The following is a 144,179-nucleotide window of genomic DNA, read 5'->3' as shown; positions in this document are numbered from 1 at the left end:
AGGCTCTGATACCAATTGTTATAAATAAATAATACTGGGGGGGGGGGGGGGGGTGTGAATCGGTATTCTACAAACTTTTTCCCACAACTGAATATTGTTAATTACTTTATAACTTGCATATGAAAGTAAACCAACAATGATGAGCAATAAATATAACCATACACAAAGAGAACTCATAACACCATTATTTTTTAACTAGGGAAACCCTAGCCAAGAGAAAATACCCACTAGATGATCCACTAAACAAAAGAATCTTGTTAACAATATTGACCCTGTTAGGAGTCTATGAAGTACATATAGTGTCTCAAGTCCTTGTTAGAGGACTAGACCTTGTTAGAAGCTTCAAAATTGTAAGGAATTTCTTCAACCCTATTAGGAGTTGGTAGATCAAATACAATGTATGGAAGAAGAGCCCACTACCCGGACATGCAATAAGAAATAAAGTTCTTCACAAGTATAGGTATACATACAATACTTTCTCACTGCTAATACTCACACTTTATCTGATTATACATTAGATCTGCATCACATAAGGCTCACATATCTTTCAAGCTATCTTGACAATAATTTGCATGTCACACATCTTTCACATCAACTTCACATTATTTGCACAAGATAAGATCTCTACTTATATTTGACAAATTAACAAATCTCTGCTCAATCGGCCTTTCATGTCTTCACACGCTTGAAATAATATAAAATCACTTATGGATTAATATCCATAATATTGGCTCATCATGACTTAGTAATTATTTTTTCACCAAAATAATTCCTTAAGTCATACAACTCATATTTTTATATGCTCTATTATGTTTTGTCAAATACTTGAACTAGTATTGTAACTCTAACTTGCACTGTACTCTCTGTACACGTCTGTGCATTGACTTACATCATCATGACATTTTAATAAAGCTATCCTCAATTGCACATAATCTAACTCAAAGTGTGTCATTTGTACACATCACATCTGTCTTTATACTATTGCAAACTGTTTAACACTTAGACAATTCTCTATCTGTAAATGCATAAATGAAATGCTAGATACATGGTGCCATAAATGACAAATCTCTAGACATATAAATGACCATATTTCCAACACCTATGTCATATTATTCATGATCTAAATTTATATTGTGTGATATGTTATTGACCAAAAATTTAAAATTCTTCAAGTAATTTCATATGTAAACTAGAGTCTCTTTATAGAGCTCAGATCTTACTTCTCTACACAAGCACTAATAGTAGTAGCCATCTCATTAATTGAAAAATGACTTGTCATTTATTTTGCAAAAATAAGTTATCTCCTTCAAGATCTATATCAAACTTCAATTGGCCATTTTCAAAATAAATAATTGTAAATATACTGAGAATACATATTTGTGAAGTTTGAATTTGAAATGGGGTGCTTCTAAACAACAACTGCAAGAATACATTTCATTCAATATTATTCCTTTTCATGTATGTAGGATGTTGCATTTTTGTACAAGAAAAGGTGGTGTATGCACACAAAAAGGTAGAAACTAAGCATCACATGAGTTGAAGAACTCCCATAGTTAGATCTAACCCTTCTATGAGTAGGATAATCCACATGGCTAAGTCCCAACAATAGGTTGCCTAAGGTGATTGAATTCCCCTAATCCTACTTGAATTCATATTACAAGACAATCATCATTTGTACTTCATTTTTTCATGCATGTTGAAAATCATCATTTCATCATATTTTCCCTTAGATCTTGTATTCATCTTCTACAACTACATACTCATATTCAAACCCATCATGAAGGACCAGTAAATTCACCTTGTGCCTAAGCATCTTGAGCTAAGTGTATTATTCTTCTTCCAATAGGATGTAGATAGGGAAATAGGCCTAAGACTCCCAATTTACATTGATAGACTAGCGAAACCTATTTAACCACATTACACATGGCTAAAATTATAGATGGGATAATATTTGTAAGTGATGCCCTAAACAAGCTTGTGGGGCACTATTTTTTTTTTTTTTTGTCAATTTACATTTTCTTTTGGTTAGCTATGCCATTAATAAAATTTCTTTGGGTCATTCATTCTTAAACTCAAACAAAACACATTCCAATTGTCGTATATGACAATGAGAATTGATTAAAACTTTGGTGTTATCATGGACTATTAGGGTAACCCTACTCTTCCACATGTAACAAGAAATTTTCATGATAACTCATTATATTTGATTGCCTAGATAATATATTTTCATCTTCAACCTCAATAGTAGGAACAAATACATCACCAAGTTAATATCTAGGTTATATTTTCTAGCAACTAAGAGTCTAGTAATAAGGTAAGAGTGACTTTCGTGATGATCCTAAATTCAATACCTATAGGGTTTCTTCTTGAGTCATTATGTAGCTAAGTGATTAGGCAAGGCCCACAAGCACAAGTTTAGTTGCAATAATTAAGCCACTTTTAAAAAATATAACAAGTAATGTGTTCAACATTGAAATTTGTAAATTGTTGATGGTTGTGAATCAAGAACTTGTAAGGAAACATGTAACAAAAAGCATTGTCAATTGAAAAAAAGCATCAAGGTTGAGAAACAAAAGGTAGTTGATTTTCTTGGTAATAATTCACAAATTCTCCTCCATGGTAATAAATAGGAGAGGTTTTTGTGTGAGCTTTATGATTTACCTTCCTTAATTGTGATTATTCATTAATATCAACAACTTTATCTTAACAAAATGACTTTTTATGGTAAGTTTTGGTCAAGATGGTGATTTGAGTAATAATATAATCCCATGCAGTGATAGAAGCAACAACCAAAATCTTAACAAATAAGTAATCCATCATAATTTAGTAGTTAGTGAAAAGTTTCCCAACTTCAAGTTCACTTTATAAAACTTCCACTATATGGTGTTCTCAATCACACAAAAGCAAATGCTCACATATTATGTTAGGGAATAGATAAAAAGATTTCAAACAAAAACATTCTCAAATGTCATCCTTAATAACCATGGGAAGATTCTCAAACTTGCATCTTACAAGCCCTAGAGTAGATGTCCAAGTGAGAATTTTTTGAGTGATATCATTCATGTGGATTCTATCTAGGTGTCTACATGCCTATGCAATACCATTCTACTTGGTCACTTGGTGATATCTCTGATTACCATTATCATTAAATAGTATTGTCATGCACATTATTTTCAATAGAATTTTTGGATATTGGAGCACTTCCAATGCAATCTTACTACCACAAATTACCACATAAGATATTCAAACTTCCAATGCATTCTTACTACCGCAAAATTACACATAATAAATAAACTTTAACTAATTTTAATTTGGTTGTGGTAAATGTAGAAATGGATATAATTTTGGATATGTATTGTGGTCTTTGATAGGGCCATCATCTTCTTAAAGACTGCATTCAACATTCCTAGCTTGAATGCGATACATATAGGTCTCAGTTTTTAGTTTTTGATCTCCTCATAGTGGCCAAAATTCTATAGTCGTGACTCATTCACTCTCTTCTGTGAGGTAAAAATTGTTGCAATAAGGATGGACACATGTTCAAATTTGTTGCTCCAATTTTTAACTTACATAAGAGAGTGGATAACTCTCATGGATGTCAATTTTTTTCCATTACAGAGGGATCTAAGAATAATACTAGAGAGTTATCTATGTCACATTCAAGCTTGGTGACTTGAAGGAAATCTTCTAGAAAGTGACAACCCTATCAAAAACCATGAAGAGGCCATAAAAATTGTGATAGAAGGATCCATTTTGTGAAGCTAGTTGTGACATCCATGTTGTACAAATGACAATAGTGTAATGGAAATGGTGGATAGGTGACTATCACAATTACGATAATATACTAAATATTGTGACATTTTTTGCAAAATCTATGTTGTAAAAGTGATGGTGGTGCTATAGAAAAGGTGGATAGGTGGTTTCCACAATTGTGACACCTTATTGAATATTGTGATGGCTATACTTTAATTGTAATGCTTATTGCAACACCCACTACAATGTTTATGCTATTTAGGTGGTGCCTATTGTGACACCATTTACATCATTAATGCTATACATGTGACACTTATTGCAACACTATTTCTGACATTAATGTTATACATGTGATACCTATTGCGACACCATTTGCAACATCTAAGCTATACATGTGATGTCTATTATGAAACCTATTGTGACACTAAAATGAATTTTGTAACACTTATTGTGATGACAAATTGAATAATGTGATAGTACACACAAACGGTAAGGGATGCAATTTTTGATGACATTGTCTATCGCAATTGTGATGCCAACTAGAGAGCATGACAACACACAATTTTTTTTGTTGCAACACATTAAATTGTTGCACTTTCTACAAATATTTGTTAGAATTGTAATAAAAAGCTATCATAAATTGCTTGCAAATATACCAGTGAGGAGACATGTACACAAGTATATCTTGAAATCCAATATCTCATATAATATCCAATATCAAGTTGAAGTAAAATGAGATCAAAATTTGGATACATAAAAATAATTCTAAGCCCAAAATTATATAAGAAAGCTCATGATTGTATCCCTCCTTGAGTAGGAGTAGGTGGAGGATCCTACGTCCTATCGAAGGCCTATATTGCTCCCTCTGGTTGTCCTACCTATTAAGTGTAAGAATTTGTCTTAGGGAAAAATCACACCAAGATCAAGAAGCTCAAGCACTATCACAATATGGACCAATAAAGTATGATCAGAATAACAATAATGAGAATATCATTAATGTACATACACACTAGAAGTGCCTATATATAAAGGACTCAAGAGTGACTAAGAGTCAGCAAAGTAATAAGTCTCACAACTAAACACATGTCCACCAAGAGTGGATTATCCTCCATTGAGCACAAAAGTTAGTGCGATGATGAGAGGATAAGAATACTGAGGTGTACCTCATAAAGAGATGTTGTAGACACCATGTGCTCAATTAGAGTGCAAATAACTATGTTTTTTACATGACAACTTAGTTGGTTATGCAAATTCCTATGTTGTAGACACCTTGCACTAAATTAGTGTTGCTAACTCATGTGTTGTCAATAAGACAACTCATATGAGTATGCATACTCCTAGGTGTCTAACTAATAAATAATAAAATAATGCATTAACCTAAGTAAACTTAAGTAAAGTGTAATAATAATTAATTATTTACATTGACACCCCCACTTAAGTGCAACTTAGGGGAATGCACTTAAGCTCACAAAAGCTATAATGAAAATGCATGATAGGTCCCAGCTACTAGGCCATGTTAGGTACGCATGTACAAATGTAATGCTCTACATGAAATGAAATGCAATCTCTTTGAAAATGGAGAAAGAGAGAAAACCTCATGGGAAAAACCCTCCCCCAAAAAGAGAGATGAAAAAACAAGATGCATGGATGGATGGAGTAATTAAGACTACCCCATTACACCATACATCATGTATATACAATAGAGAATTATGAGAAGGAAAAAACCCTAGAAGAGGAAAAACTCCCCACCATAAGAAGAAGAAGAAGAAGAAGAAGAAGAAGAAGAAGAAGAAAGGAGATAAGGTAGTCCCCCCCCAAATATAGAATGCCGATCAATGATAGCTGCTCCAAGATGAATGTACAAGCTGATCCATGTCTGCTAAATAATGTTCCTCCCTTTAGGAAGAAATAATGTCAGAGGTACATATGAGATGCTTCCCAATTTGTAGAAAGAATCTTGAAGATGAATGGTGTCTCTAAAAATTGCTCAACTATCCCTGTGTCAATACTGACGGTCACTCCTTCCAACACTGCTGAAAAGAACAAGTTTAGATCTAGCAAATATGGATGTAGAACATATCCCAAAGAACCAACTATCTCCTTAAATGATAAAGAGACCTCTTGTAACTACTGTACATAAGGATCCACAATCATATCAACTTTGTAAGATTGATAATGTATAGAATGGACAAGAGGGTCAGAGTGTTCCCTTGCAACAAATGAAGAAGGCTCTTCTTCATCAAAGAGAAGATGTATATCATTAATAATGTCTCCCAAATCTTCTATGTAGGACTCCAAAAACAAACCTAAAATATATGTTATGTAGTCATCCCCTGATTCTGGAACTAGAAGACAAGGTTTATCCAACTGTACTGAATTACATGGACCGATCACTGTAGCAATGTATGCATATGGAATTTGCTGATGCTATGACCTTGTCCTTCATTTATCAAAAGGATTCTCAAGCAATGAACCTATTGAATCACTACCACTATTTTCACTATCAGTTTCCACAATGTATGAATTATGGAGAGGATTAGAGGATAAGCTAGGTGAACTTTCCTCAAAGAGAACATTCCTCTCTATAAATATCTCATGAGTCTCAAGATACATAAGTCTATATTCCTTAACACTTTCTTCATATCCAATGAGAGTACAAGGTTGTGGTGGTGGTGCCTTGCATTCCCTTCAAGATATGTGTGCCCATGCTAGACAACCAAAAACTTTGAAGTGTTTCACAACTAGTTTTCTTCCACACCATGCCTCAAAAGGGGTCATTCCATCTAAGATATTATGAGGATACCTATTAAGGATGTGATTGGCACTACTTATAGTTTCTACCTCAAGAGATGGATCAAGAGACTTAGCTTGAATCATACAACTTGCCATTGACTTAAGAGTTCTAATCCTCATTGCTGCAGTACTTGTCTTTTGTGCACTAAATGCTATAGGATTCTAAAGATCAATACCCTCAAGTTAAAAAAAGTCTCTAAGTCTTGAGTTAACATATCTACTTTCATTATCCATACAAAGAACTTTGATGGCTTTACTTGATTGCTTCTCAACATGACTCTTGAAGGCTAGAAACTTATCAAATAGTTCATTCTTGTGATTAAGAAAGTAGATCCATGTGTAGCATGAAAAGTCATCAATGAAAGCGAGGACATAGCGACCCTTGCTAATTAATGTCACTAAAAAAGGGCCTACTAGAACCATGTGAACCAACTCAAGAATAACTGATGCTCTCCAAGACTTACTTTTGTCAAATTCTCTTCTAGATGCATATCCATTGAACAAGTTGAACATTCACTCTTAGAAAAGTTGATTGTAGGTAGAATTTTGACCATATTTTTTGAGATAAGTTGATGAAGATAGCGGAAGGCAAGATGTCCATACCAATCATGTCATAATTTACTTTGTGATTGTGAATGTGTCAACAAGGAATGTGAAGGATACTTAGGCACAAAGTAGGAGAAAGAATAAAGCCTTATGTCATGATTAACTTTACCCACTGCAACCAATGAATCATCCTTAAGATTTCACACCATTATTGAATCAAGAAGGAACTCAACTTTATTTGCACCTCCATAGCTAGTGATTTGGTAAATTGAAAGGAGATTAGTGCTAAGGTTAGGAACATAGAGAACATCTCTGAACTCTCCATTTTCCATCTCAACTTGTCCTTTCCCTTCAACTTACACTTGTGTATCATTCCCTACAAAGTTGTGAGGTACTTTAAATTGCTTCAATGAAGAAAAGTGTCCTTTTGAAGAACCCATATGATGTGAGGCACCCAAGTCAAGAATCCATTCCCCTGAAGAACTTGAACTTGCCATAAGTGCTTGCCCTTTTCCCTTTGAAGTGGATGGATTTGAATCCTTGGAAGCATTTGGCACATTGATTTTGTTCAAGTAAGTTTTCTAACTCATCTATTCTCGTAGTCTTGCAATGATGCTCATCATGATTTGGTTTCTTGCAATATGCACAAAATAGTTTATCCTTCTTGTTGTTGTTTCCCTTGTTGTTGGAAGAAGAATTGCCTTGTTGTGAGGAGGAAGATTGTTGTGTCTCTGATCGTGATTTTGGCTTGCACTATTTTTTTCTTGTTGTTGGTAAAAAAATTTCCACCTTGATTTGTTTGGTTCTCATTACTAGCCACCAATGGCATAGACTTGGATGACTTGAGAATTTCCATATCTATAAAATTAGATTGTTCCAACATCAAAATTTTTGCAAATGCATCAAATGAAGGCTTAGTGAAGGCACTTCCCATAGTCAACCTATGAGTGTTGTAACTCAAAACAAAAGTTGCATACTCTGAAGGTAGCCTCTTCAAAATGTGACAAATCAATCCATCATCCTTCATGGGATCACCACAATCCTTAAGTAGTGCTCTCAATTCATTGGCTTTGTTGACATAGTCTTGCATTGTGTCAAAATTCTTAGGATCCAATAGAAGTAGATTATCCTCAATTTTGAATCCCTTTTCCTCATCCACCTTACCATACAACCCTTCAAGTTTCTCCCAAGCACCCTTGGCATCCTTAAAGCTAGAAATGTGGAAGAAGATATCTCTATGAAGACAAGTCCTAATAATTCTTAAAGCTTGGTTGGCTTTAAGTTGCCAATCAACTTGTGCATCAACATTAGTGGGTTTTAAAATTGTACCATCAACATATAGATTTAAACCTTTTTCCATTAGTCTACTCCATACAATATCTTTCCATGTAGTATAATTGTGTGAAGTTAACCTGTAGTTTTAGGTGAACCCATGATGCAAAGAATTAAAAGAGCACAAGAGAGAAAGAGAGACACACGAACACAAGACACACCCCCCCTATTTACTCAATCAAAGAACCTCCCCAAAAGTGATGTTTTTGGCACTTTATATGTAGTGCATTTACAATAGGTCACTTGTCAAAATGGACAAAAGCAGGCTTCTAATTTTGCTGTTTACAACCTCATCTTGGAGTTTAAATCTGGTAGTTAGTAATGTAGCTCAGATGTACAACAATTTTGAAGTTTTATCAAAGTAATATAATGCAAAAAAGGATCTATTTTTGAGAGTGGTATTTCTATCCACACAAGCCTATAATCTAATTGCATATCTAGAAAGTAGATGAAAAATTATTCACTTAAAAAAATGAAACTTGAAAATGTGTCCAGATGAGCCTGTACAAAGCATTTGAAGTTGCAAAATGTAGGATTGGATAGGTACAATCATAAAAAACTAAAATTTCTGACAAATCCATGCACCAAAATCAAAATATAATAGCACTACAGAAAAATTAAGGAAATTCTACCCTAAAAAAAAAATTGTGCTTGATTTGGAGTTTGAATGACTAAGATATGGCCTCTCGAAGTTGGACTATCAAATCAAAACTGCATATGGAGAGGGGTCTGGACAAAAAAAATATTATGTTAAAATTGACATCCAAATGACCATCACAGTAGTGTAATATGGCCTGCTAGTGATGGTTAGATGACCATCAAATTTAGGCTTGTGAAATGCTGAAGTAAAAAAAAGGCTAGCCAGGTTGACGTGGTAGTTTGTACAACTGTCATGGTAGAGCTGTACGATGAAGTGGTAGGTATAGACTATATGATGGTACTAATGTGGTAGATCTAACATGTATAGCATTGAGTTAGTAGGCAACTGACGTATCACTAGGGTTGTGATGAGGTGCTTGATGTGGTTGATCGTGCGTTATCATGGTGAAAGGTATAGGTAGTGGTGGTGGATTCACATTGATAGAGGGCGGGCCACATGGTGCTGATGCATGGTAGTCAGTGATGGATGACATCGTCGGTGCTGTTGGGAGTGAAAAAAGTGACGGGTGGTGTGGGATTAATCCCACATGCATCTGATTTGTGGTTGCCAAGGGGTTTAAAAGCATAGAGCCACGGAGGTTGAAATGACTTGGAGGTCATGGTGTTTATTGTCATCAATTTGTGTGGTGAAGCTTGGTCACTTGTGATCTGGTCAGTGGTTTGATTTGGAATATGTTGCCAGAAGTGAATGGTCTACCGGGTTGTGGTAACCTCCAGTTTGTGGAGGAATATGCCAGCAATATTATGGAATATTCTACAGGTGCCTAGATTTGACCACCCAGTTAGCCTAAAAAAAAACTACTCTACCCAAAAATTTTCGAACAAAATGTAGATCCAAAAAATGTAGAGAAATTGTAGATGAAAAAATGTAGAGAAATATAGATCTAAAATATTAGCAAATCAGGCCTTTAGGTTTTGGTTTACAAAAATTTTTTGCCCTAGGGTAGGAAAATTTATAATCAAAATTCACAAAATCAATGCTCTAGACGCAATGGTGAGGTCCGCTTTAGCTCTAGATGCTCCCAATGACTACAAATACTCCAGATCTAAATTGAGATCCTCCGAAAGGTGAAGCAAAAATGTTCTCCAATGGCTATGTGAAGAAAAGCTCCCTCGTCTTTGATACCATGTAAGAATTTGCCTTAGGGAAAGATCACACCAAGATCAAGAAGCTCAAGCACTAGCACAATATGGACTAATAAAGTATGATTAGAATAACAATAATTAGAATATCATTAATGTACATACACATTAGAAGTGCCTATATATAAAGGCCTCTAGAATGACTAAGAGTTAGCAAAGTGATAAGTCTCACAACTAAGCACATGTCCACCAAAAGTGGATTATCCTCCATTGAGCACAAAGTTAGTACAATAATAAGAGGATAAGAATACTAAGGTGTATTTCATAAAGAGATGTTGTAGACACCATGTGCTTAATTAGAGTGTGAACAACTATGTTGTCTACATGACAACTCAGTTGATTACCCAAACTCCTATGTTGTAGACACCATGTGCTAAATTAGAGTTGCTAACTCCTGTGTTGTCAACAAGACAAATCATATGAGTATGCATAGTCCTAGACGTCTAACTAATATATACTAAAATAATGCATTAACCCAAGTAAACTTAAGTAAAGTGTAATAATAATTAATTATGTACACTAACATTAAGGATGCTCAAGACAAATGCATATGCTAGCACAATGATAATGCAAACACCATAAGAGTAAGATACTCATGCTCCATGCCTCTTAATATCCTACCATGCTCTATCATGCTCCTATGTGAAGTTAGCTCCCTAGCTGTCACCTCCTAATAATCATCCCATAGCTTCTAATCTCTAAGTATAATAGTAATCTTTACCTATTGCAAATCTACCTATAAGGATATATCCTTATCCTCTAGATATGGCACTCTATCATCATCCCTAGGCTTCTCAGGTGTTCTCTTCTCCCGAAGTTGTAATTGTTGCACTTTTTCAACTAGTGTAGGAGAACCTAAAATGAATGATGAATCATCAAGGTCCTAAAAACACCTAGATTAGGTTAGATCAATCAATGAGGCATTTAGACCAAATTGTAAGACCTAGTTCCAAGATTGGCACAATTATAAGCCCTAACTCAACTATGGTCAAATATGGTCAAGGGCCTAAAATCTTAGGATTTTGTTTTATTTCATGTTTTTACAAGTTTAGGACCTATTTGGGTCACTTAGACTAAGTTTCATTATTTTTACTTGTAAGTTTGAAAAAATTGCTAAAAGTTGTCAAGCAAATCTAGCAACTTTTTGCAAAATGTTGCAAAAACTTTCCCAACAGCTCAAAAAAATTCAAAATGTTGTTATGAATGTTGGAAGGCATATAATAAGCCCTTTTAGGTGGGTTATAGGCAATAATGTGTTGGAATTACTTTAGAATAATTGAGAGGGGGGTGGGATTGAATCAATTATTCAAGGTCCAGATGTATAAATAGAACCTTTTCACAATTCAATGAACCCATAAAACATTCATACCCATGCATGCATTCTTTGTGTATTTACTAAAATTTGTATGTTCCTATTAAATCAATTTGTAGAAATGTAAAGCATGAAACACAACACATTCATCATCACACTTGACACAATGATTTATGTGGAAACCCAATTTAGGAAAAACCACCAGTAACATGCTACTCCTTTTTCACTCTTCTGAAGTGATGCCCTGCGAAAGGCCAACCCTGTTAAAGGTTACAATACACATTGTTAAATGTGACCCGATTAAGGGATTTCAATCAGCCTATTAAAAGTGAGCCTTGTTAGAGGACTTTAGGCCATTCACTTGGAATGCCACCTTGTTAAAAGATTTTCCAATGACTGTTAGGTCAACCTTAATCCAAAGCATTTACCCTAGATTGATACAATTGTTAGAGAGTAATAGTAGAGCTTTGATCTGATACAACTTACAACTTCACTTGCAAATTACAAATCTATGTTTAGTCCTCAATTCTGCTTGGCTTTCATACTTTGCAGTTTTGATAGCTTGTTCACCCTTCAAGCATTCATCTCCTTAAGCCTTCTTTCTTAACATGCCATTGCTGACTCTTCTCTTGGGTAACTTGATGAAGCAAAACCCTTAATTCCTTCTCCTCCTTAGGTTCTCACACATGACACCAACCTCTCTAACCCCTTTTCTTCATGACCATACATTCTTATATAAAGGAAATTAGAATATTTTTTCCACTCATTATCCATCGTTCAAATTAGGGTTTTGGATGGATTAGGTAGGATACAATGTATCTACACTATATCTTGTCTATTCTAGAAACTTCTCCTAGAATCCATTTGAATTTGCCTAAAAATGGTTTACATCAAATTCTGTGGCACCAACTCATCAATCTTATCTTCCTCCTAGTTCACAAGTTTTAAGAAAATAAACTTGTCAGCTTAGATTCGAAGAATCTTCGATCTTTATCATAGTGTAGCAGCTTGACATTATCAACCTTTTGATGCTCAGCACATACTGCATTGCTTGGCATTAACTGTAAAATCATTTGGCATCAACTAAAATTTACTTAGCATCAATTGTCTTGCTCGGTATCCACTAGAATTTTCTTTCACTTGGCTCTAACTGACTTTCTTCTTGGCTTGCACTAACTTTGCTTGGCACCTACTATCCACTCGGTCAAGCTTGATAGATGAACTTTGTTTAACTTATTCTTCTAAACTTTCTAAGTGTACCCAACCATTTTGTAACTTTAAGTAGATCATCAATTCATCATGTCATCATTGTCTTAACTGTTCCTTGTACTTCATTTCATAATCATAACTCAACCTTTCCTCTAGGTGCTTTTGTTACATTTTGTTGATCAAATCCTCCTCATCAATCAACTAAGTGATAGTACTTGAATCTTATAAGCAATTGTATGACCAAAAAATAGCAAGTTTGACATTAGTGAGAAAACAATGATTGAAACACATAGTCTTCTTCAACAATCTCCCTCTTTTTCAATCAGATTTCAACAATCTCCCTCTTTGGAATTGATGGCAAACCAAATTGATCAACCAAGTTAATCAAATGATGAAGATCTTGTTCAACCAATCTGACTAGGTTAAGATAGTAAGGAAATACCAAAGAAAGAACTTGTATTCCTCCCAATCAAAAACTTCCATCTTCTTCCATCTTTTGATTAGGTTATACAAAATTCTCTTTTTTAAAAATCCCTCTGAGTTTCTTCTTGTATCTCCCTCCTAGTAGGTGGATAAGGATTTCTCCCTCTTTCTTTTTGGCTCTCTAATTAATGTCTCCTTCTTAGTTCTAACTCAATTCTTGATATCTTTCTCTCTCTAATCAATAGATCAGTTTAGGACTTTCTCCCATTTATCTCTTGCACTTGATCAGTAAAACTCTTCTTTTGATGATGATAAATTTAATGTACTTTCTCCCTTTTTAACAACAATGCCAAAGACCTGTACCAAAAACTTGTCATCCTTAAAATATGTAGATCTAAGTGTAGATTCCTCATTTTCTCCCTCTGTCACCTTGCTTGTAACTAATTTGAAGTTTCAACTCTATGATAACTTTAGGCAGTGCCTAAAGTAAGATCCATTGCATCAATTTGTATTATATGAACATTAGCTTGTTTGGTGCAGGGCATTCCTTCTATTTCTTACATAACTTTTGATAGGGGTATCACCCCTAGTTTACCTCTTAGATATTCATGAGCATCCTTAGGTAATGGTTTTGTGAAGATATCATCAATTTTTTCTTTTGAGTTAACATATTCCATCTTCACCTCCATGTCTTGAACTAATTCTCTTATATAATGATACTTGATTGCAATGTGCTTTGTCTTTGTGTGCATCACTGGGTTCTTTGATATATTGATAACACTTGTATTATCACAATAAAGTATCACTAATTTTTTGATTTGTTCTTTCATTCCTTTGAGTAGCTATTTGATCCATACAATGTTTGTATAGTTTACAACAACAACAACATATTCTGCTTCAGCAGTAGATTGTGAAATACAACTCTGTTTCTTGCTTGTCCATGTAACTAGTCTCTTGCCTAAGAAAAATTCTCCTCCACTGGTGCTCTTTCTATCATCAATGTTTCTAGCCTAGTCAGCATCAGTGTAGGCTCTCAAGTCAAACCTTTCATTCTCCTTGTAGTATAGACTAAACTCTTTTGTTCCATTCAAGTATCTCATTATCCTTTTCACAACCACTAAGTGATTCTCCTTGGGATTAATAGATAATCTTGCAACTATCCCTACAGATAATGTAATATCAGGTCTACTATGTGCTACATATTATAATTTTCCAATCATAGACTTGTACAATGTTTGATTCACCTCAGCTGAATCATCATTCTTTAACAACTTATGTCCTGTCACCATAGGTGTACTTATTGGTTTGGAGTCCTCTAGTCCAAATGTCTTCAATATCTCCTTGACATAATTTGACTGAGTGATGTATATACCATACTTCATCTGATATACTTGCAATCCCACAAAAAAATTAATTTCTCCAAACATAGACATTTCAAATTCTTGCTTCATCTAATTTGCAAAGTCCTTACATAAGGCATCTTGTCCTCCAAATATGATATCATCAACAAATATTTCAGATAGAAAAAATACCTTTGTTTTTTTCTATCTTTATGTATAGATTTTTTTTATCATCATCCTTTCAAATCCAACCTTCATAAGATAAGTATGAAGTCTCTCATACCATGCTCTTAGTGCTTGCTTCAATCCATATAGGGCTTTGTGTGGTTTACATACCATGTTGTTATTGTTATCAGCAACAAATCCTTCTGACTGTTCTATGTAGACTTCCTCTTCTAGTATGACATTCAAAAATGTAGATTTAACATCCATCTAATAAAATTTAAAACCTTTTCATGTAACATAAGAAAGTAGAGTTCTTACTCCTTCCATTCTTGCAGTAAGAGCAAATGTCTCCCCATAGTCAATTCCTTCTTCTTGTGCATATCCCTTGCAAACTAATCTTGCTTTGTTTCTTGTCACTTCACCATTCTCATCTAGCTTGTTTCTGAATACCCACTTGGTACCAATCACATTCTTGTCTTCTGGTCTGGGAACTAGACTCCATGTTTTGTTCTTCTCTATCTACTAAATCTCTTCTTCTATGGCCTTGTACAAGTCATCATCTTCCAATGCTTCTTTCACTGTTTTAGGCTCCTTCATGCTTAACATACATGATTCACTTCTCAATCTATTTCTTGTCATTGGTCTAGCATCTTTGTTTCTAATGATTTGATTAGTAGGATGATGTCTTTTGACATATTTGGACAATCTTGGCTCAGCTCTTGTTTCTACACTTTGTCTTTCAGCTTCAGTCACTATGTACATCTCTGTCAGGTATCTCAACATCTCTTTCATGTGTACTAATCTCAGAATCAAAATGTGCATTTTCTTATTTTGCATCTTGACCAATGATAACTTTAAGAAACCCCTCTCGAAAAAAATGCCTAAAATGCTTGCAAATCCAACATTTTGTGGGCAAGAAAATTTTAATGTTGAGGATGATTTTTTTATTCCATATAGGGAAATAAAATATTATGTTTGGCAATTATTTATCGCCCTAGCAAAAATCATTTTAAATGTGGTGAATCAATATTTTTTTTTGTTGACGAATAAATAAATGATGACTATTTTTTCCCTTGCCAAAAATAAATTAATAATGTCAAAGGCAAATTACTTGTTTTGTAGGAAAATGAATAATAATGGTCTTGGAAAATCTTCAGTGGTAAACTAAAAAATTGTTTAATCTGAAAGTGAAATTTGCATATGTATTGGCTAGTGACTGTACTAACTGTTGAGTAGTCACTTCAAATTTCAACTTGTGTACTATCTTAGATGTATTATTATTATTATTAATATTGTAACATCGTTATGTCAATGTCACTATTACCAAGTCGACTACCATCACTTTTGTATTGTTAATAGTAAATACAATAGTTTTATTGACCGTTGATTAATTAGAGATCAACGATAGAAGATGCATCTCGGGGACACTTGCTTGAAAAGACCTGGAGTCGCACGTAATTCTCTAGAATGGAGACACATGGAAAGGTTTGCATGGAAATCATTGCTCAATGTTAGGCACTATCAACTGTCCGACATTAATGCTAGTACATTTCAGCATTTCACACACTTGAAAATTAATAGGAATTCAAAAAAAAAAAGATATGAAAGATCATGAATGCCAAAGAATTAAATGTAACTACCATTAAATTGCCTCTTCAATTCCTCTTTCATTATCATTTCTCATATTCTTCAATTTGAATTTGGTTTGCAGTTGCACTTTGCAGAGTTTCTTGAATCTTAGTCACGGATATGCCAATTTGCTTGAAATGCACTACAATGGCTCTGCAAAAGCCCTTTTTGGGTAGGATTCCTAACGATGTCCTTGCCATGGTTTGCAAGCTAGATGCCCAAAATCTTTTTATTCACCATGCTATATTCATGGTACTCAACCATGAATTCTTGAGAAACTATAAGAGGTACCGTGTGTCCATGGATATTACCTCTTGCTTCCTTGCGTCTCTTCTCAACCTTGGAGGCAGTCAAATAGACATGTTGATGCTTCTGTGTAACATTTTTAAGGAAAATTTTTTAGAAGATGATGTCAAAATTCTTGTATTGTCTGAGCAGGTATTGGGGCCGGGCGTTGACATCCCTTTTACAAACGTAGCAGACAAGTGCTGGGAGGAAGGCATAGGGTGCATTATACATAACCATCCTTTCCTACTCAACATGAATGAATGACAATTGACTCACTATCAGAAGTGAGTGCGGCTTAAAAGGAATTTTCTATAGAAGTGTTTATTGTTGGACGATGTTAGTGAGACCGACTTCACATGGCTAGATGAGTTCAGTGACATCATCTTCTCCAATAGATTCTTCGCGGAGGGACTTGAAGACCTTTTTGATTAAAGGCTTTAAGCCCTTGGCCCCTCAGCTCGCTGATGCTTCCAACCTTCTTGGTTCCTTGTTTCCTGAATACTGTTTCCTTAACCCTTACCCAAGGGAAAAAAAATATTTTTAAGATATCTGTATTTTTGTTTGGATTGGGCCTTGCCTTTTTTTGTAAATTATGAAATAGTAAAACCAGGCTGATTTAATCAGCTATTTTGAATATCTATGCAATGAAGCAGTATTATGTACATTGTATAGTCTAAAATATTATCAATGAAAATAATAGTTTTGGCTTCTCAAATCGTTGTTCTTGTTAGTCTACGACTTTGATTTTGACATCTCAATTCTCAATGCATTGTTGAAATATTAATTTGTGACTTTGTTAAAAATACTTAACTGTTAATAGTTATAAAGTTAGAACTTAGAAACAAAAAAAGGGTTTCAACAATCCTGATTCCCTTCATGGTTTAATATAATATATTTGATTAACGATTTATAGTAAAAAATTGTTCAATCAGAAATTATCTAATAAAAAGTTTTGTAATTTCTAAAACTATTTTTCTTTAATCTGATTGGTTAAAACAAATGGAGTGATAAGAGCGGATTTCAAGGAAAACTAAAGATTATACCCTTAACAAAGTTAAATATAATTTTGATAATTTATGTGTCAAATTTTTATTTCATACCTATCTTGTCACCTATTCCTAACTTTTTTTCATTATGAAATCTTTTAAATGATGAAGAATAGTTTATAAACAATTATCATAATTTTCAATATTTGTTAATAATTTATAGATAATTAAACTATATTACATTTTAATTTTGAAACTAAATAATAAATATGAATAAAAATATAGCATTTGTAATTATATTTTTAAATTGTAATTATTTTATTTACATTAAACTATTGTCATTATTATTTCATATCTTGCACCAATATTATTTTATAAAATTTAATATATCTTCATTGAATTTTTCATATCATCTTTACAATAAAAATTTTATGATAGAAAAGAAAATCTTTTATTTATATTATATTAAAACTATTATGATAATAATTATAAATTATATATATATATATATAAAATTAAATTAACATCATGATTTTGACATGCTCAAGCTTAAAAGTAAAATAGTAATAATTAATAACAATTTTTTTAACAATATTTATTTCAACATTTTTCTCTATATTAATTAATATGCTATGTAAATTCTTTTCAATGATCGTGGCTCTATTTAGGGCCAAATTTTATAAGATTGAAGATAAAGTCTATTTCTACCCAGAACCGAGACACATGTACTCGAAGATTCTACCTGAAATCTCGATTGTTGCATAAAAGGAAAATCGACAACCTGAGATGAATTTCGAGCTGATTTGGAGAATGTTTTCTCATATGCTTAGATTCATCCAGAATCGTGACATTTGTCCGCTCATTAGAAGGCTCGGTTAATATTATTAATAATTATGTTTACAAACAATTATCACAATTATCAATATATGTTAATAATTTGTAGATAATTAAACTATATTGCATATTAATTTTGAAACTAAATAATAAATATGAATACAAATATAACATTTGTAATTATATTTTTAAATTTTAAATTTATTTAAATTAAACTATTGTCATTATAATCTATTATTAGTACTTGATGGCAGGGTTAGGCCTAAGAGCTAAATATTTCATTTTCAATGTGATTCATTAACATTAATATTTTTATTTTTTTTATGTAAGTGCATTGGTTAATATTTTATATTTTAATAATGTATATTTTATAAATTATAATATTTTTTTGTCATTCAATTAAAAATAATATTACTTATATTATATAATCATTTAAGATTTATTATTATTATTTTTATATTATAATTATTTATTATATAATAAAACATATAATATAATTATTTATATTATAGTATAATATAATATAATTATAACCATATGATATACATGTAATAGAACATATATATCAATGATTATATTTATGAATAAAATTTAAATTTAAATTAACATCATTATAGAAAAATATAATTATATAACATATTTATTAATTAAAATATTTTATATATTATAATAAAATTATTAAATTTAAATTAGATTTATATAAAAACTAAAGACAAGTACTAATGGCACTTCTTTCATATCTTGCACCAATTTTTATTTTATGAAATTTAATATATCTTCATTGAATTTTTCATATCATCTTTACATTAAAAAGTTTATGATAGAAAAGAAAATAATTTCTATAATAGAAAAGAAAATCTCCTTTATTTATATTATATTATAACTATTATAATGATAATTATAAATTATATTTTTAATATATAATTTTTTTATATAAATAATTAAATTAACCTAAAATTGAAATACGTGTACTCCAAGATTCTACCTGAAATCTCGATTGTTGATTAAAAGAAAGATTGACGGCCTGAGATGAATTTTAAGCCAATTTGAGAAATATTTTCCCATGTGCCTAGATTCATCTGAAATCGTGACACATGTCCAGTCATTGCAAAGCTCAATTACGTGTCAAGACTTAATTAATTAATTAATAATTATGTTTAGTATTTAAAAAATTTATTACTTAATCCTGACTCGATGATGTCGCGATTGTTAAGTAAAAGGCAGATCAACGCCAACGTGAACTGGAATGACTTGGGATGAATTTTGGGTAAAATTTGGGTCCGCTATCGCTGTTGTCAAGAAACATCTAGAATCGTGACACATGTCCTTGACAAGTGTCACAATTGACATGTGTCACGATTCCAGATGACTCTTGACAACAGCGATATCATTTCACAAATTGGTCTTGACCCAAAAATCATATCAATAATTAAGTTTGAGTTTTATTAATTAATTTATTTAAAATGAAAAAAATAATTCAAATGTATAATAGTGTAATAAAGTTTTACTTTTAAAAAAAAATTGCTATGTACATTACTAAATTATTGAGTCTTGACTTTTTAAAGTTTATGTCATTTACATGTACATTGTACATACTATTAGTAAAGTACCTAAAACCATTTATTACTTAATACTTTCATAATAACTTTTAACTATTAATCCTCTATGTTTTTAGAATATGAAGTTGAAAGTTCTCCAAGTTGAGTCCAATATGATAGGGTTTTCAAATTTCAAATTTTCAAAGACTGACAGAATTCTGTTTTGTGTTTTGAATATTGAAAGTGTGAAACTTGAGTATTAAATGACAACACCAATTATCCAATCTTGATTTCAGAAATTTAATTTTTTTAAAACTTTTTTCTTTCCAATTTGCAGCAATAGAAATCTTGATTTTAATTGTCTTAGGTTTACACTTTACAATTATTTTAAATAGGGTTTAAAGAAGAATTTTGTATAATAACTAGTAGTAGGCATGGGCAAAAAAAAGTCAAAAACCTCTCGTACGAGTGCAATCATAAAAGAAAAGAAACACATTATAGAACTTAGGCAAGTGCTATGAACCCCAAGTTTCATCGATGAATGTCATGATATTTTTGATCCTGTTATCCATGAAGATTTTGGAATCATGGAAATTAGACATTCATTTTTTAATAAGTGGAAAAATCCACTGAAGGGGAGAAATTATTACAAATATAACAACAATATTTGTACACATACAAATAAACTAGTTGCTTTGGTTACTAGATTAGCAAACCTCACTATACCCGAAGTATTCCCTTGCCCTGAAATTGTAATGCTATGCACTCATAATTATGATGAAAATAGAAAGACAATTGCAAACCAAAACACTCAGGAGAAAATTTTATCCATAACTAAGAGTGAAATTTTCACTCTGTTAGACCTAGGGCTAGGGTTTAAACTAGAAAGCTTTAATGAGCACATTGACTTGGATAAATTAGCACAGGCTTATGAAAAACTAGAAAGAGTTTTTCAAGATTCATTTATTAAGGTTTTAATAAACTCAAAGTCCTCTACTAGGTGTTACACTGGACATAGACCACAAGCCTTCTTATCAGTATGATATTTTTGTACCATGGGTTCATAATACTATTTCTTTGTTATCATTTTGTCTGGGATTGGACAGTAACAAGGAAGTGGGGGCCAATGTTTTTGAAATGATTTATAATATCCATTGTTGAGGTCAGTCAGTTGAGAAGGTAGATTTAAGATATAATTTTGTTTAGCACATTGTTGAATTTATGCAACAACAATTACTAATAATTAAAAAAGTACAACTATAGGCAAGACAAAGATATTTAGGTTCAAAATTTACTTGTGCTACCTTCTTTTAGCAAAGCATCACCCAATATTTGAGACATAGAACAACAAGCTTGATATTGAGGTCTATAAGTTTGATGAGAAAATCCAGAAGAAATTAGAGACTCCAAGTCCAATATATGAGTGGACACATAAGATGAGGATGAGTGCTACAAATAAAAACTACAACCATTTTGTAGACTTCTTTTTGGCACCTATTTACCAAAAAATCATAGGTACTTCAATGCTTAGATTTTCTATGTCTTGTAAAGATTGCATTCAACTGGAAAGTTAGATTCAACTGGCTGACTGGTTCTCCATGAAAGAGTACACTATTTTAAGGTTTTATGGTTCAATGGTTGAACTCTAAAAACTTTTAATGCATGTTATAGAAAGGGTTTTTGCATTGGAATATGTATAGTAGATGGAGAGTGCAGATGAACTTTTTAGTGGACAACAAAACAAAATGATATTTCCTTCCTTTCCTTTCACAATTGGAGGCATCACATTTGAGAGAAAGACTTTTAAAGTGGCAAATGAATTGGTAACTTTTTTTGGCTTTGATTTTGTCAGTTAGTAGAATTATGATCCACTAAACATAATAAAAATGAGACTTCTTGCCAATGGGAACTCTAAGAGAAAATATCAACATCAGAAGATGCCATTGATAGAAAAGTTAAAAAACAAGGATTCATGGGATGAGGTTAAAAAAGAGATGGAGAAACATGTAACAGAGAATAATATTTTAATGCAAAAATTGTCATCCCAAATTATGATATTGCACAAATCAGAGCCTCTGAAATACTTAAATTTCTACGAGAAAGCATCTGAACCTTCTAAGAGGTCTATGCTGAAAGCAATTAAAGAGGCATGCGAATATGCTTTGTGGTGTCAAACCAAGATGACTAGTTTTTGGAAAATGAGGCAAAATTTGGGTGAACCAAGGATATTAGCTAGTTTTGATGAAATTGAGGAGGATGAACTTTTCAACTATTATTGGAATAAAGAGCATCCAACTATACTATATGATTTTGGCAGTGATAGTGATAATGAAAGATGGAAGGACCTCAAGTCTGATGCCAACATTCAAGGTATTCGAGATTTTGGGTCAACCGGGGGTAGAGATATTATTAAACTTCAAATGAGTGATTCTATTAAATAAACATATAGTAAAGGGGCAACTATGATACAAAAAATGGGTTATACAGGTATAGGGCCCATTGGTGCAAGTGGTGAAGGGATTTAGAATCTAGTTTTAGTACCTGACCCACCCAAAAGAGGATGTAATCCAATCATTGGACTCTCTGAGATTGAAAATGATTCATCTAGAAAGGGAAAAAAACATTATACTTATGTTTCTTAAGGTCATCCCAACACATTATTTGTTAAATCTTCAAATCTAGTTGTAGTTGACCCCACTGGCACTAGCACTGGCACTAGCATGGATGAACCTTGTGCAAAAAAGAAAAAAGTTATGATAATTGCATCGCCAAAAATTTCAGCAGTTACTTCACCAATGTATGCACCAATAGCTTCTGTACAAAACCTAGAAAATACTCCTAAAATGCCAGGATTTGGAATGGGCCATCTTCAGTGTATTGGGAATCCTCAAAATACAATTGTAGGTGGAGTAAGTTTAACTAGAGTTGGAAGAGCATACAATGATAAAACTGATAATTCACCTTTCAAACACTCAATTGTGTCAACAAACTCAGATTTTATTTTGAACAAGTTTGCATCAAAGTTTGAAGAAACAAGTGAAAGAAATAGGTAAATTATGAAGACTTTGAAAAGTGATGTAGTTGCTAAATGTCAGCGCTCTACTAATAGAATATTTCCAACATATGATCCAAACAATGTAATGATGAACTTCATGGCTATTATGCCCCTGGGTAGAGATAATAATCCACCAAAAAATGTAATAAATCATAATGATATACAAGTTACCAGTCTTCAAATAGATTTGTCAAAAGTGAAAAATATTGACAAAATCAATATATCAAAAGAGAGCAACAAAATGGTCTACTCTACACTTCTGAAAGTGGAGAGGGAAGACAAAAAGCTTACAAAGCAAATAGAAAAGTTATAGGCAGACCTTGATAATGTGAAAGTCAAGGAGAAAGAAACAGACAATAGGTTCAAAGAATTGCAAAATAGGATAAAGAATTCTTTTCCTATAGAGGCAATTGTCTAGCAAGAAATGGTACAAAATTTGACTAAAGAATTGGATGAGTGCCAAAAAGGACTTCAGCATGGAAAAGCCTCTACTACATAGTTTTTCAATTCTGTAGAGAGTAGTGCACAGGTCAACAATAAATTGAAAACTGACCTGGACTCTGCTGTCAAGGAAAATAATAATTTGACGATTGAATTGGAGAATGAAAAGAAAAAAGAGGAGTCTAGGGCAAGGATGATTTATAATTTGCAAAAGAAATTGGGGAATGAGAAGAAAAAAGAGGAGTCTAGTGCAAACACAATCCACAATTTGAATAAGCAATTGGAGAATATGAAAAAAAGAGAGGAGTCAACTACAAAAATAATCCTTGATTTGAAGAAGGAATTGGAGAATGTGAAGAAAGCAGAGTCTAGTGCTACTATAAGCACTAAAACAATCCATCATATGAGGAGGGAATTAGAGAATGCAAAGAAAAAAGAGGAGTCAATTGCAAAGATAATCTTTCATTTGAGAAAGGAATTGGAGAATGTGAGGAAAGAGGAGTCTACTCAAAGACTCCATGATTTGAAGAAGGACTTTGACAATGCGAAGAAAAAGGAGGAGTCTACTGCAAAGACAATCCATGATTTGAAAAGGGAACTCGAGGATGAGAAGAAAAAAGAGGTAACTACTGCAAATACAATTCAAGATTTGAAGAAAAAATTGGAGGATGAGAGGAAGAGAACAACTAATTGGAAAGGGAAACTAGAGGAAATATAGAAAAAGAGTGAAAAAGAGATGTCTGAAATGAAGAAAAAGATAGAGAATGTAATTGCACAAAATAGAATGACCTCTTCCAAAGAACATCATGTGAAGGATACTATAATAAACATGGTTAAGCTTATCAAACAAGAAAATTGGGGAAAAATAATGAAGAACAATGATAGTTTGTTTGAATGGTTTGATTTAAATAGCAATCTCAGGCTTGTAATTGAAAATGTAAAAAATGATGTTCAGGGTAAAAGACGAATCTTCACCAATTCCTTAAAAAATCTTGCTGACCAAATTTTGAATAAAATACAGAGATCTAGTGACAAGAATTTTGCAAACCATGGAATAAACAACTGCTTGGATGCCTCTGTAATGACCATTGATATCTGTCACAATTGTGAACAAGTAATGGAAATAGCTAAAGCTCTCAAATCTATTTCAAAAGACTTGATGAAGATGAATCACATCATATTGAACTTGCTAAATGTTGGATTACCAAATCCAGCTAACTCAGACGACAGATTCATTGGAAAAGAAAATTACATGAAAAAGTTTCAAGATAGCATGAATTCTGATTTAGGCAACTTGCCTAAGGAAATCACTCTAGAAAGAATTGCAAGTTGCATCAAACCATTGTCAACAAAGAATGAAGTTATAGATAAATTTCTCGATTCATGTAAAACTATCTCTTAGAAGTATTCATTGTTGATGAGGTTACAACTATTTAGCTACAACCTCAAACAAATGGAGCTTCCAAATGATGCAGAATGGAGAACCCTAAAGAAATTCATTGAAGCTAGGTCATCTTCTCAAACTGTTACTATTTCTGTCAGTGGCAGTCATAGCTGATAGCACTAAGAAGTAACAACTTAGTAAGTGATAGTACTATCATCATTTTGTTACTTATTGCCCTTTAATTTAAAATTTTGGATTTAATTTCAACTTTTCTTAATGTTAATTGTTACAGGAATCAAGAGCCAGCATATCAAAATAGTTGGGTAGCCAGGCACTGGCATACTATTACTACGTAGAGAAGATGGACAAAATTTCTCTACTACTTGAAAAAATTATAAAATTGGAAATGTGATTGTATACACATAATGTATTATGTAGTAATAATCTAATTATATATACAATTACAAACTGACCTACAATTTTTGTTGCTCCCTTGTATTTGCAAAAGGGAATTCAAGGTCAATGGTCATTTCAATTTGATGTCGAGTCATTTGCAAAGGGTTGTAATTGTTTGTAATCGTTAAATGTATTATGTTACAGGCTGAAATATAATTATAAATTATAATAATTTTTTTAAAAAATAGAGCTTATTGTGTTAAATGCATTATGTTACAATTTCTTAAAGAAACTAGAATCAATAAAAATCTCAACATGTTAAAAAAAATCAATCAATGAAAATCTCAACATGTAAGTTTGTAACATCAACATGTTCAAAAAAAAAATTTAAGCATCTATAAAAGGATAGTGAATGAAGGCTATAAATTGACTTCTACAGACATAATTAATTAGTAGATAGAGTCTTAGATTAGAGCTACTACTGCTAGCCTACTACTTGACTCACACAAAAGTTAGAACTTGAGGTTGAGAAGTTGCTATAGTTGCTAATCTGCTTGGACCGGCTCAACATCACTATCATCAGAATCTTCCTCATTTATTACATATAACATTTCATTGTTCATTGTGTTTTCTTTAGATTCAATATCAACATTAATATTCATGCCAAAGTCAACATCATCTTCATTGCTTCCAATACCAGGACATGAACCATGACCACTGCCACCGCTACTGCCACTGCCATTACCACTGCCACTACCACTACCACTGCCACTACCACTGCCATTGCCACTTGAGTTTGAAATGTTGGAAATCCCTCTTCTTTGACATTGGTTTCTCCAAATGTTGAGAGCCCTAACATAAGGGAAACTATCTACCTCATACCTAGAATTATAGAACCTAAAAAAATTATCCAAATTTTTGTCTAATTTGTTTCTAACCTTTGACTTTAGGAAGTCCAAAGTACTAAAAAATCTCTACTGAACCCAATATCATTGTCAAACATAAATTGGTAAGCTTGAAATATTCTAGCATTGACTCTCTTAACTGATTGCTCTCACCAAGGTTTTTCCAAAGGTTTGTTACCGCTCCCTCTTCATTTGGGTTCTCCATAAGATCATATTGTCCCCTCATTACATTTGCAAAAGAATATGATTGATCTCTTAGTCAAGATTCATCTAAAATTTCATTTATAGTTACTCCATTTATTACTTTAGGTTTGCAAAAATGCTGAATCAAAGTTGTCATCCTTCTTTGAAAATTAGTTGGATAGTTTAGAGACCAATATTGTGGAAAAACAATTGACATTGCTTTGAGTAGTTCCTCTAGGGGGAATCTGAATCTAATTTCTGGTGAAATATTGTAGCAAACTTGCTTGACAGAGTCAAGCATAGAGTCTTTGATCTTCTTGAAGTCTTCACTTGTAACACATGAAAGTACCTTCTTTGGTTCTGATTCAACTTTGCTTCCTACTTCGTTGGGGTTGATGCAAGCATAGTATTGCATTGGTATGTCAACTCCACATACCTGGCATAAACCTCATCATTTGCACAAATATGTAAAAAGTTCCCAAGATTTTTCAAATCTATGCTTTCTATCCACTTTGCAAACTTTGATTCATTTAATGGTAGTAATCGATACAGAGTATCCAGACTATTACATGTCATTTTATGTAGCTTATTATATTCTGCAATGTACATAGCTCTTTTTTGAACCTTTTTTATATTATCTCTCATGTCTTATAGCATGGAGATAATAACTACTAAAGTTAAGAGTATCTTAACATTAGTTAGACTTGAATATAGCCGAGGGAATTTGTCTCACACAAAGTGGATTAGTCCAAGCAATGAAGATTATTTAGAGATTACTCGATGCGCCGGTCCATCCAAAGAGATTCATTTGGTATCATTGTCTTTAAGAAGCTTCCTCCCATCAGTAAGTCCTTGAGAAAAGTGTTGAAATTCTTAGACTTGTTTTGGACTTCAAAAAAAGTATTGGTAAATATCTTTGATTAGAGATTCCACTTTACTTACACAACCAAAATTGCTGACAATTCCAAAAGCTTGATTCATTCGATGGGCCATGCAATGAATGAGAATAGCGTATGGTGCCAAATCATTCTTGATCTTTTTGCAAAGAGTGCCTTTATGACCTTGCATAATCAAAGCTCCATCCACTCCAACATACACCAAATTTTTGGCAATCTCCATTTTATCCAAACCTCCACATTAAATTAGAGTACTCTTTAATAAATCATATAAATTTTTAGCTGTTGCATTATAATTCAATTTAGCAACAGATAGTAGAAAGGGTTGATGACAAAGATTGTTTATAGTATAAACATGCATGCACACCCAAGAAGTATTATCAATTGCTGTAACTTCATCTAGAGACAGTACAATGAAATTTGAGTGTTTTGTTTTTTCCTTCATATCTTCTTTTTCAACTTGTGCAAGACATCTAGCCCATTCCCACCTACTGTTTACTAACCAATGACTGTTTGGATAGTCTCAAAGTTTAAAAAAGTGTAATAAGGAAGTAGTTGAAGGGTAGTCCTTCATAGGATGTCCTCTACTCAAAATATAAAAGACCAAACTTAATTGAACTACTTTTCCCATATTTTGCACTTCCATTACATTCCTAATGAAATCTTTGATGGAATCTTTCACTGTAGAATGCTTCTCCCGTATTTGCTAGTGTAACTTGTATATTTCAACATTCTTGATATGCAAATAATTGTCCTTTGTTTTTTAAGTTAGCACAAATTTTTCAACTCCATATGTAGTTTCCTTTTTGTAAACTTTATCGACATGCTTTTCCATGGTATCAAGTTTAAGCTGCAACCTCTTCTCCTTCTTTGTTATCTCTATGCAAATCTTACATCTGTATTCTATAGGAGGCTCACCATCAATTGGATTAGCTACTGGTTCAATGAACCAGTACTTTTCCACCCATTCTAACTAAAAATTCCTTTTGGACAGATCCCAATGAGATCAATCTTTCTTTGATTCCAATTTTCTTTTCCCCTTTTGTGCATGAACATGATTTATGGAATCACTTTTGGTTTTCTCACTCGACTGGTCTGAGACTGACTCCAACTCTATAATATCAGTTTCTAACTCCCTACTCAAGGGAAGTGCCTCCAAATCATGTTCAAGTTAGTTCTTGACTAAGATATCAGGCTCACCAACTTGAAATTCAATACGGTCTAAGTCTCCAACTTGTGATGGATGTCCTCTTTCAATAAGAACTGGAGATCTAACTTGTGAATCTTGTAGGTTGCCAAAATTTCCACCACCAAAATATGTTGCTATGCTTTTGTGTTTTGGTAATGGTGGCCTCTCTTGGCTTTTAGGAATCCTACTAAAACCCCTATTACCCCTCTTATTTGACATTGCAAATTGATAAAGGCTGTTAAAAATAAATCAACTTAGTTGTTGAACAAAAGACTCAAATAGTGACGACTCAAAGATTGTGAATAGTGATAGTAGACTACTTGGACTACTTATAATAACAATAATATGATTCATTGTCAAAAAAATGGTGCTACTACTATGGTACTACCCAATATAATTCGCAAACCTATAGGCTATCTTAGCATGTGAGATGTCTAGTCACCAGTGGACACTAGACAATAAAACTAAAAAGTAACTAGTACCACTATACCAATACAGTTGTACTACTATCGACATAAAAAATTAAAAATCACTTTCCTTTTATGAAAACTAGGGTCCATGAGTCAATGGACAATGCACTCAACACTCTAAAAATTTGGCGGCAATAAGAAATGCCAGTCTCCAGACTAGAAAATAATGAATTGTGTAGAATAATAATATCTTATAGTCCAATCTAGGTTGGCAAATTACGTAGGATTAACAAGTGGGAATGTCAAATGCAAGTGAAGTGCACCTTCCTATGTAAGACCATAGAAGGAAATAGTTGGCTAAACAGGGCTGGTGGTCGACATGTGTCAAGAAAATGGTTGGCAACACCCAACCCAAGGGAAAATTATTTGGTTGTAGTAATGACAAAATAACATGGGTGAATAAGAAAGAAACATGTAAAAGATGGAAAAATGTTTAAAATAAATGTATCTAAAATGTATATTGCATTGGCAATTGGATTGATATTTTTGACCAATCATGTCATAACTAATGGGCAACTACCATGAGCGTTGAACCCAAATCTGATAGATATTCGATGACATGGTTGGCGTACGTTGAATGTGCTATTCAGAAAATGATGATCAACCCATAAGACACGATCACTAGAAGGCAAATATTTTCCACTAAAGTAATCTCTAATCTTGGCTTTTGAATGTAGCTCAGTTCTTGAATGCAACTTGACATTCACAAGATGTGACTCAACAGTCACTGAAACTTGCTGTTGATTTGTTATTTGATTTTCAACATCTTCTTCAGTAGAAATTCCTTCCTACTAAGTTAATTAAGGTTAATCACATATAATATCTTAATATTTGAATGTTAAGCATTTTTTGAGTTACATTTGTTATTTTAGTGGTTACCGAGTTACAACATATTATCAGTATTAACCGAGTGCCTGTATGTTTTCTGAGCAATGGTGTTTTTCAGTAGTATTAATGTTCTATGCTAACATCTAAGGGATTTAGGATTTATTTTAATAGTAAATAATTCACCTCTCCCCTCTCAGTTACTCCTCTTATATTTCCAACAGTGTGGATGTTGATACCATATTGAAAAAAATTATAATTTAAAACTCTTTGCATGTCCATTAATGAATCTTATTGATTCATCAATATTCATTCCTTGTCTCAGCCTGAAGGAACTTCAAAAATTCTTACTCAATGTGTGTGATACATAGTAATTTGGGAATGGTAATACTGAAGACATAAAAAAGGGACCCCAATGGTAAATGTGAAGGGTAATGCTCTGTAATGCTCCCATGATCCTCACTTCCAACCTGACACCTCACTCATAGTCAACTCCTATTCATGTCTCTAATGTAACTTGCAGTGTTATACCAATAAAAACATAAATTGTTTGAAAGAATGCCTACAAAATGTTTGGCAATAGCTCACACTTGAAGAATTGTAGATGATCATGGAGGTTTGATCATATGATTGATAAGACAATTAAACTAGGAGACTTGATGAAAAGTTTATGAAAGCCATTGTTGAATCATCCAAGTCATTCACTCATCATGTACCTACTAAAGATGGGTATGGTGAACAGGGATGCAAGATCTACAATGCAGCTATAAAGAAATGGGATCTTCTCATAATCATAAGAAGAATGATTAAAAAGATCTAGTATGGGTAGCACATATGACATGTTTGATGGAATTTTTGGAGCCTTGACACGACACAGGGAGTATATATCAAAGATTTTACATAGGGCTCGAAGCTAGCTAACACCATATGCCTATAACCATGAATAAAGGATGTAGGTATACATCATTGATAATTGGTGATAAAGGAATTTCCCAAGACAAATGAAGAGGATCAGGTCCATGCCTCAAAGTCATCTCCAAATGGAAATAATAAGTAATGACATGAATTAAGAATATCTTAACCACACATAGATACTTGGTCTTGATCCCACTACCTCATTGACAATATAGTGTATATCTCTTCCATGATGAGGCACAAAAGATCATTGCAAACTTTGTAGAGTCCTTAGTATTGAACCCCAATGATGAAGGATGTCATTAAAAAGGTAAAGTTATTTAAGATTAAAATATTAGAATTCGAGGGGATTAAAATAAATTGTCATTGAGGAGTGATTAAAGAGGGTGATTCCAAGAATTAGTTATGCTGATAACCATAAAGTTATGGGAATGACCAAGTGTTAAATAGATGAAAGAATATAGTGAAAAGGGTTCCACTTTTCTATAGATGGGGGTGCTACATGAAAAGAAGAGGCATTTTCCATTTTCTTACTTTACTGGATTGTATGTTAGGAAGGGAAAGAAATAGAAAGATGAAAAAGTAGCTTTAGTTGCTTGTGGTTTCTCTAAATGATGTAAATTGTACATGATGTTTTTAGATATGTCTAATTTTGAATTGAAATGATATCTTGAAGGGTATTGAGACTGTGCATTAATTCTTCATTTCATGGTTATGGTATGAATCATGGATTATTTTAAGATCTTTATTTCCTTGTGCATCAATTTTCTTCAAGAGCTGCAAGTGTATCTTTAATATGTATTTGCGATTTCTCTTATGTTCTTAGTTCATGACAAAGTAAAGAATTGAGAGTCTTTAATTTGATTGTGAAGTGTTTATATGAAGTAGGTAATAGTTATTTTCCCCCCTCTCCAAGGATACTGAGGGTAGCCTTCTCTTTCAGGTTAAAAGCATATGTTAAACTCATTCCTTGTATATCTAATCAGGGAGCTATACCCTATAAAATTGAGAGCACACTTGCACAATCTCTTTGTAACGCAACCCAACTATTGGTTCTGTTTTATCTTTGGGTTGATTTTGGGTTTGAAGAGTTAAACCAAATGGTTTTTTGTGTGAAGAGAAATATATTGACCAATAGTCTACATACCATGAATTTGTCTTATGTCAAAGGAAAACCTTTAGGCTGCTCAATATATACCTCTTCTTCAAGTTCTCCATTCAAGAAGGTTGATTTAACATCCATCTATTATACCTTAAACTTCTTATTCACTGTATAAGCCAAGATCATTCTTATTGCTTCCATTCTGGCTATAGGTGCATATTTCGTCTCATAGTCTATGCCTTCTTACTATGAATATCCCTTGCATACAAGTCTAGCCTTGTTCCTCACAACTTTTCCTTGCTCATTCATCTTGTTTCTAAATACCCATTTGTTTCCTATTATATTCGTATCTTTAGGTCTAGGAACTAACTCCCATGTTTCATTCTTCACAATCTAATCTAATTCTTCCTTCTTTTCTTGAATCCAATGATCATCTTTATATGCTTCATCTACGCTCTTAGGTTCAAATTGAGAAATCAAACATATCTCTTCATTAACTCTATTTCTTGTCATCATACCTTTGTCTTTGCTTTAAATTATCTTCTCAAAAGGGTGATTCTTCATCAGATTCCTGTTAGGGGTAGGAGTTGATATCTCAACTCTTATCTCATCTTTGGGTTTAGATGCCTACTCTCCTCTTTACTTAATAGTTAACACATCATTCTACAGATCATTTTTAGTCTCAAAGAAAACTTCTACATTCTATCTAACAATTCCAGAATTATGTTCTTCATCTAAATTATAATCTACCATCTTTTTCTTAGTTCCAAAATTTTCATCAATCCTTACATTTCCAAAATATTATCTTAGTTCTATAATTAAAATATTTGTATGCCTTTCTTTTCAATAAATAACCAAGAAACATACCTTCATCACTTCTTAGATCAAACTTACCAATGTCATCATCTCTCTTAATGTAACATTTACTCCCAAATATTCTAAAATACTTAACTGATGGTGAATGACCAAACCATAGTTCATAAGGTGTCTTGCTCATACCTTTTTTGATCTATACTCTATTCATAGTGTATACTTATGTATTGACTACTTCTATCCAAAATGTCTTAGAAACATCATTCTCAAGCAAAATCTCTCTTTTTGCCTCTGCTACTAATTTATTTCTTCTTTTAGTAATCCCATTCTAATCAAGTGTTTTAGGTGAGGATAGTTTCCTTGTGATTCCATTCTCTTCACAAAATATGTTAAACTCTTAAGAGGTGAACTCTCCTCCTCTATCTAATCTCAAACACTTTATCTTAACACCAAATTCATTTTCAACTCTATTCTTAAATATATTAAGCTTCTCAAAAGCTTCATATTTCTCTTTAATAAATGCTACCCACATCATTCTAGTGAAATCATCAACATAATTCAAAAAATACTTTTCACTATAGAATTGTCTTGTTCTTGAAGGACCACTCAAATCTGTGTGAATGATCTCCAGCTTCTCTATAGCAGTGAACTTCTTGCTAGGAAATTATACTTTCTTCTATTTAGCTAAAATACATTCTTTGCAAATAATATTAGTAGGCTTTGTTATCTTAGTCAAGTCTTTGACTGAAAATGTGCTACTAACCTTCACAATATTATCAAAATTTATGTGACATAATCTTCTATGCCACAACCAACTGCTTGTTGGATACAATTAATTAATTGTGTGTGTGTGTGTGTGTGTGTGTGTGTGTGTTGTATTTGATGTTACACAAATGTCATATAAGTTGATAGTCAGTGCATGCTAAGCTCACTTGGTTACTGAAAATAGTTTTCCTAGTCTACCAAGCATTCTTGAGTTTGCTCTAAATAGAAGGTAGTATCTACCAGGCTCACTCGGGCATCGAAGGAAGTTATGTTGAAAAGAGTGTTAACCGAGCTTACTCGGCTAACAAAGGGAGCATTGAACAATGTTAGTATTAACCGATTTCACTCAATTACCAAAGGAATTTTGTAAATTCGTAGTGTTAACCAAGTTCCAATTAGTTAACACAGGATATTGCTTTAGAATTAGTTTCTACTGAGCTAGGTCGGCTACCAAAGGATTTTTTTATCTTGGCATGTAAAGCTTAATTATTTTACCTATTGATTCTAGCCGATTGAGGTAATGAATATTGGTTATTCTAATTTATATTTGAGTCAACTTGACCATCTGGAAGGTATAAGTAAAAGGTCAATTCATGATTTCTAAGTATGCAAGTTGAATAAGTTGAAAGAGATAAGAAAAGGGGAAGCAAACTTGAAGGATAAGTAGGTATCCTTGTGGAGCGAAAAAGTGTTATTCAATCAGAAAGGATCAAGTATAAGCTAGAACTAAGATTTGTACTCAGCAATTTAGTTGCATCACAAATCAGGTCATTTCATTGTTACTCTCTAACCATTGTAGTAGTGATCTAAAATCTCTTCACAAAGTTGGTTTAACAACCATTTGTAAATCCTCTAACAAGGTGGAAATTCCATTGAATTGTTTCAATACCTCTTACAAGGCCACTCCTAACAGGGTGATCAAATCCTTTAACAGGGTCACACCTAACAGTGTGTTTTGTAACTTTTAACAGGGTTGGCTCCTAACAAGGCTCACTTTAGAAGAGTGAAAAAAAATAACTAGTTGCATTTGGTGGTTTTTCCCAAATTAGGTTTCCATATTAAATCCTAGTTTTATATGTGTTCATGTTATTTCTTTCATGCTTGCAAATAAATTATTGTTAATATCTTAAGGTCTGCTAAGTAATACACATTCTGCATTTACTAAGTTACAACAATTTTTGTATGCTTATTGAGTATCAACAATAATCAATTTTATTAGTCTAGATTTTATTCAACATCTAAGGGATCTAGGATTTATTTTAGTAGTAACTGATCACCCTCCCCTCTTAGTTACTCCTCTTATATTTCCAGCACTGTTGTTCACTTTAGCTACCTAACATGTCATTTCACTAGGATTCAACTAAAATACATTACCTATGGATCTTGTCCCCGTTTCAATCAACTTGCATCTTTGTCTTTTATAATGTAGATCTTCTCAGTGAATTGCAACTTATAACCCTTGTCCAACATCATTAGTGTTAGTTTTACTATCAAGAGTAATGGATCAAATTCTTGTTATATGACAGGCTACATTGTTACCAACTCTAACAATACCTCCATCATGATTCTCAAACTTAACAAAATTATTCATATCACAAGTCATGTGATGTGAACAACCACTATCAACTATCTGGTCAGATTTCTTTTGAACTTGGGAAACTAGAGCTCTCTTCTCTAATTTCTCTATCAAGATCATCTTCCTTGATAGCCATGAATCCCAATTCATTGTCACTTTCACTTTGACCTCTCTCATAAAATTCTTCATCTTCATTTTCATACAAACAATTTCTATCTCTTCTAGGCTTGAACTTTCCCTTATACTTTTTTCTCTTTTAGGAAATTTAGATGTATAATGACCGAATTCATCACAAGCTCAACATTTAAAGATTTTATTACCATCTTTTTCTCTTCTCACAAGAAGGGATATACCTTCCTCAATCTTCTTGCCTTCATTAGATCTATTGCTACCAGCAAAATCTCCATGTGTGCTTGCACTCATTGTCAAATTAGATCGAATGTTAATGGAATTGAAAGCTGTTTTTACTCTTGCTAGATCTCCAGACTATCTCAGATCTACTTCTACAACTTCTAATCTTCCAAGAAATGTTTCCTTGGTAAAATCCTTAGTGTAGGGTATCAATAGTTGAATCACTTGAGCTACTTTCTTTAATGGTGGCATCAAAATTTTCAAGATCTTCCATACTACCTCATCTTCTTCCTTGGTTCCACCATAAGACCAAATTCCTACAAATTTTTTTGATATTCTACCAATATAGCTTCTTACAAATTCATCTTCCACCATTTTAGCATCTTGAAATGCACATATCCAATTCTGTAATCTAATTATCTTTGCATGTGTATCACCTCTAGAAGTAGATTCTAATGCTTTCCAAATTTTATGAGATGTTTGGAGTGACTTTACCTGACTCTATTCGTTCTCTGGAAGAGATGATAGTAGGGCTTCTTTAGCTCTCATGTTACACATGAATAGATCTCTCTCTTCTTCACTACATTCTTCAATATTTCCTTCTTCCACAATGGTCTTCTTACTCTTTGTCAAGATCCAATAACCTAGACCCATGCACAAAAGATGAGTCTACATCTTCTCCTTCCAACTATCATAGTTAGACCCATGAAATCTAGGACTATCCTTTTTGAAAAGATTTACTATCAATCTCCTAAAGATGTTATGGTTATCCTTTAGGGACCTGATGCTCTAATACCAATTGTTAGAATATATAGTCCACCAATATAACTTGGGGGGGGGGGGAGAGGTGAATCAATTATCCAAATATTATCAAAATTATCAACCTTAAACAAAATTAACCATATCAGCAATATAATTAGAAACCAAAACAAGATACTCATATACAATAACACCATATATGTTAACTAGGGAAACCCTTGAGGGAAAACCCTAGTGGGGATGGTACCCACAAGATAATGTACTAATATAGATATTCCTTGTTAGAGGATGGACCTTGTTAGGAGTCTATGAATACATTTAGTACATATGAGTCTTTGTTAGGAGACTTTGAATCCCTATTAGATGATTTCATACCTATTAGGAGTTGTGCCAACCCTATTAGGATTTGTGGAAGACAACTAGACCCACTTTCCAAATAACTTCAAGGTTAAGACCAATGAACCCACTATCCCAATGATTTATATATTATTCCTTGTAGAATAATAGAAATGAATTGAACTTCCTTCCTCTTCCTCTATCTTGTCAACCAGACTTCTACTCCTTCAAATCTTGTAACCAGATCACAAAACTCACATCCAATAATCCCTTGGATTGCTTACATGCATTTACCAAACACTCTACTCCTTTTTGCACTTCACACTTCATACAATAATGGATACACTTTACAAACAAGGAAAACATCTATTCTTTACACCATATCTTCAAAATAATTCCTTGAGTTGACCTTGAGGCTTTTCTAATTAAATATAATAATATAATTAAATGATTACAATTATAATAGCACTATCAGGTCACAGTCTATATAAAACTTCACAAGTGTGATACTAGGGCTTGCGCACTTGTTGATGTCACCAATAGACTATCCTCTATCACTACTTGACTATGCATCTTCTCATTACATTTCAGATGAAAGATAATGAACAACCATCAAGAACTTCTTTCCTAATGCTCTATCTCTATACTACTCTCTGTAAATTAGGTACAAATTTAGTATGTCTTTGACTTAGACTCTGTGCACTGAACCACATCATTAGGATACTGTGTTAAACATGTCCATGACTACACATCACCAGACAATCAAACTATTGTCCATACAACTAAGATCTCTGTCTACTACTCAACCATTCCTTATAGAAACCATACTATTTTGACATCAATGACAAACATAGTCATGGATGCAACATGCCAATACTTTCCAATGCTTAGGATATTCCCCCAAAGTAGTATCATCAATATTCATGCTAACAATTCTCTCCTTTTTTCATTCTCATTTCATCAAACTTACCTCTCAAGCTCTCTAATTTTTCTCTTAGGACATTCTTGTCTCCTCCATAGATGTTTTGTAGTGTATCCCACATTTCTTTTTCATTCTTGTAGGTTTTAATGTCATCAAACTTGAGATGTCTTAGGGCTGATGCAATCTCCAACATAGCCTGGTTGTGTTCTTGCTTCTCTTTTGGCTCCTAAACTATTAGAGAGAGAATTGTTATTTCTACATATGCATTGTCCACAAAATGTATTGCACCATCTCCAATTCCTACTACATATAGCCTCATCAAACTTTGCTATGCAGTGAAGTTTTATTTGTTCAACCTCGACACCTCCCTTTTGTACATCTTGATCTTTAGCTTCAGGTACCTTCAAAATTTTATCCACAAGAACCAATTCTTTGATATCAATTATTAGAATGTTTAGAATAATTGGGGGGGGGGAGGAGGATGAATCAATTATCGAAGGTCTAGATGTACTAATTGAACAAAAAAACACTTAAACAAATTCAAATCTTAACATTTGTTAGCTCAGCCTCTATAGTAAACTTTCAACAAACATAAACTAGAAGTCCACTGTCATAAACATAATAGTTTGGTAGAATGTAAATGTTAATAGTAAATCAGAACAAATAACATCCACACAAGTTCGACACTAGGATTTAATATGGAGACTCAATTTGGGAAAAATCACTAGTAACATGTCACCCATATTTCGCTCTTCTGAAGTGAGCTCTGTTAGGATCCCACCTTGTTAAAGGTTATAAAACACACTATTAAATGTGACTTTGTTAAAGGATTTAAATACCCTATTAGGAGTGGTCTTATTAGAAGACTTTAGAATATTCCATTAGAATGCCACCTTTATTCAGGGATTTACAAATAATTGTTAGGTCAACCTTAATTAAAGGATTTCAAACTGATACAATGGTTAGAAAGTATAGGTAGGTTTTTATCTAACAAATACAACTCACTTTGCAAATATAGATCTTAGTCTGGCTTACAAGATGGTCTACTAACATGCCTTATTTGTCATCTCAATCTCTTACTCGCTTGGTAACCCTTTAAGAAATCACACTTCTCCTCTTCTCAACTCTTATTAGCCTTCTTCTTAAGTTTGCCAGTCAATAACATCAACAACTACTCCAAATTCAAACAACACTTTGAAGTTAGTCCTTGTATCTCCTTAAATAAGAAATTCCAATCTTTTTCCTCTTAAGCACTGTTGGAATTATAGATGGAGTAACTGAGACCGGGGGGGGTGGGTGAATTAGTTACCACAAAAAAAAATCCACAGATCCCTTAGATGTCTAAAATACCTATTTATTGCTGATACTCAAAAAACACTGTAAGTATGTTGTAACTCGATAGATTAACTGGTTATTGATCATCTAGTATTCATAATTATTAATATGCATGCAAAAGTTAAAAATGAACACAATAGACACCAAATTTAACGTGGAAACCCAATATGGGAAAAACCACCAAGTAACTAGCTACCAATTTTCACTCTTCTGAAGTGAGCCCTATTAGGAGCCAACCCTATTAAAGGTTACAATACACATTGTTAGGTGTGACCCTATTAGAGGATTTAATCACCCTGTTAGGAGTGGCCTTGTTAGAGGTCTTTAGAACAATTCAACTGAACTGTCACCTTGTTAGAGGATTTGCAAAATGGTTGTTAAACCAAATCTATTAAGAGATTTGAAATCACTGCTACAATGATTAGAAAGTAACAATGAATTGACCTGAATATGATGCAACTAAATTTGCTAATTACAGATCTCTATTCTGCATCGTTAGATCCTCCTTGATCAAATATAGCTTTGCTTCTTCTCAATGATCTCTAATCATCCTTCAAAATTCACTCTCACAATAATTAGTCCTCCTTCACATTCACATTACATCAAATCCATCACTTGCACTTAGATTCACAACTTGACTTCTCATATATACCATTCAGACTATCAAGTTGGTTCATTCATAGGTTACATTTACCAATAAATCATACATCAGCTAGCTATAAATATTACTTAAAAAAAATAAACGTTATTTCATAAATTAATGAAATCCTTCATTGGTCGATCCTGCTCAGTAACTACTACTTCTAGAAATAATTTCCCGAGTTAACCATCTTGACTTGGTTAACATTGTAGCATCTGCAAAATCCTTTGGCTGCCGAGTTAACTCAATAAGAATTAAATTCCTCCGCTGTTCATGAGAGCTCAGTAAGAACTGTTTCTTCCATATTTCCCATTGATGATCAAGTGAGCTCGATAATAACTGAATTTCTTTGTTTAACTTTGAAAGATCGGTAACAACTGTCTACTCAGTAGACACTATAAACCTTATTTACTAACCTTCTAAGCTTGATAGGCTCTATCTTTTTCCTTGTTGACCATCTGAGCTCGGTAGACTCTATCTTTTGCCTTGCTGAAAATCTGAGCTGGGTAGAATCTGCCTTTTGACTAATATGACATTTTTGTAACATCAAAGAAAACACACAATTGAAAAATTGTATCCAACAAAGCACCAATATAGATCTTAGGGTTATAATCAAATTCAACACATATAGTGAATCTATCCACCTTCTTGTTTATCCTTTTCTTTTCTAGAAACTTCTCCAAACTTCTTCATGAATCCTTGCATAGAAATGTGCAGGCATAGTTTCCCTTGATTTAAATGTTCTAGGTCATCCATCCTTATCTTCAAAATTATTTCCATATTCCAAGAAATAAACTTTTCCAGCTAGAAATTATGATTTCTCATAAACTGTCAAAATGATGTCCCTCAGCCAACATTGTGTTTGGACACTCAGTCATCACTGGGTTACTTGATTGCTACTAAATATTTTGTTTAGAATATATATTGATGCTTAGTCAACACTATTTATTTTCAACACATACTATGGTTTAGTCGACACTAGAGTCACTCAACCTATACTTCAAGTTCCTTAATCTTCTGCTTGATTGCTCAGTCAAGCCTATGCATTTCATAAGTCTTTGATCACTTCTTCAAGGATTTAGTACAACTATCTTCTACACTTGCAACATGATTTAAACAATCACTTGATCTTGTCAAAGTCTAACTAATCAAGTGTCCATTGTAGTTTCTTTTTCATAACTCAAACTTTCCTCTAGGTGCTTTTTCTATGACCAACTTCTCAAATCCTCTTCATTAATCATATAAATATGACACTCAGGTCAGATAGCAAATTGTCTCATGAATAAAGTTTGACATAAATGACAACATAAAAATTGTTCCAATTGTAGTTTCCAAAAAAATTGGATTCATTCTTCACCATTTGAGCCAAGAGATGGATCAGGGAATTTGAGGAGTGATTACAAGGTGAGTTGAAGGAGTTTACAAAGATTTCATTGATGCCCTAACAAGATCATGAAAAGGGTGTTTAATACATTGTAAGATAATATTTACCTTTCTATTATAGTTAATTTTAATATTAATAAGTTATATATAATCCATAAGTATTTGATATAAAATACAAGACACATTATTAGTTTAGGAATCATCTATTCATATCTATGGGAAATGACCTATTGAGCACATTTTTACAAACCCCTGAAGGTGTTTTAAATGTGAAAGACATAAGAGCCTACATACATTGTAAGTCAGAATCAATTAGAGATGGATACATAGGTTTAGATCACCTTGATGAAGTTTACTGTGAAGAAAAATCACTCAAACTAGGGTTTGAACACTTAACAAACCTAAACATACTAGAATTTGTTGATTATGAAGAATTCGATAAACTAGAATGTATTAGAGTAATTTTGAGAATAATTCATGATGATATATTTTGGTTACAGTATCAATTTACTATGATAACCAAGAAATTGATACACTTAGTAACTAAACTAAATAATTTTAGCACAATTCCAGTGCCAACCCAAAATATGAAGAAGAGAGTTAAGAAAAAATAGGAACAAAATGGGATAGACGAATTAGACAAAATGATGTAAGATTGATAAAAAATGTAACTGGGTATAAAATGTATTTCAATACAAGAAATAATTTAGTTACAATAGGAGTCATCTAGACAACCTAAAAAATGTTCATTGACAAAGAGACCTTTGATGTATGTGAGATCATAATACAATAGTTACTTTAGAATTTAAGGAGAATCAAACATGATAATTATCATTGTTTTAGGTTTGGTTCATCAATAAATTATATTATTTCATATCATCCATCAATTTCATAATATGTACCCTAGAGCATGGACAAATGAAAAATTAACCATGGAGATTATTTCAAAAAGTTAGAAAAGACAAAACAAGGCAAGACTTATTATAGATACTTTTGGAATTATTAAAAAATCTCAAATGCAAGTTGAACAAAGGTATAAAATATGAAGGAAGTTGTAGAAAAGTATGAAAAAACCATTTATTTCATGGTAGAGATAGACTACACTTTCATGGAAGCAATTGACCCAAGATAGATATTTATACAACCTATGGGATATGAAGTAACACAAAAAATGTTAGAGGGTTATGCCAAGATGATGTTAGAATCACTGAAACACTAAATGTGAGAGATGGGGTATATACCAAGATAAATGAAGCTCACTAAGGGAGAAATTGTATAGTGGTACTAGAAAGAGAAAGGTAGAAAATATGGTAGGGAAAATGACTATGGAAGGAGGAATGAGCAAGGATGAGTGGATTTTTTAAAAAAAAATGGAAAGAGAGCTTCATTCATAATCTAAGCTTGAGGGAACAAGTGTTGAAAAATAAAAGGATCCTATATTGAGGCCATAAAAAATAAAGATAATGAGGAGATTGAGATCACAAAAGTTCAGGTCATACTTGAAGTTCACAATACTCCAAGTAGGACTACAAGATCTATACCTACTGTGAAATTAGAAGAACCATGTAAGAGTGATCCCAAGAAAGTAACAAGGAAAACAAAAAAGACACATAGGCTTAGCTTCAAAAAATAATAAATCTTAGAGAAGAAGAAGACAAGTAAAGGAAAGGAAACATAGAAATATGCAGAATGATAGATTGAGAACAATATTGTGGAAGAGTCAAAGAAAACATAGATAGACTTGAAATAAGAGATAAAAAGGTGGAAACAAAATAAAGATGGTTATTTCTAGAGTATAACATGATGCTAATTTGGATAAGACTCAAATGTTATACTAGAGATATGATGAATAAGAAAAAAGTATGCTTGAGAGCTCAATTATTAAGCATTTATTGAATTTTAAGAAGAATACAATAGAATTAAAAGGTAGTATTCTAGGCCATTTGTTTGGAAATTTAAAAGAAAAGAGACATAGAAAAATTGAGGAAAAGAATAAGATGATAGAGAAAAAATTAGGAGAGATTTATACATTTATTATTTTTGAAGAGATGAAAAATGTTATTGATCAATTAAATCCTAAGCTTAGGAAAAAGATGAGACAAATCAACTTAATGGTAGGATTATATGATGAAGTTGAAGTTGTGACTTGGAAAGCACTTTTTGAAGTACTTAGGGATCCTGATCTCAAGATAAAACAAACAAGGAAGAGATCATTTTGTATTTCAATTAATAACCCAACCATAAAAATAGGAGAAGATAATAAAACACAATAGTTTGTAAGAACAGTAAAAAAAACTAGACTTTTACATTAGTGGATTACCAATTACTTTAGATGTAGCACTTGAAGAGGAAGATTAGAATAAAGAGGAGGATAATGTGGACAACATTGGGAATATTGGTGATATAGGTGATATTGGAAGCATTATGTCAAAGGTATTCAATATGGACGAGGACATTAGTGACAATAAGAAAGAGGGAGACAAAAAAGAAGAAGAAGATCCTACATGAGATGAGAAAGACAAAGAAATAAAGCAAGATGATTAGAATGTTGAGGCATATCAAAGTCAACAAGACATGGATACATATCATTCTACATTTCCATCTATGGAAAATAAAGATAAAACTTCATTAGCCACAATAGATGATTCTAAAGAGGAAAATTGGTGTAGCAGCACCCACTCCACCATCATTCAATCAAGTATTTCACTAAGGTCATTAGGACCTCTAAAAATTCTTAGGAATACTATATTGGTCATTGGATCACATTGTAAGACCATAGTTCTAGGATTGACAATTTATAAGCCCTTGGCTAGCTATTGGTCATAAATGATCCCATATCTTAGGAATGGGTATGAGCATGGTTATTTTTAATGTTTTTCATGTTTAGGTCCATTAGGGATCACAAATTAAATTCTTGGACCAAGTTTGGTTACTAGGGGCACAAGAATGCACAAAAAATGCAAAGTTGCTCAAAAACTTACTTGACAACTTTTAAGCAACTTCTTAAAAAGTTGTTAAAACATTCAAATCTCTTCCCCAAATGTCTAATTGGTTCAAACCAACCTTTTAACCATTGATTACAACCTATAATAGCCCTTACAAGCGGGTGATAGGTATAATGTACTTATTTTGGCAAAAAATCAATAAAAATACCCTATTTTCCTACAAAATTTTGTGTTGCAAAGCATTGTACAGACTAGTATTGACATTAGGGAATGTGCCAGTGACCCTAGAAGGTAGAGGAGTGAGTTAAATTTCATTTTATTTTGGTTTCATGTCATGATCTGCCATAGTTTGCAAGTTATTCAATTTTTACTAAAGGGTGGCCGAAAATTAACATTTAACAAGGATTCACCTAGGGCCTTGTTGTTTTGCCACTTTCCACCTTGGAAATTTGATTCCCCTTGGTGGAATTCAAGACCTATTATTATGATTGATGATTTTTTAGGTTTTAGGGATGGCCATGCAAGGAGTGAAGTTTTCCACCATACGCTAGGTGTATGGCTCCATACATGCACCAATTACAACTTTACAACAACCCTTATAACTTTCATTTTAGAGTGATTCAAGGTATATAAATTGGGATTCAGACCTATTTTATATGAACCTACATGTTTCAATAGCCATCCTTCCATTCGGCACATGTGATATGGTAGCTACAATGTAAAGGTAGCCTAATTAGGCCTATGAGCATAATAGAAACGTGATTACAATAGGAACTTGCATTTGCTTTTGATTTGTGAGGCTTTGGTATGTTTTATATCTCCTAAAAGGGTGTCTAAATATCTACTTAAACTATGACTTCATGTGGGGTTTTTCTAAGTTATGTCTAGTTTATTGTTGGAAGGGCTACTGACCTTTGTATGAACACACTCTTATAACCGTGCTTCCTTGCTGTTTGGAACCCAACCAATCATTGAAAATGCTTTAAGTAGACCTCAATAGGTCTAAAATATCTTTATAATTCATCCCATGGCCAATGTTCTCTGTTATTTGGTGTTTGAGGGTATGTAACCATATTAGGCCTTTAAGGAATCCTTGTGTTTTGGTGCTTTTGGACTTAAGAAAACCTAGTGATTAGGTTCCCTACCTTGTTTGGGTTGTGATAACCTATTATATGTTCATTATTGATGCTTGTGATAAGTGTCTCAACACTAAACCCTTTTTGTGGGATATTTGAAGGATTTTAACCAACCTTATCAACTTGCCTAGTTACCTAAAAACTTGCTGTTTGAGGCTTCCATTGTGCATTGCTACATCAAGTGGTATTAGAGCCATGTCAAAACCTAAGAATTAGGAGATCCATGCAAGGGTTACAAACTATGAGTTAGAAAAGATGGTGAGAGAACAAAAGGCTGTAAATAAGGCCTTGACTCAGAGGCTTCAAGAGCTTGAGAAAAAGCTTGAAGGCAAAGACAAAGAAGAGTCTGAAATAGAAGAAGGAAGTGAAGAAGAGGAGGATGATGCTGCTCAAAACATCCCTATAGATTAGAGACCTTTCATAGATGCTTTAAAATCTATGGGAAGGAGGACCATGGAGGAGAAAATGGATTTTCCACTTTTCAATGGCAAGATGAATGCTGATTTAGCCTTGGATTGGATAGAGGCATTAACCAAATTCTTTGAATGTAAAGAAATCCTTGAGAAGAAAAGGGTAAAGATTGCAAGATCCAAGTTGAAGGGAGAACCCCTAACTTGGTGGAACTTTATCTAGATAGAGAGGGTGAAGAATGGAAAGAGTATGATAAGTTCTTGGAATAGAATGATAACATTGGTCAAGGAAACATATGTACTAGAGGACTATGGGGTAAAAATCCATAGGAAGAAGCAAAGTCTAGAAAAAAAGGACATGGATGTGGCCTCATACAGTGAGGAGTTCTTGAAACTATGTATGAAGACCAATACTACTGAAGATGAAGAAGAGTAGTTAGCAAGGTACATGAATGGGCTGAAAATACCCATCCAAGAAGAATTAAGTCTACACTTCCCTACCACAGTCAGCATGTGCTACCAAATGGCACTCAAGGTAGAAGAAAAGTGGAAGAGGAAGAAAGACTCTGGAAAATACAAGAACAATGATAATGGGAGGAGTTATAGAGGCAAAAACAACTTTTGGAACAAGGGACAAAGCAACAACAACAACAACAAGAACCATGACGAAGGAGATAAGGAGAATAGTGACCCCAATTTAAGAGGAAACTATAGAGGAAGAAGACCTTTCAATATAGGAAGGAAAATATTGGGAAGAGGTAATGGACAATTGAGATGTTACTATTGCAATAAACTTGGCCATCATGTAGGAAGATACCCCGAGAAGAGGAAGAATAACCAAGGTGAGAGAAGAGCACAACTTGTCCAAGAGGATAAGCAAGAAGACAATAATGTTGTTAGAGAATTGGAACTAGAAGAAGGAGCATGTCTAATGATGAGGCAAGTATTCCTTCAAGTGCCACAAAGCCAAGAAAGTCCACAAAGGAAGAATCTCTTTAGGACAAAGATCAAATGCCATGGAAAGGTATGCAATCTCCTTATTGATTTAGGTTCAACTAAAAATCTTATGTCTTATGAAATGGTTTAGAAATTAAACTTGCCTAAGCAGCCACACACTTACCCATATCATGTTTCATGGTTAACAAAAGGCCAACAAACTCTAGTTATAGAGCAAGCTTGGGTAGAATTCTCTATTTTTGATTTCAAGGATAAAGTTCTTTGTGATGTTGTTGAGATAGATGCAACCCATATTCTTCTAGGTAGACCTTGGAAATTTGATGTTGATGCCACCCACCATTGTAGGAAGAACACCTACTCCATTACCAAAGATGGGAAAACCTATACTATGAAGCCCTTATCAAATAGCAAGGTTGAAAAAGAACCCACCGTAATTATCACAGGGGAAAAGGAGATGTTAAAAAATCTGAAAGAGTCTAATTATGAACCATTTGTCTTGATCCCAAAGCCCAAGGATAACACCAAAAATGATAAAAAGGAGCCCATACCAAATGAAGTCCAAAAATTATTGCAAAAATATAAAGATATCACTGCTGGTCACCTACCCACTAGCCTCCCTCCCATTAGGGACCTAAGCCATCAAATAGACCTTATATCGAGTTCATCCTTACCTAATAAAGACCCATACAAGATGAAACCATTGCAACATGTAGAGATTGCAAAAAAAGTCACTCAATTGTTGGAAAGAGGACTCTTAGCCAAGAATTGAAGACTTGTTGGATCAAGTAGGAGGTTCTTGCTACTTCACTAAGATAGACTTAAAGTCTGGCTACCATCAAATTAGGATCAAGCCTGGAGATGAATGGAAAATAACATTCAAGACTACAGAAGGTTTGTTTGAATGGTTAGTAATGCCTTTTGGTTTGAGTAATGCTCCTAACACTTTTATGAGTCTTATGAATGAAATATTCATAGATTTCATTGGAAAATTTGTTATTGTTTACCTTGATGACATACTAATATTCAGTCATATCAAAGAGGTGTTGGATACAATTGTCCAATTTTGTGTTGTCTTTGATGTCACACAAATGTCATATCAGTTGGTAGATAGTGCTTATCAAGCTCAGTTGGTCAGCAATGTGATTTTCAGTGTCTATCGAGCATTCTTGGACATTACTCTGCGTAGACAGTGTCTACTGAGCTCACTCAGGTGTTGAAGGAAAATGTGGTAGAAGGTAGTGTTAATTGAGCTCACATGGTTAATAAAGGAAAGTTAGTGTCTACCGAGTTCACTCGGTCTCCAAAGGATTTTTGCAAGTTCGCAGTGTTAACTGAGCTTCTGTTGGTTAACACAGGAAATCATTTCAGGAACCTTGTTTATCGAGTAGGGTCAGCCAATAAAGGATTTTGTTAATTTGAGAAATGAAGTTTAATTGTTTCAAGTATTGATTCCAGCCAACTGAGTAATGATTATTGGTAATTGTAAGTTGTAATTGGGCCAACTTGATAATTTGAAAGGTATATATGAAAGGTCAAATTGAGAATTCTAAAGTATGAGCAAATATGCAAGTGTATTGATTGTTTGGAGAAGGAAAGTGTGAGCAATTATGAAGGATGGTCATATATCCTTGAGGAGCAGCAAAGTTATATTTGATCAAGAGGGATCTAGTGAAGCATAATAGAGATCTGTAATCAATAATTTAGTTGCATCTCATTCAAGTCATTTCATTTTTACTTTCTTACCATTGTAACAATGATTCCAAAATCTCTTAGCAAAGTTGGTTTAACAACCATTTGTAAATCCTGTAACAAGGTGACAATTCCATTGAATTGTTTGAAAGACCTTTTGCAAGGCCCCTCCTAACAAGGTGATTAAATCCTCTAACAAGGTCACACCTAACAGTGTGTTTGTAACCTTTAACAGGGCTGGCTCCTAATAAGGCTCACTTCAGAAGAGTGAAAATCAGTAGCTAGTTACTTGGTGGTTTTTCTCATATTGAGTTTCCATGTTAAATCTGGTGTCTCATGTGTTCATGTTATTTCTTTTATGCTTGCATGTTAATCACTATGAATGTTTAAGATCAGTTAAAGTTAACATACACTGCATTTACCGAGTTACAGAAAATTTTTGTATGTTTACTAAGTAACAACAGTAACTAGTTTTATCAGACATCTAAAGGATCTGTGGATTTGTTTTTGTGGTAACTGATTTACCCCCCCTCTTAGTTACTCCATTCATATTTCTAACAATTGGCATCAGAATTCTTGGTACTTGTAGGAAAGGTTTCACGGACCTAAGCTAAAGATTATGATGTCTTACAAGAGATAAATTCCAAGGCTTAACAGAGATAACTTTTTAGCATGGCAGGGACTGATCAGACTTCATTTGGCTTCCATTGGAGATACAAGATTGAAATACTTTGATGAAGACTATACAACTCCTTCTGGTACATTATCTATTAATGACATTGCTAAGAAAAAGACTCATAACACCATGATGGTAGACATTGCATCTGCTCTAAGCTATGAGGAATTTGATGATGTCAAGGACTACAAAACTACCTTTGGAATGTGGAACAAGCTAAAAGATATCTACGGTGGTGATGACAATGTGAGGAGAGCCAAAGCAGAAAGCCTAAGAGGAAAATTTGATCAGATGAGAATGAGAGAGGATGAAAACATTGCCAAATATGTTGAAAGGATCAAAGCAAGTGTTAGTGCAATCAAAGCTTCTAGAGGAGATATTAAGGAGGAAACAATTGTAAGTAAAGTTCTTAGAACATTGCTTCCCATTTATGAAATTAGAGTATCTCTAATACAAGAAAGAAGATGTGAAGCAAATTATAAGATAACTTTGGATGCCATAGTAGGAAGACTGATAGCCTTTGAGCTAGATAACTATGACAATTATGTTCCAACTTCCAAAAATACTAAATCAACATTTGAGGCCAAGATTTTACTTAAAGAAAAAAAGCAAGAAAATAAAGGACTCTCAGTCAGGAAGTGAAGAACAATCAGAGGAAAGTTTCAACAGTGATCTTGAAGTTGTTGAAGCTCTACTTGCAAGGAAATATTCTAGAGGCAAAGGAAAATACAAAGGTAAAGTTCTCTTAATCTATTTTTCATGTGAGGAAATTGCTCATATTGCAGCCAGGTGCCCAAACAAGCAAAGCAAAGATGAGAAGAAAGGTCACAAGTGTAATGGCAAGAAAGATTTCAAATCATTCAAGCACAAAGGTAAGAAGACATGTTTTATGGCTAAGGACTCTAAAGATTCTAATAATAGTTAGGATGAAATTGTTTACATTGTTGTGAAAGATGAATTTGATAATGATGAAGAAGATAAGATGGCACTTATCTCTCATGTGAGAAAAAATGATACATGGATCATATACAATGGATGTTCACATCATATGACTGGTGACAAAAAAAGTTTGAACACTTTGAAGACTATGATGGTGGTAGTGTAAGGTTTAGAAACAATGAACCTTGTTGCATAAAGGGAAGAGGTAAAATCTCATTAACCAAAGAACTTGTATGTGATAATACCTATTGGGTTTAAGGACTAAGACATAATTTGTTGAGTGTGACACAACTAATCAATATTGGATTCAAGGTTGAATTCATGCATGGCAAGGCAAAGTTGTTGGATAACAAAGGAAAATTGATTGGATCAGGCAAACAAACAAAAGGTAACTTGTTTTATCTTGATCTTGGTGAGTGCTCATGTTTTATTACTCAAGTTGAAGAAATTTGGTTGTGGCACAAAAGGTTATGTCATGTAAATTTTGATAACATGGTGAAAATAAGAAAATTCAGGAAAGTAAGAGGCATTCCTAGTTTCAAGAAACCTAATGTTGGTCTATGCAAGAATTGTCAGATTGGTAAAATGGGAAAGACTGGCTTTAAAAGTAAAAACTATCAGTTTGAAGATATTTTGAAAATTGTGCATACTAATTTGTGTGGACCTATTGGAATTGAGAGCTATACTGGAGAAAAGTTCTTTATACTTTTTGTTGATGACTACTCTAGAATGATGACTATTATGTATTTAAGAGAGAATTCAGAAGCATTTGAGAAATTCAAATGGTATCGTGCTAGAGTAGAGAAAGAAACATAGAAAAGATTGAAATGCTTAAGATCAAACAGAGGTGGTGAATTCATCTCCAATGAATTCAATAACTTTTGCATTGAAAGAGGAATCAAAAGACAGGTATCAACTCTTGGAACTCCCGAGCAGAATGGAATAGCTGAAAGAAGGAATAGATCTATCATGGATTGTGCAAGGACTCTAATGATTGAAAAGAACATTGCTATCAAATACTAGAAGGAAGCTATCAACACTGTAGTTCATACCTTAAACCAAGTACAGTTGAAGAAGGACTCATTTAAAACCCCCTATGAGTTATGGTATGGCTATAAACCCAATGTAAGTTACTTGAAAGTATTTGGAAGTAAATATTACATCTTGAAAGAATCTAGAAAAGGAAAATTTGATGTGAAAGGTGATGAATGTATGTTTTTAGGATATTCTTGCAAAAGTAAGGCATATAGATGTTTGAATTTTTCTACTCACAAAATCATAAAAAGTGCACATGTGAAAGTTGATGAGTTTGCAGAAAGGACTAAAGAAGAAAGTAGAAAGGAACTAGAAGATTACAGGAGATTTGTTTTCATTGAACTTGATACATTGCTAGACACATATGTCAATCAGGAGACTTCTACTCCCGTGTCTTCCTCAATCACCAAGTTGCAAGAAGTTCCAACTGAGTCATAAGGACCCGAGTCACAGTCTAAAGCTACTGAGCCAATGCCTACCAATTCTGAAGATTCTGAGTTGTAGATAGAACAACTAGAGCCAAAAGTTAAAACTCAAAATGAAGATAGTGGAACTCAATCAAAAGGCAAAGAACTTGTATTGGCCAAGTATGTCAGGAGACATCATGCACTAGATTAGATTATTGGAGACAAATTAGAAGGTACTATGACAAGAAGTAAGCTAAAAGTACTTGTTTACTTGTTGATTTTGAACCTAGAAATGTCAAAGATGCATTGGAGAATGAATGTTGGATTGAAGCTATGAATGAAGAGATAGAAAAAATAGAGAAGAACAAAACTTGGACTCTTGTACCTAGGCCTAAAGATAAAAATGTGATTGGAACAAAATGGGTATTTAGGAATAAGTTGAATGAATATGGTAAGGTATCAAGAAAAAAAGTTAGATTGGTGTATAAAGGCTACTCTCAAGAAGAAGGAATAGATTATGGTGAGAATTTTTCTTTTGTTGCAAGATTGGAAGGTATCAGGACCTTACTTGCATATGCAACACATAAAGGATTTAAGATATATTAGATGGATGTCAAATCTACATTTCTCAATGGTATGCTTAATGAAGAAGTCTACATTGAATGACTTGAAGGTTTTGTTGATCCAGACAAAAGGGACATGGTCTACAAGTTACACAAAGAATTGTATGGTCTAAAATAAGCTCCTAGAGCATGGTATGAGAGATTGCATAACTACCTTATTTAGATTGGTTTTCAAAGAACTAATGATAACAATAGCTTGTACATAAAGTAAGGACTAGATAACAAGATTGTTTTGGAAGAAATATTTGTGGATGACACTTTGTTTAGAGAATTTTTAGAATAAATGAACAAAGAATTTGAAATGTCTATGTTTAGTGAGATTAAGTTCTTTATTGGTCTTTAAATACAATAGAGCAAGAATGGTATCTACATTACTTAGTCTAAGTATATCAAGAAGATACTCAAAAATTTTGGTATGAAAATTCTAGCTAACTAAGGTAATGATTATTGGTAATTGTAAGTTGTAATTGGGCCAACTTGATAATCTGAAACATATATATGAAAGGTCAAATTGAGAATTCTAAAGTATGAGTGAATATGCAAGTGTATTGATTGTTTGGAGAAGGAAAGTGAGCAAATTTGAAGGATGGTCTGATATCCTTGAGGAGCAGCAAAGTTATATTTGATCAGGAAGGATCTAGTGAAGCAGAACAAAGATCTATAATCAACAATTTAGTTACATCTCATTCAAGTCATTTCGTTGTTACTTTCTTACCATTGTAGCAATGATTCCAAAATCTCTTGGCAGAGTTGGTTTAACAACCATTTGTAAATCCTCTAACAAGGTGATAGTTCCATTGAATTTTTCTCAAGACCTTTTGCAAGGCCACTTCTAACAAGGTGATTAAATCCTCTAACAAGGCACACCTAACAGTGTGTTTTGTAAGCTTTAATAGGGTTGGCTCCTAACAGGGCTCACTTCAGAAGAGTGAAAATTAGTAGCTAGTTACTTGGTGGTTTTTCCCATATTGGGTTTCTACGTTAAATCTAGTGTCTCATGTGTCCATGTTATTTCTTTTATGCTTTCATTTTAATCACTATGAAAGTTTAAGATTAGTTAAAGTTAACATACACTACATTTACTGAGTTACAACAAATTTTTGTATGTTTACCGAGTAAAAATAGTAACTAGTTTTATCAGACATCTAAGGAATCTGTGGATTTGTTTTTGTAGTAACTAATTCACCCCCCTTTAGTTACTCCATCTATATTTCCAACAAGAGGAACATCTTGATCATATAGAATAGGTACTAAGAAGACTCCATCAAAAAAAGTTGGTGATCAACTTGGAAAAATGCATGTTTATGAAAAAGGAACTTGTATTCCTAAGATTTATTATTTCAAAAGGTACCCTCAAGATGGATCCTGAGAAGGTAAATGCAATCATTAATTGGCTCAACCTAAGAATCAGAGTGATGTAAGAAGCTTCCATGGACTTGCAACATATGCTTGAAATAATCAAAGGTGGAAAGAAGACTATGTTTGCATGGATAAAGGAAGCAAACGATGCATTCTAGTACCTAAAGAATAGAGTCGCTCAATATCCTATCTTGGTTCGCCCTAATTTCAAAAAAGTTTTCACAGTGGAAACAGATGCAAGTAATGTGGCCATAGGAGTAGTACTAAGCCAAGAAGGCAAGCCAGTTGCTTTCTTTTCAGAGTATGACCTAGAGATTAATGCCATGGTACAAGCCCTCAAGAAATGGAGGGACTAATTGATTCCAAAGGAGTTTGTAGTCTACATTGACAATAATGCATTAAGATTCTTGAATTCACAAGAAAAACTTCCAGTCAAACATCTCAAATGGGTAGAGAAATTGCAAGCCTATACCTTCAACATTCAACATAAAAAGGGTGTAGCAAACAAAGTTGTTGATGCTCTTAGTATGAGGATTGGTCTAATTGAAGAGGTGCAACTACAAAATGTGGGAATTGAGTCTCTTAAGCACCTATACCTAGATGATTCTATTTTTTTTGAGATATATCAAATTTGTACAAATATGGAACGTAGATATCATATTGATTTCTCTGAATATCTGATCCAGAATGGTCTACTATTCAAGGGAGCACAACTATGCCTACCAAAGTGCTCAATGCGAGAAAATATAATCAAAGAAAAGAATTGCGGTGGCCTAGCTGGACATTTTGGCATGACAAAACAACATATATGGTAAGAAGAAGTTATTTTTGGCCTAAGTTGAATAATGATGTTAGAAAGTTTATTGAGTCCTGTACTATTTGTCAACAAGAAAAAGGGATGACAACAAATCAAGGACTCTACCAACCTCTACCAATTCCTTCAAAACCTTAGGAATTTATTTCAATAGATTTTGTCATGGAACTACCAAAAACAAAGCAAGAATTTGACAATTTGTTTGTCATAGTGGACAGGTTTAGTAAAATGGCTCATTTTGTGCCATGGAAGAGTACCTATGATGCATCCCATATAGCCCATCTCTTCTTGAAATTAGTAAGAATTTCATGGATTACCTCAAACAATTGTCTTGGATAGAGATTTCAAGTTTCAAGGCCATTTTTGGAGGACACTTTTCAAGAAGTTAGGCACAAATCTCACCTATAGTGCAACCTATCATCCTCAAATAGATGGGTAGACCAAGGTGGCAAATAGGTCCTAGGAAATCTTCTAAGATGTCTATTCAAGAAATATTCACAAATTTGGGATACCATACTACCCCAGGTAGAGTTTTCCTTCATTGATTCCATCAATAGATCTACTAGTACAATTTCTTTCCAAGCAGTGTATGGTTTGCATCCCAAGGCACCATTGGATCTAAGGGAACTTCCAACTGATTTCAAAATCAGTGCACAAGGAGAAGAATTAGCAGAGCTAATCACTAAAGTGCAGAAAAAAGTAAAGGATACATTGCAAAAATCTACCTTGAAGTATAAAGAAAATGCTGATAAGAAGAGGAAAGAGGTACATTTTATGGTAATTCTTAAGGAAGGAAAGACTACCTAAGGGTAAGTATTCCAAGTTGCAAATGAAAAAGGTAGGACCTTGCAACATACTAAATAAAATTGGTGACAATTCCTATGAGATATCCCTTCCTCTAACTTTGCAAATATCTCCAATTTTTAATATTGTAGACCTCACACCATACAAGGTTACAATAGGTTCACACAATCAGCAAGATAAGGAAACAAGCCTTGAGAATGAAGATTATGTCACTAATCTTCCACAAAGAAAACTAGTGGAGATTGAAGCCATTTTGGACTCCAAGGTACTTAAGAAAACTAGATCAAGGAAGTACATGTAGTACTTAGTCAAATGAAAGGGCTTCCCAAATATTGATTCTATATGGCTTACTAAGGAGAAAATACAATAGCATGACACTTCATTGGAACATCTACTCTCAAGTAGGAACTTAAGTTTTAATCATCTAGGGGAGTATGGTGCAGGAGCACCCACTCTACTATCATAAAATTAAGGAGTTAATTAAGGTCATTAGGACCTCTAACCATGCTTAAGAATACTAGATTGGTCATTGGATCACATTGTAAGACCATAGTTCCAGGATTGGCAATTTATAAGCCCTTGGCTAGCTATTGGTCATAAATGATCCCATATCTTAGGAATAGATATAAGAATAATTTATTTTCATGTTTTTCATGTTTAGGTCCATTAGGGATCACAAAATAAAGTCTTGGACCAAGTTTAGTCACTAGGGGCACAAAAAAATGCACAAAAAATGCAAAGTTTCTTGACAACTTTTGAGCAACTTCTTAAAAAGTTGTTAAAAAATTCAAATCTCTTCCCCAAAAATCTAGTTGGTTCAAACCAACCTTTTTACCATTGGGGACAACCTATAATATCTCTTACAGGCAGTTGATAGGTATAATGTACTTATTTTGGCAAAAAAAATAAAAATACCCTATTTTCCTATAAAATTCTGTGTTGCAAAGAACTGTACAGACTAGTATGAACATTAGGGCATGTGATAGTGACCCTATAAGGTAGAGGAGTGAGTTAAATTCAATTTTATTTTGGTTTCATGTCTTGATCTGCTATACTTTGCAAGTTATTCAATTTTTACTAAAGGGTGCCTGAAAATCAGCATTTAACAAGGATTCACCGAGGGCTTTGTTGTTTTGGCACTTTCCACCATGGGAATTTGATGCTCCTTGGTGGAATGCAAGACATATTAGTATACTTGATGATTTTTCAAGTTTCAGGGATGGCCATGCAAAGAGTGAATTTTGCCACCATACCCTAGGTGTATGGCTCCATACATACACCAATCAACACTTTACAACAACCCTTATAACTTTCATTCTAGAGAGATTCAAGGTTTGTAAATTGGGATCCAGATTTTTTTATATGCCCCTACATATTTCAATAGCCATCCTTCTATTTGGCACATGTGAAATGGTAGCTACAGTGTAAAGACAACCTAGTTAGGCCTATTAGCATAATAGAAACGTGGTTACAACAGAAACTTGCATTTTGCTTTCGATTTATAAGGCTTGGATATGTTTTGTATCTCATAAAAAGGTGTCTAAAAATATAATTAAAATGTGCCTTCACGTGGGATTTTTCTAATTTATGTCTAGTTTATTGTTGGAAGGGCTACTAGCCTTTGTATGAACAAACTGCTGTAACCGTGCTTCCTTGCTGTTTGGAACCCAACCAATCATTGAAAATGCTATAAATAGACCTCAATAGGTTTGAAAGATCTTTATACTTCATCCCATGGTCAATATTCTCTCTTATTTTGTGTTTGAGTGTATGTACCCATATTAGGCCTTTAAGGAATCCTTGTGTTTTGGTGCTTTTGGACTTAGGCAAACCTAGTGATTAGGTTCCCTACCTTGTTTGGGTTGTGATAACCTATTATATGTTCATTATTGATGCTTTTGATAAATGTCTCACCACTAAACCCTTTTTGTGGGATATTTGAAGGATTCTAACCAACCTTGTCAACTTGCCTAGTTGCCTAAAAACTTGTTGTTTGAGGCTTCCATTGTGCACTGCTGCATCAAAAATGATCAAGTTAGTATCATTGGACAAAGGGTAGAAGAGGAAATACAAGTAACTCCTCAAACTTCTATTTTTGAGTAGAGGTCAGTCGATAAAGGTAAATATATTGCCACACCCTCAACACCAAACACATCACTGAAAACATTGTTGGCAAGTGGTAGCATGTCCGAGGATACCACTAAATTAATCAAAGAATACATGGTTTAGAAAGGATCTATGAAAAAATAATTATTTGATGATGATAAAGCCACACAAAATTAGAAAAGGAGAGAGAAAATCACAAGTTTATTCTTGAGAAGTAATGCAAGAGCATCCTGGGTTGCTTTTCTTTCCCACTTGTCTTTTTTTTTTGTTGAGCTTGAGTGTTGGCTAATTTTTAGCTTTGACCAAAATTGAGTCTAGTGATGGTCGAGTTGCATCTTCCTCTGAGTTTGATTTCAATGTTGGTTGAGTTCTAGTGTGTGTCTAGTGCCTATTTTTGTCGAGTGTTGTATTGGACAAGCCTATTTGGTGGTCTTCTATTTTCTTTATGGTCGGTCGTGTCTAAGTATTTCTTTGGTCAATTTTCTCTATGCATTGGTTCTTTTGTGAGCTGACTTGTTCATTTATTTTAAGTTGTGATTCTTTTCATTTAATATAATGATTATGCATTAGGATGTGTGTAGACTGTTATGTAGTCAACCTTCTCTAATGTGAAGATCTAGAATCTTTTGTAAGATATTTTTGAAAGTATAAATATAGGTGTCTAGGCATAGGTTAGGTAGTATTGGAGGATCATATCAGAGGGAGTAGCATATAGAGTCACATCAATAGTGAGATTGTGGATCTCAATTTGTAATTTGTAAATTATTTTGTTGGCCACAATATGGAAGACCTTACAATTATGCATGTTTGCATATTAGGTAATGAATCTATATGATATTGTTGTTTCTTTCTCTCTCCTTGGTGTTGTTCTTTGTGTTTTTCTTCCATTTTTTTTTAATTAGAAAGGTGGTTTGAGAGTTAGGTGTGCCTCTGGCCCTAATTTCCCAACTTACCTTGCATTAGGTGGTATCATATTGAGATTTATCCTTGTAGAGATCGGATTATGTAGAACCCTAATTGATCTTGGTTGTGGGGTGGAACATGTTGAGACTTGTTGTGGTTCCCAAATGCATGCCCCATTTCCTCACAAATAGGGACTACTACTTTCTTTTTTGACTCTTTTCGGGACCCTAGTCTAGGGTCTGAGTCTTTTGGGGTCTTCCTAGTCCCTAGTTTGTGTTTGAGTCCTAATTGAGAAGCCTGGAGATTTAGAAATTATGTTCTTTATAAAGGAAGGCTTTTTGCAAGGGAAAAAAGATGCACTAGCACACCTAAATAGGTGCACTGATGAGCCAAATTTAGAGAGGAAGTATTTTGTTAAGCTGTAGCTTTGTAGCCCCACAGCTATGCAACTGTGGAAGTTGCGCATCTCTGTAACACCTAGGAATCCCTAAGGGTGTGGGGCTATAAAAACCCTCTCCCTTCACTTATTTCTCACCTTGTCTTCATTTTGTTGCTTTCTCTGCACTCTACCAAGACTTTAGTCGCAGCTAGGCACTTTTTGAGGTGCGCTTTTTCGACCACACCTCCCTCCCTTTTGCTTTGACCTACAAAACAAAGCACTAACAATATTAAGTTGGTGCAAGTTAGCATACCTCCATGGGTGCATTGATTCACACCAATTTCTTTCTTAAAAAAACTTAAAACTTAAGAAAAAACTCATAAAAGCCCATGCACAAAGATGGGTGCACACCAGTGCACCTACTTGGGTGGGTTGATGCACACCCATTTCTGTAAATGAACTTCAAAAAACCTTAACAAAACCTAAAGGTCTTTTGGTGTGTAGTAGTGCAACTCATGAGGTGTGCTACTGTACACCTAAGGATATAGATAAATCTTAAAAAAGAGGTGTTCTTAGTGTGCAATCCTTTATGTAAAGGGTATAAATTAGTTTTTTTGAGGTGTTTTCAAACAACTAGGTTTTAGGGTTTTTGTTTGTGTTAATATAGGGTCTTAATTATTTAGGATTTCTTCAAAATTCAAATTAATGGGCATCTTTTGTGCAGATATAATGGCATCCTCATCATCTTCCTTGGGCGAGAAAATGACACCAAAACCTATGGTCTTTAAGTTCTAAGGTGTTTTGACAAAATCAAGATTTCAAGATGATAACTCTAAATGCATTAATTCAAAGGAGAGATAGTGGAGCAGTGCAATTAGACCCATTTTTGAGTGCTTGTCAACAATGGAGGAAAATTTTTGAGGAGAAAGGTGTACTTATCATCCAATGGAATCTTAAGCTGCTACATGTCATACATGAGGATGTAGATAAAATGGTAGCAATTTTGAACCAAGATTTTGGTCTTATGGATGAGGTGCATACATGGGGAAAGGATTTACAGGTGTTATAGGTAATAAAAGGCCAGAGGTATCAAATGTTAATGGATGTATATATAGTTGAGGAGTTGGATAAATTAGATAATTGGATTGAAAAGATAGCGGATAGTAATAAGGTAATGGAATCATTACATGCAGAGATCTACCAGCTCAAGGACAAAGCCCAAGAGAAAATTTTGGAAGCTAAGAAACACTATAGTGATGCATGCCTCAACATTTTTGAAGATGATGCATGGGAGAAATTAATACATGTAGAGGTAGTGGTTGAGAGATTCTAGAATTTTTTTGATGAAGTTTCAAATGATGATGATATTCAGTAGGCATTTAGGATAGAGGAGGCTTTATTAGAGCTTGACACAAAACTTGGGGATTTTTCAAAAACCTGTATAGAGGTGGACAACTATAGGCAAAAAGTGAAGGATAAGTACAATGCCTTAGATATACTAGATGTAGAGCAAGTCACCAAAATAATTGAGAAATTCAAGGGTAACTACCTAGACATAGCTCTGGTATAAAGGGGAACAAAACCCAGATGCCAGAATTTCAATTTTGACACTCGGTGAAATTTTGCATTTTTTGGTCTTCGAGGTGTGGTGTTGCACAGTTACGCCAGGTGCACTTTTTGAAACAATGTTTTGAATTTTTTTTCAAGAAGTCAGAGGTGCACAGGTGTGCTAAGTGTGCTTCTTCCGAGGTGAATTTTTTTAGAGATGCACTGATAGTTAACTGCTAGTTCCAAAATTAGAACTTTCCATGCACCAGAAACACATTCTGACAACAATTTAACTTCCACAAGGGTGAACCCATAATAATGGGTTCCACTTTAGTGGGATGAAGAAACTTGAAAAAATGGTAAATTTTCGCATCTCAATTTTTCATACGTTCGCGCGAACACTCGAGACATGTTTGCGCGAACATGTACGTAGCGGCTGTTCGTGCGAACGTAACAAGGCATGTTCATGCAAACACGCGCGCGAACATGTATGGACCAAATTTTCAGCGCCTTAAAACATCTCTTTCACTTTCCAAAATTTATTTTTACGACGAGCACTGTTGATTGGGCATTCGGGCGAACGTGTGGCTTGAGCAACTTCCGTCGACGTCATCCTCTCGTTTTCATTCTCATTTTCATTATTGGGTATGTCAAAATAATATTAATTTAATGTTTTCAACGTTTGTGAAGTATTTTTTTATATTATCAAAATAGATTTTAATGTTTTCAATGCATTTTTTGTGTGTTTTTAATAGTTTTGAAAACATATTTGAATGTTATTTACGTTTTTAATAGTTTATAAAACATATCTAAATGTTAATTTAATATTTTTATTGTTTATTTATATTAATTTAGAAAACAGAAAAATATTATATAGAAAACATTAGAAAACATTAGAAAAAATAGTAAAAAATATATAATATAAAATTTAGGAAAAAATTAGAAAAAACATTATGAAAACATTAGAGAATTTATAATTTAATATAAAATTTATAAAAAAAATTACAAAAACATTAGAAAATTTATAATTTAATATAAAATTTAGAAAACAAATAGTTAAAAATTAGAAAATTTTAAAAAAATATTTAAAAGAATTTGAAAATTTAGAAAAAATTATTTAAAAAAATTAGAAAATTTAGAAAAAAATATTGCAAAAACATTACAAAATTTAGAAAACAAATTTAGAAAAAAAATTACAAAAATATTAGAGATTTATAATTTAATATAAAAATTTTAAAAAATATTAAAAAATAAATTTAAAAAAAATTAGAAAATTTATAATTTAATATAAAATTTAGAAAATAATTTTTAATTTTTTTTTGCAAAAACATTAGAAAATTTAGAATTTAATATAAAATTTAGAAAATAAACTTAGAAAAAACATTACAAAAACATTAGAAAATTTATAACTTAATATAAATTTTAAAAAACAAATTTAGAAAAAACATTAGAAAAATGTTAGAAAATTTATAATAATATAAATTTTAGAAAACAAATTAAAAAAAATATTAGAAAATTTATAGCTTTCAAATACTTTGAAAATAAATTTAGAAAATCATTAGAAAAAATATTTAAAAAAAAATTAGAAAAACATTACAAAATTTTAGAAAACAAATTTAAATTTAAAAAAAAAAAAAAAAAAAAAAAAAATATATATATATATATATATATATATATATATATCTATATATATATATATATATATATATATATATATATATATATATATATATATATATATATATGTTAATGTTAAATGTAAATATGTCAAATTCACTTTAATGTTTTAATCTTAGAAGTTTAATTAAATGACATATCTTAAGGGTCTAGATCCTGAATTGTACATGTAAAAATATAGATTAAAATGTATAATTTTTTATTTTGAACATAGATGAACATGTATATTTGTTCATGGTTAAAAGTAGATGTATGTACATATTTTTAATAAATTCACATTTTTATATGTATAATTTGTGTATATGTTAACTATTGATCTTAATTTATCTTATAACTAAGTGTAATTAACTATATTTAATAACACATGTCTTAAGGGGAGATCCTAAATTATACATAAGAATGTAGATTAAAATGTATATTTTATTTCATAAATGTACATGTAAATATGTTCATGTGGTAGATATAGATGTACATACATATGTTTTCAATATTCATGTTTAAATGTACATATGTTATTATTTTTAATGTCTTAATAATTAGAAATATATAATTAACTATATAATTCAATGACATGTCTTAAGGGGAGATCCTAAATTATACATATATAAGAATGTAGATTAATTTGCATTTCTACCTGTATGAATATAACATACATGTACATCCAAACCCTAACCCTAACCTAACCAAACCCTAACCCTAACCATTATCCAAACCCTAACCCTAACCTTGACCTTAAAATTTAATTTCTAAACCCAATATTATAAATGATAATAAATATCCTAAATCATAATCTTGAACCAAATCATAAACTTCATATGCTAAGTTCCCTTATCCTAAATTCTTAACCATGGACTTTAATATTAGCCCCTAAATTTAATGCTAGAAATTATGTAAGTTCGTGTAAACCCTGACAATGTCATAAGGTCTTAAGTCTTACCCTAAAATTGAGCCTAATTACACTAAAACCCTATTTGAAAACCTAATTGAACCCTAACTTACATAAAATTAAAACAAGTTGACCCTAATCCTAAATTGTTAAAAATTACATTTGAGATACATGCACATACATTTAAACACATGTACATACATGAAGTATGACCCTTGTTTTAAATGACATATATGTAACCCATTTTGAAACCTAAACCTTGAAACATTATCTTTTTTTTTAATTTTTAAAAGGGGTAAAAATTTATTCAAATAAAACCAAATTATAGAAGGCCTCAAGCCCAACCAACCAAAACACCAACCCAAAACCAATTACATTCTGTCCTTTTCCACTAATTGCTCGAAAGTCCCAACAAGATCAGCAGGAAGATCATCCCTAACAGAAATATCCCAACCAACACCTTTCTCTAATGCCCATTTTGCCAAGACATCAGCCACTCCATTCCATTCCCTAGGAATATGACAGAAAGAGATCCCATCCACAAAGCTACTCAAGTGGAGAATCTCTCTAACAATAGAGGCAATTTGCCAACTAGATTCATCCACTCTCCAGTTATTTATCATATCCACAACAATCTGAGAGTCAGACTCACACACCATTCTCCTCCAACCAAGAGAACAAGCCCGCTCCATAGCCACCTTAATGGCCAAAGCCTCCATCAAGTTATTGGATTGAACTCCTTTGTGAATAGAGAATATGAAAATAACATTACCATCTGCATCTCTCCCAATCCCCCCCACTCCAGCCAGTCCAGGATTCCCACGGGAGGAGCCATCAGTGTTAATCTTTAGGATTGCATCAGGAGGAAGACTCCATCTCCCCACTCTACAAACCTTCCTCTTTCGTGGCTAAGATCTCTTACTGCTACTAGTTCCAAATCCTTTATCCACTAATCCTAAATTCTTGACAATACGAGAATCACCAGGATCCACCGGCTCTGACATATCACATTTAGCAGAGATAGTCTCTTGAAGCCTGGTTAAGATCAACTGCCATAGTTTAGTGGCTCCCAAGCTAGAATTACAAAAGATTCAATGGTTACGCTCCAACCAAAGATTCCATAGAATGAAAGAAGGTCCAATAGCCCAGGCCACCTAAAGGAATTAAGTTTTCGTAGGGGGTCTGCCAAGGCTGTCCCAAAATTCAATAAGAGATTCAGCATGAATACAGCTATGGCACCATGCCTCCACCACTTATGCCAGATCTCTCTAGAGAGAGGACATAAGAAGAAAACATGAGAAACATCTTCCCCATCCAACATACATAGGGGATAGAAAGAGGGTCCCTAAAACCCTCTTCGCTGGAGATTATCCCAAGTAAGACACTTATTTTGCGCAACCAACCATAGAAAAAAATTACATTTCGGCCAAGAAAATTTATTCCAGACCTTCCTCTGCCAGGGAACCACCTAAACTACATTACATTGGCTATCCAGTCGAGCATATCCCTGGGCCACACTGAACTTACCTTTTGGGCAAGGACCCCAAGCCAAGATGTCTTTGTCTTTAGAAGAGCTGTAAAGCCTAGTAGAGAGAAGATGCGCCAGTTCAGCCCGAATCTCTGAGGAGCCCCCTGTGGGCCAAATCTATGGATCCTTCCAACTAGCCACCTCCATCAATCCACACCTCCAAACAGTCTTGAAGTGAGCTACTGTGGTCCAACCTGCAGAAGAAAAAACCTGAAACAGAGGCAAAAGGTGGGAAAAACTAGAGAGAATAGGAAGGTGGCCATCCCAAGAGTTCTGCCAGAATAACACACTTGACCCCTCATTACAGATCCAGAAAAGGCCATCCTTGATAAGAGGAGCACCCCTTTTAAGGGTGTCCCAAATAAAAGACCCCTTACCATCAAGCTCAAGTCTAGGAATATCCTGGACCTCCACTCCTGAGAAATACTTATGGGTCAGAATCTTGGCCCAATCCCGATCTTGATTCTTGCACCATCTCCAGTATAACTTTGCAGTAAGAGCTTTGACACTGAGAGCCATACATTTAAGGCCTAGACCCCCAAAAAACTTAGGCAAACAAACCATGTCCTAGTTGACTAAGCTCCATTTAGAGGATTGGAGATTGCCTGACCAAAGGAATTGTCGTGACAAAGCATCAAAATCTTTCAAAACTCCCACGGGAGGTGTTTGCACTAAACACCTGTAAATAGGAAGAGCCTAAATCACAGTCTTGAGTAGGGTAACCCTCCCAATAGATGAGAGCCACCTATGAGTCTAGTGACTCACTCTGCTAATAATATCAATCAAGAATTTCAAACCTCGAAACATTATCATTTAAGAGTAATATAAATAATTTATTAGGTACCCTTTAATCGAATTCTCTAATAATACCCCCCAAAATATAATAAAATCTTAGAATAACAAATTAACTCTAACCATAACCAAACTCTCAACTTTAAAGTTATCTTATACTTATATGCAAATTAATCTAGATCTTGATGTGTTACAGATTATCTAGGTCCATGATGTGTGATGTATGTTTAATTACATGTGTATAATTTTTAATGTTAAAAATAAAAAAGTATGTAAAATAGGCAATTTAGCTCTTCATATATTTTTACAGATATGGCTTCACATGATATGATTGATGCGACTTCTGGTGTGACACCTGATGTAGTTCCTACTGCGGCTCCTACTACGGCACAGGTTGATGCGGTTCTTGTTGTAACACCTGATGCAGTTCCCGATATGGCTCCTCATGCAGCTCATGGTGGGGCTTGTGCTATAGCTTTCGATGGGGCTCCTCGTGTACCTCAACGTAGGGCTCGTCATGCAGCTCATGTTCCAGCTATTGGTGAAGCTCATGTTCCAGGTCAGGCTACACCTGTAGCTCCTGCTAGAGATCCTGCTGCACCACCTCCACGCATCAATATCGATGCATTATTTGCATTTTCAGAGCATGAGGTTGCTAGACTACAGTAGTCTATATTGACCTTTGATGATGGTCTTTATAGAGACATATGTACTATGATATGTAGGAGTTTATAGGATTTGACAGCTAGGTTTAGAGGTCACCATTCATTTACTTCTACCATATTAGCTTCCATATCTAGGGAGCTTAGGGATGAGGTTTCAGGAGATGCATCATTTGATGACGTCAAGAGGGTAGCCCCCAAAGACGTCATCTAGAGAGAGCTATTTCCAACTTATGAGGGGATACAGGGTAGGGTGAGAGGCTACAGAGTCACATGATGCACAGACCCTATTATTGCTAGCATGATCTATCCATGATTTTTAGCTGCATATGGTCATTATCCTAATAACAACCAAATACCCCTTTATTTTGTACAATAGTTGTACACTGAGTTTCGTATAGGGCTCAACTTCAACTACTTGGATATTCCTGATTATTATAGATAGGGGTGTGGTCAGATCACAGATCGTGACCAGTACCGCAGTGTAGATCATCTGCCACCTGCAGATCTTAGACAGTTTGTTGGATCAAGGATGCCTCCTATGATTCCTACACATGTGCCTATTGCAGATAGAGTCATCATCGCTTCCCAGAGGGAAGCAATTGACACTATTGGGCACATTACATCTGTGGCAGCTAGTATCACATCAGATTCTGTTGGTCGTTATCTTCATAGTCGATATCCTCGTCCACTTGGTCGACCATCTTCACAGGCATCTAGTAGCACTTCAGGTGCCTCCTCTGATGATGCATATAGATCTACTGGGCTACCACTGCCAAGCGATATTCGTGGTCTTTCAGGACAGTAGACACATATGGATATGGCATTGTATTTTTTTGAGGATATGTTGCACTTTATTAGCTATATTTTTGATACACAGAGGATTCCAGTACACGCGGTGAAGGATGTTGTTAGACAGCATCAGAGCCCCGACACAGTTCCATAGACACAGGCGCCACACCAGTGACAGATGATACACCTGTGCGTAGCTCACAACATTTGACACCAGACTCATGACACTCTATAGATGACTCGAGCATATGAGTTGGAGATGTCCATATCATAGCTGAGGGCCTTGATGATTTTGGTGAGCAGTTGTGAGGCCTATTTGAGATTGATACTAGTTCAACCCTGGGTCTTTCATCATACATGGACCTATTATTCGAACCTAGTAGCACTGATTCTACACCAGATGTACCCAGCCAGTTACACAGTCCACTTCACTCAGATTTACTAGTAGTTGGACATGGAGTTTCAGGCTCAGGTGCATCAGTAGATGATATGATGGAGTCTGCTGATCATCCTCTACCTTCGAAGACCCAGGTACATATATAATTTATTTTTAATTTTAAATATATATGAAATTAAAAAATATGTTCATTTATTGAAAAATTTAGTTCAGATATATATGTAGATATTTAATTTAATCTTTAACTCATAATAAATCATGTAGGCACAGGTCACTGAGCACATGGTTACACATAGTGTTGGTTCAGGGCATCATATACATGAGAGAGATGATTCTATTGGGGCACCTGGTAGTGCTCAGGTACTTGAGTTTTAAATAGTTTGTTTAAAGTTATTTAAATATTTTGAAAATTAGATATATATCTATATATATGAAAATTTGTATTTAATTTGAATGTATATGTACATGATGCACGTATGTATATATATGTTTTAAAGATAGAACTCTAACACATGTATGTATATATGTATATATATTTGCAGGGCTTGGTTGATGCACCTCAACGAGAGGATGTATAGGAGATTCGATCAGAGGGTCATTCTGTTTGTATGCATCTTGAGGGGTCCTTCTAGTAGTAGATCATATTTATATATTTTTTGATGCATATATATTGGAGGTCTAGTTTACATGTACACATGTGTATTTCAGTTCCTTGATGACATCCATGTACTTTCACTATTTATTTGATTATTGAGTATTTCAATGTTAGATACCATCACATGTACGTATATATGACTTTTTATATTTCGCTACATACGTATATTTATTCGAGATTTACAGTTTGCATTTCAGATACATAGAGATATATTAGATCTATAGATGTTTATTCTTGAGACGTGTATATGTGTACAAGTTGATAAATGAATTTAAATTATTAAATTCATCCATAGTACAATTAATTTAAATTATTAAATTATATAATTCTTTAATAAACTAAATTTGATAATTAAGAACTTATGATCGTACAATTAAAAACACATTAAATTCAAGATGAAATTCAATAGTTTGAAAAAAAGTTGATATTTAAGAATTGTAACATAGATAATGAAATTGTGTAAGTTCAAAATTGTAACATAGATAATGAAAGTGTTGAAGTATAAAAAATACATAGAGGGTATGCAAGACAAGCAAGCAATGTTTGAAGTATGTGATGCGATCCCTAATTTGTGTCCTAAGGAACTAATTGGTTTTGGAGTTCCTGGGAAACCTATTGGCTAGCGTTCAAAGGAAATCAATGTGTTCATGCAAGGGCCACCTTTCTTCTACTATGAGAATGATGCTTTTGCATCGAAGGATATTTGCAAGACAATATCCAAACAATTTAATAGTGTTGAACCAGAGTTGGTGGACTCAATGTTCTTTTCAGCTTCCAAAAGAGCAAGAGGGTATGTGCATAACCTTCCAATAGAAGAGCGATTTCAAGCAGAACCTCTCCCCCCATGACTATTCAGGAAGCACTTCCGCAAATAAAAAAGTATTGGCCTTCATGGGATCCAACGACAAAAAAAAAATTCCATAGACTCAAGATGATGTGGCACTGTCCTTATTGATCAACTGAGAGTTATGATTCAGAATGCACGAGGGCAACTACAAGATAGTGCGCAAAAATATATACTTCACAAGTGTGAAGAGTGGAATTTGGTATGGGTGGGGCCAGGTGACCTTGTCCCTCTAGAGCTCCATGAGATAGAGCTTATATTAAAATTTGATAGAGATCACACTTGTAGAACTTCTTGTCCGAATGACCGCTTGTGTTGTTTGGGTAATTCATTCCAAACATATACAGTTGCATATCATTTATCAGTCTTGAAAGCATTATATCTTGATGGTGTCAGAGTACTTTCTCTGTTTTTTGGTATTGATGGAGCAGAAGTTGCTCTTCATCGATTTGGAATACATTTAAGTTGTGTTGTATCTGTTTTAAATTATGAGTTTCCTTGCATTGTGATGGAAGTGAGAGAAATAATGCACTCAAAAGCCTTAGCTAGTAATTTTTCCTGATCAATGTGTAGGCTCATTTTTTTGTAAATAACTCAACATTAATAGACTACCTGAAAAATAGAAAATGATTTTAACCAGAACAGAATGTTCTCTACTGATTTTAAATTGTCAAATCAAAGGATTACATAACCTAACTAAGAATAGTAATTTTTTTCATTTTCAAATTAATTTTATAAAGGTCTACAATCATAAAATACTTTTTTTTTAACGAGAGTTCAATTTTTAGTCGTCCAACGAATTTTTTTGAACCGACTCTAAAGTGGTTTTTTGTGGAAGCTTATCATAATAATAATGTTTCTGATCTTCTTTAAAGGATGGTTTTTAATTATAACTTTTGGAGGACCTCCATGGGCTTAGAAAGTATGCGTTTTGTTTTACAATGATACAAAATCACCATATTTATTGTTTGCAACTACTTGAATTTCCTTGGAACTTTTTAAGGTGGAGTATTATTAAATTCATCCATGGTACAATTAATTTAAATTATTAAATTATATAATTTTTTAATAAATTAATGAAAATTAAGAACTTATGATCATACAATTAATCTAAACACATTTAATTCAAGATGAAATTCAATAGTTTGAAAAGAAGTTGATATTTAAGAATTGTAACATAGATAATGAAATTATGTAAGTTCGAACTAACTTCTAGCCTATTTATATCGAGTTGTTAAATTATTAAATTCATCCATAGTACAACTAATATTATAGTTTTTAAATAAACTAATGATAACTGAAACTCAGATATTCAGATTAAAAACACAATTTCACCAAAGTTGATATTCACAATTTCACCATAGAACAATTGAAAACACATTTCACCAAAGTTGATATTCAGATTATTATAAAATAAATCTCAAAGGTCTAATCAACCATGATGTACACTTATAACATCCAATATTTTTTCATGATCTTCACTGTCTAGTCTCCACTTGCGACATACACACTTAAGTTTGACTGGATGCAGACAAAGCCCTGTAGCAACGACTAGATGGCTATACTGTAAAACTTTGTTGTCAGGTTGATGATCAACAAAGTGTATTCCATGTTGGACTAATTTCTCTTGCTTCAAATATGTTCCCTTTATCACAACATAACCTGTACCACAAATTTAAGTGTTTTAAAATTTGACAGATATCAAGTTACCTAAATATATATATTTATTTAAATATATATGTGCATGTACATGTATATGTATAATTTACCTATGGGGAACAACATTCCATCACTTTCTTCAGGGTCATATAACTTTGTCCTCTCTGTAGTACATCGTAATAAATAATAACTGACACATTCATGATTTTCAGGCTCAGCAATCACTGCAAAGACATCTCCTGCATAACAAGTATACATGAATGCATGTGTACAATATATATAAGATAGTTGAAATTGATAATTAAATAAAAAGTTGAGATTAATTTTTATGATACTCACCCACTTTTACCAATCCAGAGATATGATTATAATCATTAGAAATCAATGGAATATCATCAAAATTTTCATCTTCTTTATCAAATGTATCGGTAACATCAAGTGGTAACGAAATCCATGCACCTGTATATCCATGTGTCTGATTGATGCATTCTTCATAGTTTTCATCAATGCAATTGTCACAAAAACATGAGTATTCTCTTGTCTTCAATGTCCAATTGCAATTATCTGTACTCATGACTGAATGTAAGGAACGTGTCTTTTCTATCCTCTTGCAACCATGCATGTTTTTTCTATTGACACCTAAAAGTTTGTTAAATTGAAAATATAGAAAAATTAAATTTAAACTTCAACGAATTCAAAAATAAATTTTTATAATTTAATTGTATATAAAAGTTAAATAGACGTACACATCCATACCTGTTATCTCCCAGAAGACTCTATATGGTATCTGTCGACTCATTGTTGATGATGTCCCCACCTCATCTAATGCAAAATGAGTCTTACACCATTCAAAAACATCATGTGCATCATTTACACGAACTCATTGATAATTCATTTGATACTTTCGCAAATCACATTTGATGCAAGCTCCAGCACCATCATGTTCACCTTTTCCATGGCCACTCTCAAAGAAATTCAATATGTGTTTTATATTCTCATTGCGATGATATCTACACAATGCATAAAATGGTCTAGATGATTTAAACTGTGCGGCACATCCATCAGACCAAACATAATGTGTATCAACATTTATGTTTCTTTCTTTCAAATAAGAAAAGAACGTATTGAAGCAATGTTCTACATAGTGAATGTCATGTTCTTTATCATCACTTATATAAAAATGATATTCCTTTATAATTAATCGTGCTTGAACTATACTCTGAACACCATCCAAATCTAACTGTGCATGTCTATAAAAAATATGTACCATAACAGGGACCTACTTATTAAAGTAATAATCTGATTGAATTGCTTTCTGATGAACAAATGAATAGTTTTCTGCAAAATCAACTACTGATACAATTGTTCCAAGTGGAAAATTATCTCTCAGAGTTTGAAATTGTTGTGCTTGCCACTTTTCAAAAAATGCATGAAAAATATAAGGTTGAATCAATTTCTTAAATCTGTCCATAAATGTTAGAACAAGCAACTCCTCTTCAACATATTCCAACCTTTTTGTTTCTTTCCCCAACTTTGTTTCATTCTTGACATACTTGTAACTTTTGCAATTCAATATTTTTTTTACATCAATATTTTCAGTTTTCAAAGGAAATAGAGCCAATTCACCACATGTTTCACATAATCCTTTGATGCAATTTATTTGACCAGCTGGATCATCTATGTTGTCACACAAAATGGATGATATAAACTCACTTCTCCTACTAGGAGGAGTAGCATGAAAACCATATGTGTCTTCTACAAACTTTCGAAATACCTGATAGTGGAGATCAAAATCAATATGATGACGACAACAACACATTTCAAACACTTTGTTTGACCTCACAAAGTATGGTTTCAATTTTTCAAACAATGTTTGCCCAACTTTTACATTAGGATGTTGACTACAAAACGACACATATAACTCATGCTGTGTTGTGTCTAACCAATGTTTTGTATGATGTTCATATTGACCAGGTGCAATCCTATGCCTGATAACATCTCTACTATTTGATGAAGGACAAGTGTTATCAATCCAAAATGATATGATTAATTTTTTTAATAACTCTTCAATCCTATCAGAATGAGGTGCTCTACACATGATTGCCCAATTGCCCTCCATAGTACTGTCATCCACAATTAATCTTCTCTTAACATATTCTCTCATTGCTTTCCTACTAAAAACCATTTAAGATGAAATTGAAGATATTTGTCTATTTTGGGTCATATTCTTACTTACAACAGACATCAACATCACTTTTCTTGCTGCAGACTTATCTTTAGTTCGAGAGTGTTTTCCTATGTTTCTCAAACCTTATTTAACATTTTCAATCAAATTAGTTTGCATGTTAGAAAATCTTCTCTTCTTTGATGTTGTGTTTACACCTAACAATTTCAATGCCTCTTGCAACTTTTTTTGTGTAAGCAAAAGTGAAAGCAACTAAGCTTGTTCAAGTGTTTCAGTATTATCAAATTGAGTCATAATTTCTCTTCTCTTCTTCTTCATTGACCTTCTCTTAGACAAACTTAATGGTTGAACACTAGCTGCAAGTTTTCTCAATTTATCTACATCCATTTTAAGTAAATGATCTAAATTCTTATGAGAAATACCATACTTTATAGATTGGATAATATTTAAGAGTTCATCCATACCAGTTCCTGCACCTGATCTCGACCCTTCTCTGATTTTTCTTACTGGAATTTCTACAGGGACCGATCTTGAGCCTTCTCCAACATCCATTATTTGAGATTCAACAGGGAAAGATTCTGACCCTTCTCCGACTTCTGTTATTTGAACCTCTGTAGGGACTGATATTGAACCTTCTTCAACATTCATTGTTTGAGATTCCGTAGGGAGTGTTCCTGACCTCTCTCCCATAGGCACTACTTCTACTTCTGTTGAGCCTTCTTCAACATTTCCTTCACCTTGTTTAATTCGATGATAATGTGTCGCAGTCTTCTGAATATTTCTTTGTTTTGCTTCATCAGATCTTTTCCTTCCATATTTTTTTTGCCTTCCTCTCTTGTTTCCCATTATAAAATTTAAAAAAAAAAAAAAATTATCCCTTGCCTCAAGATAAATTTCGTGCAATAACCAGATAAAAAAATCACTGTATGGATTTGTCTGTCGCTGTCAGTACTTTTAAATTATTTGACAGAAATCAATAGAATGCAGTCGTCTACAACAAGGGATAAATATTCTTCATTATATGACTAAAATCTGTGAGTTGTATTCTTTACAAGTAGCAAAGCACCAAATCCTTCTTAAGCCATCATTGAATCACAAACAAATAACATGGTATGAATACTAGAATGTTTGTCCTAAAAAATAAATTTTTCTTTCTTATAAAATATATAATTGTTTTGTCTCTTTAATTTTTTCATTCTTATTGTAGGACTAGAAAAACAGGTTAAATGCATAACATACTATGAGAAATCACAAAACTCAATCAACATACATTAGCACCCACTAGTCTACCATGAAAGCCAAACTAATCAAAAGAAGCAAACACAAGGTTAGAAACCCCCTCTTTCATTTGTAGCTCCCATGTCCTTCTTTCTTTTGCAAATGATGTAGCTCCAAAGTTTCTTAAAATGCAAATTTTGAGTGTTTTGAGTGATTTACAGTGTTTCCTAAGGTCTTGGGATGCAATGCAAGGTGTAGAAGTGCAGATTAGGGTTTTGGAACCTAGAATGAAACACCTAATTACCAAGTGCATCCTAAAACTACCAAGTGTGCCCTGAAACTACCAACTGTTCCCATGAAGTGTGTAGTTGGTAAAACAGGGTTGCGGTTGATAAAAGAGGTCAAAACTTGATAATTAAGATGTGGGTATGCAAGATATGAGTGTTTTTGATATTTTTAAGTGTTTAGGGATGTTATGCAATGTGAGGAAATGTTAAATGACCTAGGGTTTTGATATGAAAAGTACAAATGTCCTAGGGATGTTATGCAAGTGCAAATGCAAGGTCTCATTTTGAAGGTATGCAAGATGAAGATTATGATGTGCAAAATGAAGGTTAGGGTTATGTTTTGGACTTGGTAAGGATGTTAAAGGTAGGTGTACACAAAGTGGACTATGCAAGGGATGGTTTCCTAGGGTTGATAATGACGTTTAGGCTATGCAAAATGAGGATAGGTGATTAAGAAGACAAGTTGGTTGATGGACAATTTGATAGGGTTTGATAGTGAAAATGATGCTAGGGTTTGAAAAATGCAATATGAGGGGGATATACCACTAGGGTAAGTCAAAAATGACATTTAGGAATATGATTATGCTAATGATAGCTCGGTATACATAAGGTTTTTTGAACTTAGGTGAAATATTTACAAGGTATTAACCTAAGAGTTTAACATTATGACAATAGACTTTGGATCTTGACCAAAAAAATGACAAAAAAAGATAAGATCAAAATGACAAAGCTAAATCTACCTTGACATAGGTAGCAGTTGGGAAGCTGGGCTGAAACTAAGGCAATTCTAAGAGCTATGTTTTCCATATTTTTTGTTGAAAAATGGGTCAAACTTTACTAGTGTCTCTATAGAGAGATCCGTAAAGGCCCAAATGTTGAAACCTTAGCCTTAAGCTTTTGAGTCACTATGGAGGTACACCAAAAAATTAACATAATTCAACTTACGATTTAGGAGATCTAGGTACCCGAAATTAGCCTAAGAGACTACTAGATCTCTTTCCCAAATTGGTGTCGTTGTTGGTGAATGCATTGATAGGCTCCACGAAAGTACTGAGATTGTTTTGGCCTAGTCATTTGCATTGTTTTTTATTTCAATAAAAATAGTTTTTCACATTTCTAACAAAATTAAAGTTTATCGTTTAAATGCATTACTCATCTTCTTCTATTTTAAAATATATTATTTAATATATATTTTAACCAAAAAAAAGGTATCTATGTAAATATGTATATGTATCATATTACTATTTAATATAATTATACCTAATCTATTTAATCTATTATTAATTTTTACTTGAAAATAATAAATAAAATATATTACTCTTAAAATACATCTAAAATAAAACATGTCTTATAATATATTTTTTCTTATTCAAACATAAATATTTTCTTATTATGTTGATATTCACTCAAAAGGAGATTTAAATTTGAAATATTAGTAATATAACAATGTTGTAAAAGCTTCAAAAATAATTGAAATTCTTAAATATAAATTTATTCAATTAAATACGTTGCATTAATTCTTATGTTTATAATAATTTAATGAAAAAATAATTTACAATTAAAATGTATACTTATTAATTATATTATAATGAATGTAAATATTTATAATAGTTATATATATATCACTACTCCAAATGATAATTAAAAGATAATATAGATAAAAAAATGTCATCTAACAAAATTAAACTCGTAATATTAAATGATTCATAATAACATATTTTAAAATTTAAATATATAATTATTTGATATGTTATAATTGACATAAAGAAAAAATAATAATTTGAGAGAGAGAGAGAGAGAGAGAGAGAGAGAGAGAGAGAGAGAGAGATGTGGTTTGGTAGGGTGGGGAGTGGAAAGGAGATAGAAAGAGAGAATATGCAAAGGGAAGAGAAAGAGAGAGTAAGGGATTGAGAAGAAGAGGGATATGGAGATGAAAGGAAGAGATAAACAAAGATAGTGAGAATGAAATATATAACTAAGAGAGGGTAGAGAGGGAGATATAGGGATAGAGATGGATAAAGGGAGAGATGAAGAAGAAATATGGATATAGAGGAGAGGTGTATGTGGAGAAGAAAAGGGATAGGTGATGAGAGAAGTTAAAGGGGTAGATAGAGATGAAAGGATGAATATAAAAATGAGACACAAATAAATAGTGTTTGTGTGTGTGTGTGGGAGAGGGAGAGACACATTCAAGGAGATAATTCAAAATGAATGCTCAAAATGATGTGTAGGACATCCGAAATGATGGTTAAAGTAGTCAAGATGAGGGTTGGGTATGCAAAGATGCAAGATGGAAGATGCAAAGTGATAATTTTTGAGGTGAAATGCAAAGGATGCAAACTTAAATGCTAATGATTACAATGTGAATATGAGGGATAATAAAAAGGTGCTATATGAAGTCTATATGATGCAAGTATGAGGCTCAAACTATGAAGAATGCAAGTGGATGCTATGCAAGAGTGAAATCTATGTTTTGCCAAGCACGTTTAGGAGCACAAGTTGCCATGTTTTCCAAGGTTTGAATGTATTGAACCAAAGTTTGTGATGTTTTGACAATGTTTAATATTTTGACAAGGTTTTGCAAGTTTTCAAGGTGTAAATTTGAATGTTGGCTTTTATCTTGATTATGTTTTACACACACGCAAGACACATTAAGACAAGAATAGCTGTTGTTAAAAGTGAACAATCACACCACAACCTAGGCTTTAAGACTATATCCACTGAATTCCTACTTGAACCAAAGTTTAGCCACGCTTATCTAGAGCAGACAACTTAGGACCTTGGCACCATAGGCTCCCCCTTACAGTGCACTCACTTCTCGGGGCTACCAAGATCCGCTTCCCAAGGGGCATGACTTCCCAAGGGACTGTTGTCTCTACTAAGGACCGCGAGAATGTAGGATGTCTTCACGGGCATGGGTGACCCCTTGAGCCAGTGGATAGAAAGGATTTTGGCCACTAAAACATGATTTTTACTAAGGGCATTCCATTCAGCAAGTGAGTGATAAACTGCCTCAGAAGGTCTCCCAACCCCGAGAATCGGGGTTTGATGCACCACAAGGGTACTGGAGGAGAGCTATCACTCAGCAATACCGCTGACACGACTTTCATCGTAATTGAGTTTTATATAGTGGTTGGAATGTTGACCTGGCTTTTGGCCCATTACTGCGCTGAGGTCATCCCCTGGTATACCCAATATTGAGTATCTTGGTCCAAGGCAGGCCTCCTATAGAAGTTACATTGATTTCTCTTACACCCAAGATCCACGAATGGTGAGGGGAGAGGATACATCCAATGCAACTCCTAGGGATTTAAACACTTTAAACACACCAGACAGAAAATAAAAAGTTCATTTAAAGCACCAAACGAAGTGTTATTTAATCTAATAAATCCACACATGGGTTTGACAAACACACAATGGTCTTCGACAACATCATGCAAAGAAAATATTAGTAGTTTATAGTTATGATCATGTTTTCATCCCACAATTGCCACATGCTGCAAGGAGACCATTGATAACACAAAATCATCTAATCTATGTTCTAGAACGAAATGAAAACCTTAGATTATTTCTTTATAGAAATTGAGAATTCATAAAAAGTTATGGCACATTTATTTTTATTGAATGAATTTGATTTGAAAATAAAATTAAATATTTTTCATTAATTCAAGTTATAAATTAAAAAATTCAATTAAATGTAACTGAATGAAGATAGGAAATATTGATAAAAGCGTGAACGAAGATAGGAAGAATATTAATTTTCAAATATTGAGAAATCTCTCACCTGCCTTCGATTTATCTGTGGACAAAAATTTGTGGCAAAGACAGGCCTGTAATGCACTATCAGGTTGATGCCAAATACGGAGATTGATGGCACAAAATGACGTTTATGATGGAAATTTGCAATCAATAATTGAAATGTGAGACATGGTGGTTTTTGTTTCGCGGATAGAATGATGTTTCATGCATGTAGATGCAAGTCCCATTTTTAATTTTTTTTTGGTTTTTTTGACTGTTCGCACGAACACCAAAAATTTAGGCATGTTCGTGTGAACATGCCCACTTAATTTTTGGGCCACCGTGAAATTTCAATGGGCATGTTCGCTTGAACATGTGTTCACACGAACATGCTCAATATGTTCGTGCGAACACTATGTTCAGGTGAACACCCAAAATTAAGAAAATTTCAACCCATTTTTCATTATTTTTAAATTTTTTTTTGCTCTTTTCACTCCCATAATTGTAGGAGAATGATCTCCTACTGTAAAATAAAAAATGTCAAAATGTGCTGCTCAGAGCAAGCTTTCCAACGACTATAATTTTAATACATATTTTAGTCATTAAGACTTTCAAATATGAGTTTAATTCATTATAGGTTCATTACCGATTGAACATCAACCAACTTCGACACCTCAGGAAAATTAGCAAATTAGGTCAAATATTTTTTGAAAAATATGTAGGCACTAGCTTATTGAGATACCTTACTATTCAAAAAAAAAAAAAAAAGGTTTATGATAATTGACTTCAAATTATCTGTGTTAAACGAAACGTATGTCTGAATTATGATTCGTGTCACTTCAAAACTTCATAAACTATACAATATTCAACAAAAATAAATCAAACCAAATGTAGACACTGGATATTGATGTTACAAATCCAACGCTGAAAGGATTACTTCATTATCATTCCTAGAAAAAAAGTTATGTGTGTCAAACGGACTTCACTCTTTAAAATATTGAATTTTATTATGTACCACTTTTCGGAGGAGATAAAAAAAATTAACATAAATAATTTTTTTTTTTAAGATTAAAAAATATAGTTACAAAGTAGGAACGAAGTATTCAAAATCACTAGTTTATGTCATCTTGAAATTATTAATAGTTTTGGAGATATAGTCACTTCAACATGATGTTTGTTGCAAAAATATTAATTTCAGTGTCAAAATTGGTCAAAAAGTGGAACCCATTATTGTGGGATCACCCACAGATGCCCAATGAAGGTTGAAAATTTATTTTTGACACTTCCAAACATTTCTACATCAAATCATGGCTCTCTTCTTCTTTTTCTCTCATGATTTCTTTGTTTTATGACATGTAAAGGCTCATGCATCCAATTAATGATAAAAAAATGGATGGAGTCCTACTAAGGATTAGTTAGATAGGAAGTCTGTATATAGTTAGTTAGTTTTATTAAATTAGAAGCATATGATTGCATGAAGACATATCTCACCCTCAACAAAAATTGAGGAGATGATTTCTTATAAATACAAGATTGTAATGTGTAATCAAGGCCACTGTTATTTTGCAATAATATATTCTTTTGGTGCTCGCATTTGGAGTGTAGTGATTCTTACCTAAATGTTTTATGTTTTGTAAATGTATGTTCATGGAATGTAATTGAGTCAAAATTTGATTGTGTTATTTCTATTTGTGTAATCTTTTAATTCTGGTGTATTCTACAATTTTACGAATTTTGTTGATGTATCTAGTTCAAAAAGAGATCACCCATTTTTTTTCCTACATAGCTTTTTGTCTCGCATGAGCAAACTTTCCATGGCCTTGTGATTTGATGAAAAGTGAAACATCTCATGGTTGCTAAAATTTCCATTGATGATTGCATAAGTGGAATTAAGGAAACACTACTCCTACTTTCATTGGCTACCTACCAATTTCTTCAAAGGCTTAACTCACAGACGTGTTGTCTTCCATAGCTTATGTCCGTTAGAATTTTACATTCATGTTGTTTTCTTGATTTTTTTATTTCCTTATCTTCATTACTTTCTTTACTAACCCCTTGTTAAATTAGGAATTCATATAGTTGCATTGTTAGATTGCATCCATCATAAAAATAGAAAATACAAAAACATAGTTTCTTTTTTTGGTGTGTTTTATTCTTTTGAAGTGGCAAACAAATTTCACATCTTATCCAAAGTTATCATAAATATCAAAAGACTCCTTGTGAACATTCACATTTATCTTCAATTGAGTTGATTCTAATAGGTCGCATGATCACCTGGAACCTTGGAGTTGATTCTCAGATTAACTTTTCAAGAGAGGAGTTTGAAAGAATTCCTATCATTAAGCATCATGCAAAATGATAGCTCAACAAATGTGATGCTAGAAGGAGGGCCCATTAACACCCAGATTGGAAGAAAATTTGCCAAAACTTCAAAATTTTTCACTTTTTACAAGTTCTAAATTTTTTCTAACTTTTTGAGATTTTGAGGTGCGCTACTGCATAGGTGCGTTAGGTGCATTACTACGCTGGTGCACTACTACACTAAATTCTCTGGTGTGCTTCATTTTGTGAGAAAGTATACTTCTGCAAAGGTGCACTTTTTTTAGAGTTGATGCAAACTGGAGGATTTTGATCCAAAATCCCCATTTTAGTGAGCTTTAAGATCTTCACCAAGTGTACACGAGTTCCTCAAACTCACCCATTTTCGCAAAACCTACAGTGACAAAGGAATACATCAAATTCAACCACTTCCATTCAACATTTCATAATCTTCTTCAACTTTTCCTCCATGACAACCACCTGGTGGGCCACCAAATATTCCAATAGTTCCACAAAAACCACCCCTAGGTCCACCAAATCCTCCAGTGGCCTTTTTTGCAAATGTTGTAGATTCACCCATCAACTTGATAGGTGTACTCAACGATCTTCCAAAGAATCCTAAGAATTTTTTCCCAAAGTTCATCTATGGAGAGACACAAACTATCAAAGATCACATTAAGGTATTTAAGGAAATTTGCAATTGAAAGTGGATTGCTAATGAGAATGTGGTTCTTCACCTATTCCCCTACTCTTTGGGGGAAGTTGTCTTTAATTGGTAAGTCAATCTACTACCTGGATGTATTGGAGATTGGGCTACCTTCACAATATTGTTCTTGGAACAATTTAAGACTTTAATCAACCCAGTTGTACTACATCAACAATTCATATCAATCAAGAAGGATCTAGTTGAGACAATGTCACACTTCAACCATCATTTTTGTTAGATTGTGGTGACTAATCAGGAAAGTACTGCACATACTTCATAAATTCTTTGGGGCTTAGGGCATCGCCCCAAAAATGTTTTTTTTGGGCCCTATTTTATCAAGATTTTGGGCTGACATGTAATTATTAATTATAACCCTAAAGTGATACAAATAATTGTATAAAAAGAGCTTAGGGTTAGGGATTATTTCATAGTGGTGATGCAAAAATTGGTTCTTGCAGTGGTATTGAGCTGTAAGGGATTATAGATTGTAATCAAGTTGTAATCATTGGATCATAATAATATCAGACTTGTTGTTTGGTGGACATAGCCGAGGGATTGGGTGAACCACATTAAATCTTGATGTCTTGTGTTCTTTTCTGTGTGATCTATTATTTTTTGATATTGGTTATATTTGCATGTAATTGTTATTTCTATCTGTGGTTTAATCCTAACAAGTGGTATTAGAGCAAGGTTGTTTTTAAGTTATCCTCTATAAGAAAGTCTCATGGTTGAGTGGGAGCAATGGTAGACGAGGGTAAGCTGAGGGTTGACAGGTTTAATGGGTAGAACTTTCAGTTATGGAAGATGCAAATAGAAGACTATCTCTATAAGAAGGATTTATGGAAGTTGTTGGAAGGTAAAACCAAGAATCAAGGATCTATGTCAAATGATGAATGGGATCTTTTAGACAAAAAGGCACTTGGAAGCATTCGATTATGCCTAGCACCATTAGTGGCATTTAATATTACAAAAGTGAAGATGATAGAAGAATTGATGCAAACCCTAGCGAAACTATATGAAAAGCCCTTTGCTTCAAACTAGGTATTTCTCATGAAGCATTTATTTAATATGAAAATGGTAGAAGGTGGATCTATTGCAGATCATTTAAATGATTTTAATACTATTACTAGTTAGTTATCTTCTGTGGGTATTAATTTTGATGAAGAAATTAGGGCTCTCTTGATTCTGTGTCCTTTGCCTGAAAGCTGGAATGGCTTGGTAATGCTTGTGAGTAATTCTGTTCTTGGATCCAGTATCCTAAAATATAATGATGTGATCAGTATTGTTTTGAGTGGGGAAACTTGTAGGAAAACCTTAGGTGGATCTACATCAAGAAGTGCTTTGAATGCACAAAGTAGAGGTAGAATGACTGAAAGAGGAAGTAATTCCAAAAATTATGGGAAATTAAGAGGAAAGTCAAAGGGAAGGAGGTCTCAATCAAGAGGACCGAACAACTATTGGTACTATGGAAAACCAGGGCATAAAAAGAAAGATTGTTGGAATCAAAAGAAAAATTAAGGAGATAAACTAGATGGAGAGAAGGAGGCAAATGTGGTAAGTAACAAATCCAAAGAGGATGCTTTGCTTCTATCTTTAGAAAGTGTTGATGATTCATGGGTTTTGAATTTTGGTGCTTCATTTCATGCTACACCTCATAGAGGTTATTTCATTGATTATGTCCAAGGGGATTTTGGACTTATTTATTTGGGGGATAATGAACCCTGTCAGATTATTGGAAAGAGAAAAATTAAGATTAAGTTGCAGAATGGGAATCATTGGCTACTACATGAGGTAAGACATGTTCCAAGGTTGAGTAGGAATTTAATTTCAATAGGGCAACTAGATGATGAGGGTTGTGTAGTTACTTTTAATGATAAAAATTGGAAGGTTTCGAAAGGTTCCCTTGTAGTAGTAAAAGGTGTGAAAGTAGGCACCTTATATCTTTGTATAGGTCATATTGTTCCTTCTAATTTAATTGTTTCAAAGAAAAATGAATGTTCAGGAATAGTTGCTATAGTTGAGCAGGGAGAACAAATGGCTACTACAAATTTTGATACAACGATGTGGCACAACAGACTTGGGCACATGAGTGAGAAAGGTACGAAAGTACATCATTCAAAGAATGTTTTACTAGTTCTAAAATGTGTTAATATGGACTTCTGTGAAAGTTGTGTGTATGGAAAACAAAAGAGAGTGAGTTTTGTGAAGATTGGGAGGGAAAACAAAAAGGAGAAATTAGAACTTGTGCATACCGATGTATGGGGATTGGCTCAGGTATCTTCTCTTGGTGGCTCTCATTATTATGTTACATTCATTGATAATGTAACTAGAAGAGTATGGGTTTATTTCCTTAGACATAAATCTGACATATTTCAAACTTTTAAGAAATGGAAATGCTTGGTTGAAAATGAGTCTGGTAAGAAATTAAAATGTCTCAGATCTAATAATGGTGGTGAGTATTGCAATCATAAATTTGAAGATTATTGCTTCACTAATGGTATTCATATATAGAAAACTATTTCGAGGACTCCACAAGAAAATGGAGTGGCTGAATGCATCCACTTGAAATGATCAAAGTTCAAAGAAGATGGTACATAAAAGGCCAAGGATGGACTTCACTAGTCATCCATACTAAACTTAAAGTGGATGAAATTAAAGAGTTGATAGGAGAAATTTAGGACAAACAAGAAAACATACACTCCCAGTTTCAAGGAATAACAATGGAAAATCACTAAGTGCACCTCGTGAAAGACTAAAATGGGTACCTAAGAGACAATCCTTCCAGGCTCAAGTAAAGGAAAAGCTAAGGATGAATAAGCATAAGGTTAGAAAACACAAGGAAAACCTAATTTAGACACTTCACTTTGATGGTTCCAAATGAAAATTAGGAACTGGCGTAGGTATTGAGTTGATCAATCCAAAAGGTAAGTCTTTCTATGCATCATATCGATTGTAGTTTAGGTGTACTAATAATGTTGTAGAAAATGAGGCATTGATCCAAGGACTTCTTTTTGCACTCCAGAAAAGAGTTACAACTCTCATACTTGAAGGAGGTTCTCAATTAGTCATATGAAGAGTGAAAACAATATACACTTGCAATGATACAATATTGTTGGCTAATAGGAAAAGAGTATGGGATTTGATGGATGATTTTGAAGCTTTAACTGTAAAATCCATTCCAAGAAAGAAAAACATGGTAGTAGATGCCCTTGCCATTTTAGCGAGTGCATTACAACCAGTCAAGAGAACTAAATTGAAATGATTTTTAGTTGAGTTGGTTGCTACTCCATCTATTCCTAATAATATCACAAACTTTCAAGTCAATCAGGATGATCAACATATCCTCAAATTTATTATGTGCAATGGCCACTTTAAGGGGCAAGAAATTGATGATAGTCTAGATGACAAACCAAGGACAATGAACTTGAAGATGAAGATGGTATCTTGAATTTGAAAACTAACACTATTCCTAAGGGGATGATTGAGTTGGACCACATTTTTGATGATGATGAATCAACACTTAATAGGAGGACCACCGAAGAGAACGGGATCAAGGAATGTGATTCGTACAATTTAGGCACTAATGATGATCCTAGAATGGTAAGGATTGAGAAAGAATAAAATACACAAGAAAGGGAAGACATGCTCAAATTTCTTATAGAATACAAGGATGTCATTTCTTGTAACTATGAAGAACTAAAGACATATGATCCCCATATTATTACACATGATATTCCACTGAAACTCGATGCCAAACCTTTCTAACAAAGGCAAAGAGCTATTAACGCTATCCTTGAACTGCTAATAATGAAGGAAGTCAAGAAGTTACTAGATGCCAAGATCATTTTCCTTGTGCACCACTCTACGTGGGTGGCTAATTTGGTTCCTGTGTGAAAGAAGACTGGAGAGATTTGTCTTTGCATCAATTTTCATAACTTAAACCTAGTATCTCAAAAGGACAATTATCCTTTACCCTCACTAGATGAGGTGTTGTAGATTATAAATGGTTCCAAGATTATGTCCCTCTTGGTTGGATATCTAGGATACAATTAGGTGATGGTTGATGAAGAAGATAGGTTAAAGACGACCTTCACAACTAAATGGAGAACTTTTTCCTATAGGAGAATGCTTTTTGGATTGATTAACACAGGAGCTACATTTCAATGAGCCATGGATGAAGCTTTTAAGGGACTAATAAACAAGTGTATGGTTATCTAAATGGATGACTTAACTATCTTTTCAAAGGATCAAAGCACTCACATAGCTGATCTAAGATAGGTATTCAACAGATGCCATAAATATGGTATATCTCTCAATCCCAAGAAATGTTTGTTAGGGGTCACTAAGGGAAAGCTCCTAGGTCACATTATCTTTGAAAAAGGAATCTCCATTGATACTAATAGAATAGAAGCTATTATGAAATTATGAGCACATCACACTCGAAAAGAACTTAAGTCTTTCTTTGGTAAGATAAATTTCGTACAAAAATTCATAAGTGGATTCACAGAGATAGACCATCCCATTAATGATTTACTCAAAAAGGGGGATAAAATAGAATGGGTTCTAGAGGTTAAGAAATCATTTGAGGATATCAAATTAGCCATTTCCACGGCTCCAGTACTGGTAAGTCCTGACTATGGGCTTCCCTTCAAGATATATTCCTTTTCTTCATAACACTCATGTGCTAGGATCCTGACCCAGAAGAAAGAAAAGGAAGATGAAAGACCTATTGCTTTTATGAGTTGCCCTCTAAAAAATGCTGAGTTGAATTATTCCAACCTTGATAAATAGTCTTTTTCTTTAATCAAAGCAGTAAAGAAGTTTTTCCATTACATACTAAGAAGCAAGGTGTATGCTATTGTACTTGATCTAGCAGTGAAGACATTATTGATGCAAAATGAACTTGGTGAAAGATGAGGGAAATGGATGGAGATACTACAAGAATTTGATCTAGAAATCCAACCTATGAGATTAATTAGAGGTCAAGGGTTATAAAAAATGGTAGCAAATAACCAAATTGAAGATGAAAAGAAGTTCAGATTTGATAATGAAACAGATACAAAAGATTAGAAGAAGATGGTTGTATCTCAAGTTGATATTGGTCAAGGTGTAGTGATGGATGTCTCGTATCAGGATATTATATACTATCTTTTACAAAATCAATATCCTAGTTGGATGAATAGCTCACAATGTAGGGGACTCAAAATGAAATGAAAATCCTACGTGCTGCATGATGGAAAGTTGTACAAAAGAAATTATGAAGGAATTTACCTGAAGTGCTTGGGATGTGAGGAAGTAAAAGGAGTCTTGGAACAATTTCATGATAAGTATGGTATAGGGCATGGTTAAGTATAAGTGATTGCTCATATGATTTTAAGATCAGGCTATTTTTGGCACGCAATATTCAAAGACACTTTTGAGCACGTACATTCTTGTGATATTTGTCAGATTAGTGCTAATAGAGAAAGACACCCTATAATGCCATTACAACTGGTGTTTGAGATACACCCCTTTGAAAAGTGAGGGTTGGATTTCATTGGCCCAATTAATCCATCTTTGTTAACTAGAAACACTTTTATTTTCACAGCTACTAATTATTTACGTGATGGACAGAAGTGGAGACTTTTAGAAATTGCACTGCTAAGGTGGTAACAAACTTCTTGGAAGAACACATTGTTACTAGATTTAGGATGCCATTCACCCTAGTATGCAATAATGGATCAGCTTTTGCATTGGTATTCCTAACTCAATGGACATTTGAAAATCAGGTCATTATTAAGTTCTCTTCAAATTATTATCCACAAGGGAATGGTGTTGCAAAATCTATGAACAAGAACTTGATCACATTAATAAGACATTTATTAAAGGAGAATCCTAAAGATTGGCATACACAACTGAAATATGCTCTATGGATAGATCGAGTAACAGTTAAGAATGCTTTGGGGACATCTCCATATTTGCTTGTTTATAGACAAGAACCAGTATTCCTAATTAATCTTAGGATTCCTGTTTTGAAATTCACGAGTGGGTATGCTAAAGACATTGATAGAGTACAAATCAGATTGATGAATCTTTTAGAGATGGATGAGAAATGGACAACTACATTAGAGCACATGGCTAAACATCAGGCTATCATAAGGAGGTGGTTTGACAAAAGGGCCATGATCAAATCCTTTAGAATTTTTGACCTTGTTCTACTTTGGGATAAGGTGAATGAAAAGACAAGAAACTACACTAAATTTTAACGCTTGTAGATTGGTCCCTATCAGATCGCAAAAATTCTCAGAGAAAATACTTTTAAGCTAAGTTCCTTACAGGGGGAATTGCTTCTTGTTGCCCATTAATGGCAATTTATGAAACATTACTTTGAAGCCTAGATGAAATATTTAAAATAAAAATAAAAATATAGATGGATTTCATTTCTGCAAATGTGTTTATTTTTTGCAATTGTGTTTGCTTTTCAGTTGTGTGTTTTCTTTTAGTTGCTTGTTTACTTTCAAAGTTGCGTTAGTCTAGGGGGTAGGTGCACTTGAGATTTTATATCTTACTAACTACTCTTTTGGTTTCAATTTTAGGAAGAGGTATTTCTTTGTCAAAATATTTTGATGGTTGCATGTCTTATACCAACTGAGGAATGGATTTTACTTGTAGTAATAGGGAACTTTCAATCTTGAATTCAGGATTTTAGATCAACAAGTTCTGGACACTACAAAAATTTAAAGATCGATTGTCTTAGGTGTTGTCAAACCAAGGTTGAAGAAAACAAGGGATGATCCATGCCCCATTGGTTCAAATAGAAGGGTCTTCTCGAAGGAATTTCTAAGATCATTGTTTGGCATGAGAGTTTTTAAAAAGTTCTTAAAAGAGTAATGCAAGGGATGTTCACCAAAGATTGAATCTAAGAAATGACACTGATGTCTTCACCACATAGTCTAAGCATGGTTAGGATACAAAATAAATATATAAAAAAGAAAAAAGAAAAAAAAAGAACATTGTTAAGACTGAAGGATTCTAAGAGATCTAAGATGGTAATCTGATAAATGGATACACACTCAAAATAAGCTATCCAATGCAAAAAAATTTGCTTCATCAAAGAATCAAATGGAAACATTATGAACTACATGAAGCAAGTATTCAATGGATTGCTAAGAAATTCAAATAAAAAAGGGTGACAACCTGCCAAGAGCCCTTGAACTAATTCTCTCATCTAGTCATACAAAGGATCAACAAACAACTTTCGTGGAGATTCCTGATGAATGAGTCAAATGGGGTGGAAGATTGTTTTCGAGTTGTTGAAAAGTTTTGCACTTTGAGATATCAAAGGAAATGAATACACTGAGCACACACTAAACTTGGAGCTCAAGAATTCTGAGGTTTTTGACTGCAAAGCGAGTTGAAGTATGCTAGGAATGTTCAAGATTCAGTTGGTGTTCGACAAATGTTGAAGGAATGTTTGCTGATGAAGAAATGCCTCTGTCATTTCTTCCTTTTTGTCAGGGCTATTTGTTGTGGTCCCCCAATGCATGCCCCATTTCCTCACAAATGAGGACCCCCTACTTTCTTTTTTGACTTTTTTTGGGACCTTAATCTAGAGTCTTCCTAGTCCCTAGTTTGTGTTTGAGTCCTGATTGAGAAGCCCAGAGATTTAAAAATTGCATTCATTACAAAGGAAGCCTGCACCAACACACCTAAATAGGTGCACTAATGTGCCAAATTTAGGGAGGAAGTGTTTTGTTAATCAACAACTCTACAACCTTGCAACTGTGAAAGCTACGCATCTCCACAGTGCCTAGGAAGCCCTAAGGGTGGGGGGCTATAAAACCTCTCTCCCTTACCTTATTTCTCATATTGTCTTCATTTTTTTGCTTTCTCTTCACTTTTCCAAGACTTTAGCCACAACTATGCACTTTCTGAGGTGCGTGCTTTTGATCACTCCTCCCTTACTTCTGCTCTGACCTACAAAACAAAGTACTAACAATGTTAAGTTGGTACGCATCAGTGAAAATCTAGGGGTGCACTAATGCACACCAATTTCATTCTTAAAAAAACTTAAAACTTAAGAAAAAACTCATAAAAACCCACACTCAAAGATGGGTGTGCATCAACGCACCTACCCAATGCACCCATTTCTGCAAATGAACTTCAAAAAACCTTAACAAAAGAGGTGCGCTACTACTTACCTAAGGATATAGATAAATCTTAAAAAAGAGGTGTGCTTGGTGCACAATCCTTTATGTAAAGGGTATAAATTAGATTTTTTGAGGTGTTTTCAGACAACTAGGTTTTAGGGTCTTTGTTAGTGTTAATATAGGGTCTTAATTAATTAGGATTTCTTCAAAATTCAAATTAATGGGAATCTTTTGTGCATATATAATGACATCCTCATCATCTTCCTTGGCCAAGAAAATGACACCAAAATCTATGGTCTTTAAGTTCCAAGGTGTTTCGACAAAATCAAGATTTCAAGATGACAACTCAAATATCAAGGATACTAATTTAGGGCATCCAAATTTGGGGGAATTTCTAAAGATATTCAATAAAATCACTGAGAGGTGACAGATGATTTTTGCACTCATTGGGTTAGGATTCATTAATGCAGCTTCGCACTCGATGTCAGCACAATCTTCAAAGCTCATTATGACACTTACAAAACACTTTGTCCTTGAGGAGAGGGTTGTGAAGAGCATAATAGGGGAAATTTTCCTAGATCTCTGACCAAAAAATATTGAGAAAATGTTCCATCTCCCACGGGAAAATCAATTTATTAGGCTTACCTATGAGTAGGCAGAAAGGTGGTATTGAGAACATATTGAGGAGGCCTTTGAAATCATTCAATATTCATACCTCACTGAGAAGACTCCTTTGGCAAAGAAAATTGGCAAAGTGGATATGAAAAGAGGGTACATGATTGAAGACATTAGATACTTGATCATATTCTTGAGTAGATTTATGGGTCTACCGACATCTGGGCATCTGAACATCTTTATGGTGCACTTTATTGAGATGATTAAGAAAGTAGAGATGCCACTAGACTGGGCTTCTACCCTTAGTTAGAATTTGTGTGAGTAGTTGGTGGTAGCAAAGAACTAAAGAAAATTCTAGACTTCATACTTGGTATACTTGTTAGCTGCAAGAGCGACAAACTATCCAGGGCTATACAAGAGAGGCAACATGCGGGATTCTAATGCATGGCCATATATTGTCTATCCTTAGTTGGTAAAGAAGAGGCTGTTAGAGTAGAGAAAAGAATATTGAATTGTGAATGATGCCTTCATATTTTCTATAATCCAGTTCATAGAAGGTGATAATGCAAAGATATTATTAGATGATGCAGTGGCATAGATTTAATTGGTTGGGGCTTATTACATTTACTTCAGGACATTTACATATCTAAGGGTAGTAGGTACAACTATTAACCCAATTTATTTCTTGAGGTATCCTTGTGATAGACTTGTTCCCTTGGAGATATTGTGACAACTCTTGTCTATATATGATAGAGTTAGAAGGCAACATAAAACATGTTGGAGGTGGCCTATGACCATTGGGTCTTTCCAGGTGGATAGATACTAGGATATCACTTCTTTTGAGTGTGAATGGGATCAATATCCCTTAGAAGAATACAATTCCCCTTGGCCCTATTTTGATAATATTGGGAGAGTACAATATTTGGTTGGTAAGACATTTCAGCATTAAGAAGCTATTGAGGATGGTGAATGCAACACATGACTACGATATTCCAATAAGGAATTATTGTAGGATGACTTTATACATGGTAAAGAATGCCTTAAAGATAAAGATTCCATTAAAAATATTACAACAAGACTCTACAAAATTGCTTGATCCTTTGTTCAACAGGGATAAGATTGGCGAAAGGTCCATTATGAATGATGAGGTTGACAGAGAAGAGAATTCTAAAATCAACCATAGTGCAAGGCACATCATTAAAATGACATAGGATTGGACCAAGAAACCATTTAAGCTTGATCCAATTCCTGAGATAGTTATCTATTATGCATAAGCCCATCTAGCCCAAGGTAGAGGGAAGAAAGTCATTGTTCCTAATTTTGTAGCTCAGTTGCCAGTAAGGTTGGAAATGGTATGCCAACTTGACAAACAGGTTGGATATTATTGAGCTTAGAGGGGAAAAGGAAGAGGCAAGAGGAAAAGAAGTTCTCCTCCAAGAGTTGAGCTAAAAAAGGGTGAAATTCTGACACCTCCACAACAAGGAGAAGAAAATGTACAAGGGTAAGAAGATACTAGAACTCCAAAAGTCTAGGTTAATCCTCAAGTGCCACTAGCTACACCAAGCTAGAATAAGATAGAGGTTGAGATTCAAGAGGTCTCATCTCCTCATGAAATAGAACAAGCATCTCCTTTAGCACCAAAAAGAAGAAAGACTAAGATTCCAATGAAAAGGAGACAAAAGGTGATCCCTTTCCCATCTATCCTTGAACCTATTCTAGAAGAGGGAGAAGATGAGGATGAGGATGGAGAAGATAATTTTCCATTGAGTCAGAGAACCAAGCTAGCTAGAGCCACAGAGCAGGAATAGAGAAGAAGTTCTACGGCTATGCCTCCATCAATCCCAAATGAACCTCTACAAACTACTACATCAGAGGATGAGATGCAACAATGGATTGATGAGTAGTATATAGATCAATTACAAAAAGTTATATTTTGTATTGATAAGGGATCAATTACTCCTCCTCCTCCAGGAATAGAAACTGAATAGGCCTTGATAGAACCTAAAGGAGAGCCACCAAAATTATCCATCAATGAAGTGTTAGAAGAGGGACAAATAGGTGAGTAGCCTCAACAAACTTCCTAGGACATAGAGGTGAGAACTGTGGGCTCCATTGATACACAGACTACAAAAGAGGAGCCTTTGCAAAGGGAAAAAACCCTCAAGAGGAGCAATACAGGCTAGAGCATAGTAGAATAGACTTCTTTATCCTCAAAAGGAAAATACCTAGTGCCACATATTCCAAAGTGACTCCGAATACAAGTAATTAGAAACAAGAATCAATAGTTCTCTATCGAAGAGGAGGATAGAATGGAAATAATAGAAGTATTAAGGAAACCTAATTCACCTACTAAGGATGTGTGACCTTTAGACTTCATTATGAGTGATCAAAATCAAGATCTTTTTGCTCATGTGGTTATCAGTCCTCAAAAATCAATTGTTGAAGAACTTGTTGGATACAATTGTTAATTTTGTATTGTCTTTGATGTTACACAAATGTCATATCAGCCATTAGACAGAGTCTACCGAGCTTAGATGGTTAGCAAAGCAATTTATAGTGACTATTGAGCATTCCTGAACATTACATACAAAGCTTTTACCGAGCTCACTCGGTAAGCAAAGGAAAGTTAGCTTTTACCGAGCTCACTCGGTAAGCAAAGGAAAGTTAGCTTTTATCAAGCTCACTCGGTAAGCGAAGAAAAATTAGCTTTTACTGAGCTCACTTGGTAAACAAAGGAAGGTCAGTATTTATCGAGTTAACTTGGTCTCCGAAAGAAGTTGCAAGGTTTGCAATGTTTATCAAGCTCCATTTGGTTAACACTGGGGAAACCATTCTGAGAAGTGGTCATCGAGCTAGGTCAGGCAGTGAAGAATTTTATTATTCTACAGAATTAAGTTTAATTGTTTTATGCAGCCGACTGATTTATGTTTTTCAGTTGATTGAGCCGACTTGACAATCTGTAAGGTATATATGAAAGGTCAAGTTGTGAATTCAAAAAAATGTAGAAGTGTGTGGATGCATAAAAGTACGAATGTATGAATAAGAAAATATATGAGCAAATGTTGAGGAAGAATTAGATATCCCTATGAAGCTGCAAAGTTGCATTCGATCAGTGAGGATTTAGTGAAGCAAAACAGAGATCTGTATTCAGCAAAGATAAGTTGCATATATTTCAGATCACTTCATTGTTTCTTTCTAATCATTGTAATAGTGATTCAAAATCTCTTAACAGAGTTGGTTTGACAACCATTTTGTAAATCCTCTAACAAGGTGACAATTCAGTTGAATTGTTTTAAAGACCTCTGACAAGGCCACTTCTAACAAGGTGATCAAATCCTCTAACAGGGTCACACCTAACAGTGTGTTTTGTAACCTTTAATAGGGTTGGCTCCTAACAGGGCTCACTTCAGAAGAGTGAAAATTGGTAACTAGTTACTTGGTGGTTTTTCCCAAATTGGGTTTCCACATTAAATCTGGTGTCTCTTGTGCTCATGTTATTTCTTTATGCATGCATGTTATCACTTTAAATGCTAAATAATTTATCAGAACATCTATCAAGTCTCAGATTTATTTGTGAGATTGTCAGCAGCTATATTTTAAGTCATCTAAGGATCTGTGGATTTATTTTTGTGGTAATTGATTCACCCCTCCCCTCTTAGTTACTCCATCTCTATTTCCAACAATTGGTATCAGAGCTTTTGGTGCTTGCAGGATAAGATTTTAAGGATCTAAGCCAAAGATCAGGATGTCTTACAAAAGGGAAATCCCAAGACTTAACAAAAATAACTTCTCAACATGGCAAGGACTGATGAGACTTCACCTAGCATCCATTGGTGATACAGGACTGGAGTACCTTGATGAAAAATATGCAGAACCAGCTGGTACACTAGCTGTCAATGATATTTCTGAAAATAAGACTCACAACATTATGATGATAGATATAGCATCTACTCTAAGTTATGAACAATTTGATGATATCAAGGACTGCAAATCTGCCTTTGAAATGTGGGAAAAGCTGAAAGAGATCTATGGAGGAGATGATAATGTTAGAAGAGCCAAAGCAGAAATTCTGAGAGGACAATTTGATCAAATGAGGATGAGAGAGGATGAAAACATTGCAAAATATGTTGAAAGAGTTAAAGCATGTGTCAATGCAATCAAAGCTTCTAGAGGAGATATTAGTGAAGAGACAATTATAAGTAAAGTTCTCAGAACTCTACTTCCCATTTATGTAATTAGGGTTTCTACAATTCAAGAAAGAAGATGTGAAGCAAATCATAAGATAAATCTAGAGGCTATAGTTGGACGATTGACTGCATTTGAACTGGACAACTTTGATAACTATATTCCAGCTTCCAAGAACATTGAATCAACATTTGAAGCCAAACTCTCACTCAAGGAGAAAGGCAAAAAGAAATCTCAGTCATAAAGTGAAGATGAATCAAACCAAAGTTCAGACAGTGATCTTGAAGTAATTGAAGCCCTTCTAGAAAGGAAATATTCTAGAGGCAGAGGAAAATACAAAGGTAAAGTACCCCTAATCTATTTTTCATGTGAAGAAGTTGGTCATATTGCTGCTAGATGTCCAAACAAGCAGAATAAAGATGAAAAGAAAGATAAAAAATGGAATGGCAAGAAAGATTTCAAATCATTCGAGGACAATGGTAAGAAAACATGTTTTATGGCTAAAGATTCTAATGATTCTAATGATGAAGAAGAAGATGAGATTGTCTATATTGCTGTAAAAGATGAATCTGATAATGATGAAGAAATGGCACTCATTTCTCATATGAGCAAAAATGATACATGGATCATAGATAGTGGTTGTTCTCATCACATGACTGGCGACAAAACTAAGTTTGAATACTTTAAAGAATATGATGGTGGCAGTGTAAGATTTGGTAACATTGAACCTTGTTGTATAAAAGGAAGAGGAAGAATCCCTCTAACCAAAGAACTTATATGTGATAATGCCTATTGGGTAGAAGGACTAAAGCATAATCTGTTAAGTGTGGCACAACTACTCAATAATGGAATCAAAGTAGAATTCATGCATGGTAAAACAAGACTGCTGAATGGGAAAGGAAAGCTGATTGGATCAGGTACTCAAACTAAAGGTAACTTGTTCTATCTTGAACTAGGTGAATGATCATGTTTCATTGCTCAAGTTGAAGAAAGTTGGTTATGGCATAAAAGGTTGTGTCATGTAAAATTTGATAGTTTGGTAAAGATAAGAAAATTCAGGAAAGTAAAAGGCATTCCCAACATAAAGAAACTTGAGGTCGGTCTATGCAAAAATTGTCAAATTGGAAAGATGTGAAAGACTAGTTTTAAAAGTAAAAACTATCAGTCTGAAGACATATTAGAAATTGTGCATACTGATTTATGGAGACCCATTGGAATTAAAAGCTATACTGGAGAAAAGTTCTTCATTCTTTTTGTTGATGATTACTCAAGAATGATGACAGTCATATATCTAAGAAATAAATCAGAAGTATTTGAAAAGTTCAAATGGTATTTGGCCAGAGTAGAAAAGGAAACAGGGAAAAGATTAAAATGCTTGAGGTCAGACAGAGGTGGAGAATTCATTTCACATGAGTTCAATAACTTTTGCATTGAAAGAGGAATCAAATGATAGGTATCAGCCCCTGGAACACCCCAGCAAAATGGAATAGCTGAAAGAAGAAACAGATCCATCATGGATTGTGCAAGAACTTTAATGATTGAAAAGATGCATTGGAAAATGATAGTTGGATTGAAGCTATGAATGAAGAAATAAAGAAAATAGAGAAAAACAAGGCATGGAATCTTGTACCCAGACCCAAAGACAAAAATGTGATTGCAAATAAGTAAGTATTCAGAAACAAGTTGGATGAAGATGGCAAGGTATCAAGAAACAAAGCTAGACTAGTATGCAAAGGATATGCTCAAGAAGAAGGAATAGACTATGGAGAAACTTTTTCTCCTGTTGCAAGATTGGAAGGAGTCAGAACCTTACTAGCATATGCTGCTCACAAGGGATTCAAATTTTATCAGATGGATGTCAAATCAACATTCCTCAATGGTATACTAGATGAAGAGGTTTACATTAAACAACTTGAAGGTTTTGTTAATCCAGATAAGAAGAACATGGTCTGCAAATTACACAAGGCATTATACGGTCTGAAACCAGCCCTTAGAGCATGGTATGAAAGATTGCATAAATATCTTATTCAGATTGGTTTTCAAAGAACTAATGATAACAGTAGCTTGTATATTAAAGAAGGACCAGATAATAAGATTGTCTCGATAGAAATATTTGTAGATGATACTATTTTCATAGGGAATGATGATTTGTGCAAAGAATTCTCAAAACAAATGAACAAGGAATTTGAAATGTCTATGTTTGGTGAGATCAAATTCTTTGTTGGTCTTCAAATTCAATAGAATAAAAATGGTATCTACATTACTCAATCAAAGTACATCAAGGAGATATTGAATTTTTTTGGAATGGAAGATTGTAAACTAGTTGGGACTCCTATGTGTACTGGATTAAAACTTACCAGGGAAGATGAATCAAAACAAGTAGATCAAACATTGTATAGATCTATGATTGGAAAGTTGCAGTATGTAGTTCATACTAGACCAGATATTGCCCTTGCAGTTGGTATTTTAACAAGATTTTCAGCAAAACCAAGAGAAAACCACTTGATGGCAATCAAATGAATAATGAGATATTTGAAAGGAACTAAAGAGTATGGTTTATGGTATAATTTTGGAGGAAATTTGGATTTGAAAGTATTTACTGATGCTGATTGGGCAAGAAACCTTGATGGCAGAAAAAGTACAAGTGGAGGTGCATTCTTTCTTGGAAAAAGGTTGGTTTCTTGGACAAGAAAAAAGCAGAATTGTACATCTCAATCAACAACAGAGGCAGAGTATGTTGCTGCAGCAGTAAACTGTTCTAACATTGTTTGGTTTAAACAGTTGTTGGAAGGCATGAAGATGGAAATCAAAGAACCAATTTTTATGTTCTGTGATAATACAAGTGCAATCAACATATCTAAGAATCTAGTGATGCATTCCAAAACCAAGCATATTGCAATAAAATATCATTTTGTCAGAGAATTGGTGCAAGATAAGGAGATTAGATTGGAATATATTCATACAAAGGACCAAATTGTTGACATATTCACAAAACCATTACCTAAGGATGCATTCTTGTATCTAAGAGGTAAGTTAGGGGTCACTCCCCTATCTGAAGTTCACTAAAATAAAGTTTTAGTGATGCATCAACTTATACTAGATTGAAGATCTATTAGTTGATGTAGCATAATCGGGTAACATTACATATGAATCAGTACTAAAGGTACACTAAAATTCATTTGAGTTTGAGTTGTCTTTGGCATGTGTTGTCAAAGAGGGAGAGTTTATTACTGTCATATCTCTCTGAAATTTGTTCAAAAGAATTTTCTATGCAATTTCTTCACAGAAGGAGATTACTATAAGAGGGAGAGTTTTCTATCTTAGAGGGAGAATTGTTATATTGACATGTTGTGTTGCCATATAATTGAAAGACTTGTTTTACAATTTCATTTCTGCTATGACATGTTGTGTTGCCATCAATGCCAAAGAGGGAGATTGTTGGATACAATTGTTAATTGTGTATTTTCTTTGATGTTACACAAATTTCATATATCCATCAGACAGAGTTTACTGAGCTTAGATGGTTAGCAAAGCAATTTATAGTGACTACCGAGCATTCCTAAACATTACACAAAAAGTTAGCTTTTATGGAGCTCACTCGGTAAGCAAAGGAAAGTTAGCTTTTACCAAGCTCACTTGGTAAGCAAAGAAAAGTTAGCTTTTATCAAGCTCACTCGGTAAGCAAAGGAAAGTTATCTTTTATCGAGCTCACTCGGTAAGCAAAGGAAAGTTAGCTTTTACCGAGATCACTCGATAAGCAAAGAAAAATTAGCTTTTACCGAGCTCACTCGGTAAACAAAGGAAGGTCAGTATTTACCAAGTTACAGAGTTGCAAGGTTTGCAGTGTTTACCAAGCTCCATTTGGTTAACACTGGGGAAACCATTCTGAGCAGTGGTCACCGAGCTGGATCAGGCAGTGAAGAATTTTATTGTTCTAAAGAATTAAGTTTAATTGTTTTATGCAGCCGACTGATTTATGTTTTTCAATTGATTGAGCTGACTTGACAATCTGTAAGGTATATATGAAAGGTCAAGTTGTGAATTCAAAAAAATGTAGAAGTGTGTAGATGCATAAAAGTGCGAATGTATGAATAAGAAAATATATGAGTGAATGTTGAGGAAGAATTAGATATCCCTATGAAGATGCAAAGTTGCATTCGATCAGTGAGGATTTAGTGAAGCAAAACAAAGATCTGTATTCAGCAAAGATAAGTTGTATATATTTCAGATCACTTCATTGTTGCTTTCTAATCATTGTAACAGTTATTCAAAATCTCTTAACAGAGTTGGTTTGACAGCCATTTTGTAAATCCTCTAACAAGGTGACAATTTAGTTGAATTGTTTTAAAGACCTCTGACAAGGCCACTTCTAACAAGGTGATCAAATCCTCTAATAGGGTCACACCTAACACTGTGTTTTGTAACCTTTAACAGGGTTGGCTCCTAACAGGGCTCACTTTAGAAGAGTGAAATTGGTAACTAGTTACTTGGTGGTTTTTCCCAAATTGGGTTTCCACATTAAATTTGGTGTCTCTTGTGTTCATGTTATTTCTTTATGCATGCATGTTATCACTTTAAATGCTAAATAAGTTATCAGAACATCTATCAAGTTTTAGATTTATTTGTGAGATTGTCAGTAGCTATATTTTAAGTCATCTAAGGATCTGTAGATTTATTTTTGTGGTAACTGATTCACCCCTCCCCTCTCAGTTACTCCATCTCTATTTCCAGTATAACTAACCCCTAGAGATTATTAGATCCAGGAAGTTTTTCTTTGGAGACCAACCTTGGAAAGTACAAAGTTTATGGTCACTACTGGGATGAAGGAAGTTTTTAGGAGCCTAGAATAGGATGGGGCTGAGTTGATAACACTTTGGCAATAGAATGAAATACTAAAAGGATATTTGAGTGAAGTTGTTGGCCCTTTGGATCCCACTAACCCTGAGGAGACTCTAAATGCATTAATTCAAAGGAGAGATAGTGGAGCGGTGCAATTAGACCCATTTTTGAGTGCTTGTCAACAATGGAGGGAAAGTTTTGAGGAGAAAGGTATACTTATCATCCAATGGAATCTTAAGTTGCTACATGTCATACAGGAGGATGTAGATAAAATGGTAGCAATTTTGAACCAAGATTTTGGTCTTATGGATGAGGTGCATACCTGGGGAAAGGATCTGTAGGTGTTACAGGAAATAAAAGGCCAGAGGTGTTGAATATTAATGGGTGTATATACAATTGAGGATTTGGATAAATTAGATGTAATCGATTGAAAAGATAGAAAATAGTAATAAAGTAATGAAATAATTACATGCAGAGATCCATCGGCTTAAGGACAAAGCCTAAGAGAAAATTTTGGAAGTTAAGAATTACTATAGTGATGCATGCCTTGACATTTTTGAAGATGATGCACGGGAGAAATTAATACATTTAGATGTAGTGGTTGAGAGATTTTGGAAATTTTTTGATGAAGTTTCAAATGATGATGATATCAAAGGCAATCATTTAGGATAGAGGAGGCCTTATTAGAGCTTGACATGAAACTCAGGGATTTTTCAAAAACTCATATAGAGGTGGACAACTATAGGGAAAAAGTGAAGGATAAATACAATGCCTTAGATTTACTAGATGCAGATCAAGTCATCGAAATAATTGAGAAATTTAAGGGCAAGTACCCAGACATAGCTTTGCTGTAAAGAGGAACAAAACCTAGATGCCAGAATTTCAATTTTGACACTTGGTGAAATTTTCTATTTTTTGGTCTCCAAGGTGCATTGCTATGCTAGGTGCATTAGTGTGCTTTCTGAAATAATGTTTTGGAATAATTTTCAAGAAGTTAGAGGTGCAAAGGTGTGCTAGGTGTGCTTCTTCTGAGGTGCATTTTTTAGAGATGTGCCAATAGTTAACTGCTATTTCCAAAATTAGAGCTTTCCATGCACCAAAAATGCATTCTGACAACAATTTAAATTTGACAGAGATCCAGTAAAGGTTGACTTTCTATTTTTGACACTTCTAGACACTTCTACATCAACTCATGGCTCTCTTCTTATTTTTCTCTCATGATTTCTTTGTTTGTTTTATGACATGTAAAGGCACATGCATCCAATTAATGATGTAAAAATGGATGGAGTCTTACTAAGCACCAGTTAGATAGGTAGTCTATATAATTAGTTTGTTTTATTAAATTAGAAGTATATGATTGCATGAAGATATCTCTCACTCTCAACACAAATTAAGGAGATGATTTCTTATAAATATGGGATTGTAATATGTAATCAGGGCCATTGTTATTTTGTAATAATATATGCTTTTGGTGCTCGCATTTGGAGTGTAGTGATTCTTGCATAAATGTGTTATGTTTTGTGAATGTATGTTCATGAAATGTAATTGAGCCAAAAGTTTATTATGTTATTTCTGGTAGTGCAATCTTTTAATTTTGGTGTTTGCTACGGTTTTATGAATTCTACTAATGTATCTAGTTTGAGAAGAGATCACCCATTTCATTCCTACATAGCTTTTTGTCTCACATGAGCGCACTTTCCATGGCCTTGTGATTTGATGAAACGTGAAACATCTCTTAGTTGCTAAAATTTCCATCGATGATTGCATCAATGGAATTAAGGAAGCACTACTCCTACTTTCATTAGTTACCTAACAATTTCTTCAAAGGCTTAACTTGTAGACGTGTTGTCTTCTGTAGCTTATGTCCATTAGGATTTTACATTGATGTTGTTTGCTTGATTTTCTTTTCACCTTATCTTCATTATTTTCTTTACTAACCCCTTATTAAATTAGGAATTCATATAGTTGCATTGTTAGATTGCATCCATCATAAAAACAAAAAATACAAAAACATAGTTTCTTTTTTTGATGTGTTTTGTTCTTTTGAAGCGGCAAAAAAATTTCACATCTTATCCAAAGTTATCAGAACCAGCAAGGCCTCCTTGTGAACATTCACATTTATCTTCAACTAAGAGGGTTCCAGTAGGTCACAAGATCACCTAAGACCTTGGAGTTGATTCTTAGATTAACTTTTTAAGAGAGGAGTTTGAAAGAATTCTTTCCGTTAAGCATCATGCAAAATGACAGCTCAATAAGTCTCAAAATCGAAGCCCTAATTTTGAGTACCATTTTGGAAATTTAGTCTAATTGAGCCCCTATAACCTCTTTTAATATATGTGTACCCGGCCATCATTTTGAGGCCTATGTAGTGTTTCATGTTTCTAACACTTTACATTTAGTATGTACATTCTTACTATGATGATAAGTTTCCATTCTGAATTATTCTGTGAAGTTCTGTTTTGAGCATTGTTCAAATCTGCATTTTTACCTACGTGTCAAACAACGACAAGATGCCTAGTTTGCAATTGAATATCTGGCACTTGATAAAGTTTGATGATTCACCACTTTGGGATTTTTTAGTATGTATATCAAAGAATATATATTTTAGTTTTCAAGTCATTTTGATATGTTTTGACTAGGTTTTGAATCCCCCAAAGTTGATGGTTTCCTGTTGTCATGTTGATGCACATTTCTTAGAATTCTAGGAAGACCTGTTTGACCAATTGTAACTTTGACCTAGTTAACTGAAATGAGAAAATTATTTTTTCATTTCATCCTAAGAGTTAGTCACTTTTTATGTTTCATATTTGAGCCTATGATGAATCTATTCAACTAGCATTCAAATGTGATTCCAAAAACAATTTATAAAGTTTTACTAGTCTCTAAAAGTGCAGATTGATTGGTAGTCTTGTTCGGGATGTCATAACTATAAATCCATGAAAGATGAGACTGAATGGATTGTACCACTATATTCTAATTAGAAAATACTTGAAGTGTGCCAATTTTTGAATCTTGAAAAATCCATCAGCACACTTTCCCAGGTCCTTTCCATTTGTGAAAATCATTATCTTGCTAGTGTTCCCAGTTCTACAATTTTGAGTACCCCATTTTGAACGCTTGTCAAATGCACTCAATTATTCATCATGATTCCAAATTAGATAATTATACTCTCATCAAGATAGTAAACTAATGACCCAATTTTTGTGCCCCCAAGTTTCACTGTGACCTATTTTCAAAGCCAAAACTGAGTGCACTTTATTGTTTTATAACATGTTTGTTTGTAGGTAGTTTCAAATGAGCAACTTTTACGGTCAATATATTTTGACCCAAATGTCATCATGACACAAATTCTAATAGGGTACAAAAATGTTGAGAAGAGAATTAGTATGCTTAATCTCAGGGCCTAGTTGTTTGTTTTAGTCATTTTTTAAAGCTAACTCATAGGCTTTCCTGTTAGAAAATCACAGTTTGCAAGAAGGGATAAAATAAGTTTTCAATTGATGCACCAATGATTGAATTTAAATCTAATTAGTGCCAAATGATTAAATGATCAATTTGAAGGGTTAGGTATTTTTAGTTTGAAATTTTTTTTAGCCAGACCCACTTTGGGGCCCGACTAGTGCTGTCAGAATTATAAGTTGTCAAGGGGGTTTTGAAGTTGTGAAAATGGGAAATTGTTTGCAAAGAGGTTGAAAAGTTTAGCCAAGTTGTACCTTGATGGGCAAACATTATATTTTGAAAACTAGTGCCTATAAGGATTCCATGCATTGAGAAAAGTGGTACATGTACTCGTCACTAGGCGATCATCTTTCAAATAAAGATTTTAAAGCTTGCATCTAAAGTTATGACCAACATTTTAAAACCAAAGGATTTTATGTTTATTGGCATCTTTTTACTTTAGAAGATCTAGTAAATAAAATATGCAGTCATAAGAGGAAGTTTTGGAATTTATGTGTGATTTTTCAAGTTGTGAGAGATGCAAATTTCAAACTACAAGGTATTTGATGTAATAAATCACTGTTGAGTATTGGTAATAAACATCACCTAGAAAGACCTATTAATTTTTGAAATCTAGTGGACTAATGAGAGAGTTTAGGTCCTATTACATGATGGGCCATGTACTGGCATTGGTATTTGATTCATATGATGGCCTAAGTTAAGGAATCTATGAGAATTATTGAACCTTCATGTCTGATCCATTAACAAATGTAGATATGTACTGCAAGGTTGTAGGTAATGCTCTATCAACCACTCCACCTAGTGTAAAAATGTACAATAAAAGATCCATTGTAGTCAATATTTGACCAATATGAGTGAAGTAGGTATAAATTTCAAAATATATTTTTTAGTTTTAAGAATAGTGACACGAATATGGGATTGAGCTTAAATTGGGAAGATGCATGATGCCATTTTCATGAAGAAGAAACCATCCAAATTTGTATGCTCCTATCAGAGTGTATACATGAAAATAGATGCATTCTCCATTCTATTCCATACAAGCACTAATACTTCATTTGGCCCTATTACCCTGACATGGTGAAAGTTATCAGTTCAAAACTAATTATCCCTAGTTCTTGAGTTAGTCGGGCCATTTGAACATTCCACTTTCTAATTTCATGACTCCAACTTTCTAGGATGAGCAGTAGTATAAATGACTCTGAATGGAGATAGAAATGGTCCAGGAGATACAAATGATCTAGGAGACCTTTCCCCACCCAAATGGCAATGACCTAGAATAATCAGTAGTAGTAGAGACAGAGTCAACAACCTGCTACTAGTGCCATAGGTGCTATTGGTTATGTAGAGAACTCATCATGAGAATTTTGATACTTGCCATAGCCAAGGAAACCCACTAACTTATTCAACTAGGTTGCTCAAGTGCTATCCAATTTTTCCCATAAATATGACGTTATAGAAGAAATTTGTGTGTTTTGCATACAGGGTCCCAGGCAATGTGTAGGAGCCAACAATAGTTCAAATACTTATGCAAATATAAAAATAGAGTCCCTTAGCCTGGCTCACTAAAAATACATATAAAATAAGAGCTGTTCCTCAAGTAGCAAAAAATGTGAAGTCAAACTAAGATAGTAAGGCTTGTGTGGAGTTTCCTTAGTAGTTGTGTGAAATTAGATATGATGGTGTTTCACATCGAGTGCATTGTGTGGATCCTATTGGTAGTATTCGAGGTATACAAATAGGAGAGTTTTCATGGTCATCCATGTCATAGTTTGGAGATGTATGCATGAGAAAAGGATGAAATTAATAGTTCCACATTGATGGGTTGAAGAAACATCTAGTTCTTTATATGTCCAAACACTCAATTGTATAGTATCTTAAATACACTTAGGTTTTGGAAGCCACAAAATCTCACATGGGACCTAGTTCCATTAGATAAGGAGGAAATTTTGACAACATGTAGCCATGGACCACTAACATGGCAGCTAGCCAGATGAATTAGAAGTGGACATGTGGCACCCAAGTGGACCATTGGTAGAGTGACACGAGGTAGTTGTCTCCAAGTTTGGCATGCTTCTCGAGCTGATGACATGGTGATTTCTAGATTGGAGGCATAAGATTACTACATGTGGTAGAACTGACAATTGTCTCTTGCCCACATTACAAAGATGCCGAGCTAATGATGTGGTGGTTTCTAGATTGGAGGCATAGGATTATGACATGTGGCAAGATTGACGACCATCTCTTTCCCACATTATAAAAATGCATGAGCGTTAATGAAAGCAAGAAAGTGATGAGGCACCACGTATCATCAGCGGTGATGTGTAGGAACGATGCCCAACATCATGACATGTGGTAAAATCAATGGTTGTCACATTTCCATAATTCAAAGGTGCAAGGAAGTTAACCAATGTCAAACTATGAGGTGACACATGGCAGTGGTCCTAGGTGAAGGTGTAACAAATCTAGCCAATCAGGGGACACCATGTGGTAGTGATGTGGTCGGGCACCCAATAGACTGATGACATGGAAAGATGATTGTACATGATAGATCTAATCAGTGGTCCTGATGTGTCAAATGAAAAGTGACAATTTGAAGATCCAATTAGAGGGTGTTATGTGGTGCCTAGGTGGTTGTGAGTATGCAAGGACAAATGTATTAGGTGCTACCACGTGTCATAGGTGGTCAACTAGGTTTGACCCAGATTCAAAGATGAGAGGGAAGTTTTCAAAATGCATAAATTTTAATATTTTAATATTTTTGTCCAAAAGTACGTGCAATTTTTTTAAAAATAAATAGAGGTTTATATGATATAGTTTTGACTATAGGAAAAGATAAATATTTGCAAATAAAATGTAGACCTAGAGCAAGTCAGGAACCTAATTTTCAAATTGATCTCTTGGGCATCTCTGATAAGAAAACATATGACTATCATATATCAACAAAAAGGTCTCAAAATGAGATTTCCATATTTGGTGTTTATTGTTTCACAAGAATCAAATTGTGTGAGATATTTAGGGTTTTGTTCGAGGTATCTATTTTTCAACTACATTTTGGTATGGCAATTCAGACTTGGTTTTTGGTAAAATGGTGAACTGGGTGTGCACAAAAGTTAGTGGAGATGCAATTGGTGATGTTTTTTCACCTCCAAATTAGTTTAGTGAAGGATTTATTAGCATTTTATATGCATACCTAATGTTTTTATCAAAATGAGGTTTTCTCATTAGTTGGAGGAGATATTTTGAGTTTGTTGAAACACAATGATGAGATTACATTCAGATTTTGGTTGTAGAGAGAAGAGAGAAGCTTTATAGTAGGGGGGTGGAGATTCAAGTGGATATGTGTCACTTCTTGATCAGATCTTAGATTTCTTTCCTCTCCTATATCTTTCTTTCTTTCTCTAGGTTTGCTTCCCAAGTTTATCGAGCAAGCTCTCAGCTAGGTTTCCACCATTCTTTAGCATATTCTCTTGTATGAACAATAGTAGTAAAGTTAATATAGATAGTTTTCGTATGTGTAGTAGTTTTATTAGTTATTTACATGCATATTAAGTGTATTGTTTCAAAGAAATGAATACAAGGAACATCAAACTTTTTAGTTTTATTTTGATTCTCATCTCCTATCTCTATTATCTGCAATGTTTGGTGGTTTAGGAACATAGAACTTAAACCCATGCACAACTCCTTAAATTTGTATGTCTCAATATGTTTTTTTGTTGGAAAAAAGAGCCAAGTAAATGCTTAATATATTTAATAGGATTGTTGTTTACATGAGGAGGATATTTTGTGAGTATGAGTGTTTTTATGAAAATTGATGTTTGATTCACAAAGTGATAGGGTATATCTGATATCTTGATGTATGGGACATGTCATTATATCATGGATGTATATTTGTGATTTGTGGAATTACCTAATAGATAAGGAACTGATCAGTTATAGGATCAACATGTTCTTGTTGTTGCATATTTGGGTTTTGTTAATATCAAAATTTAATCAATTATCCATTTCCCTTTCCATTTAAGAGCTGAAAGGATGCCCTCACTCATCTTATTGATTTCATAGGTTTTTGCAATTTTCTACTACATACCTTTCTCATTGCATAAGAATAGATGAAATAAGTGTTTTATCTACTCAATAAGAATCATATTGTATGCTTTTGAAATTGGTACCATATGATAGAATTTGAGGTTCACCTACCTAGGTCTTGTACAACCTGAAGAAGAAGGAGCATAGCCTTATAGTTGGCCCTAGTGTTTGAATAGATATGTTAAACATGGAAATTATCTATCTCTAGATGTATTTGTTCCTATCACTGGGTTATTCAAAATCTGTTAATTTGGGAGTGAACAAAAGATATGATTCTGATCTATAACTTACCAATCTTGCATGAGATTGTTCAACATGGTTTGAGGTAGATGAAATGTTGATAATTTTATTATGGAAATTTTGAGACAAATTGAAGCCAAATTAGATGTTATGGATATAGCCCAAAGATGAGGGTTGCATCTTCCTGATGTTATTTATGACAAAGGAGAAACTGGAGCACCAAACCCTAATCCTAAACCTAAGGTAGAATCTAATGAGGAAAGATTATTGTGAGTCCTATGTAGGGAATATTCAATGCCTACTATTGAAATGTCCCTTTTCTGATTTTATATGATATTTCCAACCTCTAATCAGATCTTTAAAATCAAACAACTAATATCCCAAAGATCCACCAAATTCCTCAAGAAACCCCAAATCGGGTATGCTGAAAATAGTGCTAAAAGCTTCACAACTTCACAAATTATTAATAAATCTGAAAATGGAAATTTTTATAGAACTTTCAGCAGCATAACAGCCTAAAAATTGAAATTTCCAGATCCGTATAGCCTTTACACAACAGCTCAAAAATGTAGGACCAAAACTATGCTCATCGGGCTCCCGAAATAGCACAAAATATGCCCGAAAACACCACAAAAACACTAATAATCTATCTCAGAAGTTTAATCACGTCCCAATATATATATATATATATATATTCAGCTCTATTTTAACATTTAAAATTCTTATATACAGCAGAAACCCAAACTGATATGAAATACTCAACTGTAAACACCAAACTCATACAAAAAACACACCCGAAAACCCACAAATCTGCATTGTTCAGCACAAAGGCAAACTCTGTATGAGCATGCACATGGAATGGCTTCAAACTCCTATCCTTAGCCTTCCTAGAAACCTACAAACTCCCGTTCTTGGGTCTCCCTGGAAACCTGCAAACTCCCGTTCTTGGGTCTCCTTCTCCACAGGTTTGGCAGCCTCTGAAGAATAACAAAGAATGAGCAAAAATCAAGTTCTGGAATCAGCCCAAAATGCCTCCAAAACCCCTTAAAAGAGGGCATAACTGTAACTCACGTCCAAGAGAGGTTAATGAAACATATTTTAATAATAATTTTCATTTATTAGTCCAACGATTTCCAAAGATTAACCCCCTTTTTCTGAAACTTCACTTTCTTGGGCCTGCCTGCCTTAGCAAAGATTATTATTTTTTAATTATTTGAAAAGGGGACATGAAAAGTCCTCCCCTCCCAAACATTGCTTGTCCTCAAGCAATGGCTGAACAATAAACCAATCAATCCACCTGGATCCCAAATGTAGTCATGAACTATACTACTACCAATTAACACAGGCTCTTGCAATATCCTCTGCAATATGACCAAGATGAATCCATAATCAAACTGACAATTATAGCTCAACCAAAATCCAAAATCACCACTACCACAGTCAAAAACCCATGAGGCACAAACTCTTAGAACATTAGAACCCAAGCAAAGTGGACAATTCAAACTACCAACACAGTAAATACCATCAACGCATCCCACTGGCCTATACAGAATGCACAATCCAACTCTGCAACAATGGTGAATGCTCTTGAATGAAACTGTACCAAGGATGGAGAATCCACACACTGTACAACTCCTATAGTCAACACAAATTTGCAAATCACCGGCCACTATCTCATAACCATAACTACCATGCACCCCTGATGGTGAAAAGCCATCACAAGATAAATAGCAAGAATTGGAACCCAAACCAAATCTTCCTGCCATCAACTCCTCAACACAAGGATCAAATGCTAACTAATGCACATACCTTGAAATATAATGTTGATAAAAAAACCAACCTTAGTCAACAACTCACCATGAACAAGTGATACAACCCACTGTGACTGATCACCAGCTAAGTCAGGAGATGTCATAGCCAAAGGAGTAGAATCAATAACAACACCCACTGAAGCATCACTCTGAAACTCCTGCTCTAAGTCATGTATTATCAAGCTTTCAACTATAGAACCTATCGCCATGTCATGCCCATCACAACTCTCATCTTGAGGCATCAAACTGTCCCATAACTGATGATAAGCACTAGGAACCAAAGTACATCTCTGTATCATTATCTCATCAACATGGTCATCAAAGGTAAATTGATGAGCATACCTCATAGTGTAATGCCGATAGAATGTGCCAATCTTAGTCAGTGGCTCAGACTGTAATCCAGATGAAACTAATTGCAATTGATCATTAACCATGTTGGAACTAACTACTACCTCCGAAGATATCACCAAGGGAGTAGTATTACTAGCAGGAACCATGCCAACTGCCGACTCACCAACATCACACATGATCTTTGATACATCTCTAGTCTCTGTGCCTTCAGTACTAGATGCCACCACCATGTCAGGCATACAACAATCTGCTACAACACCCAACTCAACTGAACCTAACCGTAGTGGGAATGAACCTGATATTCCAATGTTAGTATCAAGAATGGATGCATCCCCATCTCCACTGTCTCTGACAATCTCGGCCATGGACATCCTCGGATCACCAAACACCACTGCTTGTGACTGTATAGAATCAGGTGAAGACTGTAGTCGCTCTAACTCCATGGTCACCTTAGCCAAATGAAATTGTGACTCCTTGAAAGCCAACTGTGTACTCTCAAGAATCTCAGAAGTCACCAAAAGCTGCTCAGTAAGCTCACTCACCTCATCTTCCTTGGCCAACAATGCATCATATGCTGTACTGCCCCACTTCATAAGATAATGTCTGTCGGCTACCAACTGCATATAATCTTGTCTTAGAATCTAGATAGCCTCCCATAAAGAGTGGAACTCTGTCAAGGAAAGATAACTGCCTCCCTGCTCATCACTAGTAGGAGAACCCCATCCATAAACTGCTAACAACTGACGAGCAGCATCGAAATGCTGGCAAGTGATAGCAATGTCTTGTTCACTAACTCTCAACTGATTAGACACATGATGGCACTGGCTTAATTGTCTCCTACAAACCTCCTCTGATGCATTGTCTAAAGGAGTATCCTCAAAGTTACTAGTCTCTATAGTATTACCATCCATATCCTGTGAATCAAATCTAAAACTCATATCAACATACGGAGTATCAAAAACATTAGCATTGCTGTCCAACTCCTCTATGCCCAAGGAAACTAAGTCTTCAAAATTTCCCACTACATCCTCCTGGATGTCATCAATGACAATATGATCCTGGGACTCATCTATACACACTGCCAAATATGAAATATCATCAACACATTCTAGCAAGTATGGTCGACTGGATATATGAACAAAGCCCAACATCGGTGTATAAAAACTAATACCAACATTGGACAAGCTGCTAGCACAAGAAAAGACAACACTGTGCAATCCGCTAATCAAATCCATGATAGCACCCAAACAAACACTGCTACCAAAAAGTGTTAAAGATCTCCTGTCAACTAAATCCCAAATGCCAATATAACAATCTTGAGTCCATATCTGTAAACTAGAATCAGCTGGTAACTCAAGCAAAATCCTCATTTGAGTAATATGACCAATACCAACTAACTCCACATACCTATCATGATGAGATAATGAAGTCAAAATACTATCTTCACTCACCTTCAGCTGGCGGGATAAATCATGTGAAGTACTACCTGCCTCAACCTCATGTGATGAAGCATCTAACTGTGCCTGGTACTCTTTCTCAGCAAAGTCATGAATGCTCCATGTTTGCTCATCTCTACCAGGTATCTCACCATCCTGCACAAGAACATCCTCATAATCATCATCTGAACCCACTACACTGTAGTCACTGCCTGTTGTAACTATACCATCTTGAATACCTGTGGCATCACCCTTTGACAACCTGTAAATAATTGTCTCAATTTGAGTATCAAGTTGACCGTTACTATCAATTTGTGTAATATCCTTTCCCACCACCTCCTGTGGTAGAGTAGAATCTGAGACCTCTACCTGGCTATCAGCTAGTTTCTCAAACTCCTCATGCAAGTTCTTGGGAATTGTGTCATCTGTCCTGTGAGAAAATCTGCCAAATAGAAATCCAGTCAACTTATCCACCTTAGCTGGGTCAGATAACATGTCATTCATTATACGGTGGTGCTCAACCAACTATTTAGACATCTCATGGCTTATTTTCATAAGTTTATCTCGAATGTCTAAATAACCATCCCTTCTACTATTTTGACTCTAGCTATCAATTGTCCAAGATCGTTCCCTCTGAGACTCTGTACTATACCTATCCATTCTGGATAAAGTAGAGTGTAACCCCAATAGGATATAACTTCTTCAAACACCAAGAACTAACATGCAAATGATTAGAAGTAGCATGCAACCATAGATTTGGACATGCAACTGATTAGAAGCAACATGCAACCACCAAATTATGACATGCAAGATCTGGGTAGTTGTCAAAACTGACATGCAAGATCTAGGTAGTTGTCAAAACTGACATGCAAACTTCTACAACCACCAAATTCACCAAGAACTAACATGCAAATGATTAGAAGTAGCATGAAACCATAGATTTGGACATGCAACTGATTAGAAGCAACATGCAACCACCAAATTATGACATGCAAGATCTGGGTAGTTGTCAAAACTGACATGCAAGATCTGGGTACTTGTCAAAACCGAAATGCAAACTTCTACAACCACCAAATTCACCAAGAACTAACATGAAAATGATTAGAAGTAGCATGCAACCATAAATTTTGACATGTAGCTGATTAGAAGCAACATGCAATCATAAATTATGACATGCAAGATTTGGGTAGTTCTCAAAACTGAAATGCAAGATCTGGGTAGTTGTCAAAACTGACCTGCAAACTTCTACAAACCCTCAGGCTGGCAAGATCATGGCTCTGATACCACTGAAATGTCCCTTTTTTGATTTTATATGATATTTCCAACCTCTAATCAGATCTTTAAAATCAAACAACTAATATCCCAAAGATCCACCAAATTCCTCAAGAAACCCCAAATCGGGTATGTTGAAAATAGTGCTAAAAGCTTCACAACTTCACAAATTATTAATAAATCTGAAAATGGAAATTTTTACAGAAATTTTAGCAGCATAACATCCTACAAATTGAAATTTCCAGATCCGTATAGCCTTTACACAACAGCTCAAAAATGTAGGACCAAGACTATGCTCATCAGGCTCCCGAAATAGCACAAAATATGCTCGAAAACACCACAAAAACACTAATAATCTATCTCAGAAGTTTAATCACGTCCCAATATATATATTCAGCTCTATTTTAACATTTAAAAGTCTTATATACAGCAGCAACCCAAACTGATATGAAATACTCAACTGTAAACACCAAACTCATACAAAAAACACACCCGAAAACCCACAAATCTGCACTGTTCAGCACAAAGGCAAACTCTTTATGAGCATGCACATGGAATGGCTTCAAAATCCCATCCTTAGCCTTCCTGGAAACCTGCAAACTCCCATTCTTGGGTCTCCCTGGAAACCTGCAAACTCCCGTTCTTGGGTCTCCTTCTCCACAGGTTTGGCAGCCTCTGAAGAATAACAAAGAATGAGCAAAAATCAAGTTCTGGAATCAGCCCAAAATGCCTCCAAAACCCCTTAAAAGAGGGCATAACTGTAACTCACGTCCAAGAGATGTTAATGAAACATATTTTAATAATAATTTTCATTTATTAGTCCAACGGTTTCCAAAGATTAACCCCCTTTTTTCAAAACTTCACTTTCTTGGGCCTGCCTGCCTTAGCAAAGATTATTATTTTTTAATTATTTGAAAAGGGTACATGACAACTATTGAAGTGACAAGTTATGATGGAAGATTGGACACTAATGCTTTTCTGGATTATATCTTTAAGATGGAAAAATTCTTTGAATCTGAAGGCACTTCGAATAATAGGAAGGTGAACATAGTTGTTACTAAATTGAAAATTCATGCCTCACTTTGGTGGCAACATTTTCAATTTGATAGACAAAAGAAGGGAAAATAAAAGATACAAACATGACTGAAGATGGTGAATAAATTGAAGAAGAATTTCCTCCCTGTTGATCATCAAGTGAATTTGTTGAAGAAGATGCAAAATATAAACAAAAGGACATGAGTGTGAAGGAGTACACTGAGGAATTCTATAGTTTATACATTTTGATGATGAGGTTGATAAAGTTCCAAGGTACTTGAATGGTTTGAGATCTACAATTCAAGATGAGATCAATTTTGTGAAACAAGATATTATTGAAGAAGCATACCAATATGCTTTGAAAGATGGGGAAATCTTGAAAAAAAAAGCACAAGAAAAGACAAAGAGGAGGTGGTAGATTTCATAAAGGTAGAGGTAGATCTTATAGAGAAAGTGGTAGATCTGATAATTCTATGCAAGATAAGGGTAAAATAGAGTCGAAAAATAAAGACAAAGGAAAGGCCAAGTGGAAGGGTGGTAGTTCTTACCAAGGAAGAGGTAGTTCTTCTCGAGCTATTTATGGAAGAGGAGGATATAGTGGTAATTATTTTAATTATGGTCAAGAGGGACATAAAGCCTTCAAATGTTAAAATTATTGAAGGAAGAATGAAGGTAAAAATGGCCAAAATGTTGGGGATCAAGGAGATCTTAAAATTTTGGGGTTCACTGAGTGGACCTAAGGCTAGAGAAAACTTGATGGTACAGATAACTTTGTGTAATGGAAGAGTTGATGAGGAACTTGTCAAGAGGAGAATTCATTTTAAAACTAGATGTAAGATGGTTGGGAAATGTTACAAAGTAATCATTGATAGTGGGAGTTCAACAAATTTGGCATACAAGGAGTTGGTTACAAAGTTGTAGTTATAGAGGTCGAGGCACCCCAAACCCTATCATGTTTCATGGATCAAAGATGACCATAAGTTACTGGTGAGTCAATAATGTTCTATGAAATTCAAGATTAGAAATTACTTTGATGAATTTCAACGTGATATTATGATTATGGATTGTTGTCATATTTTGTTGGGTAGAACTTGGAATTATGATAGACATGTTGTGCATGCTGGTAGATTGAATCAATATACTCTTTGGGTGAATAGAAGAAAGAAAAAATTGTTGCCTTTGATTGAAGTTCTAGATGAGGAAAATCATACTATTGTTAGATTTTGTATTGGTTAATGGGAAATAATTTTAAAAAGACACAAAAAAGAAAAAAGTTTTCTTTTCTTTGATTCCTAGAGGACCGAGTTATGATTGTAATGGTTGAGTGATAAAAGACAATAGTAGTGGAGAAATAAAAGAAAGTATTGACCAATTGATAATAAAAGATGATATTGTAAGTTGAGTGCCAATAAAATTTGAGAAATTTCTTAATGAGTACAACGATATTGTTGCAAAAGATATACTTGATGGTTTACCACGAGTACAAAGTATAAGTCAGTGTATGGATCTGATTCCTAGAGCTAGTTTTTGAATTAAAGCATCATATAGATTGAAACTTACCAAGAATGAAGAACTTAAAAAGAAAGTGTAGGAGTTGCTGTAGAAGGGTTTGATCAAAGAAATCTTGAGTCCTTGTGTTTTACCTACTATATTAGCACCTAAGAAGAATAAAGAATGGAGAATGTGTACTAATTCTAGAGATATTAACAAGATAACAGTGAAATATATGTTTCCTATGCCAAGAATGGATGACATAATGGATTGTTTGAGCGGAGAAAAATAATTTACTAAGATTGATTTGAAGAGTGACTATCATCATATCCAAATCAAAGAAGGTGATGAGTGGAAGAATACTTTCAAAACAAAATATGGTTTGATGAATGGCTAGTTATGAATTTTGGTTTGAGTAATGCACTGAGTACTTTCATGAGGTTCTAAAGAGATTATTGGGAAAGTTTTTAATTTTTAATTTGGATGACATTTTGATAGTCAATAATACTAAGGAATAACATCTTCAACATATTAGACAAGTGTTATAAACATTAAAATAGGAGAAATTGTAGGTTAAATTGAAAAAGTGTTCATTCATGCAAGAAGAGATTGTGTATTTGGGATTTCAGTTGATGGTTTGAAGATGGATCCTAAGAAGGTTAAAGTAATTCTTGAATGGCCTAAACCTAAGAATGTGAGTGAGGTAAGATCATTTCATGGTTTGTATATTTTCAACAAAAAGTTCATAAGAAATGTCAGTTTTGTTTAAAATTCTATGAATGAGACAATGATATGAGATAAAAAAAGGATTTCAAATGGACACATGGTTCAAATAAGAGTTTTGAGACTTTGAAATAGAAGGTTGCTAAGTTACACTTATTGGATTTACTTGATTTCAATAAGGTATTTCAAGTTGAATGTGGTGCAAGTGGTAATGCAATAGGAGCAGTCAAGAAGGTAAAATGTGTTTCTTTCTTTAACTAGTAGTTAAATGATGCTAAGAGTAAATATTATGTGTATGATCAAGAGCTCTATGCTATTATTCAAGCCTTGAAGAAGTAGAGACATTATTTTGTTCCTAAAGAATATGTGTTGTATACTGATCATAAGGCTTTACTATAATTTGAAAGTAAACATAAGTAAAAATCAAAGTCATGTGAAGTGGGTTGAGTACTTTAAAGTTTCACATTTTTTATAAGGAATTCAAGTAGAGTCACTAACCATGTTGCACATGCATTGAGAAGAAGACATTTTTTGTTGACCAAGATCAAGGTTGAAGTTCTTGGATTTGATGAGATGAAGGAGTTGTATGATATTGATCCTAATTTTTTTGAGGCTTAGAGAGAGTGCAGAGCACCAAATCTATCAAATCGCTCAAGTAAGTATGACACATATTTTTTTCAAGAAGATATGTTGCTCAAAGGGATTCAATTGTGTATACCAAGAAGATCTATGAGAGTTAATTTGACTAAGGAAAATCATTGTGGTGGATTGACTAGAAATTTTGAAACTGATAAGACATTGGGTTTTCTTAAAGATAAGTATTATTGGTCACATATGTATAAGGATGTTTAGAAGTTTGTAAAGAGTTGTGGAATTTTTTGAGCTACAAAAGGAGTATGTCAGAATACTGGATTTTATACACCTATTTTTGTTCCTAAGAAATCTTGGAGTGACATTAGGATGGATTTTTTTCTTGGCTTACTTAAGACAACAAGAGGGTATGATTCCATATTTGATGTTGTGGATAGAGTTTCTAAGATCACACATTTAACACCATGTAAGAAGACATCTAATGTAGTACATGTTACAAAAAAATTCTTCAAAGAGCTTATTAGATTGCATGGATTTGTAAGAAGCATTATCTCTGACTGAGACACTAATTTTGTTGGCTATTTTTGGAAGATTTTGTCAAAGAAAATAGATACTAAGTTAAAGTTTAGTTCTACATTCTATCCATAGAATAATGGACAAATAGAGGTTGTGAATAAAAGCTTGGGTAACTTACTAAGATGCTTAGTTGGGGATAAATTGAGTAAATACAAGATGGTATTGGCACAAGTTGAGTTTGCATATAATAACTATGTGAATAGGAGTACTGGGAAAACATCTTTTTAGATTGTTACTGGAATGCATCCTAGAGGTATATCATATTTGAGGGATATTGTTGGATAAAATAAGAGGAGTATTGAAAGAGAAGTGTTTGTTGATGTCCTGAAGTCTTTGCATGAGGAAATGAAATCAAGGTTGGAACAAAGTAATCAAAAGTATAAGGAGAATACAATAAAAAGTCTAGAAGACACCATATTTTTTAAGTTGGTGATGAGGTGATGGTTCATTTCAATAGAGGTAGATCTCCTATTGGTGCATACATTAAATGGAAAGTGAAGAAGTTTGTTCCTTGCAAAATCTTGAGGAAGTTTGACTGTGGTAATGCATATGAAGTTGAGTTATCTGATGACATGGATATATCTTATATGTGCCATTTTGCTAATTCATATGAGTATCATGAGGTAAATGATGAATATTTTCTGCCAAGAGATTCTCCTAAGAGGTTGATTGAATAGATTGAACATATATTGGACCAAAGAATATGCAAGACTACAACAGGAAAATATTACCATGAGTATATGATAAAGTGGAAGAACAAATGAGTTGAAGATGCTACATAGATTTCTCAATCTGAGTTGGATTTAGCTTAGATTGTGACACCTTCATGATTCTTGAGAATAATTTCTTTTTAGCTCTGGTTGTCTAATACAGGAGCATCTTGGGTTGTTTTGTCATCTTACATGTCTTTGTGGTTGAGTTACAACTTTGACCAAGTTTGAGTGTAGTGATGGCCAAGTTGTAGCTTTGATTGAGTTCAAGTCATGTGTTGGTTGAGTTCTAGTGTGTGTCAAGTGCCAATATTCTCTGAGTGCTATACTGGGTGAGCCTGTTCGGTGGTTTTTCTTTTTGCCTAATTCTCAGTTGTGTCTAAGTCTTGCTTTGGTCAAGTTTCTCTATGTGTTGGTCCTTTTGTGAGATGATTTGTTCATTTATTTTACATTGTGATTTTGTGCATTTAAAGGACCATGGATTGGGATGTGTGTAGGTCATCATGTGGTCATCCTTCTCTAATGTGGAGATCTAGGATCTTTAGTAAGCCATTTTGGCAAGTACAAATAAAGGTGTCTAGGCTTAGGTTAGGTAGTATTTAAGAGGAAGCACCATATAGGGTCATATCTATTGGAAGGATTTAATGGGAAATAAGATACTAAGAGGGGGGTGAATTAGGATCTTGAACTTTTACTTGCAAAACAAATTACTGATTTCATGCCTAACTAATCTAATATCTAACATCAAAACATCAAAACTACAATGTTGAAATGTAAATAAAAACATCCATAAAATTTTCAACACATAACACAAATGATTTGACTACCCATAAACACTCGATATGAAGGTAAAACTGGGGTGGAGATGAAACCCACAACTATTCATTGTTGTAACAATAAAGTTAACCTTTTAGGGCTACAATGTTTGATCATAATGAATGATCTACCTTGCAAGGGATCTTCCCTATTAAAAGATTTAAGACTGTTAGGTATTACCCTATTAAAGGATTTTAGACTACAATCAAGTAAGGAATTTGTTAGGAGATTTACATGGATCTGCTAGGATCACTTAGTTAAGATATTTTCCCTGATTCAAACTGTAAAAACTGATTCAGTACCTGAGAATCGGTTTGCTCTGAAAGCTTATTTTAGATATCCTTTATACAATGTCTCAATCTAATCTTTTAATATGATATCTCCATTCCGTCATTTACTACTTGGATTTCTTTGTCTAATCTCCTTTTAGACTTAGCCTTTCTTTTTCTATTCTATCCTTGTTCACGTCTTCACTTGTGTATTCACCCATTTATTCACACAAATGCTTCTTTTCACTCATTATCTTCACACTCTGATCCTAGGGTTAGAACCCTCTTTAAATAGAGAATCTTCAAAAGTTTTGGATCATAATAAATGATTCACAATTCATTGCTTTTGTCTTTTCCCTTTTGATTTTTTGATTGGTTGATTTGCTTTCCTCAGGATTATTACCTTATGTAATGATGCATAAATTCCATCTTAATTGTCTCTATAATCATTAAATGTATATATAAGTTGGCCAAAAATGGTTCACATAGGTGTCTATGCAATTACAAACTCATATGAAAAAACTAGTTTGCTTGTCATTTGAATATTCTGACACTCGGTCGCAATTAACATTCATGCTGGCACTCAACTTCTACACGCTTGATCTATTATGTTCATTCAACAAAAAATGTCTTACAATTTACTCAGTCTCAACTATCTGAGCTTGACTTATATATGCTCTTTGTCTCAACTAGGATGCTTAGAAATCTCTAACTTGCTTGACATGTAATGCAAAATAAATAAGTCCTTATAAACTTGGCCTTTACTAGATGAATCGATCGTAGTGATTATCATTCAACCTTGCCTAGTAAATGACTTAGTGTTTGAACATTAATAGACATCTTAGGCATAGAGATCAATAATCTCCCCTTGACATTAGTGGCACATTTTTTTTATCATGAGTTATCATTCGATACAATAATTCTCCCCCATAGACTATAATCTGGATCTACAATCTTGATTTGTTGATATTCTTCTGTCTGATGAATTTGTGACATATTTGAGTATATTTTCCCTTTGTTATATTTATCCCTTGATTATGTTATACTTTTTTCCCTCTTATTCCCCCCCTTTTTTGTCACTTATGGAATGGAGTTTGCTAGGGCTATCTTATACTTCTCAAAAAAATTCTCATGATTTACCAAATTTTTTGCAAAGCTATTATTCCATTGTTGTTTTACTTTCTCCAAAATTTGAAAGTAAATTTCTAGCTTGGTAGCTAGATCAATTAGGCATTCAATGTTTGAGACATGTGTGTCTTTCTTCAAGATATTATGTGCTATAGACACTTCCTTCTCAATAATCTCCAAATGTGGTAATAATTAAAATTGAATTAATATTAGTTTTTTCCTCATTTCACTATCTCAAGCTATGAGCTTGACTATCCTCTATTGTCCAAATATTAACTTATTATATGAGGGTGAGCTTGAAAGTTCATTCTTCCCCAATGAAATTATGCAATCCCTCATAGCGGCATGTATTAAATCAATAGATCATTGATTCTCTAATGTAAAGAACTCAACATCAAATCTTTATATACAAAGTATGAATAGTCTTCAAAATTTCTTTGAACTATGTGACTGTATTAGAAAGCTCTACTTGTCTATGTACAAGTTCTTGATGGAATTTATCCAATACTTTGTGCTCAAATTTCTCTCTTACCATTTCATTAGTTTTTCATTGGTCTTAATATCTTCTAATTGAACCTTACCAATTATATACACTAATTGATCCAAAATTTGATGTTGATTATTTAAGTCAATTACTCCAAATGTATCAACAAAGATATCTTTAACAATATGTAGTACCTATTTCTTTTTGTGCTCTCTCCATAGCTGCTCTTGGGTTGCCTTGTAGCTCAACAAAATTTTCAATTCTTGTATTTACTCCAATGTGAAATTGTTCAAGTCATACATAGGTAAAGTAATTACCTCATCTAGACTTACCGAATCATCTGTCATCTCTTCTAATGGAGTTATAATCTGAGATCATGGGGTTGTATCACTATGTAGTGATATTCACAATTTCTTACCCTTATTAATCAATCTAGATGCTTGTTGATGCTCCCCTTAAGTAGATGTCACCTGTTGTTCAGGTGTTTCATTCAATGGTTCTTATGGTTTGGCACTTGACAACTGTATAAGATCCTATGTATCTTCTTTGTCTTTTGGTTTCTCATGCTCTTCTGCCAACTCTTTTTCCTTGACCTCTGCTATCTTTATGTATGTCTAAAATATAGGTAGGAAAGTGAATTATGGAAACACAATTATAGCTTTGCCTTGTTTCTTGCCACTTGTATCCTCAGCAACTGATGTAACCTTAGAATTATCAATCTTTGTAGTGTCAATCCTTGGATAATATATGATTGGTGCTAGGTAGAGATGTATTAGGGTTTAACATTTTGTAGGTCTTCACCTGTTAACACATTATGTTCATGTGGTAATGAAACATGAATGTCTTCAATGGTTACAACATCTTGTTGTTCACATCCTTCTATCAATTGCCTCATTTCTTCAGCAAGTTTGGCAACTTCTACTATTTCATCCTCTTCTTCTTCAACTTCTCCATATATTTCCTCTACCTCATTATCTCCTTTATTAATTGATGGATTGAGAAATTCAAATGCTTTTCTCCATACATTGAGGCTCTCTTGCTCAACTTCATGAGATTTATTGATCAAAATTTTATATGCCTTTTCTTTTAGCATGAACTTCTTCACAAAATATTTTAAAATAATAGACATATGTGTCTTCCCTAAATATGGCATTTTCTATGCTAGAGTGGTCTCCCTAATATGTCTTTTAGTAGATAATGCCCACTTTCACTTAGCATCGACCTTATTATACAAATTTTCTAGAATTCCTTTTCCTAACTCTATAGGTATAATCTTAAATTGTATCATCATTTCGATCAAATATTTTTCAAGTTTTTCTTAATCTTATTTATTTAAGGAATCAAAATTGATGTCTTTGAATCCTATCAAGCTTGCTAGCTCAATAATTACTTAACATACCTTATCTACAACTGTAAGAGGTGGTCTCGATACAATCTGAAGTTTGCTCATATCATCAAACTTGGTCTCTTCATCATCTTCCTCCTCCTTTGCTACAACTAATTTTCTCTTCGACCTCTTATGAATGTTCTGCGAGGGTGAATTGGCTTGTTTTCTCTTTTCTTGACTTCCTTTCATTTTGACGAGTGGGGGCTCAACTATCTTATATCCTATTATAGTTTTTCTTGTAGGATCCTAAGGTGTTGCAACATTCTACACACCTTTCTTGAGATTAGCTTTAACTTTGGGATCAACAATTATCACTTTATTTTGCTTGGTTTCCTTAGGCTCAACAACAACTAGCTCTTTACCTTTTCCTTCCTTAGCTTTGTCTATATCTTTAGATTATTCTTCTTCATCTTCCTTGTCGTCATGACTTTTCTTTTACTTTTTATTTTCTATCTTTGGCTCTTGTGACTCTACATTCATTTAGTCCTTTATAGTGTCATATGTGTTAAATGGCTCATCATTTGCATCAAAATATTCCAAAAAAAGTGCAATCACTACAATTGTAACTTCATCAACATTAACCTCATATGGCATAGGCCTCAACCATGCAATTATAGGTAGCACCGCATATGGATAAAAAAAATCTCTGTCTACCATAAAACACATCTCATCAAAATATCTATCTACAACAGATTTAGGAATCCTCGTTCAATTTTTCATTTTTCTTTTATATTCCTAAAAATAGTTTTCCATAATTACTTCAAAATTCTCTCCCAATTGACTTATCAATTTATTTATCTATTCCATAGTTGGCTTATTCCTATCCCATACAATTTTACTAATTGTAGGAAAATAATTGTGTACATAAAAGAATATATAGACTAACAAATATCTAAACTTACATGACATGTTCTTCACTTTCCTAATTGGTTTGAGATTCTCTATCAGTTGTTGTAGTTACATCTTGGAAAGATCATAAGTATGATCCTTTTTAACAATTTTGTAGCCTAGGTCTACTACAATGCATGACACATTGTTCAATCTACTAGACTGGAAGAATTTGTGTGCTATCACACATACTGCAAATTCATTCTTAGGATCATCAATTTCATCAATTAACATCCCTTGACCATTCCACTTTTCTTTTGTTGATTTACTAATCTTATTTCATGTTTCTCTCCTTATTCTCTTTGGTTTGTCCAAAGTAGAGTATCCAGTAACTTGGTGTATTATGGCCTTATTAATCTTGGTTGGTTCTCCTTCTAACCATACTTTCATATCATGCACACAACTTACAACAATCTTTATCCACTCAACTTTGAAATCCTTTTTAATACCTAGGCAATGGGTAAGCCCTTGTTAGAAATAGATAATACTAAGAGGGGGGGGGGTTTGAATCACTATTCTACAAATTTTTTCACACAACTAGATATTATTAATTAATTTGCAACATGCATATGAAAGTAAACCAATAATGTTGAGCAGTAAATAAAACCATACACAAAGAGAACTCATAACACCATTATTTGTTAACTAGGGAAACCCTAGCCAAGGGAAAACCCTAGTGGAGATGGCACCCACAAAATGATCCACTAAAAAAAAGAATTATGTTAAGAATATTGACCCTATTAGGACTTTATGAATTACATATAGTGTTTCAGTCCTTTTTAGAGGAATAGACCTTGTTAAAAGCCTCATCCCTATTATGATTTGGTTCAACCCTATTAGGATTTGGTATTACAATCACAACTTTATGCAAGAAGATCCCACTTCCCTAACATGTAATTATATAATATAGCACCTTTAAACAAAAGAGACAGATACAAAAACCTCTTTACTGCTGACTATTGTACTTTTTATAGCTTAATTTGACATCAGAATTCTCTTTATTGATCTCTCATATAAGTTCACATATCATGTACATAGTTATCATTCTTTTCATATACTTTGCATTCACATATATCACATATATAACACTTTCCACATTACTTTGCATAAAACAATTCTTTACTTATGCTCTTTTTCTTCATAAAACTTTATGCAGTCAGCTTGATGCAATTACATATTGTGTTAACAAAGGATAAAAATCTAGGATTTCATCCCAACAAAATAATTATTTCATAACCAAAATAATTCCTTAACACTTTATACCTTTGTTTCTATTGTACTATGTTTTGTTGTGCATATTGTCTTTACTGGTATTTAGCCTTGTATTGACTTGCATACTTAGGTACATCATCATGACAATATATTTTCCCTTAACTTCTCTTGTGAAAAATATCTTTGTATTCTTTTCTATACCAAAAAAATCTAGTGTTACTAGTAAAACTATCTAACACTTAAACAATTTTCTATCTCTGATTGTATAATATTCAATAGTATATTCTACTATTACATCCTATTATACATGTTTCCATGAAAGAAAACTCTAATTCATCCTACCTAGCCATTGCCAACAATCTCCCCCTTTGCCATTGATGGCAACACATGGGAAAATTGGCTAAGTCCTAAAATGTCCCACAAATACATTTTCAACTTTAACCTTCACAACTTCACCAAAATTTCAAAATTACAATTTTTTTGTGGATAATTACATTTATAACCATCTTCCTTATATCTCCTAATACAATATAATACTAAGTAACCTTTCTCCCCCTTAGTATATAACTATTTCTATGCATACAATTTTACTTCTTCTCCCCTTTTGACATCAATGATAAAGGTGCCAAAATTTATTTACATGTCAAAATTGTGTTCCATAGCTCTTCTTAGGCTAAAAAGAAAGAAATGCAATCACCAAAACTAACTGCAAGACTCTTCATATTCTTCTCCCATGAATCCTTGACTCTTTCTGAAATGCTGAGCAGAGTGCACAAACCACAAGATGTTATCTCTACTGCATTTAGATCAGAGTACACAAAATTATCAAAAGATATCTTGTTTGATAGAAATTCCTTCAATTGACACTCAATTATAATCAATCTCATAGATAATTTTTCTCTTAGAAGTGAGAACCTTTTATTTATCCTTTCTTTTCTTCCTTCCAGTAAGCTTATCTCATCATAAGCCTTACTAATTTGTGCTTCAACTATTTCAATCTACACACTAGGTTGATTCAACTAACTAGCCAATGCTTCCATCTTTGCACATTTAGCTTTAAGCTTGCTGTCAATATCTTTTGTGAAGCTAAAATAAATTGCACACTTTGCATATAGAGCATTTCCTTCAAGCTCATAGTTCCTTAATGTCTTGATACAAGTATCAAGAGTCAATAAGTCATTCCTTATGTAAACAACTATGTATTATTCTTTATCTAAGCTTGTACAATTGCAACCTATGAAAAACTTGTGAATTCAACATTAAATGCTTGAATCACAACTTTTTCTCTTTCCTCAGGGTTAGGATCAAGTGACTTCATAGTCATCATTCCTTGCAACTTATCAGTAGCCTTCATGAGAGTTTTCTATACACTCTTTACCTATTTGTTCTTAACAATTATTTTACTAAGGGATGATATCAATTTTGATTGATCATCATCATCTAAAAAAGTAAGTGTAGCAAGGTTGAGAGATGTGTTGGTTGCACTAGGCTTCTTATCCTTATCTACATTCTTCTTCTTCTATTCCTCATCCTCTTTCTTCTTCTCATCTTCCTATCTTTTGATTTCTTCATCCCTTTTCCTCTTTTCTTCTTCTTCTTCCTTCTTCTTCTTTTCTTCTACTTCTTTCTTCATCTTCTCTTCTTTTTCTTTTCTTTTCTTCTCTTCTTGTGCCTTCTTCCTCTTTGCATCTTCTTCTTCCTTTTTCTTCTTTCCATCTTCTCCCTTCCCTTTCTTCTCTTCTTGTCTTTCTCTTTCTTTTTTTCTTCTCTTCTTGTTCTTTCCTCTTCTTGTTTCTTTCTTCTTTTTCTCATCTTCTTCTTTCTATTTCTTTGCAACTTCTTCTCTATGTTTCTTCTTTCTTTCTTCTTCTTTATTTTCATCTAATTTTCTCTTCTTCTCTTTAGCCTCATTCTTTCTCTTCTATTCCTCCTCATCTAAACTAGAGTAATTAATGATATTTCCAATAATGTTTGGCCCAAGATGCTTGAAGGGATCTTCTAGGATATTAACTATCACACTTGTAGTGCTAATTTGCACAATGTCTTTTCCAATGGAGATCTATGAATATAGATTTACCATTTATGTGTCCTTAGCTTCCACAACTGCTATTGCTAAAGTACTTTGTTCAATAGATATAAGGATTATTCCCCATGGCTTTGCACTCACAGAAGTCATATATTTGACAATTGTTTCTTTTGTCTCTTTGTTTACCTCTTCATAATTTCCTCCCATCAAAATGATATGTCTTCTTTTATTTTGTAGCATGGGCTCAGTTCCTTTTATAATATCTTGCAAGTCTTCATCATTCTTAACTTTGCAAAGCTTCTTTATCATATTTTCTCTTATTTTCTTATCTTCACCAATGACTCTTCTTCTCCTATTTATCAATCTATTGTAAAAATCATTTGGAATGTTCCTTTGAACATATTCAAACCTTTTATTCTTAAGAATCAAATTCCTTACTACTACATTTTCTAACTATATTCTATCCATATTACTATACATGCTATAAAACTTATTCAAGTATATGAAAGCATTATCATTTATGATTTTCATGTTCAAGTTCTCTACCTTTGGCTTCCATGGATTCCTTCATGTGGTTTTCCTCACTTCACCAACTACCTATTCAATAGGTCTATCTTCTTCATTAGATTTATCAAACTCACCTAATTCAACAATTTGTAGTGTCTTTGTCCTCTTTCTAGGGCCACTAGATAGTTGCTTGCTCCTTTTCTTACTAGGTGACTCAACCTCTTGTTTCACCTTGATCAGTCTCTCTAACTTTCTCTTAGCTGGATGAGTAGATTATTTGTGTTCAATAATCTTTATCTCCTCTTCATAAGTTTTCTTTAAGGGTTGTACAATAATAGGTTGTATTTGAGCAACTATGACATAGGGAGAAGTAGGTATTTGTGAAGTAGATCCCACTACTATTATTCCCTTTGAAGGTATTGCTATGGAAATAGGAGTAGCTACCAATGCCTTAGTTTGATGACTAGCCTTCATCTCTAAGGCCATACCCTTAATCTCATTGAATTCCTATCTAGTTATTTATGATTCTTTGAGAATTGATGATATCTTCTTCTCAACATTCTTCTTGATTTGTTTACTTTAGATCTTGTTGTCTACATCTCTGATCTTTTCTGCACAAGTTTCCCATCTAGGAGTATCCTTTTCCTCCTCAGACTCGAGTATGATCTTTACATACCCTTTAGTTATTTCCTAACTCAATTCATAACCCATGGGATCTATGAACTTAAATCTTGTTACAACTACCTCCATGCAAGTCACATATGTTTCAACCATGAAACATATTTTCTTCTTGTACTTTTCTACTAGTGAAGGTGGTATTCTATACTTCTACTTCATCACAAATTGAAATTCTCTCATCATTCTACTAATATCTTCCACAATATTTTCCTCTAATTATCTTCTGTAATGATGTGTGACCAGGATCATGGTACACTAATTCATATTGTCCCATTCTATATCTAGCATACCTAGGAATTTCCTCATAACTAGGAAGAATAGGTGAATCAATAATGACTTAAACCTAAACAACACACTTCTAGCCTTCTTAAGCTTGTCAATCTTATCTAGCAATTGGTGTCTTAATATGCCACACATGTTAACCTTTTCTCCTTTAGTTTTCATCATGTAAGTTGCATGTAGGAAACCAATAGGTATAAAGTTCAATCTCAAACTCTGATTCATCTTGTAGCCTATGATCTTGCTGATTTCTCTCACATCTATCTGCTTAATTAGATCAATCCTCATGTTTCTACCATCTGATGTGGTCTTCAAATTTTTCTCCACCATCTTCTTTACACTCTTTTCATTGAATGGGTTTCTACCCTCATTTCAAAAACTAGTTAACCTTTGTATCATATTATTGTCAATTGTGATAGATACTTCTCCAACCCAAAACATTCCTTCATGAATGCAACTCAAAATAATTTTTCTTCATTTGTGGTTGTCAAAATCCATAAAGAACATATGGTTTTTAATGTTCATTTCTTTAAGTTGTATGAACTCTTGTTTCAATGACAAGTCATCTTGGCACACTAGGTCTAGGTCCTTATGAATATCATTGTTTCTAGTGCTCTCAAATTTACAGTGAATATATGACCTGATATCCTCTACATGAAGAACATTTTCCAAAACTTGTGAAAATGCTCCTAAGGGATCATCGACTTATGAAATGAACTGATGCTTCTTAAATACATATCTTGGCCTCTCACTTACATCATTGGCAGTAGGATTCATCATTTTAATTGATTCAAATACTTTATAAACTTCACAAAATACCTGAATTTTGTGAAACTAGGGCTCTTCAACTTCACATAGTGAATGCTTTCAAATTCTCTTTTACTCATTGTCAAATTGCTCTAAATTTCTCCTTAACTCTTCATATGATTGAATGGTATTCAAAATATTGTTTAAAACCTTAAAATATTTCAAATTGAACTTCTCATTAATTGTGCATCTACCAAAATTCATGAAACTACTACTTTGTTAACCACTAAGCTTGTTTGATTTTGTTCTCATTCATTTGATCACCAAATGAATTGCACTCTTAACCAATGATTCCTTATTGTCTTTTCTATTTCCTATCAACTTTGCAACTCTCAAATCGACTTCTGACTTTTGTTCCATCTTTTTGATGCTCTATCTTTGATAAAAGGTGGTTAATTCAAATAAGTTGAATTACACACTATGGCTGATTTCATTCTTCCTTAAGGTACATCAAAAATTTATTCTTCTAAAACTGTATGTGAAAATTTTAGATCATTTTCTCTCACAAATACTTCCTTGAATTCTTCAACATGCTCTTTGAGTGCTTCCTTCTGATTGTTAGTGCTACCATTATCATTTCTTCTATCATTTCTATTATTGTTCCTTTTGTAGTTAGGGTTCCTATTAAAATTTTTTCTATCCATTCTAAAAAATCTCATTGTGTGTCTAAATTTATTTCATAATTGACATACAAGTGCATTCCTTCTTTGATTGGTTCCATTCTGATTATTTGGTGCTTTGTAATTCCTTGCAATGTGTCTAAGGTTGTTACATTTGTAACACACAATCTTGTTCATTTCTCCATTAGGCCATTCTCCATCATTAGATATTCTTTGTGAACTCCTTCTTTCATTACCTATAGGATTAGTATCCCTAAACATTCTACTATTTCCATTATATTATCAAACTTAGGTTTCTTACAATCTACAACATTGTGTCCATAGCCATGAAAATTATAACAACATAAATTAGTGATAGGTTTGAAAGACTTACCTATGCAATCTCTCATTATATGAGCAAATTTATTACATATAAAACATCTACCTTTGAATTCATGTCTAACCTCCTTAGGTGATTCAACTTGCTCTATTTTCTTTGGTTCATCACATTTCTCAAATAGATTGACTTGCTCAACTTCTTTAGATACTAGAAAAATAGTTGTTCATCAATTTTCTCACTACTAGAATAAAGTTTTTCTAACTATTGCTTAGCCTGAGTTAACTCTCCTTTCACAATGGTATTGTATTTTTCTAATTCTGCATGTTCTCTTCTAACATAACCTAATTCAAACATTACTTGAGTCACATGGGATCTTATGTCTGCATTCTTAGATTTTAGATCTAGTTCAATCTTATTGTCATCCTTTTTCAAACTCAACTTAAGTTCAATAGTTTTCAACTCATGTTTCAAGATCTTATTTTCTTTCTTAAGGGTTACTACTTCATAACTATCACTAGTATGCTTCTTTGATTCCTTTCTATTTTTTAGATAGTTAATTTTATCTTTCAATTTACCAATGTAATATTTTACATCTTCATACCTTTCTTTCAAGTTGTCTCTTTCTTTTGTAAGAAGATCAATTTTCTCTAGGGATTCTTCAAGATACCTCTTTAACTATTCCATATCCGTAGGGATCTTACTCAAGTTTTTAAGCCTCTTTTGAGTAAATGGGATATTATTAATTACTTTGAAACATTCATATGAAAGTAAACCAAAAAACATTCATATGAAAGTAAACCAAAAACTTTCAATAGTAAAATAAACCATACACAAAGAGAACTCATAACACCATTATTTGTTAACTAGGGAAGCCCTGGCCAATGGAAAACCCCAGTGGGGATGGCACCCACTAAATGATCAACTAAACAAAAGAATCATGTTAAGAATATTGACCCTATTAGGAGTCTATGAATTACATATAGTGTCTTGGTCCTTATTAGAGGACTAGGCCCTATTAAAATCCTCAACCCTTTTAGGAGTTGGTATTACAATTACAACTACATGCAAGAAGAGCATGTTTCCCTAACATACAATTATACAATATAGTACCTTTAAACAAAAGATATATATATATATATATATAAACCTCTTTATTGTTGATTGTTGTACTTTGTATAGCTTCATCTAACATTAGAATTCACTTTATAGATATCTCCTGTAAGTTTGCATATCATGTACATTGTTCGTATTCTTGTCATATACTTTGCATTCACATATATCACACACGTCACACTTTCCACATTAATTTACATAAAATAATTCTTTACTTATACTCTTTTCCTTCACAAAACTCTGTGCAGTCAGCTTGATGAAATTATATGTTGTGTTAATGAAGGGTAAACATATAGGATTTTCTCCCAACAAAATAATTATTTCAGAACCAAAATAATTCCTTAGCACTTTATAACTTTGTCAGTGTTGTACTCTATTCTATTGTGCATACTGTTTGTACTTGTATTTGGCCTGTAACTTTATCTATACTATTCGGACTAACTTGCACACTTAGGTATGTCATCATGACACTCTGATATACCTTCACTTAACTTCTCTTGTGTCAAATATCTCTTTATCCTTTACTATACCAGAAACAATCTCTACACTGCTAGTAAGATTATCTAACAATTAGACAATTTTCTATCTCTAATTGTAGAATCTTCAATAATATATTCTGTAATTACATCCTAAAATATATATATCCATAAATAAAAACCCTATTCATCCTACCTAGCCATATTTCCAATAACCCTTTCTCAACTATGATATTGTATTCATCCTTTAATACTCCATTGCTCCATAGCTTCCCATAAGCTGCACCTATCTTGAAATATCATATTTCTCTTATTTTGCACATGTAACGAGATCTCACATCTGAAATAGTCAAAACTTTGGGTGGAATTGATGATATGGAACCAATATCATCTTTAGTCTCCTCAAAATTCACACTATTTATGAAATTTGGTGGACACTGGTCATTCCTCACAATTTGAACATTCCTCACTTTCAATGTTTCATTTTTTGATGCCATTTCAATCTAGGGTTCTTGAAAATAAACTCTTCTATGAATCGTTTGGAAATAATTTACTCAATACTGAAAGTAACACTTATTGTCTTTATGAAATTTACTAATGCTTCACTATGATTCACTTCCTCTTTCATTAAGTTTTCCTTGATCACATTTGAATCACTTGTGAACTCTAGAATTACTTGGTAAAATAGAAATGAATGCCCAAATTTGATAAATACCTTTGATTTTCCATTTTAGGTCTACAATAAATGTATTCATACTTGGTAGGTGTATGACAGTCATCTCAGTCTCCATGCTTACCTACAAATACTCAATTAACAATACCTTACTCAACGAATACCAATTTTTTTGGTCAATACACCACTCTAGTCAATCACTCAGTCTATACTGCAATGCTCGATAAATATAAACTGTATTACTGATGCTTGATACTTCATGTAGTGAATGATTCTCTTTCTCTTTTCTCTCTATTGATATGCTTTTTATGCTTCCTTTCTTATGCAGATATATAATTTTTAGCACGTTTATGCTAGGAACTAATGTAAGATATATCATTGAATTTATAGTTCCTACATACCTTCTTCTCTTAGTTGTGGCATGACCACCCGATCCATGGGATTGGGTGATCTCATCTTTTCTTATTCTACCACTTCTAGCTTCCACTATTTCTTTCCATGTTTTCTTTACCTCAACCTTTTCTTTACCTTTTTCATTTCCATTTCTTGGTGTTGGTGCTCTAGTTTTACAGTTTCTACTAACATTTCCAATTTTGAGATAGTTAAAATAAACTAGTTCTCCATTCAACCATTTCTTATAATTTCTTCTGAAATGTGTCTTAATGCAAGTCTTTGGAATATGCTCATATTCTCCACAATAATGACAATTATAGCATGTATTGTAATCCCAATGATGAGTATTAGCTTTTCTTGGTGCATGTGCCTTTTTTTTTTTCCAAATGGCCAGTTAGATTTTGTCTTGGATCCATACTTGTGAGCTCTATGTCCATATTTCTAGCAATTATATCAATGTCCTTCAAATCTAGATGTAGTGGGTGAATCATTTCTTTGATTTGCATTCATGTGTATGGTGTCCTACCTTCTTGCAATTAAATAAATTACTAATAAATTTAGTTTTAGAAGTTTCAATATCATTCTTTCCATTTGTAGATATTTTTTGTGTGTCCAAGTTTGCCACAATGATGATATGTAGTCTTGCCTTTGGACTTTTTAGATCTTTGTTCTCCACTCTTGGATGATTCATCTTCTTTAGTAGATAAAATGTGCTTGTTTTATCCTAGTCCAAAGTATCTCTTGTTGACCTTGCTGATCTCATCAATTCTTCAAAATATTTGATAGCTTCACTTGGATTCTTCATTATTTCTAGAAGTTCCTTTTCAATCCTCAACTCATTTCTCAGTTGCTCATTCTTTGACCTTAAACTTCTGATCTCTATGTCCTTCCTATTTGCTTCTTGAGTAGCAATTATCAACTAATTCATAATATCTAGCTAATTATTTGTAAGCTTTTGTACTTCAAAATATCTTTCTTCAAGTCTAGTTACCATCTATCTTTTATCTTTTTCTTTCTTCTTTTGCTCTATCACCTCACATAGTCTCACAAAAATGTGCTTGTTGTATCCTAGTCTAGAAGTATCTCTTGTTGACCTTGGTGATCTCATCAATTCTTCAAAATATTTGATAGCTTCACTTGGTTTGGAGATTCTTTCCAAAAGTTCATTTTCAGTCTTCAACTCATTTCTCAGTTACTCGTTCTATTACCTTAAACTTGTGATCTCCATGTCCTTCATGTTTTCTTCTTGAGTAGCAATTATCAACTGATTCATCATATCCAACTAATTTTTTGTGAGCTTTTTTACTTCAAATGATATTTCTTCAAGTCTAGTTACCATTTGTCCTTTATCTTCTTCAACCATGATTTTGTCTTCTTCTAGTTTCTTCTTTTTCTCTATCACCTCACATAATCTCACTGATTGTGTTTCATGTTCTCTCTTGACTTATGTTACCTCTTTTCCTAGAATATTGTTCTTCTCTAGTAGTTCTATTATTTATGCATTATTGTCACTAGTTTTTGTACTATAAAATAGTCCTTCTATATCAAATTCCTTGTATTGTGTGTTATTTTGTTGAATTTCCATTTCTTTCCTTTTTGTTAAGGATTTCCTTAACTCTTATCTCATACCTTCAGGTTGTTGCAATATGATATACATTTCAATCATTTGGTTCTCAATGAATTTTCTCATCAAGTATTTCTCCATCTCCAAGATCTGATCCACTCAAGCTATTAAAATTCTTCCATGAGAATTGAGCTCTGATACCAATTTTTGGAAGGATTCAATGGGAAAAAATATACTAAGAGGGGGGTTGAATTAGGATCTTGAACTTTTACTTGCAAATTTTTTTATTGATCTCACACCTAACTCATCTCATATCTATCATCAAAACATAAAAACTATGATGCTAAAATGTAAATGAAAAAATCCATAAAAGTTTCAACACATAATACAAATGATCTAGTTACCCACAAGCACTTCAATGTTAAGGTAAAACTGGGTTGGGGATGAAACCCATGAAACTTCACTGTTACAATATTTGATCATAATGAATAATCTAACCTATGATGGGTCTTCACTATTAAAAGTTTTAAGACTATTAGGTCTTACCATGTTAAAGGATTTTACACTTACAATGAAGTAAGGAATATGTTAGGAGATTTACATAGATATGTTAGGATCACTCAGTTAATAGATTTTCCTTGATCCAATCTATAAAAATTGATTCAGTACCTGACCCTCACTTTTCTTTGAAAGCTGATTTTGGATCTCATCTAGAAAATGTCTCAATCTCATATCTATATTCATCCTTTTGCTGCTTGGATTTCTCTATCTAATCTCCTTTTAGAATCAGCCTTTCTTTCTCTTTTCTATCTTAATTTTCTCCTTCACTTTCACATTCACCCATTTATTCACAAAAATGCTTCTTTTCATTCATTCTCTTCACACTCTGATCCTAGGGTTAGAACCCTCTTTAAATAGATAATCTTTGAAAGTTCTAGATCATAATCAATGGTTCACAATTCATTCCTTTTTTTATTTCCCTTCTAATTTTCTCATTGGTTGATATTCTTTCCTTGGGATCATTACCTTCTATAAAGATGTGTAAACTCCATCTTAATTGTCTCTATAATCATTAAATGTATATAGAAGTTGACCAAAAATGGTTTACATAGGTGTCTATGAAATTAATAAATCATATGAAAAAATTGGTTTTCTTGGCATCTAAATATTTAGACACTCGGTCATAACTAACATTCATGTTGGCACTCAACTTCTATGTAAACTATGATTTTTTTTTTTGAATTAACAGAATAGATCAAGTGTGTAAAGTATGTAGAAGTTGAGTGCTAGCATGAATGTTAGTTATGACCGAGTGTCAGAATATTTAGATACCAAGAAAACTAGTTTTTTCATATGAGTTTTTAATTTCACAGACACCTATGTAAACCATTTTTGGTGAACTTCTATATACATTTAATGATTATAGAGACAATTAAGATGGAGTTATATATATATATATATATATATATATATATATATATATATAAAACTCCATGACAAAGGGGGAGCGAAGATACAAAGAATGTACAAAGGGGGAGTGTGTATATATATATGAAATGATAAAGTTATGCATAAGGAAGATAAATTTTTGGACACAATTTTGAGTCTTTGTAATTATGGATACTTACCATTTTTAACTAAATGTTGCCATCAATGTCGAACAAAGAGATTTTGGCATGTTACCTAAGGTAAGATCATGAATTTTGTCATTAATGGAAAGGATATTTAGGGTTAAGACTTCTTATTATATAGATATATCTTTGGTATGTTACCATGAAGTAATTGTCTAAGTACATCAAATGAAAATAATGATTAGTCATATTATTTTTGTCAACGAGCTTCACTAGAAGCACCTATAACGCTACAAATTTGGAATATGGTAGAATAAGGAGTCTACGTGATACATCTATAACCTCTTATCTTTGCGGGATGCTTTTTATTTCTATCCAATTTAATTTTTTATACATGGTTAAGGTTAATTTATGATATCCATATTTGGGCAAAAAGTATTGGAATACTAATTCACAGCCCCCCTCCCCCCTAGTATTCCCTATTTCTCACATGAACAAGACACTAGATTTGGTCAAAAGGTCCTATCAGTGACCAAAAATATAAAATAATATCAAAAGATTTTTGGAATGTTAAATTGTTCATTAATGGACCAAGGGAACTTTAATGAACATGCATTGCAAGTAGGCCTTGCGAAATCCTAAGCATGGATTTTGTCTTAGGTTACCAAGAACAAAAAAGGGTGACAATATATTTATAGTTGTGAAAAATTATAGTAAAATGGATCACTCATTTCATAAACTGAAAAAACAATAAATATGATAGTTGCATTGAAAGTATATTCTTTAAGGAACTAACTAGGATACATGGATTACCAATGAACATAGTGTCAAATAGGGATACCAAATTTATGGGTCTCTTTTGGATCCATGCAAAAGGTTTGAAATAGACTTTGCATTCAATTTAACTTCCCATGCTCAGATACATGGACAAGCTAATGTGGTAAATAGGTTATTGGGAAATCTCCTTTGATGCCTAACTAAAGAACATTGTCATCCACCAAGTAGAGTATGCATATAATGACTCTGCCAATTGTTCAGATTACTCAGATTTATAAGCAAATAAATTTTAACCTATAAGTTTTTAAATATTTTTTCATATCTCCTAAATGACATGTAAATTGTTAATTAATTTATTTTTTCAAGTTTATCTTGATGTTTGTAGGCTACACAAAGAAAATTAGATTTTTTTGGATTGATTTTCAATATTTTAAAAAACATTATGTTTTTTTCATTAAAAATTTATTTTGGGCACAAATTACCAAATTCAAATATGATTTGTTTCCAATAGAATCATATAGACATGCACAACTAACAAAACAAATTTTAGATTTTTGGGATTGATTTTCAATATTTTAAAATTGTTATGATATTTTTAATAAAAAATTAATTTTGGGCACAAATCATTGGACTAAATAATAATTTATTTTTGTGTAGGTTGATATAGATATTCACAAATCACATAAACAAATTCAGATGTTTTTGATCATGGTTTAGTATTTTTAATTTATTTTATAAGTTTACATTAAAAATTATTTTGCGAGAAAATAAAAGAATTTACTGATGAATTTTTTTGTAGGTTATTAATGATGTTAGAAGTCCACATAAAAAAATCTAATTTTTGAATTTTTTGAATTTATAAATTTTTTTATGATTTTGTTATAAAAATAATTAATTGAGGAGAAATAAAGGAACTATCAAAGCGGATTTTTTTTCGCAAATTGGAAATGTTGGTAATCTGATTGAAAATATCATTATTGAAGAAGAGAGATTTTTGCAAAGAAGGAGATTGTTGATAAAGAATGTTTTCAATCATTGTTTTGTCACTAATGTCAAACTTGCTATTTGCTGGAATGACAATTGCTTATAAGATCCAAGTACTATAACTTAGTTGATTGATGAAGAGGATTTAATCAACAAGATGTAACAAAAGAACCTAAGGGGAAGGTTGAGTTATAATTTTGTAATGAATTACAAGGATTAGTTAAGACAATGGTAAAATGATGTATTGATAGTATACTTGAAGATATAGATGTTGGCCACACTTAGGAACATTGGAAGAATAAGTTTTAACAAGGCTGTCTTTTAGAATTCTTTAGAATAACTGAGAGGGGGGGGTGTGAATCAGTTATTCAAGGTCCAAATGCCCTAATAATACTTTTTCTATACTTTTAATAAATCCATACACTTTTCATCTATCCAAACTTAAATCAACCATATTAGCAAGTTAAAGTAAATCAACATGCAGAAATGAAACATTCAAAATCAACACATGACACAATGATTTACGTGGAAACCCAATTTGGGAAAAACCACCAGTAACATGCTACTTGATTCTCACTCTTCTAAAGTGATGCCATGTTAAAGGCTTACAAAGCACTGTTAAATGTGACCTTGTTAGAGGATTTCACCAAACTGTTAGGAATAGACCTGGCTAAAGGACTTTAGAATATTCACTTGGAATGTCACCCTATTAAAGGATTTATCTCATGGCTATCAAACCAACCTAAGTCCATAGGATTTAAACTAACTGTTAAAATTGCTAGAAAGAAACGATAATGGCCTTTGATCTGATATAACTTACAACATACTTTTCAGATTTTAGATCACACTTTCAGTTCAATCCTTATGCTTGGCTTCAATCACTTCAACTTTGATTGATTGTCTTCTTATCAAGCTTCGTCTCCTTGAGTCTTCTTACTCATCATGCCAATGCATCCATATCTGGGATCTTCTTATTTAAACAGAATAACTATGCTCTCTTTCCTCCTTAGCACCTCCTTCAGCATTTTATGCTTTCATGCTTGACCGCCTCTCAATTTTTTATGAACTTATGACTCTTTAAATAGAAATCTGATTTTGCCTTTGCCGCTCAATTCTTCTTCTCTAATTTTAGGGTTCTAAAATGGATTAGGTAGGATACAATGTATCTACCTCATATCTTGTTCTCATCTAGAAACTTCATCAGTTGTATCCTTAAAAATGTTTTACATGGTGTTCTGTGCCACCAGCTCATCATTCTTATCCTCCATTTAATTTACAAACTTCTAGATAACAACCTTGTCGGCTTAGATCTAGCGAAGCTTCGATTTTCAAAATAATGCAGCAACTCGACATTATTGTTTTCATTGGTGCTTGGCATCTCTGTGTTACTCAACACTATTGGTTTTACTGGTGCTCAGCATCTCTGTGTTACTTGGCACCTATATCTGCTCCGCACTTGATATCACTCGACATCTCAAGTTTACTCAGCACTTGATATTACTCAGCATCTGAAGTTTACTCGGCACTTGATATTGATCTTGGTCAGCTTCAACTAGGAATCTGCTAAGCTCCTACTAGCTTGCTTAGCTCCCTCTCTCTAATGAACTTTAGTTAGGCTTTACAGATGTCTTAGCTAAAACCCTACATCTTTGATATGTTTCTGTGTGCCCATTCTCTATGTCTTATAGTATGTCATCAACACACTTATTTTATCAATGGCTTGACTGATCCTTGTACTTCATTACAACATCATAACTTCAACCTTTCTCTTGGCGTACTAGTTACATCTTATTGATTGCCTCCTCCTTGTCAATCAACTAATTGATAGTATTTGGATCACTGAAGCAATTGTCATTCCTACAAGTAGCAAGTTTGACATCAATGAAAAAATAATGATTAAGAACATTCTTTACCATTTCCATATATCATTCCAACAACTTTCCTCATGCTCTTTTCAATCATTTCCAACAATCTCCCTCTTTGGCATTGATGGCAAACCAAACTGATCAATTGATCAACTTAGTTACCACCAAGATTGTATACGTTATTTGCTACTTTTCTTTGCTGGCTTCATCTTTACTAGCTGATCTCATATATCTCCCTCTTTCATATATATTTCCCTCTTGCTTTGTATTGATCAGGTTTCACATTTCTCCCTCTTTGACATAAATGCCAAAGATGTAGCATCTTTATTATGCAAAATATGAGCTTTGGCTTCTTGTTGTTTTCTCCCTCTATCACCATGCTTGTGACTGATTTGGAGTTTCTGCTCTTGTTGTTATCCTCTACATCATTCTTTTGATATTTCAATGATTCATTGCTAGTGATGTAGGCAGCTTCCTTGTTGCTTTAAACTACTTGAGTTAGGGGTATTACCCCCAACTTGCCTCTAAGATATTCATAAGCATCCTTTGGAAACAGTTTGGTGAAGATATCTATAGTTTGTTCCTTTGTGTGAATGTATTCCAACTTCACTTGTTTGTCTTCTACCAATTCTCTAACATAATGATACTTGATTGTAATGTGCTTGATTTTTGCATGCATTACTGGATTTTTGGATATGTTTATAGCACTTGTGTTATCACAATACAATATCATAGATTTTGTTACCTCTTCTTTCATTCCTTCCAATAGATGTGTGAGCCACACAATATTTGTGCAATTGACTACTGCTGCCACATATTCTGACTCTACAACGGATTGAGATGTGCATGTTTGTTTCTTGCTAGTCCAAGTAACTAGCCTTTTGCCTAGAAATAATGCACCTCCACTTGTGCTTTTTCTATCATCAATGTTGCCTCCCCAATCTGCATCTGTATATGCATTGAGCTCAAATTTTCCATTCTTTTTGTAGTATAGACCAAAGTTATCAGTTCCTTTAAGATGTCTCATTATTCTTTTTACTACTATGAGATGATTTTCTTTAGGATTAGCAGAGAATCTAGCCATAATTCCAACTGCTAATGCTATGTCTAATCTACTATGTACAACATATTGTAGTTTTCCAATCATGGATCTATACATTGTTTGATTGACTTCAACTAATTCATCATTTTTGGATAGCTTATTTCCTATTGCCATTGGTGTGTTGATCGGTTTGGACTCCTCTAATCCAAATGTTTTAAGAATTTTTTTGATGTACTTTGATTGTGTCACAAATATACCATGTTTGAGTTGATGTACTTGCAATCCAAAAAAGAATTTGATTTCTCCAAACATAGACATCTCAAATTCATGTTTCATTTTGTCAGCAAAGCCTTTGCAAAGCACTTCCTTTCCACCAAACACTATGTCATCCACAAAGATTTCAGATACAATAATGTCTTTAACTTCTTCTGCTTTGATGTACTTGTTGTTGTTATCATTAGTTCTTTCAAATCCTATTTGTATTAGATACTTGTGAAGTCTCTCATACCATGCTCTAGGTGCTTGTTTCAAACCATAGAGTGCTTTATGTAGCTTACAAACCATATCCCTGTTATTTTCATCAAAAAATCCTTCTGGTTGTTCAATGTAGACTTCTTCTTCTAATATGCCATTTAGAAAAGTAGATTTTACATCCATCTGATAGACTTTAAAATCTTTATATGCAGCATATGCAAACAAAGTTCTTACTCCTTCCATTCTAGCAACAGGGGCAAATGTTTCCCCATAGTTTATTCCTTCTTCTTGAGCATAACCCTTGCACACTAGTCTAGCTTTATTTCTGGCAATCTCACCATTCTCATCTAGCTTGTTTCTGAATACCCGCTTGGTGCCAATCACATTCTTGTCCACTGGTCTAGGAACCAAAATCCAGGTTTTGTTCTTCTTTATTTGATCAATCTCTTCTTTCATAGCTTTGTACCAGTCATCATCTTGTAATGCACCATATACTGTCTTAGGTTCAAATTTTTTGATTAGACATGATTCATGTCTTAGTCTGTTCCTTGTCATTGGTCTTGAATCTTTGTCACCAATTATCTGTTCAGCAGGGTGATGTCTTTTTACATATCTGGATAATCTTGGTTCTGTCCTTGTTTTCATGTTTGATAGTTCTGATTCAGGGTTACTATGTACTGAGTTTTCAAGTTGTTCTACATCTCTTTCATTTGTACTGACTTCAGAATTAGATTGTGCATTTTCTTCATTCTGCAACTCGGCTTCTGAATGCAGCTCAACATTCACTGGTTGTGAGTCGGCTGAAACTAAAACTTGTTGTTGTGTTTCAATTTGTTTGACATCATCCTCATCAGTCATTCCTTCATAAGAATACACAAAGGTTTTGTATTCATCCATTCTTTTTGGTTCTTTAGCTTGGACTTCTGTATGTTCATCAAAGTTTACATTTGCACTTTCCACAATTTTATTAGTGTTAGTATTCAAACACTTGTATGCCTTACTTCTAGTGGAATAACCAAGGAATATGCCTTCATCGCTTTTTGTATCAAATTTTCCATTTCTAGTATCTTTAAGGATAAAAAATTTGCAACCAAATTCTTTGAAATGTTTTAAATTGGGTGAGTGACCATACCATAATTCAAAAGGTGTTGAATTTGTACCTTTCTTGACTTGTACTCGGTTCAGTGTATGAATAGCTACACTTACAGCTTCTCTCCAGTATTTTAGAGCAATAATCTTTTCCATCATTAATGTTCTAGCACAGTCAATCACAGATCTATTTCTTCTTTTAGCAATTCCATTCTGTGGGGGAGTTCTAGGAGCTGACATTTTCCTTTTGATTCCTTTATCATTACAAAATATCTCGAATTCATTTGATGTGAATTCACCACCTCTATCTGATCTTAGGCATTTCAAGCTTTTTCCTATTTCCTTTTCAACTCTAGCCACATACCACTTAAACATTTGAAAAGCATCAGATTTGTTTTTTAAGAACATAACAATCATCATCCTGGAATAGTCATCAACAAACAACATTATGTATTTATCTCCTCTATAGCTTTGTACTTCCATTGGACCACATAAGTCAGTATGAACTAGTTCAAGTACTTCTTTGGATGCATAGTTTTTTCTTTTGAAACTTGACTTTATCATCTTTCCTAACTGACATTATTTGCACATGATATTATCAGGCTTCTTCAATTTTGGTAAACCTTTGACTTTCTTCATTTTACTGATCTTGACCAGATTGTCAAAGTTGACATGACATAATCTTCTATGCCACAACCATTCATCATCAAATTTTGCAATAAAACAAGAAACATCATCCATACCAAGGTAAAACAGATTACTCCTTGTTTGATCTCCTTTTCCTATCAATTTACATCAATATCATAGATTTTTGCAGTTTTGTTTCCAAATTCTACTTTGCATCCTATATTGCCCAAGTATGAGACACTCAAATTTTTTTAGTTTAATCCTTCAACATAGTATGCATTATCACATGAAATTTGTTCTGTGAGCTTAATGGAACCTTTTCCTTTGATTTGACATGGAGCATCATTACCAAATCTAACACTATTTCCATCGTACTGAGTAAAGTTAACAAACTTACTTTTGTCTCCTGTCATGTGATGTGAGCATCCACTGTTTATGATCCACCTGTCATTCTTGTTCATACATGTTATCATTGTTGTGGGCTCTTCTTCATCAGATTGATCCTTCATGGCTACATAAACAAATTCATCATCATTGTCATTAGAATTTTCTTCAACAATATAACACTTCTTACCTTTTTCTTTGTAATCTCTCTTGTCATCATCTCTTCTGAATTTGTTTTTGTTGCCTTCCTTGTAATCCTTTTTCTGTGGACACCTGGCAGTAATATGACCTACTTCATTGCAATTGAAACAAATGATAGGCATCTTACCATTGAATTTTCCTTTACCTCTGTGAAATCTTCTAGCAAGCAATGCTTCCAATTGTTCCACATCTTCCTCATTAGTGCTACTATCACTGGATACATACTTCATTTTTCTTCCTTTCTTTGATTTCTCCTGTTCAACATCTTTTAGTGATAACTTGGCCTTAAAGGTAGATTCAGCATTCTCCGGTCTATAGTTGTCAAAATTAGATAACTCAAATGTAGTGAGTCTACCTATTAGACCTTCAAAACTTAGATTGTTTCCTGGTATACATCTTAGTTCTTGTATTGCTGATACTCTAATAGCATAGATAGGGAGCAAGGTTCTTAAGAACTTACTATTAACAGTATCTTCATCCAGTTGACCACTTAAGCATCTTATTGCACTTACCACATCTTTTCTTCTTACGCCATATTGAGCAACATTCTCATTTTCCTCCATTTTCATATCATCAAACTTTTCTCTGAGACTTTCTCTTTTTTCTCTTTGTACATTTTGATCTCCTCCATAGATGTCTGATAGGGCTTTCCACATTTTGAATGCAGTGTTGCATCCTTTGATATCATCAAATTTAGCATAGTTGAGTGCAGAGGCAATCTCCAGCATTGTCTGATTGTGTTCCTGCTTGTTTTTCATGTCTTCTGCAGTAAGAGTACCAGTTAGATCTACATGTTCAGTGACAATTGAATTTTGGGCATAATCTCCTATGGATCCAAGATGTAGCTTCATCAAACTTTTCCATGCAAAAAAGTTGTCTTTGTTGAGCTTGGGAACTTCTCTCTTAGGCATTTTGATCTTTTCTACTTATAGTTCCTTTAAATTGATCAGCAGTTCAACTCTGATACCAATTGTTAGAATTTTTTAGAATAACTGAGAGGGGGGGGGGGTGTGAATTAGTTATTCAAGGTCCAAATTCCCTAATAATACTTTTTCTATACTTTTAATAAATCCATACACTTTTCATCCATCCAAATTTAAATCAACCATATTAGCAAGTTACAGTAAATCAACATGCAGAGATGAAACATTCAAAATTAACACATGACACAATGATTTACATGGAAACACAATTTGGAAAAAACCACCAGTAACATGCTACTTGATTCTCACTCTTCTAAAGTGATGCCCTATTAAAGGCTTACAACACATTGTTAAATGTGACCTTGTTAGAGGATTTCACCAAACTGTTAGGAATGGGCTTGGCTAAAGGACTTTAGAAAATTCACTTGGAATGTCACCCTGTTAAAGGATTTATCTCATGGCTATCAAACCAACCTAAGTCCATAGGATTTAAACTAACTATTGCAATTGCTAGAAAGTAACGATAATGGCCTTTTGATCTGATATAACTTACACCATACTTTGCAGATTTCAGATCACACTTTCAGTTCAATCCTTATGCTTGCCTTCAATCACTTCAGCTTTGATTGCCTATCTTCTTATCAAGCTTCGTCTCCTTGAGTCTTCTTACTCATCATGTCAATGCATCCATACCTGGGATCTTCTTATTTAAACAGAATAACTATGCTCTCTTTCCTCCTTAGCACCTCCTTCAGCATTTTATGCTTTCATGCTTGACCGTCTCTCATTTTTTAATGAACTTATGACTCCTTAAATAGAAATCTGATTTTTCCTTTTTTGCTCAATTCTTCTTCTCTAATTTTAGGGTTTTAAAATGGATTAGGTAGGATACAATGTATCTACCTCATATCTTGTTCTCATCTAGAAACTTCATCAGTTGTATCCTTAAAAATGTTTTACATGGTGTTCTGTGCCACCAGCTCATCATTCTTATCCTCCATTTAATTTACAAACTTCTAGATAACAACCTTGTCAGCTTAGATATGGTGAATCTTCGATTTTCAAAATAATGCAGCAACTTGGCATTATTGTTTTTATTGGTGCTCGACATCTCTGTGTTACTCGACACTATTGGTTTTACTGGTGCTTGGTATCTCTGTGTTACTCGGCACCTATATCTGCTTGGCACTTGATATCACTCGACATCTAAAGTTTACTCGGCACTTGATATTACTCGACATCTAAAGTTTACTCGGCACTTGATATTGATCTTGGTCAGCTTCAACTAGGAATCTACTCAGCTCCTACTAGCTTGCTCAACTCCCTCTCTCTAATGAACTTTAGTTAGGCTTTACAGATTTCTTAGCTAAAACCTTACATCTTTGATATGTTTCTATGTGCCCATTCTCTATGTCTTATAGTATGTCATCAACACACTTATTTCATCAATGGCTTGACTGATCCTTGTACTTCATTACAACATCATAACTTCAACCTTTCTCTTGGTGTACTAGTTACATCTTATTGATTGCCTCCTCCTTGTCAATCAACTAATTGATAGTATTTGGATCACTAAAGCAATTGTCATTCCTGCAAGTAGCAAGTTTGACATCAATAACAAAACAATGATTGAGAACATTATTTACCATTTCCATATATCATTCCAACAACTTTCCTTATGCTCTTTTCAATCATTTCCAACACTATCTGCAAAGCTTAACTAAGTTCATTAGTGAGTGTTGAGCAAGCTAGTTCATCCCAAGTAGATTTTCAGTTGGTGGTGAGAAAATGAAAATCTAGTGTGTGCCAAGTGATACAAAAGGATCCAAGCAAGCTCAGGTACCCAAAAAAGTAATAAGTGTTGAGCATTAGAAAACTTAGTGGATGCTGAGTAAATAAATAATAGGTGTCAAGCATCAGTAAAACATAGTTGGCGCTGAGTAACATAGTATGTGTCGAGCACCAGAATTTTAATAGTGTCAAGTTGTTGCATTATTGAAAAAGTCAAAGATTCACCATATTTGAGCTGAAAAGTTTGTTATCTTGAATTTTGTGAATTAGATGGAGGATAAGGATGATGAGCTAGTGGCATAGAATTTTAGATAAACCATTTTTAGGCTAATTCAAGAGGATTCTTCATGATGTTTCTAGAAGAAACAAGATATGGGTTAGATTCAATGAATCCTACCTAATCCATTCGAACTAAAATTAAAGGAGGAAAGACTCAAGTGGGAAAAGAAAATTCCAGACTTCTATTTAAGGAGGCATAGGCCAAGAAACAAGAGCTATTGGGTCAAATTTGTGGAAAGGGTGTTAAGGAGAAGGCATCAAGAAGAAGAAAGAATAGAGCACAAAGACTCTACTTTGATAAGTGGTCATATAGGAGATTGCACTTGTACATCAAGCATGGAGACTCAAGGAGACAAAGCTTGAAAGGAGGACAAGCTATTAGAGCTACAGAGACTAAAAGCCAAGAAAATTATGAAAAGTTGAACATGGATCTAAAATTTACAAGTTTAGTTGTGAGTTGTATCAAGTCAATAGCCTTTGTTGTTACTCTCTAACAATTGTATTAGTTAGGGAAAAATCCTGACTTAGGTTGGTTTAACAACCATTTGTAAATCATTTAACAAGGTGGCATTCCAAGTGAATTTTCTAAAGTCCTCTAACTAGGCCGACTTCTAATAGGGTGGTTAAATCCTTTAACCAAGTCACATTCAATAGTGTGTTGTAGCCATTAATAGGGCATCACTTCAGAAGATTGAGAATTGAGTAGCATGTTACTCGTGGTTTTTTCCAAATTGGGTTTCCACATAAATCACTATGTCATGTGTTGATTCTCCACGTGTTATTCTTCCATGTTGATTTTCAATAACTTGCTAAGTAGGAAAATTTAAGTTTCGATGAATTAATAGTTTGATGGGCTCACTTTAATTGTTGAAAAAGTTTTATTCAAACATTTGGACCTTGAATAACTAATTCAACCCCCTTCTCAATTATTCTAAAGCATTTCCAACAATTGGTATCAGAGCCATCTGCTGATTTAGTTCAAAGGTACTAGAAGCAAAAAGATCAAGATGTCCAAGAGAGAAGTTCCCAAACTCAATAGAGATAACTTCATTGCATGGAAAATTCTAATGAAGTTGTACCTTGGATCAATAAGTGATCTTGCACAAACCTCAATTGAAGTAGAACATGTTGACCTAGCTGTACCTACTACAAAATATATGAAGAAAATGAAGGAGCACAACCAAGAAATGCTAGAGATTTCCTCTGCCCTCAACTATGCTAAATTTGATGACATCAAGGGATGTAATTCTGTATTCAAAATGTGAAAAGCCTTGACTGATATTTATGGAGGAGATAAGAATATTCAAAGAGAAAAAAGAG

Source organism: Cupressus sempervirens, chromosome 11, assembly GCF_028749045.1.
Source record: "Cupressus sempervirens isolate cs-2001-9-10 chromosome 11, ASM2874904v1, whole genome shotgun sequence".
NCBI lineage: Eukaryota > Viridiplantae > Streptophyta > Pinopsida > Cupressales > Cupressaceae > Cupressus > Cupressus sempervirens.
Note: the sequence above shows the minus strand (reverse complement) of the source record.